Source organism: Nyctereutes procyonoides, unplaced genomic scaffold, assembly GCF_905146905.1.
Source record: "Nyctereutes procyonoides isolate TBG_1078 unplaced genomic scaffold, NYPRO_anot_genome, whole genome shotgun sequence".
In the NCBI taxonomy this organism is placed as follows: Eukaryota; Metazoa; Chordata; class Mammalia; order Carnivora; family Canidae; genus Nyctereutes; species Nyctereutes procyonoides.
In genome coordinates this window covers 14,517,152-14,653,654 of record NW_026575037.1, presented here as the reverse complement: position 1 = coordinate 14,653,654, position 136,503 = coordinate 14,517,152, and the positions used below count along the sequence as shown (strand labels likewise).

The window sequence follows — 136,503 nt, the reverse complement described above, 5'->3', positions numbered from 1 at the left end:
CATCCTCAAGATTCCCATCAAATGCATCCTCCGTAGCAGAGCCTTCCCTGACACAAATGAAGTCATGAGCTCTGATCCTGTGTAGCCATCCACAAGCATAAATTGTCTATCAAATTCAACCAAAGAACTGGGGTGTTCTGGGTTTTTAAATGCTTTCATTCAGATGGGCTTGGGAGATAAAAGCCTCTCAACTCAATTTAATACTATATTTCCTGGCTTAAGAGCCATACACAGATAACCTTGTGATTAATACACCTTATAAACTTAGTATTGGGTGTAAAAATCACCTTCATTCTTCCTGTAGAAATTAAAGATGATTAGGTGACAACCTATTCAGAATAGTGGGTGTCAATAATTATCTTTTTTTAAAGAGACTTTATTGGTTTATTTGAGAATTTGAGAGAGAGAGAGAGAACATGAGTGGGGTGAGGAGGGGCAGAGAGAGGGAGAAGCAGACTCCCCACTGAGCAGGGAGCCTGACTTAGGGGCTTAATCCCTGGACCCTGAGATCATGACCTGAGCCAAAGGCAGATGCTTAACCTCTGAGCCACCCAAGTGCCCCACCAAAGGCTATCTTTTGAAAACTCACCATGTGGCATGCTGCTAAGAGCTTTACACAGATGATTCACTTAATTCTCATAAGAACCCTAGTAGGTGGATAAGGGTGAAGAGAGAAATTTGCCCAATGTCTCACAGCCCTAGTGGTGAGGCCTGGACGTGTTCTTCCATCTGCCACGTACACCTCTGCACTGGGCTATCTCCTTGTTATCACACAGCAGAGGGATCCAGATGACAAGGATCACACTCTCCAGTTGCTGAGGTCAATGGGTCATGCAGAATACGTATTCTGTCAAATCTGATTTTTTTTCATGAAATAATACCCTTTCTCTTGGTAATTAAAGAACCAGATGCAAATCTGAAAAGTGTTACCTGTTTTGTTTTTGCTTTTTTAATAGTCAAGTGTTCCCATTTTTCTGGTTCTAAGATCTCAGAAGTAAATTCTCCTGGAAGGGAAAATATAAGGGTTATTTATTTATTTATGTTTAAAGATTTTATTTCTTTATTCATGAGAGACACAGAGACAGAGAGAGAGAGGCAGAGACACAGGCAGAGGAAGAAGCAGGTTCCCTGTGGGGAGTCTGATGCAGGACTCGATCCCAGGACCCCGGGATCACAACCTGAGCCAAAAGCAGAAGCTCAACCACTGAGCCACCCAGGTGCCCCATAAGGGTAATTTTAGATACACTTTGTCTCTCAAGTATCTGCTTAGCCAATACTAGACAAGAGGGAAAAGTTAGGTCTCTTCAGCAGCTACTCCTTCTTCAACTTCTAGCAGGCAAAGGAGACAGGAATGAACAGTTTTTACTCCGTTTGCTTGTGCTTCGCTGGCACTCTGCCTCATGCACTGAGCTTTTAGATGAAGCAAAGCAAGGTGGTTACTCTCCAGCTGTTTCTCTTCCCTCTTCTCCTGATGTCTTTCTTTCACCAGACAGCTGGGAGAGTAGAGTTTGAGGAGTTTCCACTACTTGAACAGGGGCCCTTGGATCTAGCATTCACAAATTCTACATTTTTTATTGAAAATTTACTATGCACCCAGCAAGGAAGTAGGCATGAATGCGTTCAGTACTCAGCTTTTTTTTTTTTTTTTTTTCTGGCTACTGAGGGAACTGGATTCTGTTAAAGTCAGGCAGACCTCAGATGCTGTTCAAATATTGCCTTCACTCTCAAAAGTAGTAGTAGTTTTAGGGTTGTGAAGTGTGGAAGGTATTGGGGAGGGTTAGCAGCGTGAAGAAGTCAGGGCTCCCCTGGGGAGAAAGTGAAAGGGAATCATCATAAGGTATTTATCTAGGGCTTTTCTGGTTTGAGAAGGGAGGATTGCAATATAAGGAGGCCACAAAAGTTGTTGTCTATTTATTCTGTGATAGATAATGGAGCCACAAAAGTTGCTGTCTCTTTATTTCGTGATATATTATTCTGTGCGATTTATTTTGTGATAAATAAAGATATATTTTCTAAAACTATAGCTTAGAGGCTCAGTATTGATGATTTCCCTTCTCTCCATGCCACCAGGCCTCACCTAAACACACAGGGGTCTGAATTCATGTAATAGCTGTTGGGAGACCACCAAGGTAGGTTTGGCTGAGACTCCCATGGTTTTAGCACTGAAAGTCACACTGCCCTGAAACCCCTCCCTCCTAGGTCATGCTGTCATCCTAACTGCTCCTTGAAATTCAGCAAGCTAAACCTATGTGACCTTCATATGCAGGGTTATATTTTGCAGAAAATCAACTGGAACAATTTTAAAATATTATATCATCAGGTATTTTTTTTCAATGTCCTATACCTTAAAATAAAAACAAAAGAACCTCCATCCAAATTCATTTAGAAATATTCTCACCAATTTAGGGCATGAATGATTTAACTGTTCTCCAGTTTAGGCTTAAAATACAGTGACTATACAATTTAGCTGCCCAATTAAGATATTTTGAGAGCAAAAGGGAGATTAAAATTATTTAAAATGGGGGTACCAAAATTAAATAAATAAAATAAAATAAAATGGGGGTACCTGGGTGGCTCAGTGGTTGAGCATCTGCATTCGGCTCAGGTTGTGATCCCAGGGTCTTGGGATGGAGTCCCGCATGGAGCTCCCCACAAGGAATCTCTTTCTCCCTCTGCCTAGGTCTCTGTGTCTCTCATGAATAAATTTTAAAAAAATATATTTAAAATGTATAATCATAATATATTTATTTATCAACAAATTGTTTTTTTTATATTGTTGGATCTATAAAATAGTGCCAATAAAAAACCATTTTCAAAAAAAGAATTCTTTCAGGGGTGCCTGGGTAGCTCAGCCAGTTAAGCATCTGCCTTTGGCTCAGGTCATAGTCCTGGGGTCCTGGGATCCAGCCCCATGTCGGGCTCCCTGCTCATCAGGGAGCCTGCTTCTCCCTTTCCTCCTCGTTCCTGCTCTCTGTCACTATTTCTGTCTCTCTCTCAAATAAATAAATAGAATAAAATCTTTAAAAAAATGATTCTTAAAAATACATATACCCATGTATATTAAAATAAAACATGTGAAACATGTTGATTATCTGAATATTAAAAATAGTCTAAGCAGAATAATTGTTGTTGGTATATATTCATATACTTTATCCAGTTTCTTAGCTTTATCATTTGTTAATACTCTGTTATTGAGGTATTTCTGAAGAATGTATTTTTTCAGTATGATCTTATTATATATGTATTTTAAAAATAAATTTGCCACATTCCTTATCAGTTGACTCCTCTCTATAGTCCACAGTATTTTTAACTGAGAAATTATTCCCCCAGTAGTGAGGGTCATAGTAAGCTCAGAACAAATTCTGCTAAATGGAGGAAATTCTCAATTCTATTCTTTTTATTCTGAAATGTGTAGGTATTTCAGCCAAGATATTTTCACAGATGATTTCTGTTTGCTTCTTTTCAGACTAGATTTAACAAGCACTTTTGTAAGACAAAACTTGTCAGTAAGTTCTATTTGTACTTTAAAACATTTTATATGCCAATGCTTCAAAATTGTTAATTTTTATGATTTCATTCCATTCTAGCACAGAATATACATTTATGAAATAAAACAAGAAACTCCATCAAAAGATTATTCCACAAGTCTTGGTATTCCAAGGCACAACTGTAGAATTTCAAAATTAAATCTTGTAAATTGATGAGGCTGTCATTGTTTATTCAATTCTTTCCTTGCTTTTATAGGATAAATTTCAATATTTCCTTGTTTCCAAATTTTGTGTTTAATAACTGCAATTCTCTAAAAGCTTCACAGAACATTTCTGCTCTATCGACATCCTATTTAACATGAAATTTATTGATAAAAGTTAGAGTTGATGTAGAATTTGTATTTATGAAACTCATAATACAAATACTTTTATCTTCAAAGTTCAACTTTTTAATTGAATTTACAGTAGTATTTACAATATGGCCAGATGAGCTTTTTTTTACTTTGATTCCATGATTTTATGAAAAATATCGAACACTTACTGAAATTAATCAATTTGTAATTTGAAGCATCTGTTGACACAATAAGAAAGGAGTCATTTAGCTGTCTGCAGAGTTCTAATTAAACCAAACATATTAACAGCTATTGCTTCATATTTCATACTTGTCCAGGAAAATCTTAAAATAATGTCCCATGTTTAAAGTAAATCCCGGGGCCTCCAAAGCACATTCATTTTTTTCTAATTTTCATTACTACAGCTCTCATGGTGGATAGTAAATGGACAAACATTTTTAGGTACATGATCTGTTCCTCACCAATGTCACTGAGAAATGAGAATTCTGTACTTAATTTTTTCCACTAAATACGCATTTGCTTTGTCTTGTTTCTTGAGTTCATTGCTGCTGTGAGGGTTCATCGCAAAATCTTTAAGAAGCATTACCAAACAAAAAGTAAATAAAGACTCGTAGATTTACACCATCTAGTAAATGACAAAATCATTTTAGCAGGATTGTTCACACCACTATATATAAGCCCTTTGGCGGGCATGCTTAACCCCCACCTCCACGTCTATCTCACATTCATCAAATTTCTCATTTCTCACATTTCACAGGGATCCCACCCACTGGCCTATGCAGCCTAAAGGCTTCATCATCTCCCAGGCCTAAGGCACAACTGACTCATACCCCAGATGGCCACTAGGGGCAGCAGCAACAAACACTTCTCCCAGTCACCGAGCCCAAAACCAGCCAATGCCACCTGTGTGCAATCACTCTTCATCAGCCCCAACCTTTAAAGCGGTGGAGTTGATTAACTGTGTCAAGAAGGTTTTCGAAAAAGTGAGAGGAGTTATAACTGATAGTTCAGATTTAACCTGTAGTTACATGTTGAACCCTGTTTATTGCACATATACATCACACACTCCTAGAGAAGACCATGATAGAATATGGTAGTACAAACTGACCTACCCAACTCAGGTTTATTCTAAAACAACTGTTAATAATATTTTGTTAAAAGCAGCAAAAATAACAACAACAACAACTCTGAGACACATGTTAAACCAGAGGGATGCCGGCACAATAGAAGTAAACCAGGAAGTATATTCACTTTATCTTTTGACCACAGGAGTGCTTCATAAAATGAATTTCTGTACTGCCTCTTAAACCTACTAATTCAGAACTAGATATAGCTTCCAAATTTGCATTTTAGAAGAGATTTCCGTGATCTTCTTAGGGGCACTAAAGTTTTATTTCTGGTTTAGAAAATGCCTTCACCTTTTATTTCAAGGTGTCAAACCCAATGATTATAGAGATCAGGAGAATCAGGCACTTTACTATATGGTTAACCTAACACCTGGATCAAAACTGTTATTGAAAGTGAGCTAGAGACAAATTGAATTTAAATTCAGTCACGTGATGATAAATACTGTCATCTCCTTCAGCAAACTTGACTTGCAAGTTGGGAGATTTATTTTTGGCTGTATTATTGTCTTTTTGGAAACTTGGACTTGTAGTAACAGCCAAATTTTTTTTCTTTGAGGATCAAGTTTCCAGCCAAGGAATAGAAAATATAGTGAACATTGATTTTAATCAATGTTTGAAAGAAATAAGCACCAGGTAAGCATTTTTTTAATGAAAAGCCACTGAAATTTTTTTTTTAAAATTTTTTTTTATTTACTTATGATAGTCACAGAGAGAGAGAGAGAGAGAGGCAGAGACACAGGCAGAGGGAGAAGCAGGCTCCATGCACCGGGAGCCCGACGTGGGATTTGATCCCGGGTCTCCAGGATCGCGCCCTGGGCCAAAGGCAGGCGCCAAACCGCTGCGCCACCCAGGGATCCCGAAATTTTTTAAAATATGTAGATTATTTCACTTCTTTTATAATAATTGCTATTGCAAGAGCCGTAATAATGTGTTTCTAATTTCTGTAAGATAATTGATTCCAGAATGATGAAGGTTTACCTGTTTAAACTATTTTCTGTATTTGTAATTTTTTTGCCAGTAACTTGTGTGAATTTTTAGAACCATCTTATCTCACTGTCTTCAGCTACGAAATGAGATTTTAGTCTAGTGGATGTCCAACGTTCATTCTAGTTTCTTAAATTCATCTTTCACAACTTTTTTTGAGTGTTTGGAATTTCATATCATGTGCATGTGTTATCACTTGATCATTCTGTAAATTATGGGCCATTAGTTTTTCTGTTACTTTCCTCTACTTTAAACAAGCAAATGTTAGCTTAAAAAAGGAGTAGTAAGCAAGAACATTAGATACATTGAGGGAATGGAGTTAGAAAAGAGAACATAGGGAGTCAGGGTATGTGGGACAGTAGTTATTGTTAAAGATTTTCTAAGGTATAGGGAATCACCTAGTGGTGAAAATAGAAAATGCTTTTTAAAAGTTTAGGATCCGTTTCCTTGTGCTTTAATTCAGTTCAGAGCACTGCATAGTGCCCATATGGTAAGTAATCAATGTACTTAAAGCATTCCAAGATGTTGAATATTTATTTTTTTGTAATCAACTTTTAAAATCAACTTTTAAAATATTATTTTGAATATGTAATATTTGCCCTCAAGTCTTTCTTTCCTAGAGGGATGGAAAAATCCCCTCATATCAAGCCTTGAAAATTAATTCTTATCTCAATGAATGTGTTAAATTCATGGTTCTGTAGTCAAAAGAAATCTAGATATGCACAAAACAAGCATAAAAGCATGACCCTTATCTCCTAGAAACGCCTGGTCTAAAACTATCAGGACCAGGCAAATCTATTATGATTTACACTTCTAATTTCACAGATGAGGTAGCTGAGGTTCCATCTACATAAGGTAAGCTTTTTGAAACATTTGAGAAACTGAGATGGATTTTTCACTTGTCAAAGATAATAAATCATATGTATATGACACCTTCCATTTAGTTTGGGTTCTCCCTAAAGCAAAGACTAAGATAAAAACTAGGATGGAAGGAGTTTATTTGGGTGCTAATTCCAGGAAGCAAAGTGGGGACCAGGGGAAGGGAGACAGGGAAAGAGGAAAAACCAGGGGAAGGGTGCTATTTCCCAGTTGTCCCTACAGGCAGCAAGGGCTTAATTTTTCTGCCGTCTCTCAGAATGGCACACATGAAAGATGCAATGCTGAGCCATCTATCCACTGGCTCCAACCACATTCACTGAAGATTGTCCCTGGAAACTATTAATCCTGTATTTCCAGGCTGTGCCTGTGTGGTGGGTTATCAGGCTTCCTTAGCTCCAGAAAAATCCCTGGATCAGAGAAATGGAGTGACCTGTGGCTTGCGCTTGAGGTGGAATGAGTCTGAGCATACACAGAACAGTCTACTACAATTCTACCCATGACACGTGGGCCAAGGGGATGTCCTAACAGCACTTGCTATGACCACACCTTACCCTGCTGAAATCCACTTGTCCTCATATGAAGTTTACTCTGTCATTGTGCCTTCAAAATGGTGGCCACGATCTCTAAAGACTTTTCTACAAGTATTAGTATAGAGGAATTAGTAGAATAAGCCACGGTGGTTCCTGCTATTACAGCTGGTCCCAAGGCTATGACATATTCATCAACTCTGTGTTCTACCATCCATTCTAGATCTCTCCATCATTGGTCAGCATCAACTGACCTAATTTTTTTGCCTGGTGGGGTATTCCAGAACTTCATCTCAGAGTGGTCAGGCCTTTGATTGCCTTGCCCTTATTGGACTGTGGTGGCTGCAATTACTTGTTCACTGTTATTACCAGACATAAAGGCACAGAGGAGTACCTCCAGTGATTCCTGAGTTCCAGACATATTCTTTCTGCCCCTTTTATGTAACAACAGCAACCCTAGTTTCTCACCATAATCTGGGTTGATTAGCCTCATCAGTATTATAACTCCTTTCTTTGCCTGCTGGTTCAATTGCATAACAAAACCAAAGACCATTTGTAGCCTTAGGGTTTGTGGGACCCTTTCGTGTCACTAGGAGTAGTGTTCCCCACTCCCACTTTATCAGTAGAGCCCAAAGTAGAATGGGAAGCACATATGGGCTATTGGGAGTGGTAATGAGAAGGGCTAATTTTTGTTCCATTTCTTAGAATCTGGACCTGGATATTCTAGGTACCGAGGACACAACTTGCTATATACTGGCACAATACAGATGGTGCATCATGGAGGATGTTTCCCTAACCCCATCGGAGGTTATGCCATAACTAGCACCTTAATAGGCTATTCCAAAGTGATATCTGTGTTAGTTAAGGATGCTGTAACAAAGTACCAAAACCAAACGGCTTCACACAATAGCCATTTCTCTCAGCTCTGGAGGCTAGCAGTCTGAGATCACAGTGTTGACAGGATTGGTTCCTTCTGAGGGTTGTGAGGGAGAACTTGTTCTCTTCCTCTCTCTCAGCTTCAAGTAGTTGGCCAGCACTCCTTGGTGTCCCTTGGCTTGTAGCAACTGCATTCTTTTCTTGGCATTCCCTTGTATCTCTTTTCCGTGTCCAAATATCCCCCTTTTATAAGGACATTGTCCTATTGGGTGAGAGCTTACCCTAACAACCTCGTGTTAATTGATTACATCTGAAACAACTCTGTTTCCAATCAATATTGCATCCTGAGAGGCTAGGGGATAGGACTTCAACATGTGAAATTATGGGGGATGCTATTCAACTTATAGCACCATCAGGCCAGCCATTTCCAGGAAATAGGCAGAATATATGGTAGAACCAGTAATCCTATAGTCATGCACATGTTTCTCAATGGGTCCTCTGGTCTAAGACAATTTTAGGCAAGATCCCATAACTGTAAGTCTGGTATTCTGTAAACCCTCAGAAAGGAAAGTTGGCAGAGGCTCTGTAGAGAGAAAAGAAAAACCCACATCTGGTGTAGGAATCAATACAGAGTGGAGGTGGAAAAGATCCAATGCAAAATTGACTTGCCACCCAAGAGGCTGGTTGTTTCCATATCTGTAATGGAAAGATATCTAGAAAATCTACAAATATTCAATAAACAATATACTTCTAAATAACCCACAAATGAAACACAAAATCATAAAGGAAATTAGAAAATACTTGAACTGAGTGAAAATGGAAAGACAAACAAAATTTGTGTCATCCATTTCTCCAAAGAAGACATACAAATGGCCAACAGACATGTGAAAAAATGCTCGACATCACTTGGCACCAGGGAAATACAAATCAAAACCACAATGAGATACTATCTTACACCAGTTAGGTGGCTAAAATGAACAAGTCAGGAAACAACAAATGTTGGCAAAAATGTGGAGAAAGGGGAACCCTTTTACACTGCTATTGGGAATGTAAGCTGGTATAGCCGCTCTGGAAAACAGTATGGAGGTTCCTCAAAATGTTGAAAATAGAGCTATCCTACATCCCAGCAATTGCACTACTAGTTATTTACTCTAAAGATACAAATGTAGTGATCCAAAGAGGCATCTGCACCCCAATGTTTATAGCAGCAATGCCCACAATAGCCAAACTCTGGGAAGAGCCCACATATCCATTGACTGATGAATGGATAAAAATGTGGTATATAGATACAACGGAATATTACTCAGTCATCAAAAATAAAATCTTGCCACTAGCAATGATGTGGATGGAACTAGAGGGTATTATGCTAAGTGAAATAAGTCAATCAGAGAAAGACAATTATCATATGATTTCACTCATGTGGAACTGAAGAAACAAAACAGGATCATAGCGGAAAGGAGGGGAAAATAATACAAGACAAGATCAGAGAGGGAGACAAACAATGAGAGAGTCTTAATCATAGGAAACAAACAGGGTTGCTGGAGGGAAGGGGTTAGGGGATGAAGTAACTGGGTGATGGGCATTAAGGAGGGCACATGATATAATGAGCACTGAGATTTATATAAGACTGATGAATCACTGAACTCTACCTCCGAAACTAATAATACACTATATGTTAATTACTGAATTTAAATTAAAAATTTGTGCCATCAGGTAAAGTTAATATAAAGTTTATTTTATTATTTTTAAAGATTTATTTATTTATTCATGATAGACATAGAGAGAGAGAGAGAGAGAGAGAGAGAGAGAGAGAGGCAGAGACACAGGCAGAGGGAGAAGCAGGCTCCATGCTGGGAGCCCGACGCGGGACTGGATCCCGGGACTCCAGGATCGCGCCGTGGGCCAAAGGCAGGCGCCAAACCGCTGAGCCACTCAGGGATCCCCAATATAAAGTTTAAATGCTTATGTTAGCAAAAGAAGAAAGCTCTAAAATCAGTTGTCTAAGCTTCTGCTTTAAGCAGCTAATAAAAGAAAATTAAACTTAAGTATAAGATGAAACAGAAAATGGACAAATAGTAGAAGAAAAAAGTCAATAAAATCAAAAGCTGCTTCTTTGAAAATATCAATAATGTTAATAAAATTTGAGCTGGATTGATGAGAGGGTGGTGGAGAGAACACAAATTATTAGCATCTGAAATGAAAGGAAAACAGATAATTACATACAATAAGGCCTCTAAAAGGATGATAATAGGAATTTTTGAAAAACTATGTTCTAATACTTTTGATAACCTAGATGAAACAGAAACATTCCCTGAAAGACACAAACTACTGAAATTGAATAAAGTAAAAATGGAACACTTTAAAAACCTTTTTTAAAATTCCTGATTAGACACCTGCATAGAGAAAACTCCAGGCCCAAGCATTAAGGAATAAATGACACCAATTCTATGTAAACTTTTCCTGAAAGAGATGAGAAGGAAATGCTTCTTAACTAATTTTACGAGGACAGTTTGAACCTGTTACCAAAACCAAGCCAGATTTAATCATACTTAAATGATATGACAAGATAGGGGCACCTGGCTGGCTCAGGTGATGCTCTTGATCTTGAGGTTATAATATAGTTCAGGTCCCACACAGGGTGTAGAAATTACTTAAAAATAAAATCTTAAAAAAAATGATATAACAAGATGGAAAACTACGAACCAATATCTCTCCTAGACATAGATGCAAAAATCTTTGAGAAATATTAGCAATATTCATCAATATATAAAAAGGATAATATACTACAACCAAGTGGCACATGTAACAGAAAAACAAGGTTGTTTTAACATTTGAAAACCAAACAATGCAATCCCCATGATACCTGAATAACAGAGAATTACCAAAGGATCATCTCAATAAGTGCAGCAAAAGAATTTGATAAAATCTAACACCTAACCATGATAAAAACAGTCCACAAACTGAAACAGAAAGAAACTTTCTCAGTCTGATAGAGGGCATCTATAAAAATGTATGGCTGTCATACTTAGTAGTAAAAGACTGAATGTTTTCCCTGAGGAAAGGAAGACAGGAAAGATGTCCACTTTCATATCCATTCGACATCATACGTGATGTCCTAACCAGTGGAATAAGGAAGGGAAGAAAAATAAATAGAAAGCATATAGTTTGGAAATGAAGAAGTAAAACCATGTTGAATCACAGAAAGTACATGTAGAAAATAGTAATGTACAAAAAAGCTACTAGAACTATTAAGTTATGAGTGAACTTGTACCCCACTCTCCAACTTATATGTTGAAATCCTAATTCCTAGTATCTCAGGATGTGACTTTATTTGGAGACACTGTTTTTACAGAGTTAAAATGGGGTCATCAGGTTGGACCCTGTTAAAGCCTGAACGTTTATGTCCTCCCAAATTCATATGTTGACATCCTAACCCTTCAGTGTGATGGTATCAGGAGGTGAGGATTTGGGGAGCTAATTAGGTCATGAGGGTGGAAGCTTCATGAATGGTATTAGCGCCCCTATACAAAGAGACACAGAAAACTTCCTCTTTCTCTCTGTGCTCTGCTTTGTAAGGACATGGCAAGAAGAAGGCCATCTAGTGAGGAAGAGGGCTCTCACTAGAACCCAAACATGCTGGTACGTCTCATTCTAGATTGCCTAGGCTTCAGAATTGTGAGGAATGAATTTGTCATTTAAGCCACCCAGTCTATGGTAATTTATTACAGCAACCTGAAGTAAGGCAGGTCCTAATCTGACTAAAGTCTTCATAGAAAGGGAGAATCTGGAGTTGCCATACATATAGGGAGAATGCCATGTGAGCATGAAGACAAGCCAAAGAGAAAGGCTTGGAACAGATCCTTCCCTTGGAGCCTTTAGAGGGAATTAATCCAGACAAAACATTGATTTTGGACTTCTAGCCTTCAAGAAGTTTCTGTTGTTTAAGCTCTCCAGTTCATGATATTTTGTTCTAGCAGTCCTGGCCAACACAAGACACAAGACAGGTTAGCAAGTCTGCAAGATACAAGGTCATTTTATAAAAATAGATTGATTTCTTTATACAAGCAACAAAATACGAGAAGCTAAACATTTTAAAAATCCACTTACAACAGCATACAGAAGAGGAAATACTTATGGATGAATATAACAAATTCATATGTACCCTGAAAATTATAAAATACTGCTAAGAGAAGTGTCATTTAGAAAACCCAAATCATTGAAGAGATACACAATGCTTATGAACCAGAACATCCCTAAATTCTTCAAATTAATCTATAGGTTCAATGTAATCCCTTAGTACAAAAGTACTAAGGTAATAATAGAAAAGGACAACAAATGGTGTTAGAACTGGATCTTTATATGGAAAAATGTACACCTCAACCCTTATTTCATGCTATCCAAAAAATAAATTCAAAACAGATCATAGACTTAAGTGTAAAAGCTCAAATTATAAAATTTCTAGAAGATATGTGAACATTTCTTAGATAAGATTCAAAAAACCATGACCTATGAAAGAGAAAATTAAAATTAATTTTAAAATGAAAATGTCTGCTTTTTTGAAAGGAATCATTAAGAAGCTGAAAAGAGAGCACATTTGAGAAAATGTTTGCAAAACAGGTATCTGACAGAAGCTTTGTGTCCAGAATATATGAGAAATTATAATATATGAGAATATATGAGAAATTATGAGAAGAAGGCCAACAACTCAATAAAAATGTAGGCAAAATATTCACAGGCAGAAAGGAGAGATGGTAGATGAATAGTCCAGAGAGAGTAGACAGGATCAATGAGGCAGTGGCTTTAAAAAGAGAAGTGAGGGAATTGAAAATGACTCTCAGAATACATCTACGTTTGGTTAGGTGGGATTCATCTCCTTCAGCCCCTAAACATACAGGTAGGGGAAGGAAATCATGATTGAAGTCATAGAATAGTCTCCATCACATGATTCCTCTGTTCAAGAAATCAATGTATGTCTTTACTGATTATTATAGATAAATGTACTACAAGGCTTGGCTATATAGTGATCACTCAATAGATAACTATTAAGAAATGAATAAATGGGAGTGCCTGGGTGGCTCAGTTGGTTAAGTGGCTGCCTTGGGCTCAGGTCATGATCCCAGGGTCCTGGGATTGAGGCCTACGTCAGGCTCCCTGCTCAGCCTGCTTCTTTCTCCCTTTCCCTCTGCCTGCTGCTTCCCCTGCTCGTGCTCTCCCACCCCCAAATAAATAAATAAATAAATAAATAAATAAATAAATAAATAAATCTATCTTAAAAAAAGAGAAATGAATGAATGAATGAATGAATAGCAAATGCAATTCTTGAAAGTCCTGTTACAGGTCTTTCTAGTTCTGTTTCCCTTGGGCAGCTAATAGTTGAATAATTACCCCTGGGAAGCAATGGAGTTGTGATTAGTCTTGGAGTCAGAATTTGGTTGAAATCCCAGAACAACCAGATGCTAAAATGATCATGGCAATGCCCAGTAAAAGTTCTACTGACCTACTGGCTCCCTCCCCTTTTTGGGGGGAATTCAAAGATATCGGGGGAACGAAGCCTTTCTCCGGATGGTAGTTTTAAGTCTCAAGGCGGTCTTATTTTTTATGTGCAAAGTTACTAGGGAGTCACTAGAGCTACAAAAGTGAATTAAAACAGATTTTACGCCACAGGAGTTTTTGAGACTCATAGGAGAGACAGACAGACATAAATATAATGTATACACGTTTCTAGGAAAGGTGTAGAAAATACTTATTTCTAAGGAGTGAGTGAGAATAGGGAGGTTTTATGAAGAAAGTAGCATTTGGATTGGGTCTTGAAGGATGAGCAGAAAAAAAGTAAGGGACCGTCTAGAATGCAGTAACCTAAGGAAAGGTATACAGAGGGTTACAGAAAGCTTGGCATCTATGGAGGACAAGAGCATCAGAGACATATTAACAGATATAGTAAGTTAACAATTCATTGTTTTGCTCCTGTCTTTAGAAGCTTATTTTTAATTGAATAGGGAAAGAGAACAGGTACATAAATACACACAAAAGAACAGTGGGCTTCATAGAAAGGAGAGATTACATCCAGTTTTGGCGATTCTTCCGGCCGCGATGTCATCCCCCCACCTTTTTTTTTTAAATAGAAATTTATTTTTTATTGGTGTTCAATTTGCCAACATATAGAATAACACCCAGTGCTCATCCCATCAAGTGCCCCCCCTCAGTGCCCGTCACCCAGTCACCCCCACCCCCCGCCCTCCTCCCCTTCCACCACGCCTAGTTCCTTTCCCAGAATAACGAGTCTTTCACGTTCTGTCTCCCTTTCTGATATTTCCCACTCATTTTCTCTCTTTTCCCCTTTATTCCCTTTCACTATTTTTTATATTCCCCAAATGAATGAGACCATGTAAGGTTTGTCCTTCTCCGATTGACTTGTTTCACTCGGCATAACACCCTTGAATGCAGCTAACAAGTGTTCGGAGTCCCCTCTTTAGAATATGGTCAATAAGAGTGAGGTCCTCTGTGTCCTAGATTCAAGTTCAAATTAGGGAGCTACTGTGGGCCTCAGTTAACTCCTAGATAAAACGGAAACGCCTTCCTCAAAGAATCGTTAAGAATGACACGGGCTGAAGCATGCGGGGCGTACGCAGTCCCTCGCATCTACGCCCTGAGTGCTGGGTCTTAGTAAGGGGATACCTGGAGGGCCCCGCCGGCAGCACAGCGCGGCGGGCGGAGAGCCGAGGGCGGCGGGCGGAGGGCGGAGGGCGGAGCGCGACGGACCCCGCGGCCCTACCCGGCGGGCGGGGCCGGCTGCGGGGCGGCAGGAGCAGGTGCGCGGGGCCTGCAGCCGCGGTAGGAGCACGTGGTCCCCGCCCTCCCACAACAACAACAAAAAACCAGGTAACTCTCCGCTTGCCCCGAGGGGTGAGGGCTTGATTTTTAAATCGATCCGAAAGAGCCAATCAGAGCCGGCAGCGTGAGGGCGCGGGAGCCGATTGGTCCACAGCCACTCGCGGCGACCAATAGGCTTGGAGGGTGAGTTTGGCCCGTCCCGGAAGCGGGCGAATCCGAAGCCGCTGCCGGCCGCGGGCAGTTTGAATTGGATTTGGAGCTGAAGCCCGCGGAGGCTGCGCCGGCGTCCGACCCCGGAGGGCTCGGCTTTCCCTCCCGGCTCGGCAGGTGAGTGTCCCGCGTGGGCCGTGGCTTCGCGGCGGGCGTGGGGTGGGGTGGGGTGGGGGCGGCCGGCTTTCTGCCGCGGGTCCTCGGCGGGGCCGCCCTGGGATGGCGCTCCCGGGCCGGGTGGCTGCAGCGGCCCGCCCCCGGCCCCCCGATGGGGCTGGGAGATCCCCCCCGGGTGCGGTTCTTAGGGCTCCTGGGGGAGCCGCGCTGGCACCGGCGTCCGCAGACCCCGCTCGGGCACGAGCTCGCGCTTTGGAGCCTCAGTTTCCCCCCTTTGTAGGACACGTGAATTGGAGATGAGCAGGTATTTTTCTAGCGGCCGTCTAGGGCCAGGGCCAGCGGCTCCGTTTCGACCTTTGAACACGGGTCCCTCGTTGCATGGAGGAGATGCAAGCTTGGGGTTTGATGTGTGCTGCGCGTGGGTGTGCCCCTTGTCAGCTGCGAGAGCATTTCTCCCGCCTTCCACATTTATTTGGGCACACTTGGGGGCCGGGCTCTGCCATGTTATGAAGACCCAGAAGTAAATAAATAAATGATCTGCGTCTACTCCTTGAGCCAGGTCTAGAGGAGCAGGCAAGTTTTCACTCTTAACGCTCAGCCTGGCGCTCCAGGCGGGGACTCGGGGGGCTTGGTGGAGGTGGGGGATCTTTTTTTTTTTAATTTTATTTTTTTATTGGAGTTCAGTTTGCCAACATATAGCATAACACCCAGTGCTCATCCTGCCAGGTACCCCCCCCCCCAGTGCCCATCACCCAGTCACCCCCACCCCCCGCCCACCTCCCCTTCCACTACCCCTCGTTCATTTCCCAGAGTTAGGTGTCTCTTATGTTTTGTACAGGGAAAGGAGAGAAAATGAGTGAAAATATCAGTGAGGGTGACCAAAGCATGAGAGGTGGGGAATCTTTTTAAAAGCACATGAGAGACTCCTAACTCTGGGAAACGGGCAAGGGGTGGGGGGATGGGGTGACTGGGGATGGGCACTGGGCACTTGATGAGCACTGGGTGATATGTTATATGTTGGCAAATCGAACTCCAATAAAAAAGATAGATACAAAAAAAACCAAAACAAAAACCACCACCACCACCAACAACCAAAAAAACGGAAAACGTGCAGGTGGGCCTCCAGTGCTGTGGGTGGGTGATTCAGGCCTAAGGAGTTCTCTCTTCACATTTAGGACAATAAGAACTTTTTCTGCAAAATCCTCCTAGCAGGAACCTTGACATTCAGGTTTCTTTTCTTCAACTCCCTACCCTCCCTTACATCTGTTGCTCCTTACACCTCCATCTGGAAATTTACATTTTTCTGTGTGTTTTGCCTCAGTGGCTCCATGCAAACTGTTGATGCCTGAACCTTTCAAAGTATGCTCTAATCAAAGTGCCCTTGTGTCTGGTGATTGTTTTAACCACTTCCACAGTTTTATCTTAGACTTTGAAATGGAAAAGCATTCAACTTGCCAGTTTTCCTTCTGTTTATTTTCATCTATATCATCTTTCTAAATTGCTCCTTGTAAAGTTTTGTTGGTGATTGCGTCTCTGATGTAATGATTTCAGTGGCTGGAAGAACTGTTTAGGACTGTTAATCCTTGTGTGCCACTGGTACTGTACGCCCACCCCTAAGTGAGCAAGCTAGATTGGAACAGAAAGAGAAGGCTGTTGGGACAGTGTAAATTGTCCTTTGTTGGTGGAGAGGCATGAGATTTCTTTCAGCAGTTTTTGGGCAAATGGACTTTGAGATGCTGTGTTCAAAGATCTGAGATCTGGAAAAAGAAAATTAAACTGTCAGAGAAAACACGGCTTTCCAAAGCTTAATATCTAAGCTGTGTTTTCCAAGAACTTTGCTCTCTCTCTCTTTTTTAAAGATTTTATTTATTTATTTATTTATTTATTTAATTTATTTATTTGAGAGAGAGGTGGAGACACAGACAGAGGGAGAAGCAGGCTCCATGCAGGGAGCCCGACGTGGGACTCGATCCCGGGTCTCCAGGATCACACCCTGGGCTGAAGTTGGCACTAAACCACTGAGCCACCTGGGCTGCCCTGCTCTCTCTTTTAATCTTTCTTTTTTTCTTTCTTTTAATCTTGTTTATCCTTAGTACTTTTATCAACTGCTAATTAGTTGGTCTGATAAAAAGTTTAATTTGATACAGCCAATTGAAACAAGACACTAAAATGTGTCTTGGACTTCATTTAGTAAAAAAGCAGGTTCTCACCTTGCCCAAATACTGGAAAGTGAATGCTTTCCTTTCATTTAAGTTCCAGAGGGTAATGAATACAGAATAATTTCCATACTTTTCTCCCAGATGATTTAAATTTCCTCAGATATGCCTGAGGATGAGGTAGGCCACTTCCCTCTTGGTACCATAGGCTGAAATACACAAATGAAGTGTTTTCCAGGATTAATATTATAACTAATAAGTACAGAATGCTTATCAGGAAATATAGTACTGTTCTAAGGCTTTGGGAAGTCACCACCACTATTTTCCCCACTTTACAAATGAGGAAACTGAGGCACAGAGCAGTTAAATAACATGCCCAAGGTCACACGTCTTGTAGGTGAGTGAGCTGGGATTTGAATCACTGAGGCTATACGCCAGTTGCCTGACCAGGTCTATCTGGAGCACGGCTTTACTGCATTTTGCAATGGTTTTAGCACTAATCTGGCGTTCGATCTTTGTTCATCCATGCATTAATTCAACACATGAGAACTGCTTGAAAGGAGAGAGGGAGTACCTGTGCCATGACAGACTATGACCAGGAGTTACAGCCAGGTTAGGGATCTCATCAGGGAGGCTTCCCAGAGAAAGAGGGACAAAGTGGCAATGATATGAAGATGAAAAGAAGAGCATTTGCAAAATGACTTATCTTGAGTTTTGTTTTTTTATAGGATCTACTTTTCACCTGAAACCTCAGAGCAAAGTGCTCATGTTTTGTATAATGAAAACAAAGTGAGCTGTAGAAAGCAAGTAGCCAAGAAATCAAACCTGAGAAATAGGAAAAACTGAGAGCCAGGGAAGCCACTCATCTTGTGTACCTCACAACCAGAGCTATTGGTGGTCACCTTTCAGGGGTTTGAGAAGCAAGGTGGTGTGCTTCCTTATCTTTCGAAATGTGAGGCTTTGAAACTCCTTGGAGACTCCTTAGTCTCTTCAAAGTTTAGGTCTCTTTTTACCATAGTAAGACTGACAGTCTGCTTATTCCTTCCAGTTGATTTATAAATGTGTGAATAGTAAAGAAAGAGAGCAAGATGAGCTGGGCTTTGGAAGAATGGAAAGAGGGCCTGCCTACGAGAGCTCTTCAGAAAATTCAGGAGCTGGAAGGCCAGCTGGACAAACTGAAGAAAGAAAGGCAACAAAGGCAGTTCCAGCTGGAAACTCTGGAGGCTGCCCTGCAGAAGCAGAAACAGAAGGTATCGCTGAAACGCTGCCATTTAAAACTGTTCATTCAGTATTTGGATGAATTGATCTTGGTCTGAAATTTTGAGAAAAATGCTATATCTTCATGTGGTTATCTGCTCCTTTGCCCCTCATTTCTGCTTACCTGCTAATATTGAAGGCTGCTGAGTTCCATTTTATTTGTTTGTTTATTTATTTATATTTTTTCCATTTTATTTTTTGTTTTTAAAGTTTTTAATTAATTTATTTGACAGAGAGATAGAGCCAGGGAGCAGAAGCAGGAGGAATGGCAGAGGGAGAAGGAGAAGCAGGCTTTCTGCTGAGCCCAATGTGAGACTCGATTCCAGGACCCTAGGATCATGACCTGAGCTGAAGGCAGACACTTAACTGACTGAGCCACCCAGGCGCCCCTCCTGACTTCTATTTTAATTCTGTTTGGGACCACACATTGGAAATTACTTTTATATTCTGTACCAACATGGCCAGAATTCTCTGGCTTGGAGCCAGTATTAGGGCACTTTGCAGTCCAAATGGATATTGCTCTCTGAGGGTGGGCTTTTCACCTTGGTATTCCCAGACTTCTTCTCTTCTGGGCTAGGATATGAAAAACAAAAACAGTGCTTCTTCCTTCCTTCTGCATTAGCCAACGAGGTAGTGGTACAGTCACTGCTTCTAACATGGCTTTGCTAGTGGGAGAATTTTACAATAATTGGCTTCAACGGCCAGACTTTCTTTAAGATTTTATTTATTTGAGAGAGGAGGGAGAAAGAGCATGAGTGGGGGAGGAGCAGAGGAACAAGCAAACTCCCTGCTGAGCAGGAAGCCCGACCTGGGGTTCTGTCCTAGAACCCTGAGATCATGACCTGAGCCAATGTCAGATGCTTACCGACTGAGTCATCTAGGTGTCCCAGTAGCGAGACTTTAAAATGAATTGCTAAGGGAGATTTAGAGGGTTTCTTTTTGACTTTGTTGTACTTGAAAGGACATTAAAGCCTCCTTTTCCAGGAAGGGTATGTATAGCCCTGACCAAAGACCATGTAATTCATGACTTTGTAGAACTTTTCTATCTACCAGCTTCAGAGTGAGATCATGTAAAATTGCTGTGTGCCTGGGGGCACCTGGATGATGCAGTCGGTTAAGCATCTGATTCTTGGGTTTGGCTCAGGTCGTGACTTCGACTTATGAGATCCAGCCCAGGTCAGGTTCCGAGCTCAGTATGGAGTCCACTTGGACTTTCTCTCCCTCCCTCTGCCCTCACCTGTGCTCCTGCGCTCTCTCTCTCTATCTCTCTCTCTGCTCTCTCAAATAAGACTTTCTCTCCCTCCCCTGCCCCCACCTGTGCTCCTGCGCTCTCTCTCTCTATCTCTCTCTCTCTTGCTCTCTCAAATAAAAAAAAAAAATTCTGTGTTCATGAAGCTTTGAAGCATTCACATGTGGATCACAGCAACCACATCTCAGTAATTAGTCATCAGTGTTAACACTCAGATTTACAATTTGTGGTAAATTCATGAAGTAAGAGACCTCCTTCTTTCTGCATGATCTCCATTAGGTTGAGAATGAGAAAACGGAGGGTGCAAACCTAAAAAGGGAGAACCAAAGCTTGATGGAAATATGTGAGAATCTGGAGAAGACCAAGCAGAAAATGTCCCATGAACTTCAAGTCAAGGAGTCACAGGTGAATTTCCAAGAAGGGCAACTGAACTCCAGCAAAAAACAAATAGAAAAACTGGAACAGGAACTGAAAAGGTAATTTTTTTTTTGAATGGTATTTCTATGAATGTCCTTTATATGTGTGCATTGGATGCTTTTGTCTTTTCCTTTAATGATGTAATTAAACGTTGCAGTCATTTTCCCAGTGAAATAGACAGTGACTTGAGGAAAATTAATTCTGTGCTTCAGTCTTATCATTGCATGGCTCAGTACTTCATCAATTCATTAAATGGCTTACTCATTTATTCATTCAAGATGTATTCATTAAGCTGCTTCGTGGGGCAGATGTTGTATTTGTTACTGGATGATGTAATGGTAAATAATACCAAATCTCTCAACAGTGGTTACTAGAAGATGGAGGGGAGCTGAGCATGGCTAATACTGATGGCTTAGGTTTCCTTCCACTGGAAGAGAACTAGGGAATTTCAAAAGCACCTAGGAGCACTGAGGGCCCAGTTGAGGTTGGAGACCAGGAATTTATACTGGGACCCATCTACAGAGTTGTATGCTTTTTTTTTTTTTTTCCCCTCCCATTTTTTCCTTTTAGCATCTGGAATATAAATGGTGAGCATGTGAATGGGAGGATTGACTAGGGTTGTTTTTGGCCAGGGTAATGGGATGGAAGACGGTGGAATAATTGAGGATGCTGGGGAAAGAGTGGTTAAAACTGTGTGCTGTGGAGTCTACGCTGGAGAAGGAAGGAAGCATATTTAAGAAGAGGTTCCTACTGAGATCCACATCTTCAGCATTACATAACCAATTTGCCAGTTTAAGCAATAAAAAACGGTGTTTATGACTTCTTTTCCATTAAAAAAAAATCCCCAAACAACTTGAGACATTAGTCAAAATAAATCTAGTGGGAGCAAAATTGCTAGCTTATAGATGGTATCTTTTCTTGTTCTAATAGTGGAGTTTGGTCAAAATAATGAGGAGTAAATACAGGCGGAAAGCAAAGTGGACTATAGCAGATTGCCCATGTGGATTCTACTAATCTATACCCAGAAATTAAAAAAAAATTTTTTTTGAAATAACTTTAGATTAACAGAGAGAGTTGTTAACATTTTATATAACGAAAGTGCAATGACCAAACCAGAAATAAACACTGATTCAATACTATGAACTAAACTATGGACCTTATTAGAATTTCACTAGTTTTTCTGGTCATGTGCTTTCTCCATTCCAGGATCTGATCCAGGATTCCACAGTACATTTGGTTATTTTCTTAGTCTCTTTCTAAGCTGTGACAGTTTCTTGTTTCTTGTGTCCTTGAAATTGTTGAAGAGTCCTTGTCACTCTTGTGTAGAATAGTCCTCAATTTCATTTCGTCTGCTGTTTTTTTTTTTTTTTTTTTAATGATTAGATCAGGGTTTTTCAAAGTGGCACAGTTCACATTTTGGACTAGATGGTTGTTTGTTGTAGAAGGCCGTCCTGTCGTTGTAGGATACTTACCCAACATTTCTGGCCTCTACCCACTACATGCCAGTAGCACCTACCCCAGTTGCAAGTTTTGATAATCAAAAATGTCTCTAGGCATTGCCAAATGTTTTTTGGGAGTGTAGAATCCTCATGGATTGAGAACCACTGAGACAGATTGAGGTTATAAATTTTGGGTGAGAATACACAGTAGTAGTGCTGTGCCTTTCTCAGTGTCTCCTATCAGAGGGTACATGACCTAATATGACTTTTACCTTGATGGCCTGGTTAAGGTGTTGTCTGGGTTTCTCCATTGTGAAGTTACTATTTTTCCCATTGTAATTAATAAGTATCTTGAAACCAAGAAATTTTTTTTTCTTAACTCTAGTAATCTTTTTTTTTTTTTTTTTTTTTAAGATTTTATTTATTCATGAGAGACAGAGAAAGAGAGGCAGAGACACAGGCAGAGGGAGAAGCAGGCTCCCTTCAGGGAGCCGGGTGTGGAATTCTATCCTGGAACCCCAGGATCACACCCTGAGCCAAAGGCAGATGCTCAACCTCTGAGCCACCCAGGCGTCCCTAGCTCCAATAATCTTAATTCTACCTATCAAACATATTTTTCAAAGTTAAGACATTTTAAAAGTACTCTTATCTTCCTGTGAAGATAATTTAGATACACAGAAATCTTTTCCTAATTTTGTTTCCTATCTATGGGGGAAAGTGGCTATCTATAAGTTGCATGTTAGAATGAAAAATAACTTCTATCTCATCGAGTTTTTTTTGTTGTCTTTATTTTATGCCATACCAGACTCCATGAGAACAGGGACCTTGTCTGTCTTATTGGTATACCCTTGCAACTACCAGTTGTAGGCCTTCACATATTTGTCAAATGAATAAATGAAAGATAGGCAGTTGTTTTGGAAAACAGAAGCTAGGGAAGTGGAAACTTACTTTCAGAATGCCAGAATAGTTTTCTTTGAAAGCACATTTTGGCTGCTGGTTATATGGTTAAACTGGTTTTGTTTTTATTTTTAAAGATGTTATTTATTTATTTGAAACAGAGAGAGAGAGAGAGGGCACAAGTTGAGGGAAGGGCAAAAGGGGAGGGAGGAAGAAATAATCCCAAGCCGACTCCCTCCTGAGTATGGAGCCCCGTGCAGGCATGGGTCCTGTGACCCTGGGATCATGACCTGAGCGGAAACCAAGACTCAGTTACTTAACCGGCTGAGCCATGTAGGCACCCCAGAGATACTGGTTTTAATAATTTAAACAAATGTTTGTATTTTTAACATTTTAGGCAAACATACTTTTGTATACATATCTGTATTTTATTGCAAAGTGACATTTGGTAGCAACACTTGCAGATATAAAGTGCTGAGTTGTGTGTGATACCTAGCAACTTGGAAAGTGTTAGCATCATTATTATCGGTTGTTATAGTTGGGATTAGGATAGTACACTTAGTTTAAAAGTCTTCTTATTACCTATGATGTAGATATAGATATTTATAAATGGTATAAACCTCAGACTGTAAAAACTATTAAGAGTACAGTTTTCTAGAATATAAAAACTATAAACTACAGAAACTTGAGTATATTCAAATTCACACCAGTAACCTTAAAGTACAGGGCAGAAACTTATCTTCTCCATCAGTGGGCTCTGATTAGGTTTCTGGAAGGTCTCCAACAAATTAGGTTGAACTATTTGAAATCTTGGTCAAAAACGGTTGAGTATTGACAATCTCAGAGTTAAACCTAGTAGAGAACAGCTTAAATTAGTGGTTTTTTTTGGTGGCACTTTGTGTTTTTCTTCATAGGAAATAGGAGAAGTAAAGATTTATAGAAAAAATAGGGTATAGTTTAAAACGAATAAACTTTTTTGTAATGAAAGAATAGGCAGAGGGGGATGACATGTGGATTTGAGAGGCAAAAGAAACACTGATTTTATAAGGTTCTTTAAAATTCATCTCTAGAGTCACCAAACTTACTACACCTTTGCTAGACTAGACCTGACCTATTCATCATGGTAGCTACTGGCTACATATGCCTATTAATTGCTTGAAATGTGGCTATTACAAATTGAAATGTGCTGTAAGTATGCAATGCATACCAAATTCTGAAGGTTCTATACAAAAAATAACTATTTCAATAATTTTAGTATTGACTGTAAGTTGAAATGATAGTATTTTGAAAATATCGAGTTAAAAAATACTAAGATTAAATTCAGTTGCTTCTTGTTACTCTTTACATATTAGTAGAACCTTTCTATTGGACAGTACTGTTACCTACCATAAACTTGAATGTGATGTTTTGATTTGCAGAGCAGTTCTTTTCAGCCCAAACATTGCTTTTTTTTTCCTTCCCAGATTGAATTTGGATCTGAGTGGAACTAGGACACTGGGACACTTTCTTCACTATTTGTTTTTTTAAAGATTTTATTTATTTATTCATGAGAGACACACACACACAGAGAGAGAGAGAGAGAGAGAGGCAGAGACACAGGCAGAGGGAGAAGCAGGCTCCAAGCAGGGAGCCTGATGTGGGACTCGATCCCGGGACTCCAGGATCATGCCCTGGGCTGAAGGTGGCACTAAACCGCTGAGCCACCGGGGCTGCCCTTGTTTTGTTTTTAAATTAAAGATTTTATTGATGAGAGAGTGAGTGAGAGAGGAAGAGAGTATAAGCTGGGGGGCTGCAGAGGGAGAGGGAAGGAGCAGGCTCCCTGCTGAGTAGGGAACCCCTTCCCCCCTCACCAGTGTGGGACCTGATCCCAGGACTCTGAGATCATGACCTGAGCCGAAGGCAGAGGCTTAACCAACTGAGCTACCCAGGCGTCGTCTTTACTCATTTTGAGCAACATGTCCATGAGAAAGAGACTGCTGCCCATTATTAGCTGTTCTGTAGATGTTCATTTCTTGTGTTGAGCTAAAATCAGAGAGACATTGTAGACTTGTGAGAATTGAGTCCTCTTAACTTAGGTAGTTTGAGTCTGAAAGCTTTTCTGTATATATGTATGGGAATATTCTGTACATATATACATATATGTATATTCTGTACATATATACAGTATATAGCTTACTTTTCCCATCCCATTGGGACTGTTGCCAGCCCTGTCTTCTCTACATGCACTATGTTAACTTGATGTTTGTGTCTGTGTTTTTAAAATGTCAAAATGCGTGACAGGTCTATGTTTTTGTAATTATTTAATATCACAAGTGATACTCAGTTTTGTGATTTGAGCCCATGCTTCAGGGATACCAGTTTCTAGGTTTCTTTCTTTCCTTTTTTTTTTTTTTTTTTAAAGATTTTGTTTATTTATCTGAGAGAGAGAAAGGGAGAGACACAGGCAGAGGGAGAAGCAGGCTCCATGCAGGGAGCCCGACGTGGGACTCGATCCCGGGTCTCTAGGATCAGGCCCTGGGCTGAAGGCAGCACTAAACCGCTGAGCCAACCGGGCTGCCCAGTTTCTATGTTTCTGAAGTTCTGGGGGTTTTGTTTATTTGTTTGTTTTAAATATTCCTGTCTTTAAATATTCTCTTTAAATATTCCCTTTGGCTTAGAGTATACAATTTGCTCAGAATAAATCCCCAGCCTCTCAACTCTACTACAGTGTGGTCATTTCAGATCTTCACTGTAACCTTTATAACATTGTAATTATTGGTTTATATTTCTGTTTCTCTAACCAGACTGAGTTCCTTTGAAGGGGGGGGGGGGACTGAGTTTAGGTCTGTCACATAAGTTAATTCTTATTAAAATCTGTTGGATGGATGAAATGATAAGAATTCTTAGAGGGTGGGGTTTTTGTCAGTTTATTACCCTTAGGGAACATGTGGTGCTGGCATTCTGTAGCGTTTGCTCTGATTTGGTGTCCTCTTGGGTCCTTTTTCTAACAGGTGTAAATCTGAACTTGAAAGAAGCCAACAAACCGCACAGGCTGCAGATGTCTCTCTGCATTCATGCACGACACCACAAAAAATTTTTGCAACTCCACTAACACCAAGTCAATATTATAGTGGTAAGGATTTTTTTCCTTCATAGCTCTTTTACTGGGATTTTAATGTGGCCACAGAAATCAATTAATTCATCTTTGAATTTAACTTTTAACTTGGGCATTAAAAAAGGAACCCTTTTAATTTGGTCATTAAATGGGCTCCATATCCATTTGTGTATCTGTTAAGCTACCAGGTTAATTAAGCCTTTAAACTTTTCATTTTATCCTGTAGTGTATTTTAAAAATAATCCTGGTTTGGAATATCCAAACCCAGCATCTGTTTAGGTAGGGTACCACGATATTTGTTCCTAGACTATTGTAATGATTGTTGATCTGTGAACTCCTTTATGAGATCAGTGACCAAAGTAAAACTGTATATCATTATCTTTGTTTAGGTTCCAAGTATGAAGATTTAAAAGAAAAATATAATAAAGAAGTTGAAGAACGAAAAAGATTAGAGGCAGAGGTTAAAGCTTTGCAGGCTACTACAGTAAGTTAATTGTGGGCCTAATGATAGAGCATGCAGTTGAAGTCCCTTGATATTAGGAGTACAAGGTTGGAGAAGAAATCTGGTTCATGGAGAGCTTGACACATTTTTCTTACATTGAGAATAGAAAGTTCCTGGCCGATTACGTTAGTTATAATTACTTTTTTGGTTTTATTTTAATCAGTCAATCAATTAATTAATTATTTTTAAATATTTTATTTATTTATTCATGAGAGACACAGAGAGAGAGAGGGGCAGAGACACAGGCAGAGTGAGAAGCAGGCTCCATGCAGGGAGCCTGATGTGGGAATCGATCCTGGGACTCCAGAATCAGGCCCTGGGCCGAAGGCAGGCACTCAACTGCTGAGCCACCCAGGGATCCCACTTTTTTGGTTTTAAAAACAAGTTGGGGGGATCCCTGGGTGGCACAGCGGTTTAGCGCCTGCCTTTGGCCCAGGGCCCGATCCTGGAGACCCGGGATCGAATCCCACGTCGGGCTCCCTGCATGGAGCCTGCTTCTCCCACTGTGTGTCTCTGCCTCTCCCTCTCTCTCTCTCTCCCTGTGACTATCATGAATAAATAAATAAAATCTTTAAAAAAAAAAAAAAACAAGTTGGAGTAAAAAAAATAGTGTGGGGAGAGCAATTTCTCCCTATAGATACTAGGTGTTCATCAAATTCTACAGAAGCTGTAGCCATATAATTATTTACCCATTGAGATCTAATGGTAAGGAAAGGGTAGGACCAGGGCCATTGCAGACACTCACTGGCTGGCTTTATCACCTAGAGGCCATCGATCACTTCCCATTTAATCCTTATGGGATGTGCTGATTGCCGCCAGGGACATGGGGTTTGAGGGTCATTATTTATATGAAATGCTTATATTTTTTATTTTAAATTTTTTTAAATTTACTTATTCATGAGAGAGAGGGAGAGGGGCACATAGGCAGAGGGAGAAGCAAGCCTCACAGGGAGCCTGATGTGGGACTCCGATCCTGGGACTCGAGGATCACACCCTGAGCTGAAGGCAGATGCTCAACCGCTGAGCCACCCAGGCATCCCACCATTGGTGCTCTTGACATTGATTCCTAGAGTTTTGTTTTTTTTTTTCTGGAGGAGTTTGAATTTCTATGAACATGAAACCTTTGGCAAGAATAGCTTTTGCTATAAAAAATTCAATGCAGTATCTATAGCCATGTCTTGATATTTGCCAGAATGGAGGTAGAGAGAAGAACAAAAGAGAAGCGTGGGTGGCTCAGTTAAGTGCCTTTCTTCGGCTGAGGTCTTGATCCTGAGGTCCTGGGATCGAGTCCTGTGTCAGGCTCCCTGCTCAGCAAGAGGTCTGCTTCTCCCTCTCCCTCTGCCCCCACCCCCCATCCTCCCGCTCATAATCTCTCTCAAATAAATAAATAAAATCTTAAAAAAAAAAGAGAAGAGAAGAACAAAAGAAAGAGATAAAGGGGATTTATTTGATGAGCCCTGAGAAATATATAGAATTGTTGAATCATTGTACACCTAAAACTAATATGATACTGTATGTTAACTATACTTGAATTAAAAAAAAAAAAAAGAATTCAACGCAGTAGCAAATCCACAAATGTGTATTATATAACATAAAACACCTTATATGACATCTTTTGGGAGTGATATGGTGGCAAGTGAGATTCTTGAAAGAGTTCTTTAGGTTAATATTTAGTTTTGATTCTCTATGTGCAAAGTTAAGAGGGGAGGCCACCAAGGACAGGCAAAGGAAAACCAAATTTCAGAATTCAAAATGGTGGTGAATACTCTTATATTTAATGGATTATATGAGGGCTGCAGAATAAATATAAAAACTGAACCCATGTTAATAGATGGTACTCAGATGGTATTGGCTTAACCCTTCAATGCTAAAGTCTAACCAATAGAATGTTCTCACCCTGGATATTGGGACCTAATGGTTCCCTTAACTTGAACATTCATTCTTGGCACACAGCAGAAGTGTTAAGTTCTTGGCATTATGTCTTTATGTTCTGTCTGAAAATAAATAGCCTTGAATATTGAGATGTGTAACGGGTTCTAAAGAGTTTCTATCTTTACAGAAAGTGAGTCAGGCTATTCCCCAAAGCACAATGAATCACCGGGACATTGCACGGCATCAGGCCTCTTCATCTGTGTTCTCATGGCAACAAGAAAAGACCCCAAGTCGGCTTTCATCGAGTGCACTAAAAACTCCCATGAGAAGAGATTTGTCTGCAGCTCATTTATCTGGGGAACAAGAGGCGACTCCAAGTAGATCAACTTTGCAAAGAGGGAAAAGAGATGCTAATGGCAGTTTCTGTGATAATTCGAGCAATTCTCATCTTTTGGAACAATTAAAAGCCCAGAATCAAGGTAACTTTTTGAGCTAAATTGAATTGAAATTAAATTTTTCCTGAAGTAATTTCAGAGATAATCCTAGATGTTTTTAGCCCTATGAGATGCTCGTGTATTTTGTTAGACACATCAGAGGTCAACATCTCAATCTGGTGATAGGAAATAGTGTTTGGGGAGAGAAAATACCACGGTTTTGGGATGTACTTTTTTTTTTTTTTTGTACTAAAAAGCTGGTGCCCTGAAGCCTTCAAAAGTAGGATGAGTGGCTTTCTCTTTCTAGAAGTAGGGAGTACAGGTCAGTTATAGTTGTCACTCCTTATACTTCTCCCCTGGCTAATATTGTGGCCCATGGAATAAACCTGTGGTCTGTACATCTTTGGCCAGGGGTGTGGCATGTGCCTACAGAGCAGAGCATCTTTGCTCTGCACTGCCAGGTTGTCCATATGGGAACAAACCTGTAACCTTGGCCGGGGTACCACACTGCAGCTGACAGCCAAGGGGACCAGGTGGTGTTTTGGAATCTACTCTGCAGACTATGATAATTTCCAGTGGTATGATATATTGAAAATCACCATCAATGTTCACTGGTGAGAACTGTCACACTGCCAATGCCATTGGAACCACTGTTGTGTGTATGTAGGAAAAAAAATTTAAAAATTATTGTTAATTTTGGCAGTATAGGAGGTTCACACTGTCTTGATCTTTCCTGGAGGTAAAGCTACCAGAGGATATGGGAGGGTGAATTTTGTACTGCTTTGAGCTCATTTGTATTGATACGGGCACAGAACAAATATTAGTTTGCCAGTGTATCAAACCAAGTGGTAATTTTAACGTAGGGTATCATATGGCATGCGCTTTTTGCAGCCACAATAAAATACTCTTCATGATTTTAGAAAACCATTTTCTTTCCCAACTTTCTCTGAAAGCATTAGAACATTTGTTTCTTCTGCTTCCTGTGGGGTATTTGAATACAAGTGATAGAGACTAACCATTGAAATTAAATCCAATTAAAGTAGTTTCCATGTTTAGTGCCAATTGACTTATATCTGTCCCACCAAAGACTTCAGAGCAGGGTAATAACATAAATGATACATTCTGCCTTTAGTTGTAAATTTTTTGTGAAAAATAGATATTAACTAAAGTGTGGGTTTTGTTTGTGATTTAAGAGCTAAGGAACAAGATAAGTGATTTGGAACTACATCTGCAAGGACAAGAAAAAGAAATGAAAGGCCAAGTGAATAAATGTCACGAACTCCAACTCCACCTGGAGAAAGCCAAAGCGGAATTAACTGAAAAAGAGAAAATTTTGAATAAAAGTAGGGATGAACTCATGAGAACAACAGCACAGTATGACCAGGCATCATCCAAGGTACTGGACATTTCGTGCATTGTTGAAAACCTACATTTTGTCATCGAGTTCTTTGGAAATTCTTTTCATACAAAATTTTAACACTTAAAGTTATGAAATAAATGTTAGTAATGAACCTCATTAATACACACTAGGCAGTATTGGTACAATTGAACTAGTAAGTTCTTTTAGAATTGGGTAGATGTGGGGTCAAATCCAGATTGCATGTTTTCCCAGCAAAGTGACTTGGGCAAGTCACTGATCTCTTGTCCATCGAAGAGGGTGGGGAAGATTAATATTATGTATATATTGCACTTGACATATGCAAGAGGTGACTAAGTGATGGAACTTTCAAAGCGGTTTAGGACTTAAGATAAAATTTAATTAATCGACTTTTGGATCCAATGTGTGTACTCCCAAAATTTAAGCTTAATGCTCCAATTAAGGCCAAGCTTCTTAGCGTGTTTGAGGGTGTTTTGTTGTTGCTTGGCCCCCAACCTACCTCTAATGTTTTATTACTTTTTTTCTATTCATTTATTCAGACTCATTTGACAAATATTTGTTGACTGTCTACTGTTTGTCAGGCACTGTTCTAGACCTGGGGTGAAGCAGTGAGAAAATAGACAAAAACTATTGCTGTTGGAGAGCTTCATCGTAATGGTGGATGTAGCATAAATATATAGTTGTGTAGATAATATGGTGTATGGTAACAAGTGTAGAGAAGGGTGGACCTATCTTCTAGGACCAACTGATTATTTGGTGTTTCCTGAACCCAGTCTTCATCTGGGTCCAGTGTTTCTTTCTTCTTCTAATTCTTTTTTAGTTATTTATTTTAGAGGCAGCATGTGTACATGCAGTGGGGGGCAGAGGGTGAGAGAGAATCTCACTCAGACTCCCTGCTGAATGAGGAGCCTGATGTGGGGCTCGATCTCATGACCCTGAAATGAGCCAAAATCAGAAGTTGGATGCTCAACCAACTGAGTCACGCAGGTGCCCCGATCTGGGTCCAGTGTTTTGCTCACATTTGCCTTTCTGCGTGGCATACTCTCTTCTTGGAATACTCTTGATATTTTCCTCAACCTGTGAGCTCCTTCCTTCATCTCTTATGCAGTGAGATCTTTTCTCCTGGCATCTCTCTTAATGATCTTTTTATTGTCATCCCTTGTGTCCTGGCCCTGTGGGTTCCCACATTTGGCTAATTGTCAGAATCACTGAGAACCTGGCAAAACTAATCCTGTTGGACCTATGTCTGATGTGGGCTTAAGGAATTTACTTTAATCAACTCTAGATATTTCCAAGGCAGTAGATAAGAACCACTGTAGTAGGTAGACCTCTATCTTCTGTTTGCCTCCTGAAGGCAGGTTTGTTCGTTCACTCTTATCTCTTTTCTTTCTTTAAAAATTATTTTAAGGTAATTGTAGATTCACATGTAGTTGTACGAAATAATAGCTTTTAATATGGTGTGTTAACGTTGATGGCTTTTCAAATATTTGAACAAGCCTTATGTCCTTAGAATAAGCCCAATATAGCCATGGTATGTAATTCTTTTTATATATTTCTGGATTTTATTTGCTAACCATTTGTTGAGGATTTTTGTGTCTATATTTATGAGGGATATTAGTCAGCTGTTTTCTATTTTTGTTTTGTCTTTGGTATTTGTATCAGAAGTCATACTAGTTTCATAAAATGAATTGGGAAGTGTTCTCCTATTCTGTTTTTGGAAGACATTGTGTAGAATTGGTGTCGTTTCTTCTTTATGTTTGATAGAATTCTCCATGAAACCGTCTGGGCCTGGAGATTTCTTTTTTGGGAGTTTTAAAATAACCAATTTAAGGGGTACCTGGGTGGCACAGTCAGTTGAGTGTCTGACTCTTGGTTTCAGCTCAGGTCATGATTTTATGGGTTATGAGATCAAGCTCCACGATGGGCTTTGTACTCAATGTGGAGTCTGCTTGAGATTTTCTCCCTCTCCCTCTGCCCCTCCCGCTTGTGCTCTTTCTTTCTCTCTCTCTAAAATGAATAGATCTTTAAAAAAATTGCAAATTTAACTTTTAAAATAGATATAGGGCTATTAAAATTATTTCATGGGCACCCATGGTAGCTCAGCAGTGTAGCACCACCTTCAGCCCAGGGCCTGATCCTGGAGACCCGGGATCAAGTCCAATGTCAGGCTCCTTGCACGGAGCTTGCTTCTCCCTCTGCCTGTGTCTCTGCCTCTCTCTCTCATTCTGTGTCTCTCATAAATAAATAAATAAAATCTTAAAAAAAAAAAGTATTTCATACTGAAATGAGTTGGGATACCTTGTGTTTTTAGAGGAAATGGTCCGTTTTATCCAAATTTTTAAACTTAAAAATGTAGTTATTTGTAGTAATTCTTATTCTTTTGATATTAGATAATAATCTCTGTTTTTGATATTTCTGTCTTGTTTTCTCTTTGTCAGTCTTGCTAGAGATATGTCAATTTTTGTCAGGAATAACAATAAAATTTGTCAATTTGTTATTTCCAAAGAATCAGCTCTTTTGTTCGCTTATTCTCTATTATTTTCTTTTTCCAACTTTATCTGTTTTTACTCTTATTTTCCTCTGCTTGCTTTGGGCTTATTCTGCTCTTTTTTTCTAGGTTATTGAGATGGGGAGCTTAAATAATTGATTTGAAACTTTTCTTTTCCAGTGTAGGCATTTCAAGGTATAAATTTCCCTCAGTACTGCTTTAACTGTGTCCTACAAATTTTGATATATTGTATTTTTTATTCCATTCAATGTATTTTTAAAACATTTTTCTTGAGACTTCCTCTTTGCCTCATGGATTACATAGAAATACCTTGTTAGGGATCCCTGGGTGGCGCAGTGGTTTGGCGCCTGCCTTTGGCTCAGGGCGCGATCCTGGAGATCCGGGATCGAATCCCATATCGGGCTCTCGGTGCATGGAGCCTGCTTCTCCCTCTGCCTGTGTCTCTGCCTCTCTCTCTCTCTGTGAATATCATAAATAAATAAATTAAAAAAAAAAAAAAAAGAAATACCTTGTTACATTTCCACGTGTTTGGAGGTTTTCTTCTTTCTATTATTGATTTCCATTGTGTTCAGAGAACACACTTAATGATTTCAATTCTAAGTTTGTTGAGGCTTGTTTTATGGCCTGACAATGGTCTATCTTGGTATATTTCATGGGCACTTGGGGAAAAAAGGTATTCTCTTGTTGAATGGAGTGTTCTAAAATTATCCTTAGCCCCAAATTATCGATTGGTTGTTGGTGTTGTTGAATTCTCCTATATATTTACTGGTTTCCTGTCTATCAGTTTTTGAAAGAAGGATGGTGAGAGTCTTCCGTAATTGTTGATTTATCTATTTCTCCTATCTGCAGTTTTTGCTTCACATATTTTTTTTTTAAGATTTTATTTATTTATTCATGAGACACACACACACACAGACGACACAGAGAGAGAGAGAGAGAGGCAGAGACACAGGAAGAGGGAGAAGCAGGCTCCATGCAGGGAGCCAGATGTGGGACTCAATCCTGGGTCTCCAGGACCAGGGCTGAAGTCGGCACTAAACCGCTGAGCTACCCGGGCTGCTCTCACTTCACATATTTTATAGCTCTGTAGCATATGCATTTAGGATTGCTATGTCTTATTGGCTGATTGACCTTTCTCATTGTATTATAGCCTTCATTGTCTCTGGAAATTTTCTTCATTCTGAAGTCTACTCATTCTGATATTAACATAGCCACTCCACGTTTCCTTTAATGTTTGCATGATGTATTTCTTTCTGTCTTTTGGCTTTCAGCCTATCCTTTTATTATTATATTTGAAGTGAGTTTTGCATAGACAGTATATAGTTAGATTTGTTTTTTTAATCTACTCTTCCACCATCTGTCTTTTAATTAGCATATTTAGGCCATTTACATTTAATGTAATCACTGATAGGTCATGGCTTAAAACTGCTATCTTATTTATTGTTTTCTATTTCTTTTTGTTTTTCATTTTGTTGTTTCCTGTGGGTTACTCAAACCTTTTGTAGAATTTCATTTTAATTTATCTAGTGTTTCTGGATGTATTTCCTTGTAGAGCTTTTATAGTGAGTGCTTTAGATAATACATTATATATACATACCATTTATCTGTCTTCTGGTTGTCATGTAAGCAGCTCTAATGGATTACAGAAAACTTACTATTCTTTTCATCCTTTTACTTTCCCCTATTTATAATCCCATTTTCTTAAGTGTTTTCCCTACCTACATTTAGAACTACATCAGACAGTGTTAGAATTTTTGCTTTAACTGTCAAACATAACTTAGACTTTCTTTCTCTTCTCCACTTTTCTATCATTTATACCAATATCGTTGCTTACTTTGTTTTCTTCTTTCCCAATCTCTTCCAAGGTTCCTTATTTCATCATTTCCTTTTTGTTTAGAGAACTTCTTTTAGCCTTTTTTTTTTTGGGGGGGGGGGTTGATCTACTGGCCACATACTCCCTTAGTTTTCCTTTCTCTTGATACTTTATCCTGGCAGGTAGTTCCTCAGGATACAGGGATTCTAGGCTGACTCTTCTCTTCTTTCAGCACTATCATGTATTTACCTTGAGTCCCAAAGTCCCTAGTCACTCAGTCTTCTCCTTTCAGAGCTTTCTTAACATTTGTGCAGGTTTTGAATTGTTCTCGATGGCAGGAATAGGGAAATGTATGTTTATTCTATCTTCCTGGAAGTGTTAGTCTAGGTTTATTTTTCAGACATTCTCCTAGCGCAATGCTTTGCGTAGAGATCTGTTGATAAATACTGATTCAGTGTATGAGGGTGCAGTGGAGAGTCAATGGGACCATGACCTACCTTGACATATATATTTATTCACTTTGTGCAGTCTGAGTTTGTAGGTTGTTTTTCTACGTTAGAAAGACTTGGATTTGAGCCCTGGTTCTGACACATCTCAATTGTTTTGTTTTTGAATTCTGAGCCTCCACTGCCTAATCAATAAAACGGTGTTAATAGTATCTTTGTTATAAGTTTGTTGTAAAGATAAAGATAACTTTTGTAAAGGCTTTAGCATAGTGCCTGGTACATGGTGAATTTATAATAATATATCAGTTATTATTGTGTTGAGTTCCTTGTTATTCAAGTTTATTTTCAGTTGCATTTCTGCCAACTCAAGCCTTCTTATATATAAGAATTAACTTATCCTATTATACTTTATCTTACTGGTTTTGGTGTGAAAGGATCACTGAATCTTTGTTTTATCTATCATATTTGATAAGGTCTCTTCTTACCATATCATGAACGAAAACTTTTGACTAGAACAGTGCTGAGAAGATAGCTCTGGGTTTCTATTAGAAACCATCCCCCGCCCCAGGTTCTTAAGACTCATTTGTTCAATGCTTTCTGGATTCCTTTTTTTCCAGAGAGCTACAAATCTACCTAACTGAAAATTCAGTCTGTCTTTCTCCCTCTTGCCTCTTAGGATAATAGGTCAAATGTGTTGCTGAAATCAAATTATGCCTTGTTTATGCTGTTCCCTGACCTTCCATTAGAATTACCCATTAAGTAAAATGGAACTAATTCAATCAAAATCAATACCATGTTTCTCCCCCCCCCCCCCCGAGATTTTATTTATTTATTCATGAGAGACACAGAGAGGCAGAGACATAGGCAGAGGGAGAAGCAGGCTCCCTGCAGGGAACCGAATGTGGGACTTGATCCTAGGACCCTGGGATCATGACCTGAGCCAAAGGCAGACACTCAGCCACTGAGCCACCCAGGTGCCCTACCATATTCTTTTGTGAACATACGCTGTTTCTAATATACTTCTTTTCTAAGTATTTACAAACTGTGTGGGATACAAAATTTGAACTCATGTAGAAGCATTGAGTCTGGCAGCACACCTAGAGTTCACCCACGTTTCACAGATGAAAACTCAGGCCCACAGTGCTAAGTGAGTGCCCAGAGTCATATACTACATATTTTCAAGGATTTCAGCTCTAGACACTATTTTTAGAATATTATGGAACATTCATGACACCTACTGGTCATCTATTCTTACGTGGATTATGCATCATCAGTATCAGAATGTCATTGTAAAAAATTTAAATAAAAGGTAGATGTTTTCTAAAAGCTCTTTTTAAACCTATTTTGTACTAACAAAGAATTGTGGATTCTGAGAGCTGTTAGTGGAATATGTTGCAGTTTGAAGGAGGACCAGCAGAGGGCACCAAGGGTTCATTCGTCTCTGTATGGCATGGGTTTTTTTTTTTCTTGAGAATTGTCAACCACTGAAATTTGGACCATCATTTGGGCGGTGATTTTTTTTATCTGAGTTGTTTACTGCTGCATCCCAGGTGCCTGGCACAGTGCTTGACACATAGCAGGCTCTCGATAAATATTTGTTAGATTCATATTGATTATTATTATAAACAATTTCTGTAATGCTTTTTCTTGGGGATTTAAAAATTTAAGAAGAGTAAAGATAATGAAAAGGTATCTTAATATCCAAGGCCATGGATTAATTTGACCACTGGCTCAATTATTTTTCTTTTTGAATTTGGTATATATAAAGTTCTGATAGTTGGAAAATCATTTAGTCATTAATGACCAGCTTTGTTTTTCTTGTCTTTGGTTAGTTAATCATTGGTCTCTGACTGGTCTTCTGGCAAAGTATGACGTAGTATTTTATTTTCCTCCAATTTTTCTATTAAATTTCTAGTATTTCTTTCTAATAGTTCAAAATGAGACTATAGTGAGTCTCAGAAATACTTTAGAAGAAAGATTTGCCAAATTGGGGCATATTTCTTTTAGATCAGGGATACTCCCCCATGGATATAAAGTGTTCTTATTCTTCCCTGGAAGAATGGAAACTTGAGAGTTGTTTTGTAGGGCATTTTAAGGATTTGAAAATTCATATCCTACATAGGGAAGATTCAGAGGAATGGGTTTCAGCACTTCATTTTTTTTTTTTTTTAGCCCTTGATGATTAAAGACAATTTTGCTTCAATTTAATTTTATAATGGCATCCTAAGTTATGATTATTTCATATTTTAAAACTTATTTTAAGGTATTGGCGAGGTACAAAGGCAAAAGAATGTTCTTTCTGTTGCTTAGGGCAGCTTGGTTAAAAACCAGTTATGATAATCTCTGGGGTGCTGTGAACCTTCAGAAATTTTTTTTTTCTGGTTAAATTTATTTATTTATTTATTTATTTGTTTATTTATTTATTTTTTATTTTTTAAATTTAAAAAAATATTTTATTTTTACTTATTCATGAGCGATACAGAGAGAGGCAGAGACCAGGCAGAGGGAGAAGCAGGCTCCTCACATATGGAACCCATGCAGTACTTGATCCCTGGATGTCAGGATCATTCCCTGCGCCTAAGGCAGATGCTCAACCGCTGAGCCACCCAGGCATCCCTATTTATTTTTATTTAAATTCAATTTGCCAGCATATAGTATAACACTCCATGCTCATGACATCCATGCCTTCCTTAATTCCCATCACCCAGTTACCCCATCCCCCTGCCCCCCTTCCCTCCAGCAACCCTCTGTTTTTTAAGATTAAGAGTTTCTTATGGTTTGTCTTCCTCTCTGATTTTTCCCCACTCAGTTTCCCTTCCTTGCCTTATGGTCCTTTTCCTATTTCTTATGTTCCACGTGAGTGAGACCATATAATTGTCTTTTTCCAATTGACTTATTTCACTTAGCATAATACCCTCCAGTCCCATCCATGTCGATGTAAATGGTAGGTATTTGTCCTTTCTGATGGCTGAGTAATACTCCATTGTATATATAGATCACATCCTCTTTATCCATTCATCTGTCGAAGGACATCATGGCTCCTTCCACAGTTTGGCTGTTGTGGACATTGCTGCTATGAACATTGGGGTGCAGTTGTCCTGTTGTTTCACTACATCTGTATCTGGGATAAATACCCAGTAGTGCAGTTGCAGGATTGTAGGGTAGCTCTATTTTTAACTTCTTGAGGAAACTCCACACTGTTTTCGAGAGCAGCTGCACCAGCTTGCATTCCCATCAACAGTGCAAGAAGTTTCCCCTCTCTCGACATCCTCACCAACATTTGTTGTTTCCTGTCTTATTAATTTTAGCCATTCTCATCAGTGTAAAATGATATCTTATTGTGATTTTGATTTGTATTTTCCTGATGACAAGTGATATGGAGCAGCATTTCATGTGCCTGTTGGCTTTCAGAAATTTAAAATGGTGCAGTGGGAACATTGTGGAAAGAGACATTTTAATATTTAAAATTTACCACAAAATAGATTATGCTTGAAACAAACTATCATATGAGGGTAATGGGTACCCACTGATTATTTCACAGCTTCTAAATTACACAGGTCAGCATCACTGCATTTGAACCTGTCATTTCCATGCAACAAAATATTAGATGAATCTTTATCAGAAATGCTGATTTCTTTTTTCCTAGTGCAAATTATGAAGTATTCATCTAAATGGTCTTAATAGTTTACATCTCTTCTAATATTTCCCAAATACAAGCTTTACGTATGCTAAAATAATTATAGTGGTTTTAGTATTTCTTGATCGTTTTATTCTATTTACTTATTAGTTTATTTTTTTTTTGAAGTTTTATGTAAATAATCTCTACGCCCAAACTGGGATTTGAACTCACAACCCCAACAGTCACACACTCTACTGGCTAAGCCAGCGAGGTGCCCCCACTGATCATTTAAAATCCAACTTTATTTTTTTTTAAGATTTTATTTATTTATTCATGAGAGGCAGAGACACAGGAAGAGGGAGAAGCAGGCTCCTTGCAGGGAGACTGATGTGGGACTCGATCCTGGATCCCAGGATCATGACCTGAGCCAAAGACAGATGCTCAACCACTGAGCTACCCAGGTGCCCCTAAAATCCAACTTTTAATGAAACAAAAATATCAAAATATAAAGATGAACTTGAAAGTCTCAGGACTAATTTTTCTAAAATTCAAAATAATTTGCTTCTCATCTCGGATAATTTTGTATTGACCCTTTTTATTTATTTAGTGTACTGCGTTGGAACAAAAACTGAAAAGATTGTCTGAAGATTTGAGTTGTCAGCGACAAAATGCAGAAAGTGCCAAATGTTCTCTGGAACAGAAAATCAAGGAGAAAGAAAAGGAATTTCAAGAGGTAAGGTAAATAGATTCATGAGGAGTTTGCCCTGAAGGCTCTTGTCGGGCATTTCATGGTTTTGTCATTTGAGAAGAGCTGCCGCATGTTATCTCTTGGGGTGTCCTTTGATAGGGGAACTACTTTGTGAGGAAGAGGTTTCCCGTGTTTTCCACCACACTTCCATCTTTCAGTTTTCGATTGGAGAAGCGACTGATAGCCAGAATGTTCTTTTTTATCTGTGTCCTCTGATATCTTTGAGGTCTGATACCGAGTTGGAAAGAATCATATCTCTTCTTTGAAACAACTCTCAGTTGTGAAGGAAGTTGTATCCTGTTCTCTCCCTATTTTGAAAGCCTCTGGTTGGCAGATATATTAGAAAGGTAATTGTTGCAATGGGGCAACACTGGCAGGTGAATTAGGGCTGAAGATGCCCTTCCAGAAGCATTGCTGCTGGTGCCAGTGAGTTAGCCTGGCAGAGTGTGTCGTGTGCAGGGAGACTCTCTGGTCTTTCAGTAAGGGTGCCTGGAAATGGAAATCTGGTATCCTGGTATGGTTATCAAAAGTTGAATGGTGGCATATCCTGCTGTCATTCAAAATTGTAAGTGGTGTTAGGATGTTTGAGGTCTTTTTTTCTTTTTTTTTTTTTAAGATTTTATTTATTCATGAGAGACACACTGAAGCAGAGACATAGGCAGAGGGAGAAGTAGGCTCCATGCAGGGAACCCAATGGGATACTCAATCCCAGGATCCTGGGATCATGACCTGAGCCAAAGGCAGACGCTCAACCACAGAGCCACCCAGCTTCCCAAGGATGTTTGATATCTTAAACCCCATTTTTGAGAATCTTTGATTTCCTAGCCAAGTTGTGACCCTGGCAGCTCAGCTCTCCTCCCTTTTGCCCCTGGACTTGTCGAAAGGGACATGAACATTTTAAGATTGGGGATGGGATGGAAGCTGTCTGGTTTCCATGAGGTCAACGGGCAGACTCCTTCCCCTTCCCCTCAAAGGCCTGCGTTTGATCCCCAGGACTAGAGCTAAGGATGGTTTATGTTGATCATTAAGTGAGTAGTCAGCCTGGCTCCCTAGCGCCTCCTGCTCTTTGAGCATGGCATGGCCCGCCCGCAGGAGGGTTGCCGCTTACCCTGGAGTCTCCTCGTTAACCGTCCCCGGCCCCACTGACGCCTGTGCCTTTGCTGTTTCAGGAGCTCTCTCGTCAACAGCGTGCCTTCCAAGCCCTGGACCAGGAGAGCACACAGATGAAAGGCAGACTCACGCAGGAGTTACAGCAAGCCAAGAACACTCACAATATCCTGCAGGCTGACCTGGATAAAGTAGGGAGCTGGCTTAGTTCTCTCTCCTCATTTAGTCCCCCTTTTCCTAATTCATGCATTTTCTCTAACCGCAGCTGGCCTTGTGATGCTTCTAAGGAGCTGCTCTAACCTCCCTTTCCTTATTTATCAAGGGAGAGAGCAAATGGGATCTTTCTGAGTCTGGGTTTGCTGATTTACAGAAAGAGAGGAGTGAGTAAGGATCTCAGATCTGAAGGTGGGTGGAAGGGTGTGATAGTCCGGTGGTTCGCCGCCGCGTCAGCAGGTGGGAGCCATCCCGAGTAATTTATGCCTCCCGCAAATAGCCAAAGTGCTGAAACCTATAGTCAGTTTACTTATTTAACACTCCAAAAATGATCTCATCCAGTCTTGTGGGCTTGCCTCTCATCTATATGATGACAACCCTATATAATCTTTAGCCAGGATGCATGTTCTGAATTCCAGGCTGGTGGGCGTGCACCTGATATTTCCACTTGCCTGTCCAACAGGCACCTCACACTTAGCATGATAATAGCGATAATAGCTGAACTTCAGCTATTTGTTTCAGATGTGCTCCTCCCATAATCTTCCTTATCCCAGTAAATAGCAGTTCCAGTCTTGACATCACTGAGGCCAAATCACTGTGTCATCTTCAACTCTGCTTTTTCTCTCACAGCTCAGAGTCTTCCATTAGTATTCTTCTGACTCTACCTTTATTTACACACACGTGTCTATATTTGTGTGTCTGTATGTGCCTATATTTGCATATGCATGGATATTATAACTACATTTAAACCTTTTCGAGTTAATAGACAAAATCTATATAGAACAGATTTACAATTCAATAAATTATTATTAGGAATGCTCTCTTAGGACCATTATCTGTGTCAGGGCATAGAATCTTGTCACCTACCCCAGAAACCCTCCCACATGCTTCCGACTTCCCTGCTAAGAATAAGCCTGATTTGTTTGACTTTTTAAAAAGTAAGTAAATATAAGTTATGTTTTGCTGGTTTCCAGGTTAAATAAAACCTGATAATAAAAAATAATATTTATTTATTTACTTATTTTTAAGATCTTATTTATTCACTCATGAGAGACACAGAGAGAGAGACAAAAACATAGGCAGAAGGAGAAGCAGGTTCCCTGTGGGGAACTCGATATGGAACTCGATCCCAGGACCCCAGGATCATGCCCTGAGCCAAAGGCAGATGCTGAGCCACTGAGCCACCCAGGCATCCCTGGTTTTTAGGTTTTAGAGTAGAGGTATGAACAAAACACTTAATCATAGTTACAGAATATAATGTATATATTATGGGATATAATGCACAGAATTTACCAATCTTGTCTATTCTAAGCCAATTGGTATATTTGTGTGAATTACAAAAAGGTGCCCCGCCCCCACCTCAAGACACTGATAACCATACAAACCTATGAGGACTATGAATGAATGGTGCCCCTTGGAGTTGCCTGCAGAACCATAAACTCAGGCCCTGGGTAAAGGAACACACAACTTGAAGAATAGAGAGGAGAGAAAAATATGGCTAGAAATGCACGTTTATACATTTTACCTAATAGGGAGTCAGATACATATTCAAAGTTATTAGATCAAGAAAAAGAGACTTAAGTTTATTTTTTATTTATTTATTTTTTAAGATTTTATTTATTTATTCATGAAAGACACAGAGAGAAAGAGAGGCAGAGACACAGGCAGAGGGAGAAGCAGGCTCCTTGCAGGGAGACTGATGTGGGTCTCAATCCTGGATCCTAGGATCATGACCTGAGCCAAAGACAGATGCTCAACCACTGAGCATCTTTCAATCACTTAAGTCTTTCTATGAGGAGGGGCTTTTGTCTGTTTAGTTCCCAACTCTACCTGCAACACTCAAGCACTGAATACCACAGCTCGAAAATGGCAGGTGGATTGTAGTTGTTCATTCTTTTCTTGACTTGACCCCTGTGGCTTGACAGGGTGACACATTCTAGAGTTTACTCTGAATATATCAGGTACTCATCTGTTGTCAGAGTGCCTGCCATCCATTTTCTTAGTGCTTGCTTCTTTATTTTCTAAAATTAAGGCTCTACCTCTTAGGTAGAGTCTCCTTTAATGGAAAATAGAGGTTAATTCTCAAATTCAGGATATAACCAAGTGGGACATGTTGACCTCTCTTAGAGGAACCAGAGATGGGGATACAGCCGAAACGGGAGAAGTGACTCCCTGACATCTGTTATGTGCTAGGAGTCCTCTCTATCTGGCTCTCCAAGGTTAGTTATACAAAAAAACCTCCCTTCCCAGGATAAATTGTTACTGTTTAATGGGTTTCCTCCAAGGCCTTTTAAAACAAGGCCTGTTTTGGTTTTGTTTTCTGAGCCTAGCTTTTATTGGATGTTTTGTAGTTTACTTAATTATTCTATGGGTAGAGGTTTAGGTTCTCAACATTTTCTTGTTCATTGTAGCCCCGGTGGCAACATCATGCGTGTATCTGTGTTGGTGTTTTTGCAGGACAGGTTTCCACATGTGCAATGGGCAGTCTCAAGGGCATGTGCATTCTCCCTTGTGATTGATTCTGACAAATTGGTCTCCAAAAAATTGTAATGTATCTCCTCACCTGGTCAGTGTAAGACCAGGTGTTTTCCTGTTTCCTGTTTTCGCCCATCCTTGTTAAAAGGAGATAGTTTTTGTTTTATAAATTTTGCCAGCTGAGGAGCAAAACATCTTATTCTTGTTTCATTTCATTTCTTCCTTGATTTCCACTGAGGATGTTTCTTTCAGAAGTTGATTTGCAGTTTGTATTTTTTTGCATAAAATTGTTTATATTTTTTTTCTTAAAAAATCCGTTTACCTTTTTCTCTTTCTTTCTTTCTTTCTTTCTTTCTTTTTTTTTTTTTTAAAGATTTTATTTATTTATTTGTGAGAGAGACAGAGGGAGAGCGAGAGCGAGAGGCAGAGACATTAGGCAGAGGGAGAAGCAGGCTCCAGGCAGGGAGCTCAATGTGGGACTCAATTCCCCAGACTCCAGAATCACGCCCTGGGCTGAAGGCAGATGCCCAACTGCTGAGCCACCCAGGCGTCCCTGTTTACCTTTTTCTAAATTGAGCCATAGATGTGCTTTGTTTGTCATATCATGGGTATATAATTTTTAATCTGTCGTTTAGCAAATATATTCTCTCTGTTTCTTAACTTAACTTTTTGTTTTGGTTCATTACTGTTTCATGGTTTAATTTTTTGTGAAATTTGTTTTTTTCTCTGTGGCTTCTTCTGCAAACCCAGCCCTTTTTCATCTCCTATCTGCTGTCACCCAAACTGTTCTGATGGTATCTTAGTTAAACCTATAATGCTGTATTTCGCTGTAAGGTATATCGTCTCACCCAAAATAGATGGCATCAGTTCTTATATTCTATGACTGTTTTATTTAAGAATAAATAATCTATTTAAAAAGTAACATAAATATGAAACTTTGCCTGGTTTTCTCTTTGCAGGTCACATCAGGAAAGTACCAGCTAGAAAAAACATTGGAAGAGTTTAAGCAAAAGTTCTGCAGAGCTGAACAGGCATTACAGGCCAGTCAGGTCAAGGAAAGCGAGCTGAGGAAAAGCAATGAAGTAAGTGAGGAACAGAGATGAGAATTTTTCAACTTCTGTGTAGGATGAAGTGGAAGGGAGCACTCAAACACTATTTCTTCATAGTTTATCGTGACTCTACATAATTTTCCTTTTTATTTGTCACAGTTAATTACAAAGCATTTGTATATAATCTATGACATAGAACATATATGCTTTTTTTCACTTTCCATTTGTTTATGATTATGAATATGCATCTAGCAGTTATAGGTAAACATGGCTTGTATTAAGATCATGTAGTAATTGTTTTTTATTTTTTAAAGATTATTTTAGGAGCATCTGGGTGGCTCAGTGGTTCAGTGTCTGCCTTCAGCTCAGGTTGTGATCCTGGGGTCCTGGGATCGAGTCCTGCATTGGGCTTCTTCCCTCAGAGTCTGCTTCTACCTTTGCCTATGTCTCTGCCTGTCTGTGTCTCTCATGAATAAATAAATAAAATTAAAAAAAAACTATTATTTTAGATTACCTGAGAGATGGAAAGAAGTGGAAAGAAACAAAATGAATGATGGGAAGTATAATTTAAATCCCCTTTCTAAGGCTGGCTTTTGAGTCAACACATATTAGAAACCTCGTGGAAAGTCATAGATTTGAATAAACAAAAGCAAGGATAGTTGAAGGATTTTTAGATTTTAAATTCCTATAAGGGGCTCCTGGGTGGCTCAGTTTGGTAAGCCTCAGACTCTTGATTTCAGCTCAGGTCTCAAGTTGAGATTGAGCCCCACATTGGGCTCTGCAGTGGGCATGGAGTCTGTTTGAGCTTCTCTCCCCTCTGCTCCATCCCCAGTCGTGTGCTTGTGCATGCTCTCGCTCAAAAAAAAAAAAAAAAAGACCCAAACAAGAAGTAAATGTCATTTGTTGCCCTAACATCCAAAGTCATGTTGGCATGAGCAAGGTTGATTATCTTTTTTTTTTTTTTTTTTTTTTTTTTGAGATTCATGCTTTTCACACAAAATGGTGAATGAAGTTTCTCCAGTGGCTTGGATATGAGGAGAGTGTCCTGATGTTATGGGATTTTTATCCATACTTTATTTAATTTGGCTTCTCTCTTTATTTAATGGCCTGGAGTTTGTTTGTTTGTTTATTTATTTTTTAAGAGAGGAGAGGAGACATTGGGGGGCAGAGGGAGAGAGAGAATCTTAAGCAGACTCTGTGCCCATCATGGAGCTCGACTTAGGGCTCAGTCCCATGACCCTGAATCATGACCTGAGCTGAAATCAGGAGTTGGATGCGTAACTGAGCCACCCAGGGGCCCTGGCCTGGAGTTTATCTTAAAAGGCTTATTTGAGAACCATTTAGGGACATTTGGTAGATTGAAACAGCTTGACTAGAACCATAAATCAGCACTGTAATTTTACAAAGAAGCACAGCAGAACGGTAGTTGTTTTTTTTTCTATCAAATGTCACAGGAAAGAATTTTTCCCACTTCTTTAAATCTTTTGCAATCACTTTTTAGACTAAAGATTCTTTTTTTAAAAAAAAGAATTCTGTATAAGGAACAGTTATTTATCAGATGAGGAAAGTCTAAATGTATTTATCCCCACAGCTTTGAAGAGTGTATCATGATTGTAAAATCAGAACATCTGTTGGTAGCAAGGAGGTGATCACTAAAGCAGCAGGCCTCAGAGGGGTAATGCTGCTGGGGATGGGAGGCCACAGCTCCCAACAACCCAAGTGGAAGCAAACTTCATGTCAGATGATGGTTTCATCAGCGAACGTTTTCAAATGGGAGTGTTTGTTTCAGCAAAACAAATGTTTGCCTTTTGGCCAGTGGGGACCAACCAACAGATGCTTCTGCTAACATTTCCACAGGCAGACTGGCACCGAACTCTTCCCCCTGTGAGCTTTCCTTCCAGCCAGAAAACTCTCCTGCGACTCCACTGGCTGCCTGGTGGAAACATTTTGTAGAAGCAGTCGTCTGGTTAAGAGGGTCCAAACACTGTTTGCTTGGCCAAGTCACAGTGGTGGGCTGGACATTGTTTTGCAGGTGTTTCTGGAGACTTATGCACCCCCACAGGGTCTGCTTTGCCAGCTGTAGAGCTTGTCCACCATGAACTCTAGCCCTTACATTAAATGCGTATCATGTTGCACTTAGATTTCATTGATTTCTGTGTCCTGTGAAAGAGCCTCTCACTGGGCTAAGGGATTCATGTATCGTTTGCCTTAGTTGATGTTTATGGTTAATGTGTCTTCTTTGGAGGATATCAAGAGCTCAAAGGGTTTAGCTGGCTCTTGCATTTTGAATTGAGATTGGCATTAGAAAAGTGATTTACTTGGTTAGAGTGGTGGAATAGCTCAGTAGCAGAATGGTAGCTTTAGAGTAAGAGAGACCTGAGATTGCAACTTTTTTTTGCCACCTCCCTGCTGTGTGACCTTAGGACAATGACCTAGCCTTTCTGAGTCACTCGACTTATCTGCATCTAGGCACCAATAATACCCTTCCCTTTTCCAAGCCGTATTGATGATTAAATTAAATACTGTATGTAACGTGCTTAGACCAGTGCCCAGCACATGAGTGTTTGTTTATTAGTAAAGTATTGCAGGCTCCCTGCTCATTGTCCTGGTCTCCACAATGGTCTCACCACTTGCTATCCCCTGTAGGCACAGAACGTGATGAGCAGGGGACAGTGCGTTTGAGATTTTTCACATTAACAATTTTGCCTGTTCCACTCTTCTCTCACTCTGGTATCTTTCTGTATCGAATTCTAAGTACAAACAAGCCTGGCACGCTTATAGGTTTTGGATGCTGAAATAATGCGACAGTTGGACTGAAAATTTTCCTTGTCTGCATTTAGTAAACAGATATGCTGCTCACAATGAGAAAATATCAGTACCAGAAATGTGATTTAATGGCCCAATTGATGGTAAAACTGACATGCAGTATCAAAGTAAAGGGAGACTGTAGGTAAGCTGCTCACCCCACAACCAGTGCCAGCCCCCTAGCATTGAGGGCAGGCAATAAAATACCATCATTTGATAGCCAAGATGAGGGAACACTTGCCTGGGGACCTTTCTGAGCATGAGGATCTGTAGTATACCAGGTTAGGTTCTCTAAGGAGCTTGGCCTCGCAGGCAAGAACGATGAGGTGGAAGGGGGCCCATACACCCTCTGCATCCGTCCCTTGTTCATGGTATAGACTTTGTCCCAGCAGGGGAAGTATGATGCTCCATTCATGGATGGGATCATGAAATGCCACACAGTAACCGAAATTTGTTTTGTCTGGCCCTAGAAAATGATGCTTCCCTTGCTGCTCCTAAACTGAAGTTGATCTGGGTGGAATTGCTTGCTAAGCCCTCATGCTGGCTTGTGGTGATAGGGATTTTTGTTGTGTTTTTCTAGACTAGTGTCCAATTCTGCATATCATTTGAGGATACATGAGATGCCTAGGAGAATACATCCTTGTATGCTTAACTCATTGCCGCTAATGAGCTACCCAATCAAATCTTAAGTGGCCGTGGCCTCACAGAAAACTAATTGCTGATGGATGGCAGCCTACAGATCCATTTTCAGATGTTCATTTTCCAAATTTTGGCCTTGTAAAATTCTTGGGTTGGTCGTAGCCATAGTATTATAAGCCTGCTGGGTCCCAGGATTGGCTGAACATTTTGTTAGAAACAAATATTTACGGAGCTAATGCCAGAATAGAGAAATACATGTTAATCTTTCCATTGAGCTTACTATTCATTTAAAAGCCCCCAGTTATGGACAGAGATGGATAGAGACCAGCAGACGTACAAACAAACAGAAGTTGCCCCTTTCCCTCTCTTCTCTTCCTTTTTACCTTGCTTCCTTTCTGTTGGGATGCATCCAGCTTTGAACACAGTGTCTTCTCAGCTCTGTTGCCCCTTTCCCAGATGCAGATGCCACTTGATTTGATTACTTTTTTAGGGTACGAAAATGTCATACGTTGCACAATAAAAATGGGGAGTCAACCCAGGTGGTTAAATGACAGTTATTGTTTTATATTGAACTCCTTCAGCTGATCCTATCTAGCATGAATCATGCAGTCTTGGCTGCTGTCCAATTTTGGGAAGAAATGCTAATAATGATGCTCCATTACTCTTGTTAAAGTGCTGTAGGGTAGTTTGCCTTTCACATCTGTGATCTCATTTGAGTGGTGATCATTCTGAGCCCGGAGAGCAAACAAGCGATCATAGTTTCCATAGTTTAATGATGCTTGTTCAAATCGGCAGCATCCATGCACCTTCATGGTCACTTTTTGCAGCATTTAACACGACTGGCATGAATGTCCGCCTCTCAGTCTTGATATCAGTCAGAGAGGCAGGTCAGTCCTGAGCGATCTCTTAATTTGATAGACTGTCCATTAGCTCAGGGAAGAGAGGCGGGATTGGGACAAAGGAGCCAGAGGAGTCTAACTACAACAGGCTCTGTCTTATTCTGAAGATGAAATGAACACATATGCATGAACACAGCAGCTGCCAGTAAGTTTTCAAGTCCTTTCTACTAAGCCAGATCCTCTGTCTTCTTGAATTTGGCTTTGCTGCGTGGGTACCCATCTGCTGGTAGTAACCAGACTGATAATTGAAGGCAACCTTCCAGCACAGCTTTGCCAGGGCCATCTGTTTTCTAACGGTGCTGTAGGGTTTTGGAGGACGGGTCTTAATTGTTTCTTTAAGATTCAAAAATTTCCTCTTCTTCTCAGGGGGCGTTTTTTGAAGTGCAGTTTTAAAAAAAGTTGGCCTTATGAAATATTCTCCCCCTAAGGATGTGAGAAGCTTGGTTCTGCCAATTTATAACTATATGCCAATCCCCTATGGTCCAGAGAGTGGCATATAATATAGTTCGAGATACTTCTCACCTATACTGTCATTGAAGGTTGAAAAACAGACTGAGGAATATGGAGGATTTCTTTATTATGCAAGTCTTATGTGGTTGAGAGGCAATAGTGTTTTTATTTGACATATAAACAAACATTGCTTGGTTTTTAAGATTCAAAAAGAGGCTCGTCTCCATAGTCATAGAATGGACAAGCATAGGAGTCTCTGGTGCTTTTTTGTGTGGCTACTTCACCTAATCAGGTACCTAAAGAACCTGTTTTCACTGTGAAAGCTCAGATTCCCCCATCTAGAATGAATTCTTCCTTCTATGTATCTGCCCTCTGGTTTCCCATAGCATACTCCACCTCTCTAGTATTTAGCGCATCCTGGTGTGAACTAAGTGATTAGTATCAAATCCTCCCCCACTGGAATGGGAGACCTGGCCCAAGAACAGAAGATTCTAGTCTTATTTATATTTGCATCTTTCATAACACCCTTCCAACCATCTTGCACGATATAGATTTTTTTTTAAAAGATTTTTATTTATTCATGAGAGACACACACAGCGAGAGAGACAGACAGACAGACACAGGCAGGCTCCATGCAGGGAGGCCAACTTGGGACTCGATCCTGGGTCTCCAGGATCATGCCTTGAGCTGAAGGCGGCACTAAACCACTAAGCCACCCGGGCTGTCCTGTAGATTTTCTTAATAAAAACTTCATACTCCTAAAGACATCCTCATTACAGTGAGCCTTAAAATGGTTTTACAATGAAAAGTAAAAAAAAAAAAAAAAAAAATTGGTAGTGAGTTTTGGCTTATTAGCACATCAGATCTTTGCAAAGATATAGTTGATGATTCAGATGTGATAGGACCTTGGAGCCTATGTCTTTGAGGATCTTATAAATAGGATTTTTCTTATGAGTTAACTTTTTTATTTTTGATTTTTTTGTTTTTAAGATTTTATTTATGTATTCATGAGAGACACAAAGAGAGAGGCAGAGACATAGGCAGAGGAACAAGCAGGCTCCCTGATGCAGGACTTGATCCCTGGACTAAGGATCACACCCTGAGCTGAAGACAGATGCTCCACTGCTGAGCCACCTAGTCGTCCCCCTGCCTTTTTTTTTTTTTTTTTTTTAAGATTTATGAGTTAGCTCTTTAACAAGCATAAGGACATCCAGAAAGTTCAAAGAAGTCTGTTTCTTGAAGGAAAAAGATTATTGTCATTTTGGGGTTTTGTGCTATTATTTTGAGCTCTCTCCATAAAATCATCTGATAGAAGTAAGAATGTGAGTGAGTGTTCATGAAGTGCTCAAACAGAAAGTGAGATTCCTCCCTTCCTTTACTAGTGAGATATACAAATAATCCCATTAGGGACCCTTATCAGGCAAGAAGTCATAACTATCTTGAGTGATTTTTGAATATAACCTATTAAATGTTTGCTTTAGGAAGCGAAGAAGGAATACAGCCTACTTAAGAGTCAGTCTGAGCAACAGGCCAGAGAGGTCTGCCACCTGGAGGAAGAACTGAGGAAGGCCAAACAGAGTTTGAGTCAGAGCCAGAATTTTGCAGAAGAAATGAGGGGTAAGTAAATAGTGTTTGGAGTTATTTTTCTAAGTTGATGTCCCATGAGGGCAGATGGATGGCCTTAGAGATGTTTTTCAGTTTTCCTGTATATTCTCCCAGAAAGATGTCTGCAGTTGATGTGGAGAAAGTTTTCTTTCTTCCGCTTTTTAGTTTCAGAGTGATAGTTGGACATTTTTTTTTTAATTGGAACACACTGAGTCCCAAACTGCCTTTGGGACCAGAAGGGTAAATATTCTCCACACAAAAGTAAATTGTCGGTGCTATTACCCTAGATGGCCATTCTTTGTGTCTCAAGTGTGTTTGTTCGCTTTATCCAGACAGCTCATCTCCTTGCTTGTTATCATTTCCTGGGATGATGGAAAAACCCTGTATTAAATGCATGTTTTCCCAGCCCTTAATGACCATTGTTTTTTTGATGACTTCCTTGACTGAGTGATTTTATTTCCTTACTTTCCATACAGACACTGGATTATGCTGCTTGCACCACACAAGCCCACCATTTTACATTTTTTTGTGTGTACCAGATGTCTTTACTTACATTAATCTTCTCAGAGTATTTGCACCTCTAACACTTCTTTTAACCTGCCCTGTGGAATATGTGCCACACTTCTCTGTGACTCTTTTCTCTAAAATCCTGATCTTCCTAAGACGGCTTTCAGTTCTTCTACAAGCAGTGGGTAAAAATGTTAATCTTCAGCTTTCCTGAAAGAAAACTGTAAGAAAAGGAAAGGTAAGGGCGGTTTTTTTTTTTTTTTTTTTTTTGGTGTTGGTTACCAGTTTCTTGTGTGAGGTCCTCACATGTGAAGTGGAATGATAGTATGTGAAGACAGCACCACCAGGGCCGTCAACTTGAAGTAGGTAGACTGAGATTAACAGTTTAAAGCTAGGAATTGTTTTCCCTTTAGTGTAACAACTGAGTCTATCATACATGCTAGCGTTTGCATTTTCTCTTGAGATTCTCAACATTTATTCTTCCCCCAACCTACTTGAGGAACATTTCCCATTACTGTTGAATGAAAGCACTGCTGTTATTTCCAACCAGGAGAGGCCCGTGGGTAGACATGAGGCAGAAAACAAGGTGGCAGTGGAGTCTGGAAAATCTTCCTTTTGATTCTCTGATTCATAGACACATAGGCATTTAAGTGAGAGGCCGGGATGTGGGCGACATTGTTCCTTAATAGTACATATAGGCCTAGAGTTCCTCAGACACAGCATCATTTCCTCTTTTGTACTTAAGCCCAATCCTGGTGGATTTTTGGCTGAAATGGTAGAATGGTTGCTCACTTTTCTGGGAAATCAGAATTACTCTGTAGTGAAATAGAATATTTCCATCTCAATGCTGTTCTTCTCACAGTTTTCTTTCTCTGAATAAGTATTTCAGAAGGGGAAAAATACACATATCTGTAAACATATAAAAGAAAAAAGTTTCAAGTGCTTAGGAAAATAACTAACTCCTTGCTGTTCTATGCAGCAACACTTTATTAGCTACTTAGAAAGAAGATGAACAAATGTCTTACCATCCTTATAAGGACCATTTCCTCATTGTCTTTATGTAAACTGAGATGATTATTGGGTGATCTACTTTCCAGGAGGTACCCAGGCAATCATGCCTGATTCTTATAGGGCCTGAGAAGCTGTTAGTTTGTTTGGATTTTTTTTAAGAGTTAAGAATTCTTGTAGAATAAGTATTTGTTAAAACCATGATAAGTAAATTTTTTTTTTTTTTTTTTTTTTTTTTTTTTTTTTTTTGTAGCTAAGAACGCCTCTCAGGAAACCATGTTAAGAGATCTTCAAGACAAAATTAATCAGCAAGAGAATTCCTTGACTTTAGAAAAGCTAAAGTTTGCCTTGGCTGACCTGGAAAAGCAGCGAGATTGCTCTCAAGACCTTTTGAAGAAAAGGGAGCATCACATTGAACAACTGAATGATAAGTTAAGCAAACTAGAGAAAGAATCCGAAGCTTTACTGATTGCTTTGGAGTTAAAAAAGAAAGAATATGAAGAATTGAAAGAAGAGAAAACTCTCTTTGCTCATTGGAAAAGTGAAAACGAACAACTTCTACGTCAGCTAGAATCAGAAAAGGGGAGTTTGCAGAGTAAAGTCAATCACTTGGAAACTTGCCTCAAGACACAACAAATAAAAAGTCACGAATACAATGAGAAAGTAAGAACCCTGGAGATAGAAAGTGAAAATCTGAATGTTGAGATCAGAAACCTTCACAATGTGATAGACAGCAAGACTGTGGAGGTAGAGACACAGAAGCAAGCTTACGTAGATCTACAACAGAAAGCCGAGTTCTCCGATCAGAAACATAAGAAGGAGATGGAGAATATGTGCTTGAAGATTTCTGAGCTTACTGGGCAAGTCGAAGATCTAGAACACAAGCTTCAGTTACTGTCAAGTGAAGTAATTGACAAAGACCATCGTTACCAAGACTTACAAGCTGAGTATGAGAGTCTCCAGGATCTGCTAAAACCCAAAGATTCTTCTCTCGTGACAAATGAGGCTCATCGCAGAAGTCTCTTGGCTTTTGAACAGCCATCTGCAATGAATAATTCCTTTGCAAATATAATTGGAGAACAAGGAAGCATGCCTTCAGAAAGGAGCAAATGCCATCTAGAAGCAGACCAAAGTCCAAGAAGTTCAGCCGTCTTACAAAATCGAGTCACATCTCTTGAATTTTCATTAGAGTCTCAAAAGCAGATGAACTCTGATCTGCAAAAGCAGTGTCAAGAGTTGGTGCAAATTAGAGGAGAAATAGAAGAAAATCTCATTAAGGCAGAGCAGATGCATCAAAGCTTTGTGGCCGAAACAAGTCAACGCATTAGTAAGCTACAAGAAGACTCTTCCATTCATCAGAATGCTTTTGCTGAAACTTTAGTTGCCCTGAAGAACAAGGAAAGAGAGTTCCAGCTTTTGAATGAAAAATTAGAAACTGAGCAAGCAGAGATTCAGGAATTAAAAAAGAGTAACCATTTACTTCAAGAATCTCTAAAGGAGCTACAACTTTTGTCTGAAACCCTGAGCTCAGAGAAAAAGGAAATGAGTTCAACTATTTCTTTAAATAGGAAGGAAATTGAAGATCTGGCCCAAGAGAATGAGACCCTCAAGGAAATTAATGCAACCTTAAATCAAGAGAAGATTACCTTACTCCAAAAAAGTGAGAGTTTTTCAAACTGTATAGATGAAAGAGACAAAAGCATTTTAGAGTTATCCAATCAGTATAAGCAAGAAAAACTTATTTCACAACAAAGATGTGAAGAAACAGGACGTGCATTTGAGGATCTTAGTGAAAAGTATAAAGCAGCTCAAGAAAAGAACTCTGAGTTAGAATGCTTGTTAAATGAATGCACTAGGGCTTGTGAAAATAGGCAAAAGGAACTGGAACATTTAAAGGAAACATTTGCAAGGGAGCACCAAGCACTTGTAACAAAATTAGCATTAGCTGAGGAAACAAACCAGAATCTAGTTCTAGAATTGGGGGCAATGCAGCAAGATCTGAGATCGGAGATGGCAGATATCCATAACAATTCCAAGAGTGAGGTGGATGGTCTAAAACAAATCATGACCTTAAAGGAAGAACAAAGTAATATACAAAAAGAACTTAATTCCTTAATACAAGAGAAGGAGCACCTGATGATGTTAATGGAGACGAAACAAGAGCATCAAATTCTAGAATCAGAATCAGTTAGTGACTCTGTGAAAGGGGAGAGTGAGATAAATAAATGTCATGTTCAACTTCCGATGGATTTAGAAACTGGAAATTTGCAACAAGACGCTCAGTCGCAAGAACTTAGTAGCCCTAAAGATTGTGACGTAAGTACAGAAGAAAAATATATTTCAGTGCTCCATGAGTTGTCAACAAGTCAAAATGACAATGCACATCTGCAGTGCTCTCTACAGGCAGCAATGAGCAAGCTGAGTGAGCTAGAGAAGATGTGTGAGATGCTGCAGGTCGAAAAGCTTGAGCTAATGTCGGAGCTGAATGATTCAAGATCAGAATGTATCACGGCAACTAGTAAAATGACAGAGGTGATGGAGAAACTAGTAAATGAAGTTAAAATACTAAATGATGAAAGTGGCCTTCTCCAAGGTGAGTTAGAGAAAGAAATGGCAGAAGGTGAATCTGACGAACAACAGAATGAGCAGAAAGGTGCGTCCTTAAATCCTTTGGATGACCGTAATTGCTATGAGCACTTGACATTGTCAAACAAAGAAGTCCAAATGCACTTTGCTGAATTACAGGAGAAATTCTTGTCTTTACAAAGTGAACACAAAATTTTACATGATCAGCATTGTCAAGTGAGCTCTAAGATGTCAGAGCTACAGTCTTACGTGGATGCATTAAAGGCTGAAAATTCCATGTTGTCAACAAGTCTGAGAAACTTCCAAGGTGACTTGGTAAAGGAGGAGATGCCAGAACCTCAGGCAGGGCATTTTCTGTCCTTGTCATTCTCTTGTGTGACTGACAGCCCTAGTCTTACAAGTTTGGGAGAATCTTCTTTTTGCAAAGACCTCTTGGACCAGACGGGGGAAACCTCGCTTTTGAATAATTTAGATGGGACTATTGCAGCAAACCAGTCTAATATAGAAGAAGGGTCTTGCTGTAGTCCGGAGGAAGAGAGTCTGACCAAGAGAGAAATTCTATCTGCGCCAGGGAGGAGCGTGGAAGACCTTGAGACCCAATGTCAGATGTACCTGCAATCCCTCAAAAAACTAGAAGACAAAATCGAAAGTCAGGAGATTCTGAAAAATAAGGAGATTAAAGAGCTCGAACAGTTATTAAGTTCTGAAAGGGAAGAGCTCGACTCTCTCCGAAAGCAGTATTTGTCAGAAAATGAACGGTGGCAACAGAAGCTGACAAGTGTGACCATGGAGATGGAGTCCAAGCTGGCAGCAGAAAAGAAACAGACTGAACACCTGTCATTTGAGCTCGAAGTAGCACGCCTCCAGCTACAAGGTCTGGACTTAAGTTCTCGGTCTTTGCTTGGCACTGACCTAGAAGATGTAAGTATATGGGATTTACATGCTGTTTCTCTAGTTACATTCCCGGGAGGCACTTGATAAATGTTTGAGTTGAAATCTACATTAAATCAGACTTAAAATATTTTTAGAATTCAAAGGTATAAAAACAAAATACACCAAAGTTTTTTGTTGCTGTTGTTTTCTAAACAAAGCACAACTTTAGAAAAATGAGTAAACCTGATTCAGATTGGGGGGGGAGGTTGTAAATTTCTTTAATGATTCCACTCATATTTATTATATGGGAAATTACTAAAAGGTGTTTTTTAAAGTGTCCTGGAGAAGATTATAGAGTCTGAAAGTCATTTTCAGGACCTGTATTTGTTTTCACTCTTTGTGAATTAAAAAACTCCACAGTTAAGTATTAAATTAGACCTTATGGATGACAATGTGATCAAATTTTAAGTATCCTTGCTCTTTTCAGACCATTTTAATATTACAGAGTTAAAGTCATGAAACTAAATGGAGGAGTTTATTACATATTACTGAATAATTTTCTTACCAATTTGCTCTGATACAAATCTATGATTTGTTACCAGTCATTTAAAGAGACATCTCTTTCTTTATGGACTATAAAATTGTTGAGTCATAACTTTGTCCTTTCTAGTCTACCAGCTAAAGTAGTAGTGCTGTATAGTCGATGACTTCACTTGATTCCCTCTGTCTGCCTCAGTAAGGTAGGCGGGTTAGGTGGTGACTGGACAGTCATTGTAGTCACAGCAGTAGATCCCCATTTTACAGATGAGAAGAAGGTGAGGTCCAGATGTGTAATTTATCCAAGGATATAGATAGTGCTGGTTCTGTGATTAAGTCCTTGGCCTGGGGATCTGGTCATGAAACCTTCTCTGAGTGAAGAATATCGTAAATGCTGAAGATGGAATCTGAACATTTTATGTGGACTTTCTTAGCTTCTTACTTGATAATCCCTTAAATAAACTTTATATTTAGGCTACCAAGAATATTTCTAGCAAGAAAAAATTATGCAATTTAAATATGTTACAATTCAGATGATCAAATAACTGATCTGAAGGGTTTGTCTTCATAATAAATACCCAGTGCCTTGCCTGTGGAGAACACTTACCGAACGTTTATTTACTTGTGTTGGATATTTGGATGGAGAGAGGAGACGGGGTGGGAAATAAGCCATTTAAAGAGATGTGTTTAGCAGAGGCAAGAAGCCAGTTACTATACAGTAATAATTAAGCCTACTTACTCTGTTTTGATTACTTTTGAAAAATAAAATGAATTCTCATATATTACAACTACAGGCTCTTCAGGGTGGAAACACTAGCTGTGATGTAAAAGAATCAGAAGAATATACTTTGGAAACTAATGAGAGAACACCAAAGCGTGACATTCATCAGATCTGTGAAGAAGGTGTTCAGCAGGACCTCAATCTAGAGATGGAAAAAATAACCAAGACCAGTCCAGTCAGATTCACAGGAGAATGGTCTAGCAAAAAGTCTCCAGAAACCAGTTACGAGACCCTAGCGCAAGACAAAACACAGGGCTGTTTAGACATTTCTGAATTGTCACTTTCTGGTCCTAATGCTCTAGTACCTATTGATTTTCTGGAGACTCAAGTCACCATTGAGAATCTTCAATTGCAGGTGAAAGAGTCATCAAATGAGAATTTGAGGTTACTCCATGTCATAGAGGAACGTGACAAAAAAATTGAAAGTTTACTAGATGAAATAAGAGAGTTGGACTCAAAACTGGGTTTACAGGAAGCACAAATAACCACCAAAATGGAAGCATGTGTAGAATTAGAAAAAATAGTTGAGGAACTCAAGAAAGAAAAATCAAATTTAAGTGAAAGATTGGAATCCTCTTCTTGTGACAACCAGGAGTTACACCAGAGAACAGAAAGTTTGGAGGGCCTCAATTCTCATTTAGAAATAGGTGCAGATAAATTGTCACATGCAGTTATTGAAGATAATGTGGCCAACGTGAATGACAACTGGAGAGAGCGGTTTCTTGATGTGGAAAATGAGCTAAAGAGGATCAAATCTGAGAAAGGTAGCATCGAGCATCATGCCCTCTCTGTGGAAGCGGAGTTAGAGACAGTTCAGACCGAGAAGCTGTACTTAGTGAAAGATAATGAAAATAAGCAGAAAGCTATAACTTGCCTTGAAGAAGAGCTCTCTGTGGTCACCAGTGAGAGAAACCAGCTTCATGGACAATTAGATACTTTGTCAAAAGAAAAGAAAGAACTGGATCTGATGTCTGAAAAGATGAAGCAGAAAATACAAGAGCTCGAATCTCGTGAAGATGAATGTCTACATCCCAGTGACATGGCTGGAGCTGAGGTAAAGGACAAAATGCAGCTCGTTCAGAGATTGTCCTCTGATGTAACCCAGCTCTTGGAAGATAACACACGGCTCCAGGAGCAGCTACAGAGTTTGGAAAAGGACTCACAGGCCCTGTCTTTGGTAAAAAGTGAGTTGGAGATCCAAATTGAACAGTTGAATAAAGAGAAAGAATCACTTTCAAGGGAATCTGAAAGCCTACAGGCCAGACTGCATGAGTCAGAACACGAGAAGCTGACCGTCACCAAGGCTTTGGAGGGCGCGCTGATGGAGAAGGGTGAGGTGGCAGTGAGGCTGAGCTCCACTCAGGAGGAAGTGCATCAGCTAAGAAAAGGCATTGAGAAGCTGAGGATCCGCATTGAGGCTGATGAAAAGAAGCAGCTCCACGTTTTAGAGAAACTGAGGGAGAGCGAGCGAAAGGCGGATGCGCTTCAGGATAAAATTGAGAACCTTGAACGAGAACTGCAGATGTCAGAGGAGAACCAAGAGCTGGTGATTCTTGATGCTGAGAATTCCAAAGCAGAGGTGGAGACCCTAAAAACACAAATGGAATTGACTACCAAAAGCCTGAAAGATTTAGAATCCGACCTTGTCACGGTAAGGTTCGAAAAAGAAAATCTGATAAAACAGCTACAAGACAAACAAGGTCAAGTGTCTGAATTAGATACATTGCTCTCTTCATTCAAAGGTCAGTTAGAAGAAAAGGAGAGAGAAAAAATAGAGATGAAAGAAGAATCTAGAGCTGCCTTGGAGATGCTCCAAACACAGTTGAAAGAGTTAAATGAGGAAATAGCAGCATTGTGTCATGACCAAGAAATCCAGAAGGTCAAGGAACAGAGTCTGGACCCCTTGGTGCAGGAAATACATCAGCTGAGAAACAACACTGAAAAGCTGAAAGCCCGCCTAGAAGCTGATGAAAAGGAGCAGCTCCGGGTCTTAGGAAAACTGAAGGAAACTGAACATCAGGCCAACTTGCTTAAGGATAGAGTGGAGAGCCTTGAAAGAGAACTAGAGATATCAGGGAAAAACCAAGAGTGCGTGGTTCTTGAGGCCGAGAATTCCAAAGCAGAAGTAGGGACTCTAAAAGTAAAAATAGAAGAGATGGCCCAAAATCTTAGAGATTTGGAATTAGATCTTGTCCACGTAAGGTCAGAAAAAGAGAATGTGATAAAAGAATTACAAAAAGAGCAAGAACGGGTATCTGAGTTAGAAATGTTAAATTCTTCCTTTGAAAATCTCTTGCAAGAAAAAGAGCAAGAAAAAGTACAGATGAGTGAAGAATCTAAAACTGCAGTGGGGATGCTTCAGACACAATTAAAGGAGCTAAATGAGGAAATGGCAGCCTTGTGTCATGACCAAGACACCTGGAAGGCCCAGGAACAGAATCTGCGTAGTCAGGTGGATGCTCTTGAACACGAGAAGGCTCAGTTGCTACAAGGCCTTGATGAGGCCAAGAATAATTACATTAACGTGCAGTCTTCCGCAAACAGCCTCCATCAACAAGTAGAAGATGACAAACAGAAGCTAAAGAAGAAGGATGAAGAAATCAGCATGCTGAGGAGTCAAATTCACGACCGAGAGCAGCTTGCCTCCAAACTGTCCCAGGTGGAAGGAGAGCAGCAACTTTGGAAGAAGCAAAAAGTAGAACTGGAAAATCAGATGGTGGAATTGGAGCAGAAGATCCAAGTGCTGCAATCCAAAAATGACACGTTGCAGGCCACCTTGGAAGCACTGCAGAAATCCCACAAGGACCTGGAGAAAGAGCTCGAATTGACAAAAATGGAAAACGTATCCTTCATTGAAAAAGTAAGTGGCTTACTCTCTGCACTTGAATAGGTAGTCTTTAGGGAGGGAAACCCCTGTGTCAATTTTATTTGCTTCTGGATGGTGTTTGCAGTATGGGACCAAACCCTGTAAAGGTTTTAGGTTTGTGGGGCCTTGAACTTTGTGGACATTTGAGTTGGCTCCAACACCAGTGACTCTTGGCTTTGGCACACATGAGACACTTCAGTGGATTAGCCCGAGTTTTTGGTATGGCATCTGATCGCGGGAGAAGCTTTGGGTTAGGCATAGTTCTTGGTTCTAATTATAGTTCTCTTTCTTATAGTACATTAGAGTAGCAGCTTCCCAATACCCAGTTGGGAGCTGCTGCCAAGGAGACTATAACAGATACGAGTGAGGATCAGGAGGGGACCCCACTGCCCCTGCCCTGCCTTTTTGCCTTTAGGAGAAAGTACTTTCAAAGGTCCTGATATAATAGTGACCAAGAGAACCCTCATGCCTCCCAGGGTATGTCTTGGGGATTTTCTGCTTTCAGCCCATTTTATACCTTCTCTTTGTGCAACCTTGTTTTATTAGCTGGAGGTTAAAGGGAAAACCTGCCATCAAGGGGCTCGGTTATTAATGAGAAGTTAAGATTTTGCTTTCCAGGCCTACATATTGATCTCGGGAAAGGATTGCTTCGAATTCAGTTTTTACTGGACAAATACTAAAAAAAAGAACGTCCAGAAAATGGGATCAATCATGCTCTGTAATATTTTCCAGGAATTTCAAGTTTTGACACAGCTTGCAAGAGATGGCAGGTAGGATAGAGATAACTTGCAACTTCTGGCAAGCTCTTTCAATGTCAGGGGCAAATGCAAACGATAGGGCTTTAGCTGGTTTTAACTAATCCTAGGCATGTTTCTTGCAGATTAGCATGGCATCAGAGGATTAGTAGAGATCCCAGAATTGATAAAAAATATAAGACGCCACCTCAGACAATAGTCTATGGTGTTTATATTTAATATAAATTAATACCTTTATGAAAGTTCCTAAGACTTAGTAATACTATCGTTCCTTGTCATTGCTTTCCTCATTGCTGTCTTTTATTAAATCGTGGCTGTGAAGAAAAGGTGAGCTTGCCGGTAGGTTTTGAGGATGGTAGTTGAGTAGATGAGTACAGGGAGGATTAGCCCGGTCCCACCTTATGACTGAAGGTGAAAGGGAAGTGGAGTGGGCTGTATCGAAGTGATTAATTTGCACAAAACAGGCGACCCAAGGCAGATCCTAATGAAAGATGAAATTTCAGGTAAACACGATGACCGGGAAGGAGACTGAGCTACAGAGGGAAATGCACGAGATGGCACAGAAGACATCGGAGCTGAAAGAAGAATTTACTGGAGAGAAAAATAGGCTAACTGAAGAATTAAATACAATGTCGGAGGAAATAAATAGCAGCAGGGTAAGTTCCTGAACTGAGAGGCGCTCATGATCCCCTGATGATGCAGTGTGCACACTCCCTGTTTGTTCTCGTCAGACCTAGAACGTGCCAAACTTCTTTTGAGCTTTTGAAAAAAGTAGCCCCGCACTTAGGGCGTGATGAGACTTGCACCCATCTTCACCCTCCAGCCCTGTTGGGAGCCCAGAAGCAGCCCTGAGAGAATTCCTATCATGGAGCCCAAATAGTTTTTTCATAACAGGCGAGTCTGGTACTACAGTACCTCGCATCGGAGATGGATTTTGTGCAGTTTCCAACAGGTTTATCTGCTTTTCTAGCCTGCCTCGGATTAGGAGCCAGAACGCTGCCAGAGACAGATGCCCTGATCTCGCTAAGAACTGGAAAGTAACGGGAAGTCACAGAGAAATGTAAAATTGGAGCAGTCTTGGGATGTTATTTTAGGATAGGGTTCATGTGGCCGATCTACAGCATCTGGGCCGCCACCCCCCACTGCTGTTTCCAGAGCAGACATTGCTGATTCATGCCCTCCGTTCCTCCTGAATCTCTTCACGCTGAGTCCCGCATAGCAGCTACCATGCACACAGGGCTGGCAGGTGCAGTGAAACCTGTTTGCCAAGCCTAGTTAAGCAGTGAACACTCGTATATCCCTGACATCCTTGTGCACGTTCATCCCCGGGTAGCACTTAGGAAAGGGTAACGAGACGGAGTTGTGATGGTGACCCCGAACAATCACGAAAGGTTGAAATGCTATTTGTAATAGCCTGTGTAAGGAGTTAGGGAAATCTGTACTTTAAATGCGGTATTTAATCTTAGGAAAATCGAAAACGTTTGGCATCTAATCTTGGCAGTTGACTTGAGGAATTTTCTGGCAACGCCGCATGGGGAAGGAGTTTGTACGAATGGTATTTGAGTCCTGCACCTGCTGGAGTTTCCTTTGGTACCGAGTAGCTTGGGAGTATCCCAACTCTACTGTTACTTGAATCTGGTTTATAGGCTCTACTAAAAGGAAACGCTAGGTGTTTGGCCTCAAGTCCATAGAGCTGTGTTGTAGTTCCTGTAGTCATAGAGCTTGCAGTCTAGACACACAGTAAATCATTAAATAGGAGATGTATAAGATGATCATAATCTATCAAGTGCTATAAATGAATCAGACCAGATTCTTAACTGCAGACTAATTGGGAAGTAGGGTGTGTAGGGGTGGAGACCAACCTAATTTAGGTAGGGAGGTCAGAGAATGTCACACGCAGGATGAGCAGTCAGCCATGCAAGGAACAGCGCAGAGAAAGGAAGCTTCTAGGTCTAGAGAGCAGTGTGGCAATATCTCTGAGATTTGAAAAATCTTAGTTTTTAAAATATTTTTTATTTTTTTGAAGTTGAAAGGAAGCCATGGTGAGAAAGAAAATGACATGAGAAAAGATTGGAGAGGAAGGAGGGTCATGGTAAAATCTAAAGGAATGCCAAAATACATGAGGCTGGCGTTTAAAGGGAAGACTTAGGGTGGCTGGTTTGGAATATAGGTAGTAGTTAGAAATGAGGGGAATGGTCGAAAATACAGTTGGAGAAGAGAAGGTAGTTCGGTGCAGAGACCTCAGCATGCAAGGTAAGATGGAGGGGGGAGGAGCCAGCAAAGAGAACGAGAAGGCGTGAGTGGCTAGCCAGCAGTGTTGCATCCTCTGAGCCAGGAGTCGAGGCTGTCTCAGGGAAGGAGCAGTGGTCAGCAGCCTCACATACCAGTCAGAGCTTGGACAGCGTGAAGGGTGCTCCTTGGATTTGCAACGTGGAGGTTGCTGAGGCCGTGGAAAACTATCTGAAGAGGATGTGGGCTAAAGCCAGGTTGGAGGGGTTGAGTCAGCGGAGATGAGGAAGTGGACACAGTGTGTGTAGAAACACATGTACAAACCATCCTTTGGGACCAGGCCCGGAGAACACAGGTGCCTCCGGCACTGGTTTTACCTCGGTCGCACAGTGAAGAGCAAGAGAGTGGCAAAAGAGGTGAGGGCATTTGGAGGAAAACTCTCACGGTGATAGAACATGGAACCAAAACTGGTCAAGGAAGAAAACATAAGTCTGGAGGGGCTTGAGTTTGAAGGTGGGGGGTAGGAGTGCTGTGGACGAGGTCAAGGAATTACTGCAGTGCAGGCACTTTAATAAGTGAGCCTGGAAGCCTACGAGGGTATGATCCAGAGCAGTTTGGCTAAAGATTTCTCGGAGTATGTGGTCCCAGTGGATGTGACCTTGGGGGTGATTTGGCTGGTGCAGAAGAAATTGTCATTGGAGGTGAAGTCACAGTTTCAAGTGAGTGCATCACTAAGGGTTATAGCACTATTCTAGATAGGATTTTGTCTTATCTGTAATTCTTTTTTCTTCTTTTTCTCATTTCAGTACTCAGTATTTCCTAAAGCTATATATCCGGGTTCCTAATTATTTTCCCATAATTGTTTTACCTTTCTCATTAGGGTCAATTGAAGGAGCTCATGCTAGAAAATAGCGAGTTGAAGAATAGTTTGGATTGCATACACAAGGACCAGCTGGAAAAGGAAGAGAAAGTTCGAGAAGAAATAGCTAACTATCAGCTACAACTTCAGGAAGCTGAAAAGAAACACCAGGCTTTGCTTCTGGATACAAACAAACAGGTAAAAACATGGGGTTTGGTTCCTGGAGGAGCCAGAAAGTGGTGTGTTGACCTAATGAGGCAGTTTTTGTAAGAAGGTCAACATTCTACATTATTACACAATACAATAATTCTGAAGGGTCCCATCTTATTACCTGCCCTGTCTTTGCCAGTTACCACACAGGTCTTATTTTATGATGTGAGCTTTTAAAATATTATTTCCATCTGGGAAGGGAATAATAGCGGAATCCTGAAGACTATTTGAAATGGTCCTTGGGACAGCAGTTTATTTTCTTGTTTGTTTTCCTTGCAATTTTTTTAGTTGAGCTTCCTGGCTAAGGTAATGTTTTTCTACCCTAGTACGAAATGGAAATCCAGACATACCAAGAGAAACTGTCTTCTAAAGAAGAATGTCTCAGCTCACAGAAGGCAGAGATTGATCTCTTAAAGTCCAGTAAAGAAGAACTCAATAATTCTTTGAAAGCTACCACTCAGCTTTTAGAAGAATTGAAGAAAACCAAGGTATGTTCATTTTTCATTACTTCATAACTTAGAATGATTCATACAGGTAATGGTGGTTTTTTCATGTGGACTTAATGCTTTCATTTAAATTGTTATGTAGATTTTTTTTCGGGGTAGTCACAAATAAAAGCAACAGTTCTCTGCTGAGTTATTTTTAAAAATCAGTGGATGATCTGCGTTCTCACAGCTAGGATAAACCTTATGCATTGCTCAGTGAATCTTCTCAAATTAGACGATGGTAAAAGACTTTTTTGAGAGGGACATGAAGATCAAAGTGATAGCAGATTAAGGCAGGCCTCTCCAGCTGTAGATAATGATTTTGTGGGTAATTCCAAAGTCTTGCTTGATTGGTCTCCAGGTTCACTGCCAAACCCACTTTTCCCATGGGTCATGGAGAGGTCAAGATGTGCCAGAGCACTTGGTCGTGTACATTCTCCTTTCTCTCCATCTTTCTCTCCATGCAAGATTCATAAACATTTTCTTTTCCAAAAAAAAAAAAAAAGAGGTGAACAGTAGTCTTAGGATTGTTCAATTAAAGGTGATGCTGTAGTAATTCTACTTCTTAGAAGGGGAGGCTTTTTGATCCCTACAGATATTTTTCATAAGATGAATACCATCCTGGTTGTATAATAATGAACCTGGAGGATAAATATCTACAAAGGTCTTTACTTAAAGGTGGTTTAAACTGTAAACGTTATGATGCCATTTATCCGATACATTCAAACAGAAAAGTAGGGGTAAACTTCTTTTGTCTGTAGCTTTTAAATCTCAAGATGAAGGAAATATACTGATAAATACAAACTAAGGAAGGTCAAAATAACATTCATGATCAATAATGTTCTGCTGCTACAAAATGAGACACACTACGTTTAATAACAGAAAGGAGAGCTCTAGGTCTACTTTTTTACTCACTTTTTGCCTTTTAAAAAAATTGATGTAAAATTGGTATATGATGATATTTTAGTTTTAGGTGTGCTTTCTGCTTGTCTGATCTTTGACAATTCTACCGTGGAGAATGTCTGTATGTATATATGTGTGTGTGTGTGTGTGTGTGTGTGTGTGTGTGTGTGTAGTGTACAAAACAGCTCATTGTTAGTTGAGCCTATTCAGATTGCATATAATTTTAATGAGGTCCAGTTAATAAACACTGTTGAAATGGAATTAAATGGATCTCTAATCCAATTATGGTTGGAGTCAGAAATAAAAATTCTGAAAGTGTAGATTTACCACAACACTGCTAATAGTATTTCAAGATGAAATTATGTACAAGGAATGAAATCTTCTTGCAACATGAATGTGATGCTCAGGTTCTTTTTTCCTTTTTTTCTTTTTTTTTAATATTTTGGTCTGCCTTTGTATGTTCATGATCTCTTATTGGAAACTCTTGGAGCTAGCTTATTTTAGAAGTCTGCATTTTTTAGATATTGCATAATAAAATGCATGTGCCATATATTACATAATATCCCAGCAAGGTATGGGGTAATACTTCATAATCAAATTCATATTTCTGCAACAAAATGTATGACTATCCTCACAAGGCGGAATAAATTAGGACTATATATAAATACCTCTGTATCTGTTCAGGTCAGGTTTTTCCTCTAAATCATCGTCTGAGCTGTTTTTGGAATTTGCAGATGTGGGTAAGGAATCGTTAACTTGTATTCCTGAGAAGTGTATGATGCTATCATTCTCCCACCATTCTATCCACTTTCTATTTGAGCAACTGCAGAATTGAAGTTTGTATTGTAAGCCACAATATTATTTGGCCTTCACTTGGTGTCACCAAAACAAATGCCATCTTGGGTATTGAAATTATGCAACAGCACAGACTATAAATGGAAACACAATTCTATCATCGAGAAGGTTTTTTTTTTTTTTTTCCTTAAGATTTACTTATTTATTTAAGAGAGAGAGTGAGCATGCAGAGGGGAGGGGCAGAGGGAGACAGTTTCCAGCAGACTCTGCATTGAGTAGGGAGCTCACCTTAAGACTCCCATCTTACGACCCGGAAATCAGGACCCAAGCAGAAACCACGAGTCTGATGCTCAACTGACTGCACCACCCCAGCGTCCCTATAATCGAGAAGTTTTGACCCACCAAGAATATGCCCATGTATCTCCCGCCCTAACTCCCCAAGTGTGATTCCCATTGGACAAACCCAGACATGGTGGGCTCCTTAACAGAACACTATCTTAGGAACCAAGATTTATGCTTGCCGAGATTCAGAAAGTGACAAAACCACAGTGTCTGCTGGGGAGACATAGGAAATCAAGTAGAGAAGATGAATTGTTTTATTTTGAATGTCATAATTCTTAAATTTATAATATATGATTCTTAATGACATCTCATGGTTATTTTCCCACATGCTCATATAAAGAAATTAAGGGTCTTAAATTCAGGGTTTTGTCTTGTAGGCAGACCACGTAAAATATACCAATCAGTTGAAGAAGGAAAATGAACGTGCCCAAGGGAAAATAAAACTGTTGATCAAATCTTGTAAACAGCTGGGAGAGGAAAAGGAGATGTTGCAGAAAGAGCTGTCTCACCTTGAAGCTACACAGGAGAACCAGAAAACAGGTAGGACTAACTGGGCACAGCCATGAGCCAAAGCTCTTTTCCACTAGTGAAGTCATACACAAATGGTGTGGAGGCCCAGAAACATTTTTAGTGCTCTGTTCTGCTACTGTGTGTTGATTTCCAGCGGTTCTCCATTTTCCAGTTTTAAATTTTATGCTCTGCTTGGGGTCATAGGATTAATAGGATTCAGAATGAGGTCTGCATTTTGAAAATAGAATTATTGCATCTTCTGTTCTATAAAACATACAAAAAACTGGCAGCACTTTTTGCTAATGAGCTATTCCAAGAAGAGTTTTTCGTGTGGATGTCCACTTACATAGTTCCTACGTCAAAGGCAGATTGACATTCTGAGCTGGCATTGGTAATTTATCAGCAACTGATTCTGGTTGTCCTTGGCCCATCCTCGTGGGTCAACTAAATGGAAGGCTTAGGGGCCGTATGTTTGGATATGGAGGTAAAATAAAAAAGAAATAGCATCTGTCCTTCACACTTTTTTCCACTTACATCTTTGGAATAGAATGCTCTTACTGTGTGGAAAGCTGATGGCAAGTATAGGATGAGGGGCTCTTCTGGATCACAGCTTCACACTGTGGGGCAGGGATCTTCCCTGCTGAGAAGAGTACTTGGAGTATTTTGTGGATCAAGGGAGTTTTTCCAGTAGATTCATTGCCAAACATGGCAGTGACAAGTTGACCAAGACTCCCACCTTTGAAGCATCCCCCAAGGACTTGTCCATCAGCTCTTGCATTGCTTAAAAATGGTTTTCAGAGCTGTTTTTGACTTGTGATTAGCCCTCTTCCGTTTCCCAAAGCTATTCCAATAGACTTCATGTTCTTTACCAAATTTTATTGTTCATTCACTTACAATGGAAAGAATGGACTGGGAAACTGGGGATGTGATCAATTAATTCATCCGATCTCATATGAACTGCAAGGAAGTTTGATGGGTTAGCTGGAATATAATTTGAGATTTTGATGGATTTTATTTAAGCGTTCTTAATGAAAGTCATGTAATCTACTAGGGTATGTGCCTTGATAGGATCCCTCCCAAACAGGAGTTGTTTATATCTCCCTCACGTGTCTAAGAGAAAATCAAAGAACAAATCTTCTTTTTTTTTTTTGTAATATTTTAATGTATTTATTCATGAGAGACACAGAGAAAGAGAGAGAGGCAGAGACACAGGCAAAGGGAAAAGCAGGCTCCAAGCAGGGAACCCCATGTGGGACTCAATCCCGGGTCTCCAGCATCACGCCCTGGGCTGAAGGTGGCGCTAAACTGCTGAGCCACCCAGGCTGCCCTCAAAGAAAAAAACTAAGGTTTTCTGCTTTACAATGCCTGGTGTTAGAGAAGTGTCAAGTGACATACAGTGTGCCACTCTATTCTTGACAGGTACTGTTGTGGATTCTAATGCAGAGGAATTAATGGCTGAGATGAAAGAACTGAAAGAAACTCTGGAGGAAAAAACCAAGGAGGCAGATGAATACCTGGACAAGTACTGTTCCCTGCTTATAAGCCATGAGAAATTAGAGAAAGCTAAAGAAATGTTGGAGACACAGGTTGCTCGTTTGAGTTCACGGTCTAAACCTCACCTCCAGAATTCTCCTTTACTAAATTCAGTGGTTCCAGAAGCATCTCTAGCCCCTTCTGCTACTGAAAAGAAGTTATCATCCGGCCAAAATACAGCTTCAGGCAAAAGACAAAGGTCCACTGGAATTCGGGAAGATGGGGGAGGCACAGCGTCTTCTACTCCAGAGACATTTTCTAAAAAGAGTAGGAAAGCAGTCAAAAGTGATATTCACCCTGCAGAGGAGGCCAAAGACACTGAGTTTGAGCCAGAGGGACTTCCAGAAGTTGTAAAGAAAGGTATGCATCATTTAAAAGCAGAATTATTTGTGTTCTTTTGAAATTCCCTATAAAAAGCCACATACAAAGAGACGGGAGCATTTATGTTTTAGGCGATTGTGCAACAGTACTAAGTGAGTCCTAAGTCTAAGTCAACCTTTAAATTGGTATTTCTATTTAGCTTTCTGCATGAGAAAAGGAAAAGGATCTTGTTACTCATGTTACAGCACAAAACGTGCTAGGATATTTCAAGACCTGTTTGGAATATGATGTTTCTGTGCTGAAAAATCCCCAGATCAAGGGCACTCTTTAAGCTTTTTCACCTTTAGTCCAAATCTCACTGGGGTAGGAGGTGAGCTAGGGGATGGGTCCCCTTGGCTGGAGCCACTTACCACTTTTTGTTTTTTTAATTTGATTCCAGTGATCCTTAGAGTGTGGCCCAGGGACTGGGGCTGGTCTAGGTACAGTTTATTACTGGTCTGTGACAAAAAAAAAAAAAAAAAAAAAAAAGTCATGTTCAGAAATCAAGAGTAAAGGTTGAGAAATTTTCATAGTAATTTGACATTGTAGCAACATGCAAGCACATCCTGAGTCTTCTTTTGGTTCATTCCTGTTGTGTTATACAGAAGTATCACTCCACAGCCGGTTGGAACTCACCCCTTACCCCTCCCCCTTTTGCTCAAAAAAATATCAACACTTATTCTTTGCTATAGATGATTTGAGGAGCCCTGTTCTGAGTAACTCTGGCCCTTAGAAACCCCCAAATAGTTATCTCTTTCTCGTTGCTTTATTTATAATAAAGTATATTTATTACTTTATTTATAATTAAAGGGTTAATCACAAAAACAAGTGCTACTTTAGTTAGCCACCAATGCGACTCTAGAGGGTGTGTGACATGCCCTCTGTTAGCATCATTGGGATTGACTCTTTCCTCTTACGCACATCATGTTCATTTCCACTGTGGAGGGAGACTGTGTGAGCAGAAGGTGAAATTTCTCTTTTATGGGGTCGGCTGTCTGCCCCCACCTTGTCTCTGCCTGAGAGTGCTCACCTGAGTGGCAAAGGCTGTTAACTGTTTTACCTTTTCTTGTTTTAAATGAGAGCTGGCCTTTTTGTGTGTGTGTTTTCCCTTCCCATTTGATCCTCTGTTTTATTTAGCTCCCATCCAAATTTGATGCAAAATCTTGCTGGTATGTTCTTCAGATCTTAGAAAAATGAGAATTAAGACATCCACGTAGAAGAAGAAGTAGGGGAAAAAAATTCTGTTTAATGTTATTTTCCTGTCTTTTGCCATTGTGTTTTCTCATGTGTCTGGTAAGAGAAAACCCACTGGTTAGTTGTTTGATTTGTCAACTGTGAAGTTAATCCCTCGTCTGCTGTGGCTAGCAGAAAATGTTCCTGGAGTTGCTCTCATATTTGTGGAAACTTTACCTGCTACATCTTATTTCCACTGTGGATAAAATCGGACCTAGCAATGTTGACAGTGAGTGTTTTTTTGCCCCGAGGGTTTGCTGATATCCCAACAGGAAAGACAAGCCCATATGTCCTGCGGAGAACAACCATGCCGACTCGGACCAGCCCCCGCCTGGCTGCACAGAAGTTAGCACAGTCCCCCCTAAATCTCAACAAAGAAAATCATGCTGAGACCTCCCAACCAACAGCTGGTGGCAGCAGATCACAGAAGGTAACTCCTATCAACCTGTACTCGCCGTTCCAAATCCAGGAAATGACAGTGCTACCTGGGCAAGGGTTTGACACTGCGCCCTTCTCCATGCAGCATAAGTGAGCCAGTCCCGAGGACAGTAGTGAGCAGACCTGAGGATAAACTTTACCCTGCAGCAACAATCTCCTCCTTGATCCAATAGGCCACGTAGGATTTGATGGAAATGTTAAAAGAGGAGAAATTGTAGATCAGAACTCAAAGGGTTTGTAAGCACGTTTTAAGCAGTATGTTGAAGGAGCTGAAGAGGTCGTCTTTCTTCTGACCACAGGCCTTGCTCACTGCATTGCTTGTTCCACGCTTTTCCCTCTAACCTGTTGCCCTCTCTCCACTGCCCCCCAACAGCTGCTAATTCTTTTTTTTTCCTTCTTTCTTTCTTTTTTACTCCTTTACTTTACAGAAAGCAAATATTTCTGTACAGATCCAAAGAAAGGAGCTCTGTTGACACATTTCTCTGTCTTGATTGTTGATGGCAGGGCTACCATCTCAGTGACCTCTATGCACCATGCAAATGGCTCAGCAAATGTTATTTAAAGCATACAGAGGGATCCCTGGGTGGCACAGCGGTTTAGCGCCTGCCTTTGGCCCAGGGCGCGATCCTGGAGGCCCGGGATCGAGTCCCGCGTCGGGCTCCCGGTGCATGGAGCCTGCTTCTCCCTCTGCCTGTGTCTCTGCCTCTCTCTCTCTCTCTCCCTCTGTGTGACTACCATAAATAAATAAAAATTAAAAAAAAAATCATACAGAATGTTTGCTTTGCAGATCTTTGTTCCATTATACTATGAGGCATATGAGCGTTATGTATGCGAAGTATATGCCTACCCTCGTGGTAGGTAGTATTAGAGAAGAAAGAAGAAAGTAAGGTTTATAGGGATCTAATCTGCCCAGAGTTAACACTTACTGTCTCTCACCTCCACTCTTCTGTCCAGTGTTTCTCAAAGGGTCACAGGAACATTGTTGGAAGTTACTGGAATAAGTTTAAGAATTCTAAAAGTTTTGTGATTTTTATTTTGATTGCTTACTTGTTAGAGTTTGCGTAACAATGCAATGTGAGTGGCTTGACCCAGCAGACAAAGCTTTGAAAGTGTAGCAACCACTATTTGTGTAACGTAATAATTCTTTAAGCAAGTGGGTGTGGTCCTCATTAGGAGTTTAGATGCCGAAATACAAAGACATTGGTGAGTAGCTGCATCAAAACAAGAATATATCTATAAATGTTTGTGATATTGTTGTCTGAGAGCTGTAAGCATTAAGGAATGTATACCTAGTATTAAGGTTTTTCAAAACTTTCATTCTAAGAAAATTTTTATTAAGTCAGGGGTAAAGAAGGGTCTGAGGTTTTCTTTCACTCCTTAAAATGGGCCCATCCATTACTCGTATTCGAAATATTGACCATTTTGTGCAAATCCTCCCTGTCACCTCCCCTTTCTCCCTTTCTTTTTCTCAGTCATTCACATTTGGATCTACCTTTTGAATGCTGGTAACAACAAAACACTGAAGAGTGTCTTGGACGAGTCCTTGACTTTCCAATGGCCATAAGAACAGCTGCTTTTCCATAAAGCAACTAGTGTCCCTAAAGAGGGAAGCTTCCAAGCTTGACCAAAGCTATCAACCACCAGATAAGTCCTGACCTGTAGTATAGGTTCAGGTTCTGGTGGAGGCCGCCGTGCCCTTGGATGGGTGACTGACTTGGACGCACTCCTCACTCCTTGATACATGCTAATATCTGTTCCCGCTTGTCTCACACTTTGGGGGATCAAACGAAGTATTTGTTTGGTTCTTTCTCTCTCTTTCTCTCTCTTTTTTTAAAGTTGTTTTTATTTATTTGGGGGAGAGAGAGGGAGCACAAGCAGGGGGAGGAGCAGAGGGAGAGGCCGACTCCCTGCTGAGCACGGAACCCAATGTGGGGCTCAGTCCCAGGACCCTGAGCTCATGACCTGAGCCGAAGGCAGATGCCGAACTGAGCCACCCAGTCGCCTTGTTTAGCTCTCTTCAAACAAAATCTTGACGCATACATAGTACTCTGTGCCTCCATCCTGTTCAGGGGGCTCACTTATTGTAATTCCTTGCTTAGATACCTGCCTCCTGAGTTGCAGTGTGAGTACTCTAAGGTTCTGATTATGCTTCATGTCTCATACAATGTCAGATAATTCAACCTATTATTTGTTGAATAACCGAAGCTGCTAATGTTGTCCTTAAAGTGATTACAATAATAGGTATTTAAAGGCATCTTGGGCAGTCATCTCATGAAATCGCCACATGGGTCATTTCTTTTTCTTCTTTTATGAGGACTCGATGGAAAAGCAGTCTCCATGTGGTGCTCAGACTTAGTAGCTAGGAACAAGAGCTTTGCACACTAGGTGGCCTGCTTTCCACGCTGCTGTGGAGTCTGTCGAGTACAGAGTCGTAACCATGGTTTCCTGCAGATTTGTGTTCCCTGCTTCGGCTACAGACTGCAGCCGGCACCCGCGGTTACGAATTGCTAAGCAGTTTTTGTGCACTTGTGCAAATGAATGGGGGTGGTTCCTCTTGAGAGGAGGTCACGGGAGACTTCATGGTTAGATGCAAACTCTTCAAAACCCAGCCTATTGATTTTTAATTTAATTCAGCATTTTCTGAGTCGCCTTATAAAATGCTTGCCTCATTGGTTAAGCAAATTTCTTCATTCAGTTTGAAAAATACAGAGCCAAGGTATTGTTTCTTTCCTAAAGCAGTTGCTTAGAAACTCAGGATTATGAGCCCTCGCCTGAAGTGACTGGCTGAGGTCTGAGAGAGACCTTTCCCTCGGTCATTTAGCAGGACCTTTAGTGACATCTGTCAGATTCAAGGGGGGAAGATGCAAAGTAGATGAGGATCATTCTCTGTTATGTCTCCAGAATGAATAAGCCCAGGAGCTCATGGTTTGGTGGGGACAAGCAAGTCATGATTGTAGACTTGATCTGAACCTTGGGTTGGTGGTCAGTGCCAGAGGACCTGCCACTAAATTGTGGAGGATGATGGTGATGCCATCACCACAGCATCGGTCAGCAGTCTAGTGGGGCCTTGTGTTTCTTACTATGAATGAGGTTCACTTTCACTGAGCCATCCATGTGCTCGTGCCCTGGCCACTGTGGCTGCAGACAGAGTTTGTGAGTCAGGGTAGGGGTACACTTAATAGTTTAAATACTTGGTGACCTCATCTGCTTATATAGACAAGTCTGAGGCCTACAAACCCACAAGATGGTCAAATTCAGTTTAAACTGATCACAAACTAAATTTCCTCAGTTCAGTATCAGAGAAATTAGAGTCTAGAGGCAGAAGCCAACCGGTGGGCTTTGGCTATTTAATTGGAATTAAGAAAGAGTTTTACTGGCTCAAATATTCTTTTCCCAACGTGAATGATCTCTATCTCCATGTCTTTTTTAAAATAGTGAACCCAAAGATCTGACTTTCCTGCATCCGATGGGTTCACGGGAAATGCCTGTCTTTTGTCTCACTTTTTACTTTAAAAAAAAAAAAAGAAGAATTCCAGTAAAACTCTGTTAATTTTTTTTCTCCTTCAACTTTCCATGGATGGTAATTTTCCACTAAGTCCCGATCCTTAGAGGCTGCTCTTTTTAAGTGTCCTGCACATAATCTGAGTTAGAGGCAGGCTTTCCAGGGATTTGATCTGTTGGCCAGATTGACCATGTTTTCTGTAACGAAAAGTATTTAGCTGCCTTTTACAACCACGTACTTCCTATGGAGAGAATATAAATGGGGAAGTCATTTCCATTCCCTTCTGCTGCTCCAGAAGGAGGTCACCAGAGTCCTCCACTGTCACATAGCCCCTCCCCACTGTTGGGACAGACTCGAGTCGCCCTTGTGAGGAATGTCCTTCCTCTTTACCTTTTAAAGATCTTCCTGCTGGAATCCTCCACTCCGGCCTTTAACTTGGATTAAATGAAGCTTTTGTAGCCTTCATCCATCTTGCTCTTCTTTTTCTTTCCTGATCCCGTATTCTTTGTCACGACTGTGGAAACCTCAAGAAATCTTGACTCTACCAGCTACCCTGCCCTCATGCCTGCTTCTTAATGTCTCACATTTTCTGAGATCCCTCTTTCTCTTGAAAGGCAGGGCATCAGAAAGGGGATTTACTCTTTTTTGGACTTTTATTGTTTATTCTGTTATAATCTAAGTTCAGTATGGAAACAAAAATGTAACTGGGATGTTTAACATGACACTGTATGAGGAATAGGTTCTAGGTCTTTTAAACGTTGTGAGTAATGTTTCCACCCTAAAAAGGAAGTCTTAGGCATCTGAATTACATTCATTTGGGTGACAGCAAGGGCCCACTTAGGCCAAATGAAGGCTGGTTTGGGTTCTCACTCAGGCATATCTTGAACATTTGCCAGGTAGTCAAGCATATTTTGGGCACTAGGGATGTAATGATAAAGAGGACATCATCTTTGCCCTCAAAAAAGCCTATCTTCTGATCTGAGAATGTCATACTCGCCTTTTTTTTGGCCATCAGAGGTGTTGAGGAAAGCTTGAAAGGTGACACATCAGAGTTCAGGTCTGACACCCTCCTAGCTTCTGTTAGGAGTGAAGAGGAAATGGTAAAACTGTGTACAACATCTGCAGAAGAAGGACTTAACCTAAAATTTGGCCATATAAGCACTTTATTTTCACATTGTAGAGATGTGAGTGTGATTCAAACCTCTAACAAAGACACTTTGTTACAGGTCAAGGTTGCTCAACAAAGCCCAGCGGATTCAAGCACCGCATTCCGAGAACCCACCACGCGGGTCAGTAACCTTCCTGAGAGGAGTTCGGCCCACAGCCCCAGGGAGGGCCTGAGGGCCAAGCGAAGCCGGCTCGCCCCCAGCCCAGAAGCTGTCCCCGAGTCCAAGAGCAGCGAGAATTGTAGGGTCCAATAGAAGCGACCCTGTGTGTCAGGACCCTGGAAGGTGGCAGTATTTAACCAGAAGACCATGTGCCTGCAGGGGCTGTTGTTTCCTCAGGGAGCACGTTATCAGTGGGAAGAAAACATTTCCTTATAAATCTAAATATATTGTACCCTTTACCTCCCCCATGTCTAAGTATTGGAAAAGTTTGGAAGCACTGATCAACAACTCGTCACTTAGTGTAAATGGCGCTGTATAAAGCTTTTTGGTAATGTTGCAGTTACATGGCAGGCACTGTGTAACGACTTGTGTTTGTATGTGGATTTTGCCCTGAGACAACCCAAAATACATCCTCTGCTTCCAGTGAGCAGCTCCCAGGAAGATATAAACTTCTGCTTTATGATATATCCTATGTGTAGAGCTAGGCATGAAATAATTTTAGATCAGGAATTTCTTTGAGCTGAGAGTAAAATGAAGGAAAATCATGCACACATATACACATGTGGATGTACATACGGGGTTGAGTTCATCCTTATCTTCCAGTGTGTTTTCTAAATGTTTGCCGATTGAACCTGTGCAGATTTGTGCGTGTGGGTGATGGGAGTTTGTGTGTTTATTTCCAGTGGGCCTGCTTGCAGGCACCTCGAAGATGTAGTATATCAAGTTTTCTGTCATCTTACTGTTTCTTCCTAAGACCAGTTTGTTACTGTTCTTTTAGTATGTGTTCTCATAAACAGTGAACTTGTGTTAAAATAGGGCATTTTTTTCCTAATAAAATAAATCACTTTTGTGTTCTGTAAAAATGATTTCTAAATATAAATGCATTATGGGCATTGGTACGATTTCTTGCTAACGTCAACAGGCTCTTGTAAAAGACTTTTTAACAAATGATACTAGTATATTTGTGAATACATTAAGTTATATTAGAAGACGTGATTTGGAATGTGGGTCATGAAGACTACATAGGAATTAGGAATAATATGTCCAGCCAGTGCCTGGCACATTGTGTGTACCCATTAAATTGCATCAGCAAGGATACAAATATGTGGTATTTTCCAGCTCGTTTATTGATGACAGGGTTTGAAAATATTCAGGCATTATGAGCCATATCAAATCCCAAAACTTTGGAACAAGGCCTTTTGTCCTTGAATCAGGGTAAAAAACTTTTCCAGGCCATGAGCTAGTAAGATAATTTGCTCTTGGCTTTCAGTTCAGACTGATGTATAAACCTTGACAAATACTGTCATTTATATTTTAAAATTGGCCTTTGTAAGGTGGCCTCTATTGTTGAATAATGCTTCAATAATATTAAGCTACTTAGTATTCATCTGTTGAAAGTGATATCCTGACTTTCCTCTTTCTTCAGTCGCTCCGGGTTGTGGTCTGGTGCAATATCCTTATCATAAATCATCCCAAGGCTGCCATGTGCTCAAGGGCACGGCCCGAAGTAGACATCGCTGGGGTCAGGCCATCAGCTTTGTTGGCTGTCTCCAGTTATTGGAAGATTCCACTCAGTAGGACTCGCTGAGTAGTTCCATGGGGTCCTTCATCTTTTCCTAGGTGGACCGTACGTAGCTGCTGCTCCTTGTTACAGAGAATACTTGGCATGCCTTCCATTTTTGTAATTGTTCACAGTCATTATAAATGGGCAGCCAGGACACTTACGTATCCTCTTCCTCAAGCTAACAATACCCCTTATACCATGAGCCAAGCTGCATATAGGATGGAAAGTAAATACTCCACAGTCCTAACTCTGAGGTACTTGATAAGCCAGTTAAGTCACCGATAAGATCCCAGATGACAAATCATATGGAGAAATAGATCAGTCTGTATGGTGAGGGGCTTTCCGGAGAGGATTTTTGAATCTTGAATATTCTGTAGAAACTCAGTCCTTTGGGAATTATCAACAGTTCCAAAGGGACCTCATCTTTAATTAAAAGGGAATAAAAGCCAACATTTAATTGTAGTCTGATTTCCTAAGAATCACCCTTCCACCCCTTTATTAACCTTTGAGATTTATTTGTGGTTTTTCTCATTTGTCCTCACTCTATTTATTTTGTTGGAACTATGAACTTTACCTGGAAAGAAGTCAAAACACTTCTTCCCAGGGGCCCCTAACTTTAGATGAGGTGGGAGCCCTGTTCCACTTCCCAACTGGTTTGAGTCAAGGCAAAAACTTCTATCTACTCTTAGGGTGACTGAGCACATCAGTCTTAGGATTTACAAGTTAGTTCTTCCAAAGTCATTCGGGCTATGACAGTATGTTCTGAAAGTAGCATAAATGGGAGATAAACTATGACCAATTCTTTTGATTCATTGGTTTAATACACCACAGTCAGAAGTTGAACTAATCATTGGCATATATTTTATATTTCTCATTCATTTGTGGTTGACAGAGGGAGTAGAATTGTTTCTTCAGGAGGACACTAAGTGCCTGGAATTGGTAGTTACTAACTGGTGTAGTCGAGCTGTGCTCTCCCTCCCATTCCTGTCCTATAAGCAGAACTTCCTTTAGAGGAAGGGGCTTTATCTTGGTTCACTGACAAGAGAGAACACTCAGAAGAGAATTGGAGTGCTTCAGAAGAACCAGACCATTCTACTTGGAAAAGCCCAAGGACCAAAAACTAGAATCCCACCTTCAGGTGGCGCCATGTATCTAATGTTATAATTAGATACATGAGCTATGGCTCAACTACTGGAACATCATGTGGAAATTACATGCATTTTACAGTGTTTTTACACGTTTGTTCAAACCTTAACACCTTTGCGAGGTAGACATTAGGATCTCCACTTTATAGGCTGAGATTAAGAGACCTGGGTAGAACTACTGACTCCTTCATTGGAGGAGATCTTGTTTATAATAATGACAATGAGTCTCACAACAACCTTGCAAAGTGGGGATTATCCTCATTGGATAAAAGATGAAATAGTCTCAGGGACTTGAGGTATTTCAACTTCAGTTACGTAACTGTAGAGTCCAATCTCTTGTGTGTATTGTGCTTGTGTAGAGGCAGGCTATGCCAGGATAATTCTGACAGCACAGATATTCAAGAGATAGAAGGAGCTTTCCTGGGCAATGAAGATGTCCTTAAGTCTTAAGATGATGGCATCAGGTTATGTTCTCAGGGTTGTGAGATCGAGCCCCACGTGGGGCTCTATGCTCAGTGTGGAGCTGGCTTGTCCCTCTCCCTCCCCCTGCTTGCATTCTCTCTTTCCTTCAAATAAATAAATAAATCATTATACTAGTGAGAAGTGTCAGAATGCTTGGGCTCTTTTGGCAAATAATATTATGCCTCAGTTTCCTCTGGTAAAATTGGAATAATAATACCTTTTGAAATTGTCATGATGATTAAATCAGTTAATATTTAACTATACATATGATTTGCAAATAACAAAATGGTTATTCTATATACAGATAATTTCACGGATAATTTTTAAAAATAATACAGCTTAAAATTGTTAGATAAATCTGTTAGATTTATCTACACATTAATTTCAGATTAAGTTCTGCCCTACAAAATTCTCACTATTTTCAATATCACCAATGCTTATATTGCAAATGAATGTAATCGCTATTGGTTTGTACATATCATTCAATTACTGGTCTTGCAAATTAATCATCCACTGGTTTTGTTTTTTCTTTGGCTCATTAAAAATACCCAAAGAAAACAATTACTGCAATTAAAGGGTTGTATTGCTGATGGTTATATATAAATTAGTTGTCTGGAACTTGGAACAACATTACAGATTGTGCCTAAATATAAGCTCAGGTAGTCCACTGAGCTCATGGTATGTTAAATGGCAATTAGATTTGTTTCAGTTATGCAGAACCTACAACTCTCAACATTTTTTTTTTAATATTTTAAGCATTGGGTGGCCAGAAACTCATTTTTCTACCTGTTAGCCATTCTCTTCCCCCAAAATTTGTGGTGCTGGACAGGAATTGTCTAGTGATCCCAGCAGAGAGTAATGGGTGCATAGATTCCTGTCCACCACATTTCTAACAGCAGCTGCTCCTGGTATGAAAGGAAAAGTGATGGCTTTTATGTTGGCTCTGATGCTGCAGGCAAGGTCCATCCTGTGTAATGCTGATGTATTTATGTGAGTAAATATAAGTGATTTGTTCTATTGATGTTTCAGAAAATCACAAGGAGACATATCCTCAGACTTCATACATTTTTGTTCACTTGCAGATGGGAGTTCCAGCCCACAAAATTCTCACAGACCCCATCCCCTCAAAGAAAAGAACGTGGCTAATGAATAAGATTACTGTACTTTCTTATTCCCCTCTCCTCTAGGGCACCTTGACGTTGCTCAGAGGGTAATGTTTGTTGCTCAGAGGGTAATGTTTATCTGCATAAAAATACCATATTTGCCAAATGGAATCCTTGCAGTTTCAAATGCTTCATATCCTTTGATAGTCAATAATCTAGTGAAGTAGGTCCTATTTTACCCTCTGAAGAAGAGACCTAAAGAGGTTATTAAGTTTATGGCAAAACAAAACTGAGGCTCTGGTCTTGATTCCCAGTCCAAGGCGTGTGATAGAGAGTAAGGAGAGTAAGTAGATTTCAGGAGGCCCAGAAGCCAGATGCTGGCCTGACAAGTTCTTTTTAGAATCCGATTCAGAAACCCAATAGGGCTAAGTTTCCTTCTTTTACAGCTCCAGACAACTCAGCACCTAAGGAGTGGGCTTTCTTTAACTTCATTTAACCCTTTGAGGTAGTCAGGGACTTGGCATTGGGGTTTCCAGCAAAAATTACACTGTTGTCATAACAGGGGATTTCTCTTCTTCCACTTTTCCTTTTCCCCCAGTGGTGCCTTTGCAAGGAGGTAGGAAATGGCAGCTTTCCACAGTTACAGACTTTTTAGTGCAACACTAGGATATTCCTGAATTTTAAATGTGAACAGATTCTCTTGGTGTTGAAATCACAGCTGCGTTATCTCACAGAGCATTTGCTGGGTTCATGCCCTCTCCTTCCCGCTAGACCTTGGGCAGTCCACATGAGGGTGTTATTTGTCCTGAATGCCAGCTGCTTGTCAGTTTAATGGCCATATTCTTGGACCTAGGCCAGCAGAGGGTCACGAGGGTGCCCTGTGCTACCCCACAACGCTTTGTCCCTTTTGTGCTATTTATGGGCAGCCTTCATCTTATGGCTACACAGCAGGCTGGTGGTCACTTGGAATCATAGACGTGTGGGGAAGGAACCAAGTGCCCCTGCTCTGGTTTGTAAACAGGTGTATTAAGTGTGGAGACCATTTTCCTTCTGAAACAGCCACAGCTCAAAGCGAAGAGGTGAGTTCCATCTTGGTTCTGCCCAACTAGTTTTTTCAGAGGTTGATTATTCAATTTATGAGACAATCAGGGTCTCCCTCCATGTGGAAACACCACATGTTCACGGACTTGCAAGTATCATATTTTAATGGCAGAACTAATAAATGGAGGATATCCCTCATTCCTAGAATTTAAAACAAGTATTCTTATTGAGATTTACTGCAGATTCCACTTACCAATCTGTTGTTATGAGAGCCAGAAGCCCAAATTAGCAACCTAAATCTTGTTCCAACATGTATAACAAAATTAGATTTTTCCCCCCTTGAGGTTGTCATAAACTCGTTTAAGAAGAGAATATGTTGGTTTGGAAGAGTCTCACACTGATTTCCCAAATGTGGCTTAGGTTGTAGTCAATGAAGAGTTATTTTTTAGACCACCATCGGCCAAGTTTTTTTTTTTTTTTTTTTTTATCCCAAGACAGAAATTTTTTGTTGCTGTGGCAGAGACAGTTGATTGCTTACCCAACTGTTAGTTCTACTTTCTTGCCTGGAGAACCCCACTTTTGTTCAGGTGTTGGCAGCCTTTGCTCACCTGAGGCCCCGCTCCCAGGAAAGGAATGTAATTAGCATAAGTCAATTATGGTCCTGCCCCAGTCTTTTTTTGCCAGTGACTGTTATGATAACCACTCAGCAGTAACCAATCCTGAGGCCAGAAATAAAGCATTTCCAAAACACAAGATGTCAGATCAGAAAGATGGGTCCTTGATAACTGTGTTAAGCCTCTGAACAAACCTTGGACTTCTTGTCGTGTCAGAAAAACAACAACAACAACAACCACCACCATTTCTCTTTAAAACAACTTCCAGTAGGAAATTCTTTTACTTCACCCACAAGCAACCTGATATCATTGCAAAGCCTGTTTTCTAATTTTTTGGTTAGTCAACCTCTACACTCATTATACTTTCTTTGAGTTTGGCCTGCTTCTATCTGAGCAGGAGACAGCCCTTTGAAGCCCATTCGCTTAATGGTCTTCCTTTCACCAGGCCTGTCATGAAAAGCAATTCTGCTAAATTGGCCCAGGGCACTTGTTTGAAACCTATGTCATATATGAAACGATGTGAAGAAACCGCATAACTTTCTAATGCCTCTTGATGCAAATCTTTATTCACTATTCTACTTAAGGTGGTTTTCCTAAACATCAGGTGATCTATAATAGCTAGAAGCCCAAAATCAAAGGAATCGTGGAGTATCCATAACTTCTATTATAACAACATGGTTTCGTTATCTGGATTTTCTTTATCTCTTTGAAGATGAAGACATTGAGGTCCCAAAGAAGAAACAGTTTTGTTTTTTTTTCTCTGCAACCCACACTATGTCCTAAAACCTAGATTCTAACTACTCAGATGGTGCTTTTCAAAAATTGAGCATGCGGCCAGTCAATGTGAATAGATATTTACAGTTTTTTGGTTTTTTTTTTTTTTCTAAAAGTGCTCATTCATGGCACTGAAAGGAATAGCAAGTTTGAATCACATTAAGAAAATTAGATCTTGCATTCTCTGCAGATGGAATATTCCCTCCATTCTGCTGTGGCCTTAAAGACCAGGCCATGATACAAGGGAACCCAGTAGGGAAACTATGATTAGATTGCCAGCTGCACAACGAGGTATGTGTGCGCATGTTAATGGAATAGCCATTGGTACAGACACAGAGGGCATGGACACCCGATGTTTCTGGTGGCAGGACCACAGAACCTTAACACTTCCCTCACCAGGCTTTTCCGGCAAGCCAAAGCCCACTCAAAACTCTGCCTCTTTATATACCCTAGGGCTTCTCTTTAAGTAGTTTTTGAACATAGCTGTGCATGTATGCCTTTGACACAATTTGGTCTTCACATGAAAAAAAAAAAATTCAGGTACAACGTGTCAGGTACAACCATGTTGTATGTGAAGATCTCCTCCTTTCTTCTCCCAGACTCCTACTTGAATTCGAATCCACTTATGGAAACCAGAACAAAATCAGAAGGTGAATATCAACTTTTTCAAATCACTTCCAGCTATTTCCTTAAAATGACAGTGGATGGGAGCCCTGCCATATTACATTAGAGAAACGAGCCACTTGACAGAGACTGAGTTTTGGAGACAAATTTAATCATAAGGTTAAGAGGGTCACACCCACTGAAGATCAAGTAGAAAGACAGAAGAATATCTGCAGTTCCCACTGGAAATGCAAAATATCTTTTAGTCAATGTAATAAGGATGGAGGATTTGGAAAATAGAAAGAAATATTGCTCAGACACCCACCCTAACTCAGAAATTATTCTTTTTATCTGTAGGAGAGAGTTGGAGAAAATATTTTTTTTTTCTTATGTAACTTTTCATGACATCAGGAAAGGAGAGTTATCAACTGCCTAGGCAGCCTATTTAGACAGTTATCTATTAGAATTTCCTTTGGACTTTATTTTTTTTACAGTTAAAGAATAAGATAAACATTTTTTAAAAGATTGTTTCCTGGTATCACAGATGAAATTCCCACTCTAACTGGGTTCTAGACTCCAAAATAATTTTTTTTAATTGTTGAAGTACATGAACGCTGGGGCTTTTTAAGATTGATTATGGCCTAGATACCACCCTCATCTCACCATAACTGATGCTATGGATGGTGACGGGTCGGGAAACACTGAGGGATGGGCAATGAGGGAAGAAGGAGCCGCCAGAAGGTGGGGAGAGGCCTGGTTGGGGTGGGGGGAAGGATTGCAAGGCCGGGGTCACATCCCACAGAAAGGGAAGCAGTTTTAGCTGGAAGACTGGAAGTGGCATTTGGGGAGGACTGCTAATCCCAGGCCCGAGAAGACCTGGCTCTGGCCAGGCAACTCTCCCAGCAAAGGTCCTCATGTCAGGACTGCAAAGTCCCCGAGGCCCTGCCAAGTCTCCCCTGCTCTTTCACCAAAGCCCACCTAGTGTCCAGGCCCAGTCAGAAAGCCTCCACCTATTTAAAGAAGCCAGTAGAGAACTAAAAGTGGATTCCAACTCCAACTCTGACTTCATCAACAGTTTTAGCTTTTGCCACCACATTTTGGACCAGCAATGCCTCCAGGATTGACTGGGACTGGTTCACCTCCTCCCCCTCTAATCCTACTTAATCTTTTTTTTTTTTTTAATTTTTTTTTTATTTATTTATGATAGGCACACAGTGAGAGAGAGAGAGGCAGAGACACAGGCAGAGGGAGAAACAGGCTCCATGCACCGGGAGCCCGACGTGGGATTCGATCCCGGGTCTCCAGGATCGCGCCCTGGGCCAAAGGCAGGCGCCAAACCGCTGCGCCACCCAGGGATCCCAATCTTTTAAAAGAAGTTCCTCTATTACCCTCTTCAGTTATCTTTACCCTGTCCAATCTCCCCCAGGCTAGGAGACAATTCAGAGGAAAGTCACAAGACATAGATAATTCCCAAATGACAGAGACAGGTAACCTTTGTCACCTTAAGCTAAAATGTATTATTTCCCTCTTTTACCTCCAATGGTTTCCTCTCTCATCTTCCTACTTCTGTTCATTGCATCACTCCTCCACTGCCTTTCTGGGCAGAGTTCCTCAGAATCACCTTCGATTCCACTCTTTCACCCTCCTTTCCTTCTTCATAGGATTCCTTGTTTACCTGTTTAAAGAGATAGTTTGTGTAACAGCTTCTGTCAGTGACCTTTGTCCCCTATATTCATTCTTCTTCATTCCTTTCTTCTTTTTTATTACAGAACTCCAGTTTCTCGCTGCCATTATTAAAAATGTTTTACCTACATTTCAGTCTCCAAAACACTGCAGGCATCATTAATTCAATCACTCACTTTCTGTTTCTCGTACATCGCTTTATGTTTTTTTTTTTTTTACTGCTTCTCTTTTTCATGTTTACTCTCTCCAAATAGAACCTACCAGAAAATTCTTTGTAAACTTGGTGAATCTAGCCAAGTGTCCTAGATGGAAAAAGCTTCAATAAGTAGTGGTTGACCAACTTAAGGCTGAATGATTAATTTGAACAAAACTAAACAAGATGCCAGATCTACAATTGCTCAGACTCTGACTATAGATTTTTTTTTTCCAATCAGAGATTCAAGAATGGTGGTCTTTTGGATTTTCAGTAAAAGAAGTCTCCTAAATTAAATGAATTTTATTTTGAAGGCTGTCAGAAAAAAAGAAAAGGCTGTCATAGCCATTATCATCTCTCAACATTTTGTTTCACTATACCTCAGAACAAACATTCACTCCAACCAAATTAGATGGTTAATGATGTCCTAATTCATCCGTTACTATTCCTGCTTCCAAACTATTTTTTTTTTTTTATCATTCATTGGAGTCCTGATCCCTAGTTCTATGTAATTCTCCAAAGCCAAGGTAAGCTTCATCTTTCCCATGCAAGCTTCACCTTGGGTATCATGTCCTCCTGGGAGTGACAGTGGCCTCTCATTCGGTAAGCGCTTCAATCACAACAATGTAACATATACTATACTTTTATGTACAGTCCTATTTCCTCATCTGGATTCTATGACTATGTGGGGACAGTAGAGTATCCTATACAATTTTGTACTCCCAGTTCAAACACAAGGCCCAGACTATAAATACTTATTGATAATTATTGCCTAAGTGACCATCACCTTCTCTGTCTCTCTTTTTTTAAAATCAGGGCACAGAAGGATGAGAAATTGACAGCGATGTGCTGACTTCTCAGCCTTAGCCCTGGTGGCATTAAAAGCCATCTTCTCAGTTTTATTTTTGATAAAGCTAGACCAAAGTCTTCCTAATAAGCAAGCAGATCATCACCTATAGTCATTTCAACTGATGGACTGGGTGGGTGAACATCTTATGCAAAATTCCCATATGGTTACTCTCTGTCCCAGAATTCACAGAGCTGTCCCCATTCCTCAAGAGAATGGTGCATAGACAGGCACTTTGCTCTCATTAGTTTGCTAACCATTTATGTCCAGTGCAGCTGATTGTCAATCTTTCTTTGAGAGAAATCAAAGCATCTAGCTCAAGGATCTAATCACAAAAAGGTTAAGAAACTGAGGCCCAGGAGATTGGTAGGCTCTTCTTTTCTCTTTTAATAAGAGTACCTTATATGACTCTGCAAAGTACAGTAGAACTGAATGTTTCCATTCCTCATAAATTTGAAATTTGTGAAAGTGTCTTATATACTTTAGATGGCCATCTGCTTGCATCATCAAAGAACAGGTTTCCCGAATGAACTTTAAAAGCTATATAAGCTCTCAGAAGGATAATCTATTTAAATGTTAAAGTTTATTTTTTAACATTTTTTTTCTTACAAAAAATGTCCTCCCTTTCATCAATGGTACTTTGTAGAAGTACCATTTATAGAGCGATTTTCTCTCCGCTCCAAACCCACCTTCTAAATTTGCTTTGTGATGCTGCAGCTGGCACTCTGGGGACTGTATTTCTGCTTTGCCATCTGGCTCCCGGATAGGCCTTCCTGGGAATGGGTGTAGGGGGTGCTGGAGAGTTAAAGGAGGAAGGGAACTCGCTTCTTCTTGCTCGCTCCCTCTCAGCACCTCCCTTAGCCTTACTTCTTGAGTTTGGCAGTGCCAGTTCACTTCAGTAGCAGCATCTGGATTCATTTTACAGCTCCCCAGCACTCATCAGCCTCACTGTACTCCCTCACAACCAGCACCAGTGAGGCCCTTCTCAGATTTTTCCATTTTAATAATTTTCACTTCTTCCCTTCTTCCCTCTGGCCGAAGGAATGGTAATTGCCTATTACCTCTGTGGTCCTTTGTATTCTTTTTTTTCTTTTCCTCTTTCAATTCTGCAACACCAAGTTAACAATTCTTTGTTAAATTCCGTCTAAGCAACTGCTGTCATTTCTGTCTCCTGTTTGGACCCTGGCCGACACAAATCATGTAGATTGTCTTCTGTGTTTGGAGGCAATAAAAATATTTTAAGTAAATTCTTTCATCCATATTTTTTCACCTTTTAAAGTTTCCACCAAAGGTGTCTGAATTACTGACATGTTCTGGAAACCATATTTCCCCTTCTATAATAATATATTTATCAGTCTTGATAAATAGTCTTGATAAGTCTTCAAGACTTAAAACCTTTTTTTTTTTTCATGAATCCTCATTTTTCAAAGTGTGAGTTAATATTGTTCTGTGTTGCCCTGTCCTCCTACACCTCAGAATGAGGGGATGACTTGGAACTGGAATATCCAAGTCAGCCCCACTCTTATGACACGTTCCAAATCCCAGGAGGGGGCAACACAAGACACTAGAAGAATCAGCAATCCCAGGAAGCTGAAGATCCTGGACCTTTCTTGCTCCTAGTAGGGGGAGGAGAAGCCCCAGTGGGGAAAACAGAATTGATTTAAATATCCTTTTCAACATTGCTCAGCATGAGTGCTAATGGGTTTTGGGACAGATGCTTTGGCTTGAAGTTGGCTATTCTGAGGTCAGAGGAAAATTTCTCCCTTGAGAACTGTGCTCAGAGGTGGTGCTTGTTACCATTATTCATTGAATAGTTAACTTCTGCTTTTCTATCAGATTTTTTGGGTCATTACAGAACAGAGCAGAAGTTTTTAATTTTACTGAAGTTGAGTTTAACATTTTTTTATTTCATGGATCATGCTTTTGGTGTTGCATCTAAAAACTCATTGTCAAACCTAAAGACATAGAATTTTCCTTTATGCTTTCTTCTAGAAGTTTTATAGTATTGTGTTTTATCCTTAGGTCTACGAGCCATTTTGAGTTAATTTTTGAGAAAGATGTAAGGTGTCTAGATTTGGAGTTTTTTGCATATGAACATGCAATTATTCCAGCACCATTTGTTGAAAAGACTATCCCTTCTTTATTAAGTTACCTTTGCTCCTTTTTCAGATATTAGCTGACTGTATTTGTGTGGGCTTATTTCTGAGCTCTTTATTCTGATCCAGGTTTATTCATTTTTCAGATACTGTTTATTAAACACCTTCTAGAGAGGGCATTCTGCTTAGGCACAAAGAGAAAAGCCACTACTCTTAGGTAGCTCTCAGTCCTGATAAGCAACACAATTGTTTACATAGAGTGTGGTAAATGACACAATGGATGTATGCCTAGAGTACTAAGAGATCGCAGCACACAAGCACATAAAGCACCCAAGTGTCTTTTCTACCTCTATTATGACAGTTTCCAGTCGGGTTCAAGAGACTGTCATCTTTTACCTGGATTTTTAAAGTCCTCTCCTAACTAAGTTGTCTGATTCTGTGCTTGTCTTTCCTTTTTATTTATTTATTTTTAAAGATTTATTTATTTGATAGAGAGAGAGAGAGTGCACATGTACAATAGGGTGGGGGGACAGAGGGAGAGGGAGAGAGAAACTCAGGCAGACTTTGCGCTGTGTGGAGCTCTACATGGGGCTCAATCTCATGACCCTGTGATCCCTACCTGAGCTGAAACCAAGATTCAGATGCTTACCCAGCTGAGCCATCCAGGTGCCCCTTGTCTTCCCTTTATAACATAGGAAAATGCTGTCATTCTTCTGCTCAAAATCTCCCTTCTACCTTAGAGTGAAAGTCAAAGTCTTCACATCACCTTCATGAACTGGATTCCGAGGGCTTCTGCCCTCATCTCCTATTCTCACCTCATCATTCTGTTCTGGCCTCTCTGGCCTCCTTGCTATTCCTGAGGTGCCAAGCACTCTCAGGGCTTTGCATCTGCTTTGCTCCCTGCTTGAAATAATCTTGTCAGATAGCTGCATTCCTTTCTCTTCCCAATTCCTTCAGAGCTTGATACAATCTATAGGATCAGGGCTCATTGCCTGCTTGTAGTTTGCTTCTTCTTTGTCATCTTTGTCTCCTTCGTCTTCTCCTTCTTCCTCTTCCCCCAACTCCTCCTACTTTTTTTTTTTAAACTGTCTCTCCCAAGTAAATTCCATGAGATTAGGGAATGTTATCTCTCCTTTCCTCCTTCTCTTCTTTCCCCCCCATCATCCCCAGAATGATACTTGGAATATGGTATGAATTTTTCAAATATTTATGGATTGAAGGAATGAAACCATGGAAAAGAAATGGGGACACTTTGGGGGTAATCCTGGTAAACTATCAACTTCTCAAGGAAAGAGGTTTATGAAGTCATTGCTAATTCCCATTGATTCATTCCTGGGCATGAAATACATGCTTAATAAATATGTAAAAACCAATATACTCGAATAGCTACTCTGTAGTTGAGAACACTGAGGCACAAAAGTTGAAATGCTTTCTTAAGATCATGTACCCCAGGAGAGCCACAGGTGGCATTTTGACTACAGGGTTATATATATTTTCATTTCACCATTGTAAATCCATAATCTCTAAAGCAGGATGAACTGATTGGGTCAAGGGGATTGATTAGAAGCCAGGAAGAGGCTTCATGTGTTAGAATATTTCTTAGTAGGATTTTGAAGGAAGGGAGCCTCAATTAAAAGGAGGGAAAAGAGTTCTCCCTTCCAAATCCCATATCTTGGTTGAGATGTCTGCTAATGCAGGAGTATGCACCAGAGGGTCCTGACAGCAGCCTTGACAAGTGGCTGAAGTGACCTTTGCTTACTAGCTAGCACAGGCCATGGTAGGTAGGGGCTGAATGGACTTCCCATCCCAGCAAGGTCCTCTTTCACATTTACATCAAAAGGAAAATGCTGGAGGATAGAAACACCTGAGGTACCCAAGATGAGGAAGCAATTTTCTCAGACATGGGCTCCTCTCAGGGAGCACAAGAGATTACTTCAAGAAATCTATCCTTCTCAGAGTCCTTCTCAAGGATGTCTCTTGGACTCCAGCCAGAGATCTGTATTGCAACATTCCAGAACAAAGTAGAAAAGGATGAGATGTAGCTGACTCTGCACTCCTTGCTCTCCATTATAGGGATGTGTACTGGGGATGGGAACCATCTGCATCAATACTTCACCCTGGGTTCAAGAGCAAGTTGCTGTTGAACTGCTAGGATAATGTCGCTGATGGATGCCCTTGTTGGTGCTTATATAGATAAAGGGGGGTGGGCATGTCCAGTCTCTCCATCAGATAGGATTTATAGCTTTTTCTTGTTTGTATGAACTGTTTTGCTGATAACTTCTACCATTAGAGAACAAATAATACCGATTTGTATTTTAAGACTTATATAACTGATTCCATATGCTTTGACAATTCTATCACATTTTTAGACAGTTGCATAAGATATTTTTTTTTCTCACGGGATGTCAGGATAGAACTTGGAAAGTTGAGGGCTGTCTTGTGAGGAATGTAAAAGGTTAGAAAGTCAAACGACGAACTTCAAATCTTCTTACCAAGACTGGTCTAGGAAGAAATGAGAGACATTCTTTATTGTGATCCCCTACAGAGTAAGAAACGCTGCTTTGTTGTAGTGGTTGTTGTTGTTGTTCAAGACTCCTGTAAAAACATTTTTTTTTGTTTATTGTCTATCCGTATACCATCAATATGTCTTAAACATGTTCCGAGTTTTCTCTGTAAATTTCCCATGCTTATCACTATTCAGTGTACTTGATTGAAAATTTGATATGGGGTTTCAGAAACTTGTGGATGAACTGGATGCATGATTCAATAAAGTACAACTAAGAAACAATAAAACATTTTTGTAGATCTTGGATACTAGCTCTTTATCTGATATGTCATTTGCAAATAACCAAACCGTGGAAGGAGCTGAGATGTCCTTTAACAGGTGAATGGATAAGGAAGATATGGTATATATATATATATATATATATATATACACACAATGGACTACTACTCAGCCATCAGAAAGGATGAATACATACCATTTACATCGATGTGGATAGAACCGGAGGGTATTATGCTAAGTGGAATAAGTCAATAGAAGAAATACAATTATCATATAGTTTACCCCATATGTGGAATATAAGAAATAGTGCAGAGGACCATAAGGAAGGGGAGAAAACTGAATGAGAAAAAATCAGAGAAGGAGACAAAACATGAGAGACTTTTAACTCTGGGAAACAAACTGAGGATCGTTGAAGCAGAGGTAGGTGGGGAAATGGGGTAACTGGGTGATGGGCATTGAGGAAAACATTTGATGTGATGAGCACTGGGTCTTATATGCAACTGATGAATTATTAAAAACTACATCTGAAACTAATGATATACTATATATTGGCTAATTGAATTTAAATTTAAAAAATGAATTGAATATTTTTACAATTAATGCTTTGCTTTGTAATTTTAGACTTTTATACATGTTACAAGAGAAAAAAGTCTCCTTAGGAGACACCAAATCTTTTAGGATCCCTTCAAAAAAATCAACTGCTCGTTAAGAGTGTCATGACTTACAGTGGTATGTAATTGTTTATTCTGATCTCCATTTTATTTCTTTCCTTTTTTTCTTTGTTATTTCCTTCCTCTACTAAACTTCAGCTAAGTTTCTTCTTTTTCTAGTTCCTTGTGGCGTTATGTTATTTGAAGTTTTTTTCTTAATATACACATTTATAGCACAAATTTCACTTGAACATCTGATTTCGCTGCAAAGCCCATAGGTTTTGGACTTTGCATTTTCTTTCCCTCTTGTTTTGAGACACATTTTGATTTGTCATTTGATTTCTTATTGGCCCATTGCTTGTGCAGTATTGTGTTGTTTAATAATTACAGATTAGGTATTTAATATACCCATTGTAGATTTTCCAGCTTTGTTTTATGTTGATCTTTAGTTTTGCACCATGGGTGATTGGAAAATACACTTCGTATAATTTTAGTCTTCTTAAATTTGTAAGATTTGTTATGTCTTCTTTTTTTTCTTTTTTTAAAGATTTTATTTATTTATTCATGAGAGACCCAGAGAAAGAGAGAGAGAGAGAGAGAAGCAGAGGGAGAAGCAGGCTCCATTCAGGGAGCCTGACGTGGGACTCGATCCCGTGACTCCAGGATCACGCCCTGGGCGGAAGGCAGGCGCTAAACTGCTGAGCCACCCAGGGATCCCCTGTTATGTCTTCTTTTATGTGATTTCACCAGGGGATTCTTCTGTGTGTACTTGAAGAACATGTGTATTCTATTTTTCTTGGATGGCATGTGTTATATATATCTTTTAGAGCCATGTATTCTGAAGTATGCTTCAAGTAAAAAATGTTCTTGTTGAAAAAAATTAACTGAGGGTACTTGTTTAACATAAAGCTTATCAGAGGGAAGGTAGTTGGGGGGATGGGTGAAACAGATGAAGGGGATTAAGAGTACACTTATGACGAGCATTGAGCAATGTACAGAATTGTTGGATCACTATATATTGTACACCTGAAACTAGCATAACACTGTAGGTTAACTACACTAGAATTTAAAAAATAGCTTAATTTAAAAAAAAGGGCAAGAAAGAACAATGAAAAAAAAGAGAGCTTCGGAAATGGAAAGAGGGACTTAAATTTCACTCCGCTGAGTGTGACTGAAAACGTTGGATATTCCTTTGCATATGGATATATTTTCTTGTATTCACAATGAGGAAAAAAAAAAGGCTGGAACTCTTTTTTGTTCCCTCTGAGCTTTCTTCTCTTTCTTTTTCTCCTCCATTTGGCCAAAGGAGCAAAGATGAATGTGGATGGTTATTAAATAATCACTTGTTACAAATAACTGATTAGGATTTGGACTATGTCAACAGTTATTGCTTGCCAGCCTCTTGGCAGCACTCTGATCACGTTAGGCTTTGGGTAATCAATTTATTCTAACACAAACTATATTGGATGATTGAGATTTTATGCCTTTTTATTTCCTTTAAACAGCCTTCTGAACCAAATGCTTATTATTCTGAAATGCAGCCAGATTCTGGCCACCACAGGAGTCCAGTGTTAAGATGGAGCTCTTAATACTTTAGATATTTTCTTGGCTTACATCTAAGAAACACTTAGGAACTGGGACAGAAAAATTATGTTCTTGATTTTCTGTCTTATCTGCTGCTTTATTGAAGTTTCATTAGGTAGAGTGACAATAACTTTTTAATCTATGTAACTTTTTCTGTAATAAAACTTTCCTCCTCTTGCTTTATGTTGCCTAAATTTTAGTTAAATAAAGAGTACCCAAAATTTTAGTATTCAAATTCAGTAATAAACAGTCACCACAGTGTGGGTGGAGGCCTATAGAAGGATGCAGAGAGGGGTTTCTGGGAAGACGTCATGTAAATTGACTAGCAGTTGTGCAGAGAATTGGAAGGCAATTAAACTGAGAGGTGGAGCATAGATGCTGGTAAGACTGGGGCTATAACAAAACTATGTTAAAGATTTTATTTATTTATTCATGAGAGACACAGAGAGAGGCAGATTCATAGACAGAGGGAGAAACAGATTCCATGTGGGGAGCCTGATGCGGGACTTGGTCCCAGGACCTCAGGGTCACGACCTCAGCCAAAAGCAAATGCTCAACCACTCAGCCACTCAGGTGCCCCAAAATCTCCTTTTTTGAAAACTATGCTTTAACACTGTGTGACTGAAACCAGACACACCCACAGGGTGATCGTGGGCATTTGTCTTCATGGGGAACTTTGTATTCAGGTTTTTATCTGAATAACTGACACATTATAATATCAATGTCTCAAGTGAGAAACTCAGTTGTTTTTGACCTCTTCATTCATTCATTTCTCCTTTCCTTCATGTATTTATTAAACATTATTGAAGATTTCTTTTGCTCTTCAAATTTTGTCACTTCTTTCCTGATACCTTTCTTAGGCTCTCCATCTCCATCTCCCAACTAAGCTCCCAGAATAGTACCTGAGCCTATTCTTTTTCTATACTTAAACATCCTATAGTAATCCCCAAATCCATTTGCTTTTTGCTTATCTATTTAACATTTATTGGATACCTCCCACGCACCAGGCACTATACTAGGTGCTGATATAAAAGACTTATAAGAGTCTTTTCTCATTACCCTTAAGGAGCTTACAGTCTAAACCCACTGACAAAGTATTATTGAGATTCTGGTTGACATCATCTTAGTCCTTAGCGATGCTGATTAAATGGCCTCCTCTCTTTTTTGTTTTCTCACCCCCTCCTCCTCATGCTACCCTAGTGGTTTCCTCAACATCTCAGCTGGTCTGTCTTCTCTTCACACTCTTCTCCCTTCCTTTTCTGGCTTTTTAGACTCTCCACCCTACTGAGCCCTCATGACCATCTCAGGTCTCCAGTGGTACCAGGAAGACTTTCAGCAGCCCTAGTTCATCAAGGTGTGTGGCTCTCTTTGAGCTGCTGCTGAGATCATACTTCATCTAGGGGATATCTGTGCCCTTTGCCCATGGTGTTACATAATGTTACCAAGTTTCCTAGAAGTTTGATGCAATGCAAAATATCACTTGTATGGTACAAGGAGGCTGCTTGACAAAAAGGAGCAGTAGACACATTCGACTGAATTAGCAGACAGAACTGGGGAGCAGATGGGAAGGAAAGAAAGACAAGTGCACTTTAAAAAAATTTATTTCAGTGCACTTTAAAAATTTATTTATTTTTATTTTTTAAAAAATATTTTATTTATTTATTCATGAGAGAAATAGAGAGGCAGAGACACAGACAGAGAGAGAAGGAGGTCCCCTATGGGGAACCTGATGTGGGACTCGATCCTAGGACCCTGGGATCACAATCTGAGCCAAAGACAGATGCTCAACCACTGAGCCATCCAGATACCCCTCTCCCCCTTTTATTTTAAAGGAAAGACCTCCCTCATCTAAACTTCCAAGAGGCTGTGAAGAGTGGTGAGTTTTGAGATCAGCACTGTGTAAGCCAGACCACGGAGACTGGTCTGGTTGGATGCCTTGGGTCCCATTCAAAGTTGCTGTTTCCTCAGTTTGCCACCAAACCTGCACTCAGCTGAGCAGAGAAGACACTGGGGAAGATTAAACATGAGTGGATGAGACTTTTTAGTATCTTCTGCTCAGAGTTGTATGGTCAAGGCTGTGTATGTGGACATGGGAGCCAGCCAAGACAACTGACCTGGTCCTGCTGCTTTTCAAGGATTCATGTGGGAGAGGGTTCCTGTCAACTTTCAGGGATCTGCCTTACTTCCATACAAGAACATTATTGCTATATCGAATATTATGTGTTGAATTGTGTCTCCACCACCCCCAAAAAGATATGTTGAAGCCCTAACCCCCAGTTTCTCAGAATGTGACTTATTTAGAATCTTTACAGAGGTAATCAAGTTAAAATGAAGTCACTAGGATTGGCCTAATCCAATATGACTAATGTCCTCATAAAAAGGGGAAATTTGGACATAGAGATAGGTACACAGAGAGAAGGCAATATGTAGACACACAGGGAGAAGACAGCCATAGGATTCAAGCAATGCATCTATATGCTAAGGAACACCAAGGACTGTTGGCAAATGCCTGGAGCTAAAAGAAGCCGTCAGAGAGAGCATGGTCCTGCTAATACCTTGGTTATGGACTTGTGGCCTCCAAAATGTGAAGAAATGCATTTCTACTGTTTCAGAGTACCCAGTTTTTGGTATGACAGGCCTAGAAAATGAATACTTCTTCTTAGTTTGTCAGCAATGCCACAGCAGACTGGCCTAAGGCTTACCACAGGCCATAAAAAAAAATGACAACTTTCTTCTGCTTAGAGCATGGAAAAAAATATGTCTATGTTTTTCAGATACATTTGCATGCAAAGGCAATGTTTATCTATAAGCTAATAATATATAGTACCTTCTTTGTTCTAGAAAAGCACTGTCCAATAATGTAGTAGCCACTAGTTTACATAATGGGAGAAGATATTTGCAAGTGTCTTATTAGATAAAGGGCTAGTATCCAAAATCTATAAAGAACTTATCAAACTCAACATCCGAAGAACAAATAATCCAATCAAGAAATGGGCAGAAGGCACGAACAGACATTTTTCCAAAGAAGACATACAAACGGCCAACAGACATATGGGAAAATGCTCAATATCACTTGGCATCAGGGAAATACAAATCAAAACCACGATGAGATACCACCTCACACCAGTCAAGAGTGGCTGAAATTAATAAGTCAGGAAACGACAGATGTTGACGAGGATGCAGAGAATGGGGAAATCTCTTACACTGTTGGTGGGAATGTAAGCTGGTGCAGCACTCTGTGAAATAACTCCTTAAAAAGTTAAAAATAGAGCTACTCTACACCCCAGCAATTGCACTACTAAGTATTTATCCCAAAAATAGAAATGTAGTGATCCGAAGGGGGCTCCTGCACCCCAATGTTTATAGCAGCAATGTCTACAATAGCCAAACTATGGAAAGAGCCCAGATGTCCAATGACAGATGAATGGATAAAGAAGATGGGTGTATATATACTATGGAATACTATCCAGCCATCAAAAACCATGAAATCTTGCCATTTGCAACAACATGGATGGAACTACAGAGAGGGTATTATGCCAAGCAAAATAAGTCAATCAGAGAAGGACAATTATCATATGATCTCACTTATATGTAGAGTTTAAGGAACAAAGCAGAGGGTCATGGGGGAAGGGAGGGAAAAATAAGAGGAAATCAGAAAGGGAGACAAATCATAAGGGACTCTTAATCATAGGAAACCAACTGAGGGGAGTAGGGGGATGGGATAACTGGATGATGGACATTAAGGAGGGCATGTGATGTAATGAGCACTGGGTGTTATATAAGGCTGATGAATCACTTAATTCTGCCTCTGAAACTAATAATGCATGATATGTTAATTGAATTCAATTTAAAAAAATAAACTCAAATTTTAATTTAATTAATTAAATTAAAAATTTAGTTCCTTAGACACAGGAACCATATATCAAGTGCTCAGTAGTCATGTAGCTAGTAGCTATATGCGCAGAATACAGTGCAGAATATGTTCATCATTGCAGAGGGTCTATTGAACAGCACTGCTCAGTTGAATGTTCTGGTTAACAGATACCATATGCCTAAAAAATAAAAATAAAAAAGGAAAGAAAGAAAGAAAAAAGAAGAAAGAAGCCAATACAGTTAACTGAATCCTGAAACTGTACTCTGATGGTTCTTTTTTTTTTTTAAGATTTTATTTATTTATTCATGACAAACACACAGAGAGAGGCAGAAACATAGGCAGAAGAAGGAGGCTCCCTGCAGGGAGCCTGATGCCCGACTCAATCCCAGGACCCCGGGATCATGACTGCTAGTTCTAAAAGGGTTGCTGTTAATCTTGAAGTATTTTAGAGGTGGGAGTATGAATTTCAACACTCACTGTACAGAGGGCCAGAATGCCGGCAAATTGAGAGTTGGGTTGATTGAATGTTAAATAAATCAGCATTTGCTGTCTAAACTATGGCCCAAATACAAAATTTAACCAAGTCTGGGGAATAATTTAGAAACATTTAAAGTCATTAGGATCATTAGATCTGACTTGAGCAAAACAAAATAAACAACCCTCCCAGCCTGATTTGGAACCAGTTCTCCCATGCCTTCTAAATCAGAGCTAAATCCTCTGAGTTTAAATATATTACAAATATTTGTCTTTGTTTGGCTATGCATATGCTCACTTCCATGCTTTGTCAGTGTTTGTTCCATTGTTTTCTGTACCCTAATTACTCACCGTCTCAGAGCCATAAGACTGTCTAATTTGTCTCTGCTTCCAGTCCAGAAGTCAAAGGAACAGACTGTCTGTATCTTGTGTGTTCTAGGTCCCAACCTTCATGTGAATGTAATCAGCCCACGAGTATGCTCAGCAGTTCGACATTACCACCATGATTTCTTGTGCCCCCTCATTTTTCATAATGGAATTTTTACATTCTTTCCAAACCTTTGGGTCAGAGTGACATTAAATTTGCCCCTCTGAACTCTCAGCTACAATTTTCTTTGTCTGGCCTACAGGGAGAGAGAGGCTAAATTTCCCTTTTTATTGTGGTTCACCAAGGAACAATGGCTGGAATGCGGCTCTGAATTCTTAAATTATGGATAACTAAATAATACTCTACAGACAGAGAAGACTCCAAAAAATTCTTAGCTGACTAGTTGGCTTAAAGAAATTAACACTCTTCTTCTTCTTCTTTTTTTTTTTTTTAAGAAATTAACACTCTTCTATAAAAAATCACTTGGTCTGTATTTAAGAGATATGTGGCGCTCTGTATTTGAAATAAATTGCCAGGGAAGGACTAACCTTAATGAGGCCAGTCATCTGAATACGTGATTGAGAGATTATTATGTCAGCTGAGAGCAGAGATGAGTAGATAAAATAAGAGAGAAATTTAATTGAAAATTTTCTGTGTTGAGAGTAGAGAGATTCTACTTACCACATTTTCAGTCCAGGTTTCTGTCCTTCTCCTGGGGATGGAAGATACATGGCATTTCTTATTTTAAGAAATTCAACAAACAGGGGCACCTGGGTGGTTCAGTAGGTTAAGTGTCCGACGCTTGATTTCGGCTCAGAGCATGATCTCAGGGTCATGAGATTGAGCCCCACATCTGGCTCTGTGCTAAGCGTGGAGCCTGCTTAAGATTCTCTTTCTCCCTCTCACTCTATCCCTCCTCCTTCTCCCTCGCTCTAAAAGAAAAGAAAAAAAGGAAAGAAATTCCACAAACAAAAATCTGGACAAAAGGACTCAGAACATCTTTAGAAAAATAGCTAGTACTGAGAAAAAGAAATAATATATTCCTTGGTAATTTGGAAAAATACTAGCTATTTTTCTAAACACACAGGATTTCTTCGAATAATGAGGTTTGGCAGACATCGCTGTTCTGGTCTTATTCAAATTAATTAATTCTTTTCTTTTCCACCTAGTTTCTGAACACCTCATGATTCACTCATGCCTGATTATAATGGGCTGCTTTTTCTTATGTATCAAAGTTCTTATTGTAAGTTATAGACAATTTTCAGTCTCTACTCCCAAATTTGTAGCTCCAGGCCAGATCTTTTTCTTGGACTCCAGACCCACATACCCAATCATCTGGGCAGCTTCCCAAATTGACCGTCTCATGGACATATCAGATGTGGTGTCCAAAACTCTCCTTCAACCCCAGATCTATTCCACTGATAGTCTTCCCCCTGCCAGTATCTGGTAATTTCAAATTTCCATTTGCTTAGGTCAAAACCTTTGAGGTCAACCTTACTTTCTTTATTCCATACCCCAAATCTACCTCATCAAGAGATTCTCTTAAAATATTTCCAGAATCCCAGGATCCCCACTGTTGCCATCAGCCACCACGATCTCCTCCTTTGATGATTGCAGTAGCCTCTGAGCAGTTTCTCAGCTTCCAGTCTTTCTATTTATAGTTTCCTGACTAGCAGCCTGAGTGTAGGCCCCATTGCAGAATTCTGAGCAGAGGAGTGACAAGATCTGACTTCTGTTTTTAAACAATCTCCTTCCTTAAGTGTCACTCACTCAATAAGGCCTACAGTCAACACCCGATTTAAATGACAAGCAACCAGCATTATTTACATTAACCAAGACATGGAGCCAACCTAAGTGTCCGTTGACAAATGAATGGATAAGGAAAATGTGGTCTGTATATGCAAGAGCGTATCATGCAGTCATAAAAAAAGGAAGAAATTCTGCCGTTTGCAACAGCTTGGGTGGATCTTGAACGTATTGTGCTAAGTGCAGTAAGTTGGACAAAGATGAATACTGTGTGATCTCTCTTCTGTGTAAAAGCTAAAACTAAAAAGAACCTAAACCCAGAAAAAGAGAACATTTTTATGGTTATGAAAGAGGGGGGAAGGGAAAGGAAATTGAATGAGGTGGCCAAGAGGTACAAACTCCTGGTTATAGGATGAATAAATACTAGGGACGCAATGTACAGCATGATGACTATAGTTAACACTGCTGTATGATATATCTTTATTTTGAATTTTATTTATTTATTCATGAGAGACACAGAGAGAGAGAGACACATACAGAGACACAGGCAGAGGGAGAAGCAGGCTCCATGCAGGGAGCCCAATGTGAGACTCAATCCCAGGATCATGCCCTGAGCCGAAGGCAGGTGCTAAACCGCTGAGCCACCCAGGGATCCCCTGTACCATATATTTTAAAGTTGTTAAGAGAGTAGATCCCGAGAGTTCTCATTACAAGGAAAAAACATTTGTTTCTATTTTTCTCTCTCTTTTTAGAACTGAAACATTTTTTTCTTTTTTTTTCTTTCTTTTTTTTTTTGTATCTATATGAGATGATGAATGTTAACTAAATTTACTGTGGTCATCATTACACAATATATTATTATTCTGTACACCTTAAACATACAGTGCTATATGTCATTTTTATTGAGATGCAGTATAGAATCACAAGCTACCCCCCTTGGCATTCTCAATGACCTCAGCTCAATCAATTTCTCATACCACTAATCACTTTCATCATAATATGTAATTTCCTTGTTCATCATGTTTATTGTGTGTTTCTCATCCGAAGTGCCCCTCCCCCTGCCCCAATGGAATGTAAGCTACATGAAGGCAGATATTCGGTTTGTTCACTCATACATCCCAAGTATTGAAACTATACATGGGACATTGTAGGTACTCAATAAATACTTGCTGAATGATTAAAGACAATTTTCTTTGTAATCCACCCAGGAGTCTTCAACCCTATTTAGTGAGACCTACTTGTCCCCCCAGCTCCTAGATAAATTCATTATCCAGTCTTACAGCTTTTCTAGTTAGATAATGGAAAGGCTGTGGGACACTTTCTATCATGGGGACAGTCTTATTTCCCTGCTGTAAATGAGCTAGCTCCTTGTGATACATGTAATTTGGACTTTCAGCCAAATTTAAAGTTTCCTTCTTGTCAGGGCACCTGGGAGTTCAGTTGGTTAGGCATCCAACCTTGATTTCGGCTCAGGTCATGATCTTCGGCTCAGCATGGAGTCTGCTTGTCTTTCTCCCTCCTCCTCTACTCCTCCTCCTCACTGGCTCTCTCTCCCAAATAAATAAATACATAAATAATCTTAAAAACAAACAAACAAACAAACAAACAAAAACCCTGTTTCCTTCTTGCCAGTTCCTGGATCCTGTAATGGGAAAAGACATCATGGATGCTTCTGTTCCACATCCCTATCTTGTTTTGCTTTTCCAACCCCTGTTTGCTAGTCCAGCCTGCTCCCTCCTAAAATGAAAAGGGATTAATGAAAGGCAAAGTATTCAGAGATTGGTATTTTCACCATCTGTCCCTAGTGTTCATGAGGCTTGGCAAATATATCTTTGGGATACATTTTGCGGGTTTCTAGGAAACTCTCTCACTAGGACCCTCCAATGACCACTTCTGTGACATGGGGTATGGCTGGCCACTTAACAGCACAAACAGCCCCTGGGCATTGGGTCTTCCCCTTCACAAGACTCTCTGGTAAACCTCTTGAGCAAGATCTCTTTGAAGATGGCTCCAGCCTGGTTCTCATAAGACCCATATATGGTTCATATGAACCTTTCCAACATCCTCGCCTGTGTAAAAGGGCAGTTCACATCCAGTGCTACCACTTCCTCTGAATGCTGCTCTTTAGCATGGCTTCAGATATTTCAACTGAGTCAGCACTGGTCCACCGAGTGGTTCCCTCACTAGGAACTCCCTTACTAGGTCTCAAAGTGTGAGATAAAACACCTTTTTTTCTTCCCCTTTGTGGTAGAGACAGAGCAAGGGAGTGGATGCAGAGCAAAATGACAGATTTTCCAGAGCAATTCTTATTCTCAGCCTTTCCAACTCGAACCCTGTTTTATCTTCAAGATTGGTGATAGATTAGGAATTAACAAGTGGATGTCTGAGTATCCTCTTTGCAAAGTTTTATGGGTGCTGTGGGATCTACTATTTTGTTGTCAGCCTATGGGAGAACAAACAGAATGAGCCACAGTTTAGCATGTTCTTGTAACTTTAAAATAATAAAGAAATGAATTGGTGTTGTCAGGATGTCCCCTGCTTCAGCCTTGCTCTCATATGCTACCTTCTTCTGGTCCTGAAGCTTTCCTGTGCTGGGCTCCTCCTCCGTTTCAGGGTTTATCTTAGATATGTCTTCCCATAGAGGCCTGCTCAGCCTAAAGCAGCCTTCTATTATACTCTCTCAACTTCCTCTTTATTTCCTTCATGTATTTATTACAATTTGTAATTGCATATGTATTGATGTGATTAATTTCTGTCTCCCGTGTCAGATTGTTAGCCCCAGGAGGTCAGTCTGCTTGGTTCATAGCAGCCTTGTTGGAGCTCAGGACAGAACTGAGCGTACAGCTTCTGCTCAGAAATGTTAGGGGATCCTATAGTGCAACTTAGTGTCAGACTACCTAGTGTGGATGTTGGCTCTGCTGCTTACCAGCCATGCACTCTTAGGAAAGTTCTTTTCCTCAGCTGTAAGGTTGGGACAACAACAGTACCAACTATTAGGTGATATATGAATTAATATAAATACAGTGTTTAGAGTGCCTGGCATAGAGCATGTACTTTAGAAGTGCTTGTCATGGTTATTAATTGTATATGGATAAAGCATTGTCTAAGTAGTAGGTGAAGTGTTTCTTGGGAACATTCTGTTAAGAGTTATATTTCCGCTATAATCCAGAGAAAACTCAGCAATGGAATATGTTTCAGGGAATGTGAAAGCATCCCTAATGGCCTGGAGCTAGTTCCTGCATTACACAGATCTCGGGGCAGAATTGAGAATAACCGTCTAGTTTAGCAATTCATGCTAACTTTAGAGACAAAGAGGTGAGAATCTAATCTTGTCTCTTTCACTTATAAACTCTGATTTTAGGAGGTTGTTCAATTTCTCCAAGGCTCAGTCTCTTTATATTTAAAAGAAACAATAATATCTAACAATATGATAATGATAGCATTATAATAGCACCTGCTTCACAGGTAGTGAAGATTACCTGATTATTTATATCATAAATGCTCAAAAAAGGTAGCCATTGTTAGTATTGTTACGAGTAACAGTAACTAAAGCCATAGAAGAGCACTGGACAAGGATTCTGTACTTTAGAGGTAAACTTTTAGAAATTGCACATAAAGAGTGTGTTCTTTGCAATTTTTTTTGTTCTTTTTTATGTTGTTGTTCTTTGCAATTAATGTGACTAGCGTGTAGCTGTTGGATATAATCCCATTATGAGAAAACCAAGCCCCCCCAAAATCTCACTACAAATTAATAAAAGGTTTTTCTACACTCTGCTTATTTCAAGTAACATTTGCTGCAAGTAATTTCTAGCATATAACATAAATCAGATTGCAAGTATGAGGAGTCATTTGAATCCTGATAATCTCTGGATTTACAGGCATGTGAAACATCTCCCCGAGAATGACACTTTGAACGAATCATTTAAATCGAAGATGCAGGTGTTATTTCAAACAAATTCAGCTTCTGGGTTGCTCTCTCCTTACCTAAATCAATCTTCTAGTTTTATTTTTTTTTAAGATTTTATTTATTTATTCATGAGACCCAGAGAGAGAGAGCGAGAGAGACGGAGAGAGAGGCAGAGGGAGAAGCAGGCTCCATGCAGGGACCCTGACGTGGGACTCAATCCTGGGTCTCCAGGATCAGGCCCTGGACTGAAGATGGCGCTAAACCGCTGAGCCCCCGCCACCCCCCGCCCCGGGCTGCCCCAATTTTGTAGTTTTATTTATTTTTTATTTTTTTAAATTCTTTTTTTTAATTATTTATTTATTCATGACAGAGGGAGAGACTGAGAGAGAGAGAGAGGCAGAGACACAGGCAGAGGGAGAAGCAGGCTCCATATAGGGAGCCCAATGTAAGACTCGAACCTGGGTCTCCAGGATCACACCCTGGGCCAAAGGCAGGCGCTAAACCGCTGAGCCACCCAGGAATCCCAATTTTGTAGTTTAAAATCTGCAAAACATTCACATAAGATTCTCAATGCCTGATTTACTGGGGAAAAATGTGTTTGGATTACTTTAGAAATGTAGAGTTCTTGGGGTGCCTGGGTGATGGGCACTAAGGGGGGGTCACTTGACGGGATGAGCACTGGGTGTTATACTATATGTTGGCAAATTGAACTCCAATAAAAAAATATACAAAAAAAAAAGAAATGTAGAGTTCTTGTTAGTTCTCTGATAACCTGAGTGAAAAACCTAGATTTCTATTTAGTATTTCATTTACATTTATATTTTTATTAAAATTACATGCCTGTTCATTTTTAGCAGGGAACAAATGCAGTTGATAAAGGACATTCTACCTACAAGATTATGTCTCTCTTCAGAGATTGGAGCTAGCACTCAGCAGCCCCCCATCATAATCAGGCTTCATGACTCAACATTTTGAGGACATTAAGGCATTTATTCTCTTTGACTGTGTATACTTGGTATGATGTCATTTTCTTGTTTTCACAAGAAAGCGAAAAGCGAGAGTTCAGATTTTTTTGGTCAGTGCTTATGGAAACCCAAGTAATACATTTAGCAGGACTCCAAGTCTGTGGTCACTAGTCTGCTCATGACAATCACGTGTTTCTGTGCTTACCAGAAGCCTGGGGTTATTGTAATTTCTTTGATCTCCCCAGGCTTCACTTCTGAACTGCAGGCTGTAGAATGTCAGAAAAACTGTGTTCCAAATGTGAGGAAGCCCCATGACCTCAGGCAGCTTGAGCCCTTGGGTTGCCTCTTTGTCCTGGGTCCATTTCCTGGGTGTGTCCCTTCCTCTCTTTCTGCATTTGGGGGTCCCACTCAGGATTCAGAGAGCCAGACCTTGGGAGATGGGGGGATGTGGTAGAGAAAAGGAGACTTTCCTTCTACCTCTCAGTACAGTGAAGTGCCTGGTCAGAGTGTTGAGTAGGAGGCTTAGTCGCTTTTCTCTCCTGATGAACCTTTCTTGTTATCTTTCCACTAAATCTCCCTCCCTTCACCCAAAGCTTTTCTGTTGGGAAGTCATGGTCTGGAGCACTTGGCTGTTGCAAATTGGTGTGGGTAGGGGGTGGATGGGCCCAAGGATGACCTGACTGCTGGGTAGGAGTCCACGTTCACCACACTATCTGGAGTTGTGCATACCTGCACCACTGCATGGGGTGACCCTAACCCAGAATGCAACCCTGCAGCAGAAAATGACCTTGAAATTTACTGACCTACTTTTAGTTGTTGGCAACTACCTCATTAAGGGCTTAGGTTTTGCTTGTGAAAACATCTCTAGCACACTGGAAAAATTAAGTATTTTAACAGCAATTTCTTTTGAGAACTCGTAAAATCCATCTTAACTGTCAAAAACATGGTTTACCAAATTTAAGGGACAATACGGAAATGCTAATGTCACCCCTTTGTCTCTTAGAGAATGTAGATACGGTGGTGATGTGGTGAACAGAGCATATGAACACCTAATATTTTATCAAGAAACCTGTGGTATGATTCAAAGTGAAGGGTGTGGTGGCTTGCCAGATTTTTAAAACATGCAAACAGAGAAACGGTCTACATTCTAAAAATAAAACTCTTGAAGTATTAGATGTAGAAGGATACTTTTGTAATCTGGAAGAGGGGAGAAGTCTTCCAAGCAGACAACATCAGAGTTATAAGGAAAAAAATTAGCAGAGCTGACTCTAAAAATTAATTTCTCATTAATTTTTTTCTTTTTCATTAAACTTTTCATTTTGAGATAATTGTAGATTCATTTGAAATTGCAACACATGATGCAAAGGGAGCCCCTGTATGCTTCACCCCATTTTCCCCAAAGCTAAAACTGTGTTACAACATCACAGCCAGGATACTGACATCCATGCAGTCAAGATATGTAATATTTCTGGGCAGCCCAGGTAGCTCAGCGGTTTAGCACTTGCCTTCAGCCCAGGGCCTGATCCTGGAGACCCGGATCGAGTCCCACGTCGGGCTCCCTACATGGAGCCTGCTTCTCCCTCTGCCTGTGTCTCTGCCTCTCTCTTTCTCTATGTCTCTCATGAATAAATAAATAAAATCTTAAAAAAAATATGTAATATTTCCACCATCACAAAGAGCCTCTAACTTACCTTTTAGGACCATATTCACTTTCCTTTGAGCCCCACCTTCTACTTAACAGTTTGCAACCACTAATTTGTTCTCCATTTCTATAATTTTTCATCTTGAGGATGTTATGCATATAGAATCATATAGAATGTAATTTTTTTTTAACTCCATGTAACTCTCTGGGGATTCATCTGGGTTGTTGTGTGCATTAACAGTTTATTCCTTTTTTATTGCTGAGTAGTATTCCAGGGTATGGATGTGCCACAATCTGTTTAACTTTTTCCTCCTTGAAGGACATCTGGGTTGTTTTTAGTTTTTGGCTGTGAATAAAGCTATTCAAATTATATGAAAAAATATAATATTTCCACATAAGCATTGGTGGACATGTTTCTGTGTGAACATAAATTTTTACTTCTCTGGGGTAAATGCCCAAGGGTGCAATTGCTGAGTCATATGGTAATTGCATGTTTCACTTTTTAAGAGACTGCCATACTATTTTCCAAAGAGGTGTAATATTTTACATCTCCAACAGATTTCCCTGCATTTTTTCCAAATACTGGCATTTCCACTATTATTTAACTAATCTGATAAGTGTGTATTGATATCTCACTGTGGGTTTTTTTTTAAGACTTTTTATTTATTTGAGAGAAAGAGAGAGGGAGAGCGCACACAAGCAGAGGGAAAGGGAGAAGCAGGGTCCCCGCTGAGCAAGGAGCCCAATGTGAGGCTCTATCCCAGGACCCTGGGATCATGATCTGAGCTGAAGGCAGATGGTTAACTGACTGAGCCACCCAGGTGCCCCTCATTGTGGTATTAATTTGCATTTCCCTAGTGGCTAATGATGTTGAACATCTTTTCATGTATGTGTTTGCTGTCTGTACCTCTCCGTTGGTGAAGTGTCACCTCCCATCTTTCACCCATCCTTTAATTAGACTGTTTGCTTTTTACTTGTATGTTTGCTTACTATGCTCTTTCTTCCTTTGTGATATACCAAGGTTCCTTCTTTTATTGTTTACTTTCTGTTTAGAGGACTTCATTTAGCCATTTTTTAGGGTAGGTCTGCTGTTGACAAATTCTCTTAGTGTCCCCTTTGTCTGAGAATGTCTTGGTTTCCCCTTCATCCTTGAAGAATATTTTCACTGGGCATAGGATTCTGGGCTGACAGGGTTTTTTTTTTTCAGCACCTGAAAAACATGGCACCCCTTCCTTATGATCTCCACAATTTCAGATAAGAAATCAGCTAATTCTTTTTTTCCTGTAGGTAGGTATTGTTTCCTTTGGCTGCTTTCAAGATCTTCTCTTTGTCTTTTGTCTTCAGAATTTTAATTATGATGTGTTTTGGATTGGGTTTTTGAGGGGTTTATCTTGGGATTTGTTCAGAGTTTTGATTCTGTAGGTTTATGTCTCTTACTAAAGGAGATGTTTTCACTCATTGTTTCTTTGAGGACTTTTTAGCCTCAGCCTCTTTTTCTTGTCCTTCCAGGACTACAATGACATGAAAATTAGATATTTTCTTAGAATCTCACAGGTGCCTGGAGCACTATTCATTTTTTTTTTTTGGTCTATTTTCTCTTTGTTGTCCAGATTGAATAATTTATATTTTTCTATCTTCCAATTCACTGTCTGTTCTCTGTCCTCTCCATTCTGCTGTTGATCTCATTCACTGAGCTTTTTATATTGGTTATAGTATTTTTCAGTTCTAAAATTTCCACTTGAATCTTGCTTGTATCATCTTTATATTCCTTTGATAAAACTATTATTTGCAGAGCCTTCTTTTTCTCATTTGTTTCAAGCATTTCCAAATTTTTCACCGTAACATTATTATCATGGCTACTTTAAAGTCTTTGTCAGACACGTTTCCCATCTTTGTCATCTTGGTGTAGACATCCATTGGTCTTTTTTTTTCTCATTCAGTTTTCCTCATTCGTAATATGACAAGTGATTTTCACTAGAAACAGATAACATTATATTAAAAGATTTGAATCTTATTTAAATCTTCTGTTTTACCTAGGTTTTCCTGACACCACTCTGATCTGGACAGGGAGACCTGCCATATTATTGCCAGGTGGAGGTAGAAGTCCAATTCCCCTGCCTGACCTTCATTGACAGGTAAGAGCAAATCCTCTTTGTTACTGCTGAGTGAGGGTGAAAATTCCTGCTCCCCAGATGGTTCCTACAGACACCACAACAGGGCAGTTTTATTACTACTGGGTGGGAGGGAAATTTCCGAGTCTCCACTAGACCTCCTCTGATACCACTGCAGTGGAAAAGTTTCTGGATACCTCGTTACCGCCTTTCTCTGGCTTTTTGCTGGCATGGATAGGAATGGAGTCACAGTGTTTTCTAGGGTGTTTGATGGAGGAGAGTGATTACTGTCTAAAATGTTTCCATTTTCCTGGGCTTCCCCTCTCTTGGTCCTTTGACCAGAAACAGATTTTTGTTGAGACTTCTTTGGTTTGTGCTTATTGGCATTGCTGGGTTGGCAGCTACTTCAGCTGGAAGTCTGAGCTATCTGAGGCAAAAAGAAAGCCTAGGAAGCTTGCATCAGTGTGTTGTTCCTTGGGTCCCATGGTCCTTAGCCAATCTGCCTTCCTTTATAGTATGTATGTATGTATGTATTTATTTTTGAAGATTTAAGTTTTTTATTTATTCATGAGAGACACGGAGAGAGAGGCAGAGAGACAGAGGGAGAAGCAGGCTCCTTGCAGGGAACCCGATACAGGACTCGATCCCAGGACCTGGATCACGCCCTGAGCCAAAGGCAGATGCTCAACAGCTGAGCCACCCAGGCGTCCCTCTTTTTTAGTTTTCAGTTGTTTCTGGTGAGAGGGATAGGGAAAAGCACATTTATTTTACCTTTCCAGATGTGAAAGTATTTCTCATTGACTTTTAAATTTCTTCTAATACACAGATATGAATACTTTTCCTGTTACTTGTGTTGCAGGTATTTTCTTCCAGGTGTAACTTGTCTTTTAATTTTGATTTTGAAATCCTTCATCATTTCATTCACAGGAATTTTTAAGAAGACAAGAATTTTTAAAAACAGGTCAAAGAAAAGCAGACACTTAAAACAGAAAGAAATACGAACGGGTAACAACTAGCATATGAAATTTGGTATCAGCAAGTTCGTTTTGACAATGGTGAAATTATAGGGGTGCTACAAATGTAAGATTTTAAGGTTACATTTTAAGGTTCAAAACACAAAGGTTATGATGAAAAAAATTTGGTGGAATATTGGTCAATTCATGGTTTCCTGTACTCATAAAGAACTTTTAAAAACTATATAAGATTTTTTCGTCCTCCTGTGATGTCACTAGGAAGGAAAATAAAAAAATATTTGGAAGCCAAATGAAGATACTCAATTTACAAGGAATATCACAGAGATGTTAGAGATTCTTCCAAAATTAGAGATGTAAAGAATCTGTTTTATTCTGTTTCTGTTATTTTTGTTCAATCAACAAGAGATATATTAAATTAAAGCACTGGAAGTATTTATTTTTTATTTTTATTTTTGTATGTTTTTTTTTTACTGGAGTTCGATTTACCAACTTCTAGTATAACACCCAGTGCTCATCCCATCAAGTATTGGAGGTATTTAGAGAAGAATTCCTTTCAAAGGTGTAGACTTCTTAGTAGTCTAGGTAAGACAAATAATCTCTAAGAGGGTTAAGATCTTTTAAGTGTTTAATAGAACCATACTGTAATTTACTGAATGCATCAAATTACTAGGCCCCAATAAAGAAAGAAATATTATCCAAATATAAGTTTTTCCTTTTAGTGTAATGGCCTACTTTTCCTGTTTCCCAAGATGCCTTCAACCTCTAATGTGCTTTTTGTATATAGTATTAATTCTGCAACATAATGCTCTTGAGAATTCACAGCATATCTAGTTTCCTCTGAAAAGTATTTTAGAGGATTACTTTGCTTGGTTTTGTGTTACTGGCCTCACATAATCACATATCCTATATTCGACTGGATGAAAATTAATTCGGAAGGTTTGGGAAATTTTATGGATGCTAATGTAGATATCTATTTCACCATTATATCTGCAATTGGCATTCAATTTTCTCCAAGGAAAGGGGACATAGGCAGTGGATTAATTTCTAAGCCTCATTTCAGCCTTGTCCGTAATAAAAAGTTACCTGAACCTATAAACTACCAGGAAAATTAGTTTGATTTATACTTGCCATTTATTTGTCTATTTCCTGAGACAGTTAATGCTAATGCAATATGCAAGATGGGTAGGAATAATAACAAAGAGAAGCAAATTAGCCACAGTTGGCTAGAAAATTCTCTCCTCAAATTATAGTCTGAAATACTAATTAAATGTCTTCATGTCATGATGTAGGTATAAAATAAAAGAATGACATGTGGTTAATTATTGAACTGTGGAGATGTAATGGTAATACAATATTTGATAACCTGAAAAGGAACTTTTTTTTTAAACCAGCAGTATATTTCACTGTACTTGAAGGTGGTATTTGAATAGAGGTTTTAGTTTGGAATCATATGGAATTGCCATTTTTGTAGGTCAAATATTGCCAATTTCATATGGTTTGATCTATAAAAATTGCCTAAACAGACCACACATACTGGGCAAGACATTTTTTCTTCTTCTTTTTTTTTTCTTTCCCAGCCCCCCTCCTCCCACCCCTCCAGGCAAGACATTTTTAAATAGCAAAATCCTAGACTTCTCATTGTACTGAGTGGGGATGAAGCTGTGGAGAGCAGGTGTAGCATGTTGGATCACATGACACAGGAAACAGGAAAGGCAGCTCTTCTGCCCAGCAGGAGAGCAATTTTTTAAAGGTTGAACTTTACTTCCAGGCCAACTATGAAACCTTCACTGCCTCCCTCACCGCCTCAACAGGTGCACTGGGGTGTGAGAGTCTGGATCAGTCCAGTGGCAGAGGAACCAGCCATTCCCAACAAGACAGGGACCTGCAACTGATGCCAAAGCAACATAAATAAATAATATGGAAAATACAGAAAAAATTAATCATGGGAAGATACAGAACTACAAAAAAAGGAGCAGTGCCTCATTTCTATTTCTATCCTGGTGTGTGACCTATAGTATCTATCTGGTGCTTTATAGAAAAATTCTTCAGAAAGCTCTGGGTATTTTTTTTCCCTCATAGTCAGATCTATGTGCTGTGCTCATAGCACTTGAGAAATGATTTAGATTTATGAACTAACATGCTTCCGTGAGGAGCAAAGCCACAGTGCTCTATTGGAAATGTAGCTGGCTTTCTTGAATTAGCTGTTCTAGTCGCTGGCACAAGTAGCCCATGTAAGTTTTAAAAATCATAGAAACTTTTGGATCTAAGTTTCTGCTAGCTGTTCTCTGCCAAATATGATCTCTTCGGTGTATTATTAAGAAGAAGTACATCACAGACTACAGAATGCCCCTGAATATGGAGCACTGACTATACACAACAGGCAGATAAAAGGAAAAGCAGCACAAAACCCAGTCATTCATTCTTGTACCATGTGCAGCAATTTTCTCTGTGTACGTTCACTCTATTGCAGAGGGAAAATATTAAAGACATGGAGCTATACAGAGTTTTGGAGTTAATCTCAAGGAGTTGTCCTTGTTCACCTGGTAACATGCATGGAGAATAACTACTGCACATAGTAAATAAAATAGAAACATATAGGTATAGATTGCAAAGACGTGTGTCACAGTGTCCTGTAGAAAGGGGTGGAATTTATACTTTTGGCTGACTCTGGGTGACTGTTAGGTAATGCCAGGTGCTGACTTTTAAGAGAATACCCAGATGGCAATAAGCAGCTGGAAAATTAGCATCCATTGGGAAAGAGGTTATTAAAAAGGGGAATGACTCAAGTGAGTCCAGAGGGTGGAAAGCATGGATCATTTCTTTCTACAAAGTTCCTTTTTTTGTCAAGAAGATGAACTGATTTTAAAAGATTTCAACTTATTTCTCCTTAAGTGACTATTCACTGCCTACTGAAGTCATTCATATTAAAATGTAAGCAACCTTGAGAACATCAATTCAATACTAACTGAGACCTCCTGAAGGGTCGAAGATATCGTTTTGCATTTAGTGCGCTTTTGAAGTGTGTAGACCGGGATTCAATTGCCACATGTTGTGTACATTTCCTTCCCATGTATTTATCATGTAAAAGAATGTGAAACCAACCACCGGGATGCTGATACTGTCTGTGTGTCAAAAGATAATATCAGGAAAAAAAGTTTTGGCAAATCTTCAAAAAAGTAGAGTCAACCTGATTTCTCCACAATTTGGATAACTTTGTTTTTTTAATATTTTTTATTTTAAAAAAGATTTTATTTATTTATTTATTTATTTATTTATTTATTTATTTATAGGCTGTTCAGGGATTCAGGGATGGGGCAGAGGGGCAGGGAGAGAGAGGATCTCAAGCAGACTCCTTGCTGAATGCAGAACCCCAAGTGGGGCTTGATCTCATGACCTTCAGATCATGTCCTGAGCTGAAACCAAGAGTCATGTGCTTAACTGACTGAGCCACCCAGGTACCCCATCTCCACAATTTGAGTAACTCTAAAACCATATTACATTCATTTCCGAGAGATCCTCTGCTTCTGATTTGGTTACCAGAAAACAGTTAAACTCATATGAATATTATCAGGACATCTTGGAGAAGTGATCACTACTAAGATTCAAATACATTATTTTAATTATTTTTGGATGAAATTGGTTGCAAACACATTTCCTTGAGGGCAGTTTATGGTTTTTTTCTCAGAGGTCTCATCCTTGTGCTCAAAGTAAATGCAAATATTTATCATCCTACTGTATTTTAACTAATTACTCCTCTCTCTAGGCAATGCTAACTCAGTAAATAAAACCAGCTTCGTCCACACTGTCTGACAGGGAAATGCAACCCTGCTGGCCAGATAGCAGGTATGCAAACTGCAGTACATATGCCACATACTGAATATAGGAAGCGGTTGTTTGCAAGATCAGTTTAACAAGCTGCAGGATATTACCCACCCGGTGGGATTTCAACCTCTCGCTTAATATTTTTCTATACACAATTCATTTTCAATTATTTAAGACAGAGCTGATGAGACACTGTGGATGAGATTTCAAAACTTTTCTACTTTTTAAATGTTTTCAACTAATCTCTGTTCCTCTGTCTTGTGACAAATAACCTTAGCTTCAACTTTATAGACAGAATTGAGCTCTGTACCACATGTATGCCTTCATTTTCCTGCTTGCCACCTCTAAAATCCCCATGTATATTCACTAGATCTCCGTCCACTTCTTTTCTAGGTAAAATTGTCCTTTGTCCCTTCTAAATCCAAAGGTGATTATCTGAGCTCATGATTCTGTTTTACTTGTCCTCACATGTGGTCACACATCATGTGAGATATCTCATCTCTTTTTATATCTTCACTTTGCCTTCTCTGCTAGTTCCTTCTCCAAACATGTCAGGTGTTTGGGCTCAACATGTTTTTCCTTGATCATGCCACCATTTCAAGCTCTGAGTATCTCAATATAGGGCAAGGGTTAAAAATCTAGAATCTATAGCTGGACTGCCTGGGTCCAGTTTCAGTTCTGAATTCTTTTTAGCTGTGTGACATTGTGTGAGAGCTCTCCTTCTGTAAAATGGGCATAATAATAACAGTAGGTTCTGTTAAACCAGTTCTGGGGGCAGGTGAGAGAGGAAACCCTGACTGACTGATTGATTGATTGATGACGCAGAGGGAGAAGCAGGCTCCCTGCGGGGAGCTCAATGCGAGACCTGATCCTAGGGCCCTGCGATCATGACCTGAGCCAAAGGCAGACACTCAACCACTGAGCCACCCAGGTGCCGCCTGAAGCCCTGATTTATATGTGTGGCCATTTCCATTGTGTAAATATTTCCAACCTGACTGATTTCAAGCTACCAGCATGATGTCATTGAATTCTGAGTTGGAATGAGATGCTCACATTTGATTCTAGAGAACCGGTTCCAGCTGGGTTCAACACACCCCTTTCACAGGGTTGCTATGATTAAAGTAATATAAGCAAAGCAATCAGAACAAGACCTATTAGTAGCATGTGCTCAATAAGTGCTAGCTATTACTATATCCTCACAGAAATAATTTAAAAATTATCTTTAGCCATTCATTTATTTCTTAAATCCTGGGCAGATTTTTGGGCATAGAGCATGGACTTTGTAGTTAAATAATCCTGGTTGTATTTTTCACTGTGTGAGTTTATGCTAGTTTTTTCTTAATCTCTAAAATAGTGACAATAATATCTACATTGTAGGGTGGGCAAATTAAATAAGATAATATATATAAAATGCTTAGAACATAAAAAAAATGTTCATTGAATGTTTATTTCCTTATCTTTCCATAGACTGCTAAAATTGCCTTCAGGTAACGAATACAACACAAAACAAAATATATAAATCCGATGGGAATTTCTCAGTCTTTATCTTCCTGACTTCTGTCTTATTTCCTATACTGATTATCCTCTCTCTGGACTTCTATAATATTGAATCCTTCTAATTTTCCTACCTTTTTGCTTTTACTGTCTCTTTTGACTTCTTTCCCCCATTCTGCCCTCTAATGATAGGCATTCTCAGGGCCCCTGGGTGGCTCAGTTGATTGAGTGTTGGACTCTTGATTTCAGCTCAGGTCATGATATCAGGGTCGTGAGATGGAGCTCTGTGTTGGGATCCATGCTCAGCATGGAGTCTGCTTGAGATTCTTTCTCCCTCTCCCTCCTCCTCTGCCCCACCTTGCTCTCTCTCTCTCTCATAAATAAACAAACAAACAAACAAATAAATAAATAAATAAATAAATAAATCTATCTTAAAAAAGATGATAGGCATTCTCCTTAGTTCTCACACACTCTCTCTCTCTGCTTCCTCGTCAATATTTTGTTGTTGTTATTAAAGTATAGTTGACACACACTGCTACATTAGTTTCAGGTGTGCAACATAGTGATTCAACACCTTATATCCCGTAGCTCCACATATATGTCTCCTTTATATATGTCTCCTTTACCGTATGCTATAGATATTTGACACTCCTCTCTCTCTTCACCTCAAATAGATTGTGGTATTTATCATTTTGTTAGAAATGATGAGTAAGAGTCATTATTTCTGGCTCCCTGAAAGGCATTAATATGTATAAATTTCCACTTTTAAAATTTCTTAGTTAATTAAAAAACGAGACAGAAACTAGGCTATGAATAAACAGTCTTAAGTCACTTACTGGCATAGGACGTTCATAAATAGTTTGATCTAACAGTCCCTCCATCTCTGTTTTTATGCTATTCATTGTCCTGATTCTAATTTTTATTTATGGATGACAGCTTAAAGAATGTGATCCAGGATGAATGACTGTCCTGCTGCATCTATTGGTCACAGTGAAGAAGTCACTATGGAAACAGCGATCTCTTCTCCCCTCCACTCCATGACCCTCTTACCATTTACTGTTCAAAAGCTTCTGGACCCATTCATGCACATTACATGGGCAATGATAATTGTAGAAAAAATGACCTTAATTTTGAATACAGATCAAAGTTCCTTGGAGGAAAGAAGAATGTCTTTGTTTGATGTATGGGGATTGATTGGGAAAGAGACATGTCTTTAAACATATATTTGAAAAAGCCTCACTTAGTCCAAATCAGCTGGAAAATCCTCCTCCCACATAAGAAACATTTATATGTAGCCTTATATTTAGTTGTTTTAAAAACATGTTGGTGGTTTATTTTCATTTCTTTAGGTATAAAATGTATTTCCAGATACATCATACCTACAGGGAATAACAGCTCACTTTATAACATTTTGACCTAAATGTAGCTATTGTCTAATGAATCATAATGTTAGAGGTTGGAGGGACACCTGGGTGGCTCAGTGGTTGAGTGTCTGCCTTCGGCTCAGGTCATGATCCCGAGGTGCTGGATTGAGACCAGCACTGGGCTCCCTGCAGGGAGTCTACTTCTCCCTCTGCCTATATCTGCCTCTCTCTGTGTGTTTCTCATGAATAAATAAATTTAAAAATCTTAAAAAAAAAAAAGGTTAGAGTTTGGAGGTCATTTGCATCTGAATATCTGTGTTCATTCTCTTTGTATAGAGGCATGCCTCCTCACAATTTGCTTCTTGTCCCATGAGCATTTTCAGTCTATTCATTTGTTCATTCATTCATTCATTCATTCAACAGAAGATGCCCATGTTCCCCTTATATTTCTACAGGAGGAATTTTCTACAAAATTTCTATAAAATTTTCTACAAAAATTTTCTTGAAGATCCTCTTTTCCCATTCATGAAACAGTCTTTTCACCTCATTAAATGGGCCAAATTTATTAGTCAGTGCTATTCCCTGATAATGGGAAATTTGTCTTTCAGGAAATGCCTGTGGCCTATGTTCATGCAAGATAGTCCTACATGACTATTCTCTACATTATAGGCCCACTGGGTGAGACTTTTTAAGGCACTAGAGGTACAGAGGAAAAGTCTTATAGTTCTCATTTGTTTTGCAGACTCAATAGTTTTCAAAGGTTCCCAGTTTGGCCTTAAGTTCCAGCTATATTCTCCAATTCAGTTTTATCAGTGTTGGTTTTCATTTTTTTTTTAAATATTGTATCATCATTAACAAAACAAATTTTTAGATCTCTAAACAGCTTCCAGTGTCTATTCTCTACTGCGAAGGGCCTGGTTGGGAGGAATGGTGGGACACTTCAAATCTCTAATATTATGAGATATAAAATATGTAAGGCAGCAGCCCTGAGGTAGCTTATAATGTAGCTGAGGAAGCCAGGAATGAGCAAATAAATTCAATTAAAAATTTAAAGTATTGTGAGTAAGTTTCCGTTTACTGATGCAGACAGGGATTCATAAAAGTAATCATTGAGTGTTGGAGTGCTCAGAGCAGGATTTATAAAAGAGGAGGCGGAACTTTGTAAGGAAAGTGGTTTCAAATAAGTAGAGAAGCATCCCAGAAGACAGAAATGGAGCCAGTAGCGAAATTACAAAGGACAGATTTGGGACTAACCTAAGGAAGTTCTTTTTAATACAGAAAAGTCATGTTAGTTTAAGATTATTATTTCTGGACATGAGAGACTTGTAACTCTGGGAAACGAACTGGGGGGGTGGAAGGGGAGGTAGGCGGGGGGTGGGGGTGACTGGGTGATGGGCACTGACGGGGGCACTTGATGGGATGAACACTGGGTGTTATTCTATATGTTGGCAAATTGAACACCAATAAAAAAAAATTTATATATATATATATATATATATATATATATATATATATATATAAAGATTATTGTTTCTGGGAAAGGACCAATTAAAGTAAAACCACTTTGAACAGAAAATGAGTAAATGAAAAACAAAGTTTGATTGAAGTTTAAAATTGAAACGACAATTATGTACGCAAATTTATTTTATTTTAGATTTGACAAAATTCTGGTTTTAAATGCACATATGTACTAGTTCTTAGGGTGAAAACAAATCAAATGATTTTTAATAAAATGTTTCTGATTACATTATATGATGGTAAGATGTGATTGTTTTTGCAACAAATTTGAGTTTGGTAACTTGATCAACAAAATTTAGTGCTTGAAAAATTATTCTCTCCTTTTTATTTTCTTTTCCAAATTTGGACGCCCAGTGTACAGTACTGAGTTAGTTATCATCTTTGCTTATTGTATAGTTTAGTCATTGGCCTTTGGGGTTACTTATATAATAATATAATTGATAGCCTTGAATCCATGATCCAATTTAAGGGCTATAGTGCAACTATATGCTGCTGATCTGGGAACCATACTCTGAGGAGCAAAGGTCCAGGTAATTTTTAACTGTTTCTCCCAGATTTAGATTTTAATGATCTGGGAGTAGTAAACAATCATGTCCTATTTCTGAGAACATTTTGCTATCTTTTCTCTGTATCCTCTTAGTGATTCATCAGGGATCAATTCATTTATTTAACAAATGTTTTTTGAGCACCTACAATGTGGCTGGCATTAATAAAGAGACACATCAGTGAACAAAACAGACAGATGCCCCCATCCTCAGATTATAGTTTATTTTTTATTTTTTAATTTTTTTAGGTTATAGTTTAAATAGAACTTCTAAGTACAAGCAAATGGCATGTATCTTTTACACCACCTTTCTTCTGTTCTTCATTGCACTTCAATTATTTTTACATGACAAGAGACAACATTACTCTTTCTTACCCTAGGCTCTATGTGTGGGTCTCTATTTGACACAATTTTAAGTTATGAGAATTAAAAAAAAACATTCAAACCGTTTACAATATTACTTCTTTTTTTTCTAATTTTTTCTTTATTTATTCATGAGAGACACAGAGAGAGACAGAGAGGCAGAGACACAGGCAGAGGGAGAAACAGGCTCCACGCAGGGAGCCCGATGTGGGACTCGATCCAAGGACTCCAGAACTAAACCCTGGGCCAAAGGCAGGCTCTAAACCGCTGAGCCACCCAGGGATCCCCTACAATATTACTTCTTTAGAAGAACAACTTGTATCTTTTGGTTGAAGGTGACTCATAGAATAAACCATGAAGAAAAAGCGTGCTAAAACTTTTGCAAAATAAAGATTTTTTTTTATAAGGGAAAAATTTGATTTCTATATCTCTTCAAATTTTCTTTCAGACTGCCTTTCCCCTGCATTTATTATTTTGCTTTTATTTTTCACCACAGGAAGTGATTCTCGATAAACCTTAAAATTCAGGATGTCTTGGTGTGCATTTCTCTCCCTAACGCACTTCAAGGCAAAGCTTTTGAAGTGGAATGAACTTCAAAGTTGGACCATGAGCTTTTGAAGTGGATCTACCCTGAGACTGATTTTCAAAACAAGAGAATGATGTGCTCACTCTCCCTTATGCATCACACATGACAGAGAAGAAGTGTGTAGTGACAAACAGTGCCTCTGCTAGTGCCTAAAGGATTTAAACCAATAAGCGCAGCATCTGAGTGCTTTAACTTCAGATTTTGGAGGCAGAAGTAAAAAAATATAAAAGGAAGGTTAAAGGCTGTCTTTACTATTGGCAAATGCAATGGAGGAAAACAACTAATTTTCAAGCTTGCTTTGGAAGATGTATACTTGTCTGTGAGGTAACTGTGAAAATGCAAATTTAAGATTTTTAAATTAACCCATCTCATCAAGCCTAGTCCTTAATATGTGTTTGAAATGCCACGAAATGTCCAGTGAAATAGAATAAATAATAAAAAGAGATTATCAGAAAAATAAAATAAATACATAATATCTAGCTCCCTTAAAAAAAACCCAAAAATATTAGTCAGATATTGGCTGTGACACAGTGGTTATAACAGTTACAAATTGTAACTCTATGTCAGGCTCCCTTGTTTTCTAAATAAAATTGTGATTTTTCAAGGGTTTCAAAAACTCTAAATATTTACACAGCAGGCTGGAAAGTCTAGAACTCAATCTCTCTTTTAATTTTTAATTTATAGTTCCCAACTAGGGCTAAAAGAATTTAATACAAAGAAAATACAAAAGCATAAATACTTCAAAGTTAAACTATGATAAAAAGATACATCCACGAGAGATGAATATGTAACTTCCATCCGAGCATTACCTTAGAGCAGAATTTTTATATTGTCACTTCTGGTCATATTTTTTGGTTTTAATCCTCTTACCTCTCACTCCTAAAACTCAGTAAAGAAAATATATTTTATTAAAATAATTTGAATTCCTATAGCTTGTTCATGTTGGTTTCTTAAAGAAAAACCTACATTTTGATTCATCACCACAATGTTTTGGTCTATCAACCTCTTAGACTTTTAGAACCAAATTATTTCACACTCTATGTTCCATGCTCATGTCTTTGTCAAAATCTCTGTTTTCTAACTATTGACTTTTTGATTCAAGGGCTTGCAATTTACATTTCGTCGTTATCTTAATAGCTGTGATTGTAGGGCAAATTAGTCAATAATTCAAGTAACCATAGATCTCATGCGTAATTAGACTGTATTCATATTATCTTATTCAAGGCAACATTTTACTTTTCCACACAGTCTCTCCACATTAGTTGATAGGTGGGCTCAATCATACTAATTTGAACGTTAATACAAGAAATATACTCTTATGAAATTGACCCAATAGGCTGAATCCTGCATGCTTTTTCCATCATTTCTGGAAGATTATAGAGTGATACGAGCGAGGGTCAGAGATTCAACTGCTGTATAAGCTGTTTAGTGTCTCTAAACACCTCATCATTGTGTGACTGATCACAGTAGAAACTAGGTGAAAGAGAGGAAGTAGATCAGCTCCTATCAGTGACACCCGATGGGAAAAAAATTGAGGACTTGTAGGGTATTGATGAATCAGTGACACCAAATTTCTAAAAAAAAAGAATATTTTTTTGTATTGCAGTGATTGCTAAGTAGCAAACAATCCCAAAGTTTAATAGCTCAAGCAAGCAACCGTTTTGCCCTGTTCACAATTTTGCAGGTTAAAATTTTGGGAAAGGGGATCCCTGGGTGGCGCAGTGGTTTAGCGCCTGCCTTTGGCCCAGGGCGCGATCCTGGAGACCCGGGATCGAATCCCACGTCGGGCTCCCGGTGCATGGAGCCTGCTTCTCCCTCTGCCTATGTCTCTGCCTCTCCCTCTCTCTGTGACTATCATAAATAAATACAAATTAAAAAAAAACAAATAAAATTTTGGGAAAGGCTCCTCTGGGCGGTTTTTCTGTTCCCTGTGGTGGTAACTAGGGAGGCTGTGGTCTTGAGGACTCATTCCCGAAAGAGCTTTTTCACTCACTCTCAGTGTTCTTGGTACCTCTTTTTGTCCATTTGGCTTCTCACCCTCCAGGGGCTCTCCAAGTTGCTCAGGATTATAATATCGGTGGTGCCAAAGGAGTCAAACTTTTCGCATAATGGCTGGTGTCCCCCAGAGCAAGTGTTTTAAGAGAAAGCGAAAGTATATCAAGTTATATGGCTTCTAATTACTTAACCTCCAAAGTCCCAGAGTATCATTGCTCTGCATGCCATTGGTCAAGTGAGTCTAGTGTCAAGTGAAGGGTGAGAACAGATTCCACTTTCTTAAGGGGTAAGGACATCAAAAATAGATTCCACTGTTGGTTGGGGAAATGGTATCAGGAAGGTAGAACTTAATGGCAGCTATCTGAAACAAGCAATCCCAAACACTATTTTCTAAATAGTATGGGAATTAACTATTGCAAGACTCTGGAGGCCAAAGTCTATCATTATGCATTAAATAGTTACCTGCAGTTTACATGGTTTCCTAATAGGAGAGCTCCCTGGGGGAGAGTGTATCTGGAGGCTCAATCCCCTTTAATTTGGAACACATTAAAATTCACTTTGCAGGAATACTGAAGAGAAGCAAAAATACTTCAAACCAATTTAAATCATGTTAGCAACTTCAACCCTATAACTGATTTTTGTCATTATACTTTTATTAATAAGATGTGTTCTTGAAATTATATTATCTGTTGGTAATCATTTCATTAAGAATGCTTAACTATAATTCTGAACTTAAAGTTCTGATGAACACTATGAATGTATGAATACAGAATTTCATCATAAGTATCTGCCGAATGTCTTTGAGGTTAAATACTAGGAGTTCCCTAAAATTCTCCAGCCTGGCATCTGTGTCATGAGCAGTAAAATCTAATTCTATTTTTAGGAAACTAGCAGAGGGGAAAAGAGGGAAACATTTAAATACAAACAAATATTTTCCCCCACATTTATTACTCTCGCATCAAAAATTCTTGAAATATAATTATGACTTAATCTATATCTATGACATTCTTAGTACTTTTAAACGATTTTAATTCCATTGGAAATGAGTATTTACAGGCTGAAAGAGACCAGGGGTTTGCAGCCGTGGAAAAAAGAATTGGAGCCTGGAGATTGGAAGGCAGAGGTATTCTGGAAGTCAGGAAGTATTTATAGTCCTAATCAAAAACATTTCCATTGCTGCTTCTTTCCACAACACCAAAGCTCACAAGAGTCGACCCTGTTCTCTGGTTGCTGATTTCTACATCATACAATGCTAAAATGTGCTCATCCATTTGCTCATTTGTCAACAAATATGTATTCAGTGCCTAGTATTTTACTAACAAGTTAAAATATTTAAGGGAGTTGAAATATTTAAGATGTTTCCCCTAGTTCTAGTATCCAGAGACTTAAAAAGAGATTGTGCTTTCACATTTGACATAAACAGAAAACCCAAAGACTTAAGGCGGCACCTGACTCAACTTTCATTTTTGTTTTTAATTTTATGTCAGGTCGGGGGTAGGTTGGAGTTAAATTTACGCAAAAACCATGGATGTGCAGTCAGCTGAGACATGTCCTAGTTAATTTAGTTGGCAAATTGCCTCCTTGACTTAGGAAAGGTCAAGGCCTGAGCATGTCTGTGGCCAGAATGATCCCTTTGTATCCTGGAGGACATGGCCTTGCCTCCTCTAAAGCGAGGAACAAACTCACATTGAACTTGAGGGGGAAGAGCTTTCTTTTTGCTTGTGGTGGTATGGAAACTGATGTGGAAAATGACAGATGCGGCATGAAGAGTAAAAGTAAAAACACCCTGGGGGGGGTATTACTCCTCAGTCTTTCCACCTTCTTTGATGTTTGAGATCTACCTTTAATTTGTATTTATAAAACTAAGACATGTTATGGCACCTGGGAGGCTCACATTGTTAAGCCTCCGACTCTTGGTTTCAACTCAGGTCATGGTCTCAGGGTCATGAGATTGAGGCCCTCATCAGGCTCAGCTTGGGGGGTCTGCTTGGGATTCTCTCTTTCTCCCTCTGCTCCTCCCCACTCCTACTCTCTCTTGTTCTCAGATAAATAGGCTTTCAAAAACTAAGACATATACGGCAATACTTAAAAAAAAATCTTATTTATTTATTTGAGAAAATGAGAAAAAGAGAGAGAGAGAGAGAGAGAGAGAGAGAGAGGAGGGAGAGGGAGAAGCAGACTCCACTGAGCAGAGAGCCCAATCCCAGGACCCTGAAACCATGACCTAAGCTAAAGGCAGATGCTTAACTGACTGAGCCACCCAACCCCATATGGCAATACTTAAATCTTAAGGTCCTTGTTGCAGCACATATTTCTTTTATGGCTGTGGTATGATTCTGAGGGGAAGTGCTTGGGGTGGGGGTATGCTTTGGGGTAGAAGGTCAATCATTAAATTCATGTTTTATTGATATTAAGTGTGAAAACACACCTCCACAAATAGAAAGAGTACTTTTGGGGGGAAATGATGACATGCAAAACGCTCATGATACAAACCCCGTGAAAACTCAGAAGACAATAGCATACTACAAACTGAGACCACTGAACTAGAAAAAAAAAAAAAGACTGGGAGGAAAAAATAAAATAAAATAAAATAAAATAAAATAAAATAAGATAAGATAAGATAAGATAAGATAAAATAAAATAAAATAAAATAAAATAAAATAAATAAAATAAAATAAAATATTAACTGTGTTGTTTTTGGATGGGGATGTTCGTTATGATTTTAATTTTTTCCTAGTGCCTCCTTGTGTGTCTAAACTCTCTGCAGTGATCATGTAGTATTACTCTAATAGAGAAAAGGTTCATCAAGAAAAGCAAAGTTGTTACCTGGTCTTCAGGCTTGAACAGGGAGATTTCCATGATGTTCAGATCTAGTTAAAATGTGACCCCACAGATGCTTTCCTTACTGGTTTGTTGTTCCTTCGTCCCATTAGTGAAGTCTGTGTGCTCCTACGGTACCACCCAAGAGGAGACAGACACAGAGGAGACATTTTACATAACATCTCCAAAGAGAAAAGAGCAAAGTGAAGAACACAGTAGGAAAAGCAGTGGAACAACCGGGGGAAGATTCAGAGTTCCCACCCTCCATTTGAGCATATACAACCAAGAGATTTTCTCCAAGTTCTGCACTTTTCCCTCATTTGCCCTTTTCCATTTGGAAGATTTCCCTTGCTCCTTCCTTTCTCATATACTTCTCTTCCCTTCCCCTTCAAACCTCTGTTTTTTGGATAATGGTCATAATTATGACTAAGGACGATGTGCACAGCAATGTGAGTTTATAAAGGGCATGGCCCGGACTCAAACTGAAGGTCCTTCTAACTCCCAAACTCTAAATCCCATGGCTTCCATATGGATTTATCCATAACCTCTACATTTATCCATGATCCAAGGGAAAAACAATTAATGTTTGATTTTTTTTCTTGTTAAAAATGAAAAAAATGGGACACCTGGGTGGCTCAGCAGTTTCACTCCTGCCTTCAGCCCAGGGTGTCATCCTGGGATCGAGTCCTACATCGGGCTTCCTGCATGGAGTCTGCTTCTCCCTCTGCCTGTGTCTCTGCCTCTCTCTCTCTCTGTCTCTCATGAATATATAAATAAAATCTTTTTAAAAAATGAAAAAAAAATCAGTTACAAACATGCTTGGGACATGTCTATGTCATTTTGATTTGCACTACAACAGAAAGAAAAACCAAACCCAAAATAAGGTATCTTCCAGCTTTTCCAATGTCAAATGGCAATTGCAATATGTGAAACAAAGATTCAAATGTAATCTTCATATCAGAATATAAATACAAACTGGGGACAAAGGCCTGACCATAAACCCCAGAACATTTATATTCATGTTTCTAAATAGCTCTCATTCGTAATATGCTGAGATATAATTCTCATCTTCAGCCTAGTATAAAGTAGGAGAAATTTCCCACTTGTTATGGTAGCAGTGTTGAATCGAAAAGCAATTTGTATTTTGTTAGAAGATAAAGGTGCTTCAAGGCTTCTCTGTACAAAGGTGGCCAAGATTCAGCATCAAGAAACCCTGTTCTCTTGACAATTTTTGTTTCTTCAGTAAACTGCAAACAAATCTGCAACTTTGCTTGTTATGGTAATATTTGAACAACAATGGGTGTCATTTGGTGTGGATCTAACCTCTTAAAAGTCTTTCTGGAGAGAATAAACTGTATTGGTTATAACAAGCTTAATTAGAGTTCAACTAATTGATAATTCACATCTAAAGCTTGATTACTTATGACATCTATTATTTTTGTCTATTAAGTGTTTTTAAAAAATAACATATTAAGTGAAATTCACACAACAAAATGCACCATTTTAAAATGAATAAGTCAGTAGCATTTAGCATATTCACGATGTTGTGCAATCAGCAGCTCTATCTAGATCCAGAACATTTCTATCTCTCCAGAGTTGAACTCATATCTATTAAGCACTTCCTTTGCATTCCTTCCACTTCCAGTGGTGGCAACAACCACTTGGTGTCCCATCGCTGACTTAATCTCTTCCACATGGTTCATATAAATGGAACCATCCAATATGTGCCCTTTTGTGTCCAGCGTCTGTCACTCAGCATAACGTATTTGAGGTTCCTCCACCTTGTAGCAGGTATCAGCAGCTCATTCCTTTTGTTCAGCATTTTTTTTTTTTTGCCAGCTGAGGTATAAGGGACACGTGAAATTGTAAAATATGGAAGTGTACAATGTTGGGGGGCACCTGGCTAGCTTAATTGGTAGAACATGAGACTCTTGATCTTGGGTTGTGAGGTCGAGCCCCATGTTGGATGTAGAAATTACTTAAAAAATTTTTAAATAAAATCTTTAAAGTGTACAGTGAGATGATTTCATATCCATACATAGGATGTCCAGAAGTAAGTCAACACATCAGTCATCTCCATCACCTCACACCTCAAATATTTACCTTTGTTGTTGCCATTGGGTGAGATCTATTGTCCTAGGAAATTTCAAGTATTCAATAGCTTATCCACTGTAGCCACCATGCAATCCACTTGACCCACAGAACTTTTCGTTTATAACAGAAAGTTTGTTTGCTTTTACCAACTTCTTTTCTTCCCCACCTAAAGCCTTTGGCAACCACCATTCAACTCTTTTCCTGTGAGTTCAAGTTTGTTTGTTTGTTTGTTTTAGATTTTTCATATAAGTGAGAACATGCAGCGTTCATCTTTCTCTGTCTTATTTCACTTAGCATCATCCCCTCCTGATTCACCATGTTGTTGCAAGTGACAAATTTTCCTTAATTTTTAAGGCTGAATAATATTCCATTGTATATATATAACCTTTTCTTTACCATTCACCCATCAATAGACACTTAAGTTATTGTTTTCATATCTTGGCTATTACGAATAATATGATGCATATGGAAGTACCGATAACTCCTCAAAATAATAATTTCATTTCCTTTGGATATCCACCCAGAAAAAGGACTGCTGGATCTATATGATAGTTCTATTCTTAATTTGTTGAGGAAACTGATTTCCATAGTGGTGGTAACAGTTTACATTGCCATCAACAGTGAAGAAGGGTTTTTTTTTTCCTCACCACCATTTGTGATCTCTTGTCTTTTTGACAAAAGCCATTTTAACAGATGTGAAGTGATGTTTCAGTGTGATTTAGATTTGCATTTCCCTAATGATGAATGATATTGGGTACCCTTTCATATACCTGTTGGTCATTTTTTTATCTTCTATGGAAAAAAATGTCTACTCAAGTTCTTTGTCCATTTTTATTTATTTTTTTAAGATTTTTATTTATTCATGAGAGACACACAGAGAGAGGTGGTGACATAGGCAGAGGGAGAAGCAAGCTCCCTGTGGGGAAACTGGATGTGGGACTTGATTTCGGGACCCTGGGATCACATCCTGAGCCGAAGCAGATGCTCAACCACTGAGTCACCCAGGCATCCCTCTTTGTCCATTTTTAAATTGGGTTATTTGTTTTTTGTTATTAAGTTATAGGAATTCCTTGTAAATTTTGGATATTAACTCTTGATCAAACTCCTATTGTTTGCAAATATTTTCATCCATTCTACGGATTGCCTTTTTCCTTTTTTGATGGATTCCTTTGCTGTGCAGAGGCCTTTTCGTTTTACGTAGTCCCACTTGTTTAATTTTGCTTTTACTGCCTTTGCTTTTGGTGTCAAATCCAAAAAGTCATGGCTGAGACCAATGACAGAGATTATCTTCTGTGTTTCCTTCTAGGAGCTTTACAGTTTCAGGTCTTCAAGTCTTTAATCCATTTTGAGCTGATTGTTGTGTATGGTATCAGATAGCCATCTAGCTTCATTCATTTGCATGTGAATATCTAGTTTTCCCAATACCATTTATTAAAGAGACCATCTTTCCCCCATTGTGTATTCTTGGTGACTTTGTAAAAAATTAATTAGCCTGGGTGGCTCATTCAGTTGAGCATCTGACTCTTGTTTTTTTGGCTCAGGTCATGATCTCCGAGCCAAGGGCAAGCTCCGAGTTGGGCTCCATGCTAAGCGGGGAGTCTGCTTGAAGATTCTCTCCCTCTGCCCCTTCCCCCACTCTTTCTTTCTAAAATAAAATAAAATAAAGTAAATCGTTAAAAAATTAATTAACCAAAAAAAATGAATTAACCATACAGGCATGGGTTTATTTCTGGTCTCTTTATTCTGCTCCACTGATCTCCATGTCTGTTTTTAATGCCGATACCATACTATTTTGACTACTGTAGCTTTGCAACATAGCTTAAAATCAGGAACTGTGATGCTTCCGTTTTGTTCTTTCTTGAGGTAGTTTTGGCCATTCAAGGTCTTATATGGTTCCATACCATTTACTTGTGTCTTCTTCAATTTCTTTCATCAATCTTTTATAGTTTTCAGTATACAGATCTTTTACCTCCTTGGTTAAATTTAATCCTAAGTATTTCATTCTTCTTGATGCTATTATAAATGACAATGCTTTCCTAATATGCAACTGATTTTTTTTTGATTAGTGAAAATCTAATTTTATTACTTCAATAATATGCAACTGATTTTTGTATCTTTATTTTGTTTCCTGCAACTTTACTTCTTTTATTAATTCAGGTTTTTTTTTTTTTTTTTAGTATTTAGGCATTTCTTTGTATCTTGTTATCTGCAAACACAGACAATTTTTCTTTTTTCCTTTCTGATTTGCATGACTTTTATTTCTTTTTCTTACCTAATTATTCTTTTGAGCTCCCAGGAGGATCCCTGTCATGCTGGGTAATTAGAAGCCAGATCTTCAGGGAGCAGCTAGTAAGGTATGCAGTCAAACCCCTTCCGGGGAGTGACAGGAGACTGGTGGGTTTTGTTTGCTTTCTCTGTGCTGAATGGGATAGCCACAGGGAGTACTCACATGTCCTTTGAAAAACTGCTCTTTGTCTTAGTCCTGGGGGACTTGAGAATGCAAGTGCCATTCCCTCTCAGAACTGATGATCAGGAGTCTTGGGGGTCAGCCTTGAAAATCGGGGTGCTTTATGTGTAGCCCAAACCCTTAGCTTCTCAGAAGGAAACAGATTTGGAGGTGGGTCCCTCCTGATTGTGAGGTGCTGTACCAAAGGTGAAGTTGATGGTGAGAATGTGTCTCAGTCTTTCCCACCTGTTTCAGTGTGGGTAGTTTCTCAGTTGCCTGATATGTAGGACTCAGTCAAGTAGTTTCTGGCTTTCTCTCGGGAATTTTCTTCTATACACATAGCTATGTATTCTCGGCTTCTGAGGGAGGAAGGAAATTCATGATCCTCCTTTGATGCCGTCTTGGCGATATCACTCCAAAATCATCCCTTCATTCCTTTTTATGACTGAATGATTCTCCATTGTATGGCTATACCATAGTTTGTTTATCTATTCATTTATTGATGGACATTTGGGCTGATTCTACTTTTTGGCTCTTGTGAATGGTGCTGCTGTAATAAGTGTTTTAAAACTTTTTTTAAAAAATTAAAGCTGTACAAATACATAGTTTCAAGAATCAAACAGCTCTATAAGCCTTCTTACAAGAGCAATGGTTACTGAAACAACCCTCATACCACTTTGCTGCTGAATTTCCCTGCTCCCTAAAAGTTGGTAGTATGGTAAAGAGTCTTAATTCTTTGTGATCTTTGAAAATTCTTCTGCTCCTTTCTTGGTAGTTCTTTCCCTGGCCTTTTACATATGTGCCATTAATTCTCAGCCTGCAGGTCTCCAGAGCTCAGGTGTGCTCTCTCAGGTTTGGCTCATCCTTTCCAGCAAATTCTAAGTATCTAGCCTCCCCCAACTCCATCTCTGTGACCTGTTGAGCACCCCCCTTCCCTCATGCTGCATTGCAGCCTGGAAATAGCTTCTACCCAGGCCAGGTCTAGGGCTCATTTGTGTCCTTCTCTCAGAGTCTGCAGTCTTGTTCAGCCTGTTTTCCACTGTCTGAGCACTGTTTTTTCAAATCTGTTTTTCTAGGTGTATAATGCAAGAGCATGAATAAATCCAGTTGCTCTTACTCTACCATGACAGGATTCAGAAGCCCCCTTCTGAGGATTTTTGGTGATTGTTCTCTTCTTAAGTTTCTTTAGTTTCTTTCTTCCAGGCCAGGCTCTTTTTGTTTTTGTTGTTTATATTTTTCCAATCACATCCGCTCCCCCTCACTGCCACCTTGTTTATTTCGGTTTTTGTCTTTGGCTATAACAGACGTTTTCTTCAAGTTCCTGGTGACTCTAGACTGCATATTTAAGATGAGGGCACTAACACTGATTGGAAACTCGATGTTTGTTTTGGGGCAAGGGGTCATCACCTGATGGGTTTCCCTGGAGAGTGATCTGATTTTACAGCTGTTTACTACTTAACATTGCTCTTTGGTTAAGTACTAGTGTGCTTTGTTTAGAATGAAGAAGTGTGCTTACACCCTTGAACTTGTGACTGAGGTAATGGCCAGTGGATTGCATCAGGGGACGCTGATGAAAACAAATAGACTTTTTCAGATATATTAAATGATAAGCTGACCATTCCTTATTCTGTGTAAGCACAAGAGTACTTTGTTTTATGTGAATTTTTACTTTTCTTTGAAAATATGACTGTATTCAGTAGCTCAGGCTGCCATCACGAAATATCATAGACTGGACAGCTGAAACAATAGGAATTTCCCACAGTGCTGGATGCTGGAACCCCAACCTCAAGATGCCGGCCAATTGGCTTTTGGGAGGGTTCTCTTCTGGCTTGTAGAAAGATGCCTTCTCACTATGTTGTCACATGGGGAGAGGAGGAGAGACAGGAGGAGTAGGGGAGACAAAAGAGAGGGAGAGGGGGAGAGGAGGGAGAGACAGAACTGTCTGGGGTCTCTTTTTATAAGAACACTTTTTCTATTAGATTAAGGCTCCACCTATATGACCTCATTTAACTTTACTCCTTTAGAGGCCTGTCTTTAAATATTGGCACACTGGGAGTTAGAGATACAACATCTGGATTTGGAGAGCACGCACTTCACTCCATAGCAATGATCAGTTATTTTTTTTTAATTTTTATTTATTTATGATAGTCACAGAGAGAGGGAGAGAAAGGTAGAGACACAGGCAGAGGGAGAAGCAGGCTCCATGCACCGGGAGCCCGACGTGGGATTCGATCCCAGGTCTCCAGGATCGCGCCCTGGGCCAAAGTCAGGCGCCAAACCGCTGCGCCACCCAGGGATCCCAGTTATTTTTCTTATATAGAGTATAAGCTCCTTTGAAGAAAGGAGTCATTTTTTTTAAATTTTTGCTTTTGCTTTATTGCATTCTCTCTTTAAAACCTATTCTGCCGCCCAACTCCTAATCATGTCCATAATCACCCAATTGATAATTAGATCATGTGACCAGGTGACGTCCAGATGTAGCCTCCTTAGTTCATAGTTCATGTTAAAAGGTGCTTCAAAGTGCACCCTTTTTGCAGTGCCCCTCAGACACTGAATGACCTAGTCAATCGTTACTAGGTACTGTGGAAGGTGATGAAGATAAATGCTCTTATATATAAAATCTTTCTGTATCTCCTGACATATCAAATTATCATCTGGGAATAAAATGGAGAATTTATGGTCCCATAAGTATACATTAAATGTCAATCTCGAATGGAAGAGTTTTAAGGAAGCACCTGTTAGCCTTATAAAACTTCCTTTTAAATCGTCTTACCCTATTCATGTGTATGTACAGGAATTACCATAAGATAAAATAGAAAGGTACTTCACAAATCATTTTGCAACAATGGCAAAAATGAACACTTCAGTCAATCCTTTTTATGATGAAATGTTTTAAAGCCTAGCTATCCAGGGCACCTGGTGGCTCAGTTGATTAAGTGTCCAGCTCTTGGTTTTGGCTCAGGTCATGACCTCAAGATCATGAGATCGAGCCAGTGATATTGGCTCCATGCTCAGCAGGGAGTCTGCTTGGATTTCTTACCTTCTCTCAGTCTCCCCTCCCCCAAATAAATATATCTTAAAAAAATCATGTCTGGGTATCTGATCATCAAATTAATCCATTGTTAATTGAGGAATTCTGAGGCTATTTCACTTGTGGAAGCATTATGAACTATCAGGGGACATGATTTTGCATATCCATTTGTAGCAACTCAGTTCTTAGCTGACCTTTGACTATTTCTCCCTGAATTAAACATAAAGATAAACTTGTGACTCATTTGGATTTTAAATTTTGGATGTTACAAGGAGAAAAGTTTAAAATAAACTTTGCATTTTAATATGCTTATTTTTCTGAAGTGAGTGAATCGAACACTTAAGGTTTTAGAACCCATAATGCATCTCTGTGTTTTTCAAACAGAAAAATGAGCAGAGGAGAAACTCATTTTTATTATATTAGCTCTCTGTATTATCTGACTTTTTGTTCAGTGAGATCATTTTGAAAAGGTTAAGTGACTTGGAAATTTACAAGATGTTCTTAGTTTCATGTCCTATTCAGTTCTTCTCCCAGGAGAGGATGTTGAAGGCGCTGCCCATGTTAGCCATCAGTATTTCTGACCCGCGGAACTATTTGAGTAAAACTGTATGGGAGGAAAAGGAAAAGAGTAATAAAGGTAATATGTATCTAGAGCAATAATGGATGTAGGAAAAAATACGTGATTTCTGTACATATGGTGTTTTTAGTAAAATAGTGTAAATCAGACTGACATAAAAATTAGGGAACATACAAGATGGAATATAAACTGGATATAAACTATAAATGCTAAAATGCATTTGGAGAAAGGAGACATCAGTGTAGCTTTAGAGGAACCAAGGCAGACAGTGGAATATTCTGGGAGTCTATTATTAAAGGAAAGATAGAATTCTATCAGAATCCAGGAGGAAGGATTGCATGTTCTGTAGATGCAGCAGCTGTCAGCAAAGACAGGGAGGCGAAAAAAGAGTATTTTTGCCCAACGGGAACCTTCTGGAGGGAGGTCTGACTGGAGAAGATCCATAACATGGAGATAAAGTTGAAGAAAATTCTTCCATGACGTAGAGCCATGAACACACCCAAACAGCTGGGTTTTTTTCTGGAAATTATTTTTTTCTACCTTGCATTTTTGGAAAATATATCTAAGGTGGGGTAAACAAATAGGGCAGCAGTTCAGGTGGGCTGTATCCTCACTTGAGCCCTTGCTGGCTGTGTGATCTTGGCAGAGTTTCTTAATTTGTGGAGGTTTGAAAGCTGCCATAGCCTTGGCCTCGTTCTCCTTGTCTTGCTTTACTTCCTCTTGGTTTCCAATATACAGTTTTCACATGTCTGAAGCTGATTTCTGTCTTGACCCATAAACTTCCTTCATACCTGTCACCTAAGTTAAACTTTTCAATTTTTAAAAAAATATCCTACCTAGTTACAACATCTTGGTGAAGGCCTGAGACCTTTGCAGGTTATATGGATCTTTGATCTTCCTCATCTTTGGACTCTTAGTACATTTGGAATCTGTAGCACATCTCATTTAATCCTTACTCATAAATTCTCCACCACATTATATATATATTTGCTTGTGGATCTCACTTGGTTATAATTGTTTTTATAGCAATGACCATGATATCATATTGAATCCACAGTAGATGTTCATGGGGGCACATTCAATTAAGTTTATTGGTAGATATTTCTGAAATTTTGGTCTGCTTTTTGGTTACTTTGACATTCTTAAGGACTGTTTCCTAAAGTATGCTTTTGGAAGTCAGGAGGGGAAAAATGTTGCCATATGCATCTGAGTTTATTTCCATTTAGTTTGAGATCTTTCAGAGAAAAAAAAAAAAACAAAGTAGGAAATAGCAAAATGAAATTCTAGAAATAAGTCTAGTGAAACATATAATAAAATCTATTTATAGAGTGTTTCTTATAAGGTTTTCTCATATGATAGTTTCATAATATTAGGTGAATGGTCACACAGCTGTGTTTCTCTCCCTAAGAAACTTTATATTTTCATTAGTAGATCCTCTGAACATTATCTTAACAGAATTTATTATATTCTAATGTTTATTACTTATATAGTGAGTTTTGAGAATTATCACATATTAAAAGTAATTGCCATCATATTTCCTAAAATTATATTATCTCTATAAATGTCTATCCTTAGGCATTTATATTAAAAAAAATCAAACTTTGCCACTAAAATATCATCATTATGTAGATGATTATGATAAACTCAGAAAATTGTTCACATCTGAATTGCTAAAACAGATTTACAGAAATTTTTATTTATGAATATAGATGCATCATACCACAGTAAATATGGAACATCTTAATTGGAAGATGGATGGAATAATACATATTTTTCATTTCATGTGTGTTTTCCAAAGACCTATAAGATTTTTTTTAAAAGCGACTAAATTAAGATAATTTTGTTCTTTTATGTGATTTGCTAAATTCTTCTTAAGAAGCTTATTAGAACAAATGTAGCAAAATTATACTCACATTACTAATGTGACTCTAATAGAGAAAATGGATATATTTTCCTTCCTGTAGCATTTTACTCTTCAAATTGTTTCTATTAGTATGCTGCTTCTAACAAACTCCAGTTAGCAAAGATAAATGTCTTCTTTTGTTCACAAAGGGTGTAATACTTTTATTTTGAAACAAAAACAAAAACAAAACCCTTTCACATGGTTCTTCAAATAATACAAGTTACCAAGCTGACATGGCACAGTAAATCAGTTTGTTTGAGAAGATGGCCACTGTGTATATTATTTTAAAAATTAATCAATTTTTGAATAATTAATATATATAGTACATAATTTAAATGTTTCAAAAAGAGCACTGGGTGTTATTCTGTATGTTGGTAAATTGAACACCAATAAAAATTAATTTATAAAATTAAAAAAAAAAACAAAAAGAGATACAATGTAAAACAAATTTCCCACTTACCCTTGTCTACCAGCAGCCCAATTTTCTGTCTGAGTGAACTGAAATCACTTTATTATATGTCCTTCCAGATACACACTATGCTCACAGACATTTGAATATATATATATATACTCTGTTTTTCACATTAATAGTATACAATACAGTTTTTCATCTTTTTTCACTAAATAGCATTTATTGAGGACTGTTCATTTTCAGAACCTATGGAGACGTATTTTTTAGTGGCTGATTATTAATCTTTTGCATATCTATACCGAGATGTCTTCAACTAGTCTGCTATCAATGGGTTTTCTGTAGTATCTTTCTTTTTTTTTAAGATTTTATTTATTTATCCATGACAGACACACAGAGAGAGGCAGAGACAGGCAGAGAGAGAAGCAGGCACCCTGCAGGGAGCCCAATGTGGGACTCGATCCCAGGACCCTGGGATCACCTCTGGGCCAAACGCAGATGCTCCACCACTGAGCCACCCAGGCACTCCTGTTGTTTGTTTCTTAAACAATCTTTTGTTCATTCTCCATGAGTAGCTTTGTACCTATAATATTGGAGCATTTTTAAAGGACAAATTTGTAGGCAGAGAGTTAGGACGAAGAGGCTGCGCCTTTTAAAATTGGTAGACATTCACAACGACCAACATAAAACCAGGGTTAGTTTCACACCAATGGAAAGGATAAAGCCCTTTATCCCTACTCTCACTGAAAAGCATCAAACTTTTTTATTTTTGCAATCTGATTTTGTAAGGTAATAAATAAGATAGCAAATGGGATCTTACAGTTCTGTTTAGAAATTTTTTTATGATGAGTGAAGTTCAATATCTTTTAAATGTTTAAGGACCATTTCTATTATATTATAAATGATCTGTTTGTATCCTCATCTCTTTTTTTTTCCCTTGGTCTGTTGGCCTTTGGAGGAACTCATCATAATTAAGGGCTAATGACATATTGCAGCAAATGTTTATTCCTGTTTGGTTTTTGCCATGAAAAAATGGATTTTTTCCTATACTTTGAATTTGTTAATATTTTCTCTTTTGTGTACTGGGCTTTGTATTATACTCAGGATGTTTCTACCTTAAGATTAAAGAAAAATATTTTTCCCCCTTGGGTGCTTGCTAATGGTTTGTGATTCCTTTTTCTCTTGTGCTTCTTTTTAAAGATTTATTTATTTATTTATTTTTAGAGAGACAGAGAGAGAGAGAGAGCGCACAAGAGAGTGGGGAGAGGGACAGGAGAGACTCTCAAGTAGATGCCCCACTGAGCACAGAACCCAGTGTGGGGCTTGATCTTGTGACCCTGAGATCGTGACCTGAGCCAAAATCTAGAGTCAGGTGCTTAACTGACTGAGCTACACAGGTGCCCCCTTTCTTGTTTCTTTAAAATAAATGTTTTATATTTTTGCTCCACGTTGATACAGCATTATTTATTGAATATAACTTTATCCAGTAACCCATCTGTATCTTCTGGAGTAGAATGACCTTTCAGCATATTCTAAAGACCTCAATGTATTTGTCCCTGTTTCTGGGTTTTCTTTTGATCTATTGGTAGTGTTTCTTGACTACTTAAGTACCATCACACTGTTTTGATTATTGCAACTTTAGAACAGGTTTTAGTATCTGATGGTCTAGTCATTATTTCTGTCTTTTTCTTCAGGGTTTTCCTATGTATTTTTTCAGGGAACTTTAGAATCAGCTTTCCTATTTAAAAAGAAACTCTTCATTTTTTTTTTTATTTGCAATGACAACAAGCATACATTTATTTAGGGAGAATTGGCATCTTTGCAACATTACATTTTCCTATCCAATTATAGTACATATTTTCCCATTAATTAAGGTCTAATACTGTATCTCTCAGTAGTATTTGAAATATTTCTGCATATGTAGTTTTTACATTTTGAATAAGTTTATTTCTGGACTTAGGGATACTATTTTGAGTTCATCTCTTGTTTGTCTTTGAGCTAGTTTTGAATATTTTTTGAATTAATTTTGAACTAAGTCATGTCTCTGAATTCTCATATTTTTTGCAGTATAAGAGTTTTCTAGTGGATTCTCTTGGCTTAGAAGCATCTAATCTTCAAAAAATCTAAACATTACCTCCTTTCTGCTGATTACATCTTTTTCTTTCTTTCATTTAATTGCCTTGGCTAGTCAGTTGAGAATAATGCTCAATATTTGTGATAGTTAACAGCCTAGTCTTGTCCTTGATTTAATGGAAATGATTTTACTGCTCTTCAACTCTTCTAGAAAGCAATTTATTTCATCTGTTTTCATACTTACTTGCACATAACTGAGAAGTCTGTTTTGATTTGTGATTTTATCCTCACATTTGTGATTTCTTTCTCTTATCTTTATTAATTTACTATTTATATGCAAAGAGTCACCTAATAAAATAGGTTCAGGTTTACTGGAGATAGGCAGCTGCTGGGTTTGGCTTTCATATTCATGATTTTACTTGATTTTTGGCATCTGGAGATTTGTTTTACTTCCTGACAAGCTCAGCAGTGCATTTAAAAATGTTTAAGTTATTTTAACTAGCGTTTCCAAGCATTTTATGTCCTAGAAATCCTATATGTCTCTTTGAAGGTTACCAACATTTGTTTTTTAGAAAATGCTTTCGTTAGCTACTTTCATCCCTTTGTTTCCTACTGTATTTCTCTTTTCTATTATTCTTCCTCTTTACTATCACTTTCATTTCATAAATGTTAGCTTTTGTTTTATAAATATAATTTGCTGAACTTATTGGATTTGAACATAGTAGGATCATGGAAAGCACAAGGCTTCACCCAGCTACATAATATGAATGAAATATTATATGAAGCTGTTTTTTGAGAGTTCAGGAGGAAATGTCAGTGACAACACCAAGTTGTAAGATGCCAAGGAATATGGATGCAGAATTCAGTTTATTGTAATAGGACTCTTTCTAACAATCAGAACTTTCACAAACTCCAAAAAAATCCATGGTCTCCCGTACTGGTGCCTTTCAGCATGATTGCATCCTTGGATGTGTTGTATAGGCACACAGGGGGCATTGGGTAGGGAGTTGCAATGGTTGGTTTCTCTAGTTCCTTCTAGCTAAGACATAAACAATGCCCCCAAAACACTAGGCCCACTCGGGCTGTCACTGTAAATGGCTTTGGATAGCATTGTAATAAACAGCTCTACTTTACTGAGTCTGCCTGCCTTGCATCG

General features: G+C 39.3%; 1 protein-coding gene across 2 annotated transcripts; it reads left to right on the top strand.

Moving 5' to 3' along the window:
- Positions 1-15,302: 15,302 nt before the first annotated feature.
- Positions 15,303-77,431, top strand: CENPF (centromere protein F). Of its 2 annotated transcripts, XM_055319363.1 has the most exons (20): positions 15,303-15,392; positions 18,597-18,798; positions 20,334-20,530; positions 25,798-25,919; positions 26,291-26,385; positions 28,463-28,754; positions 29,903-30,105; positions 39,082-39,207; positions 40,392-40,520; positions 43,977-44,099; positions 50,341-50,476; positions 52,233-55,486; positions 56,770-59,616; positions 60,881-61,033; positions 63,487-63,663; positions 64,002-64,163; positions 66,578-66,740; positions 68,130-68,603; positions 70,088-70,266; positions 75,003-77,431. In XM_055319363.1, the coding sequence occupies exons 2-20, from the start codon at positions 18,637-18,639 to the stop codon at positions 75,195-75,197; spliced, it is 9,189 nt and encodes a 3,062-aa protein (XP_055175338.1). In that variant the 5' UTR covers positions 15,303-15,392; positions 18,597-18,636; the 3' UTR covers positions 75,198-77,431. The 2 variants fall into 2 exon arrangements, with proteins under 2 accessions (XP_055175338.1, XP_055175340.1); XM_055319365.1 differs by lacking the exon at positions 43,977-44,099.
- The last annotated feature ends 59,072 nt before the right edge of the window (positions 77,432-136,503 follow it).

What these genes read in the sequence shown, in the direction of transcription:
- CENPF (XM_055319363.1), top strand. Translation starts at nt 18,637, where the DNA reads ATGAGCTGGGCTTTGGAAGAATGGAAAGAGGGCCTGCCTACGAGAGCT. An exon ending in TCCAGAAGTTGTAAAGAAAG is followed by an intron (nt 68,604 to 70,087) that starts GTATGCATCATT and finishes TTTTGCCCCGAG; the next exon opens with GGTTTGCTGATATCCCAACA. An exon ending in GTGGCAGCAGATCACAGAAG is followed by an intron (nt 70,267 to 75,002) that starts GTAACTCCTATC and finishes ACTTTGTTACAG; the next exon opens with GTCAAGGTTGCTCAACAAAG.